Here is a 144,179-nt window from a genome sequence, read left to right on the forward strand (position 1 = left end):
TGTGTAGAAATCTGAAATCACACTGATGAATTTAGTGCCAAATTTAGCCAATTAGTGCCACAATGTTGTAGTTCTGTGTTCTGGACCCACACCCAGTAAGAGCAGGATTGGATGTATGCAAATTCATTTCACGTATGACTCTTACAGCTGAATCACTGGGTTCTGCACATGCTCTGTAAAAGTCGGCCACCATTTTATTTTCTTGCAGCGAATTCAAACAAAGAATAGCAACACAGGAGAGCTGAACATTTCGCCAAATGGTCGATCAAAAGTATAGAAAATGTATGAAAAGCATTCATGGTCCTAAAAGAGAAAGTAGTTCATATAAATAAAGAATTGATTGCGTCATTGGGACAGAGATCATTGTGAACTCTTCCCCATTTTTTTTACTAACTTTGGTTTCTGGAATTTCTAACACAATGCATGTCTTGTAAACTTGTTTTTTTTTAAATCTGTGTAGATAAGCATTGCAATCTGAAGCTAAAGGCAATACTGAGTAATCCAACTACAGAATTATTTGGTCAAGTGTCAGAATGAAGCAAGTCTAAGCATATAAAACAAACAAAGTGAGTATTGACATCACAGTGTCAGCCAATGTGTTGGAGGCACAGCGGGGCTTATGGCAGGACTCACAGCCAACAGTCTATTTTACAGCAAAGTGTATTTACTCAGCAAACAGAGTCTATTTAATCAGCGCACTGCAGCAGTCTATTTACTCAGCAAACAGAATCTATTTAAAGAGAGTCTCTACGAACTACAGCCAGCAGAACTCATGACCAAAACTACAGCAAAGTCTCCCAATAAAAGCAGGATTATTTTCTCCAGCAAAATGCAGTGAGTGGAGCATAGTTACATAATACAAATTATATGCGTATAATCAATCCCAGTCATTTACAGCAGTGCAGTCTCCAGGTGTGATTGACGGGGGAATTACCCAATCATCTCCATTTTGGCCAGGAATAGTGGTGTCACTATATGCAACCTAAAACAAATTGCACAGGTCAAATATCACAAGTAAGTTTCTGTTCACTAAACCTCCAGTGAGAAGGCCAAAATAATATGGATGCCTCCTGGTTGAAAACAGTTCCAGTCAGTGTTAGATGACAAAGTGGCTCCTCATTTTAAAGTTGCCTTAATATAGATGCCAGCCTTAGTTCATTGGTTGCACTCTTGCTTCTGAGAAGTTTATGGGTTCAAGCCCCATCTGACAGACGTCAGCACATAAATTTAAGCTGACATTTCAGTGCAGTGCAGAGGGAGTGCTGCATTGTTAGAGGTGCTGCCTTTTGAATGAGACGTTAAACTGAGGCTCAGTCTGCCTGCTCATGTGGACATAAACTATCGCATGGCACTATATGAGAGTAGGGGAGTTGTCCAGCCCAACATCTGTACCTCAATTAACACTACTGAAAAACAGATTAACTGGTCATTTATCTCATTGCTGTTTGGGGGACCTTGCTGTGCACAGATTGGCTGCTGCATTTCCTACTTTACAACAGTGACTACATTCAAGAGTACTTTATTGGCTGTGAAGCACTTTGAAACATCCTGTGCTTGTGTAAAGCACAATATAAATGCAGTTTCGTTCTTTATATTGAGCTTCATTTAATTTGGGAAGGGTTCCCAGCGTCCACACTGCTAAATCTGGCTCAGTTATCCCGGTGGGAGACTTGAAGATGTCTTTTTTCTGGTGGGTCTATGAGTCTTGCACCAGGAATAGGGAACCAGACTTAGATGCTGAGACACCGGTCCCCCAGAACCTGAATTAAAAGAAGCTCTATATAAAAAGCAGCTTCAAAAAAACTCTAGTTAATGTTAGTATAGGTGGCGGGGAACTCCCTGCCATGAGATAAGGAATAATTCACCATAAGGTTTACAAGATGGTGAAGATAAATATAGGATTTAGGTAAACATTTAGGATTATGAGGATTAAAGTCACTATTGGTGATATTAGCAGGCAAATGTTTAACGTATTAGTGTGACATTCCTCTGTCTGCTATTTTAACAAGTTTATACAGGTTAATGCCTCTGTTAAAATAGCAGACTTAATGTCGGATGAACGTATTCAGTGTTTATCTGCTAGTGTCATCAACAGCAAGTTCTAGTATCACAGCAGTTACAGCACAGGAGGAGGCCATTCGTCCCATCATGCCTGTGCCGGCTCTTTGAAAGAGCTATCCAATTAATCCCATTCCCCTGCTCTTGCCCCAGTCTAGAATTTTGTAGGAAAGACTTGTAATATTGAGCACTTTGGTGTTAATGTGTGTAGATTATATTATGTATAGCTAGATTATTACAGTATAAATGAAAATGGACATTGTACAGATATGAGACATTTTAGTATAAAATAATTACACTATGAAGTATCAGGATCTGTAATGCTAGCTGTTGGCATATGGAACCATCCAAGATTATCTTACTGACTCAACATGTCAAAGTTTTCCATCTGTTGTTAGAGGATTTTCTACTTTTAAAAAGAATAAAACAAGCCATTTTTGTGAGGTGTGAATTTTTTGCTCATCAAACTGAAGAATGTCAGTGCTGCAGAGTTGAACACTTTTCAATTTTCTGAACAACTGCTGTTTCTGTACGAACGCTTGATGTGCTTTTTTAACTGTGTGAAATGGCGCCCCAGTGTCAGCGTTAAACATCCTGCTGTTAGGTATAGCACAGCCACCTAGTGAGTAAAGCCCCTTTTATTCTACCCCGACCTTAACCTGAACCTCAGAAAAGTACCCTCTACAGCAGCATTGTGAACTTCGATCTTCCCACCCTGGCAATCTGTATCTCTTCCTAGGTGAGAATGAAAGAACAGTGCAATCTCGGGTCAGTTTTGCACTGTGGGTTCACCAGGAGATGGTTTCGGACCTCACAATCTATCAAGGAAAGGAGTCTTTCCTCCCGTTAGTCCGGACTTGATTTTGAACCAGGGCCCCAGAGGTGAATGTTCATTGTGCTACTCACTGCACCACCAACCTGCCAGAGTGAGCTTTCTGACTGTCCTTATGGATCTTTACCACAAAATTATTGTTTCTGACTGGACAGAGGAATGTCATATGAATGTTTGTCCATTAATTTCTAGGTTTAAATCTTCAGCTGCTGAAAGGAAATTTCAAACACAGATAATACCGTATAGGAGAGATTTTTTTAAAAATCCGAACGCAGGATCTGAAAATAAAGCTGATTAATGTTTCAGCTATGACGCCGTGGAGGCTCTCTCGCCTCTGAGTCAGAAGGTTGTGGGTTCAAGTCCCACTCCAGGGACCTGAGCATATAATCTAGGCTGACAGTCTAGTGCAGTACTGAGGGAGGGCTGCACTGTCGGAGATGCCGTCTTTCAGATGAGATGTTAAACCGAGGCCCCATCTGCCCTCTCAGACGGATGTAAAAGATCCCATGGCACTATCTTGAAGAAAAGCAGGGGAGTTCTCCACAGTGTCCTGGCCAATATCCTCATGTCATCCTTCATCCTACTCAAGTCTTTCTTTCCTTTATATTTCAGGGGAATCCCAAGTTCTGATGAAGGCTTCCACTTGCAACATTAACCTGTCTTTCTCTTTCAGATGCGGCCTGACTCACTATATATTCTCTCTCTTTTTAATTAGTGAGAATTTTATTTTTGTTTCATTTACAAAATGCCAGGTTAATTTCATTTTATTTCAGTGATTACTGTGCTAAATGTGGACACAGGCTCTTTGCTGCCTGCTCGGCTCCCTCCCGTCATTAGAGCTGGATGCACTGCAGGAAACTCTACTCCACTTGCACTTGCTCACTGTTTTCTAGTGAAGTGCAAGTTGTGGGGCCAGCTGTTGAACTCCAGGTTCGAATTTAACCCAAGAGAACTTACCAGTAATACTGATGAGTTTGCCAAGAACTCCGACAGCTTTAATTCCCACTCTGCAGCTATGAAAAGCACATTCCTGAAAGGCATCCACAAGTCATGAAAACAGCACGCACTGCTGCGTTTAATAAACCTCCACATGGAAACCTCTTGATCTGCAATTTATATTATTTTACTGAATGCTTTTAAATTTTTACCACTTCAGGACACTATCCTGCTCCATTAATTGTGGGTATGTTGGCTGGTGGTTTCATCTGCCAATGCTTTTTAGGATCTTTGTAGTTGTTACATAGAATTTACAGCACAGAAACAGGCTATTCGGTCTATGCCGGTGATTATGCATCACACAAGCCACTCTATTTACCCTATCAGCATACCCTTCTATTCCTTTCTCCCTCGTGTGTTTATCTCGCTTCCCCTTAAATGCATCCATGCTATTCGCCTCAACCACTTCATGAGGTAGTGAGTTCCACATTCTCACCACTCGGTGAGTAAAGAAGTTTCTCCTGAATTCCTTATTGGATTTATTAGTGACTATCTTATATTCACGGCCCCTAGTTTTGGACTCTCAAAATAAAACATATTTTGTTTTAACCTTACAAAGCGAAACATAAAGAAATACTTGCGTTCATATGGAACGTTATGTTAATGAAACATTTTAAAATGCTTCATACAATGAATTACTATATTGTAGCAAATTAAAGTAATTAGGGTTTAAAAGAAACAGGAATTTAGCATTTGCTCGTTAACCATTCGTACTAAAACAGCACCGATTGGAAAATGTTCTCTATGGCAAGCTAGCAGTATTTTTACAATTAATAAGTCAACATTTTGTTCTTTTCAAAGATTTTTTTTCTCTTTCCATTTATAGTGCAGGATTAGTGGCTATGGCAGTATAGTGATTATGGTACTGAAGCTAGCAACTAAATGAGGCGGTGAGTTCAAGTCTCACCATGGTAACTTGTGAACTTGAGTTTAATAAATCCCCCCCCCAAAAATTACCATGTTAGATTGTCATCAAGACCCAACTGGCTCATTGATAACCTTCAGGGAAGGGAAACTGCCACCCCTTCAAAGCCTGGCCTACTCATGACTCCAGTATCGCAATGAAGATCACCACTGCCTTCTCGGGGTAACTAGGAATGAGTAATAAATGCAGCCTTGCCCACATCCTGAGAACAAATACTAAAAAAAGTACAGTACTGGTTCTTGTAATAATTTGGGCAGAGATCGCATCATGTGGAATGTAAGTGGATCAACAGATAGCGTACTCATGGTTAACGTATTTCTGGACTGGTTTCGTTCGCCTGAGTAGGTCAGAGAAGAATTTTCCAGAGGTTTTTTTTTTAATTGGCCCTGGGTTTTTTTCCTCTCCCAGGAGATTAGATGGTTGTGAGGGAGGGGATAAGAAGCGTTTGGTCACGCTGCTCCAGCCATCATGAGTGTGGTGCAGGCTTGATGGACCAGCTGGTCTTTTCCTGCACAATATTTTCATATAGCCTTTCCACACGGTGACACCGCAATCACTATGTAGCTGTTCAAAAAACTGAGGAGATTACTTTGCTGGCCCATTTCTTAATGTCTATGTGGAAATACCGCTGCTCTTCTGTACAGCACAGCCTGACTGAAAGTTCAACCCACATATGGCCAGAACAAAATGACAGTGAGGGCCAAGGGCGCTTGGGTTCTCGGACAACGATCACGATGTTCTCTGCATCTGGCAGAAGCACTGAAATATCAATGGAGTGTAAGAGAGGCCCCTGAGGCAACTCAAACTTTTGCTTTCCCTCCCACAGCATAAAGATGCGACTGACCTCCCACTTCACCTTTCCACAATGGGTGAGACTTGGACCTCTCTGTGTGAAGGACATGACAGATGTGAGTCCAGTGTCTATCACTCCATGGCACAGCAGTTTGAAGCTCCATGTTACCATGGCAACGGTTTTAATTATTTATTGTGCATTTAAGAGAGAGACATCTGACTCCTGTGTGGAGTTTTGTTCCACTTTGAGCCAATACTGACCAAACTGAGAGTGATAGCTCAATGCAATTATGTGATGGTGCTGATAACAAATGTCTACAAGTTACTTCAAATAATCAAATAAAGGGCATCGGCAAACTTAGATATGAGACTTTCTATGCCTTCATCTAAGTCGTTAATAAATATTGTAAATAATTGAGGCCCCAAGACAGATCATTGCGGGACTCCACTAGTCACATCCTGCCAATGTGAGTACCTAACCATTATCCCTACTCTCTGTCGCCTTTCGCTCAGCCAACTTCCTAACCAAGTCCGTACTTTTCCCTCGATTCCATGGGCTTTCTAAATGGTAAAAAATTAAAAACAGTGGCTGTCCAAAGGGACTTAGGGGTACAGGTACATAGATCATTGAAGTGTCATGAACAGGTGCAGAAAATAATCAATAAGGCTAATGGAATGCTGGCCTTTATATCTAGAGGACTAGAGTACAAGGGGGCAGAAGTTATGGTGCAGCTATACAAAACCCTGGTTAGACTGCACCTCGGGTGCTGTGAGCAGTTCTAGGCACCGCACCTTCGGAAGGACATATTGGCCTTGGAGGGAGTGCAGCGTAGGTTTACTAGAATGATACCCGGACTTCAAGGGTTAAGTTACAAGGCGAGATTACATAAATTGGGGTTGTATTCTCTAGAGTTTTGAAGGTTAAGGGGTGATCTGATCGAAGTTTATAAGATATTAAGGGGAACAGATGGGGTGGATAGAGAGAAACTATTTCCGCTGGTTGGGGATTCTAGGAGTAGGGGGCACAGTCTAAAAATTAGAGCCAGACCTTTCAGGAGTGAGATTAGAAAACATTTCTACACGTGGTAGAAGTTTGGAACTCTCTTCCGCAAACAGCAATTGATACTAGCTCAATTGCTAAATTTAAATCTGAGATAGATAGCTTTTTGGCAACCAAGGGTATTAAGGGATATGGGCCAAAGGCAGGTATATGGAGTTAGATCACAGGTCAGCCATGATCTTATCAAATGGTGGAGCAGGCACGAGGGGCTGAATGGCCTACTCCTGTTCCTACGTTCCTATTGTAAGTTAATACAACAGCTGCTGTTGAATCACAGTGGCTATGATAATCATGAATATAAACCCCTGATGGCTTGCTGTGTACAGGTGTGGTACTAATTCACAATGACTAGGAATTAGCCAAGGTTTCTCCTTGTTAGCTACTCTCAGCCATAGCGACTGTAAGTATGTCATCCTTGGGCCATGGAACAACATTTGATCAATAACTCAGTAACTACTGCGAGAAAAGATGTCAAGTGAGAATGGTATTGGTATCTGCTATGATGTCGTCCGCAGTTGAGGGACTGATGACACTCAGGGCGCTAAATTGGGCCGTGTAGCTCCGACAGCCAAGATGGCGTCTTGGACGCGCACGCACGTTTCCTGCGTGACGTGCTCCAGATGCCATTTTGGTATAGGAGTTAGCGCATGCGCTAATCCCAAACGCTGGAAGCATGTAAAGTAGGGAGAAAATAGTTGCAATCAGTGTCCAACGCTGATTTAAAGTGATACACACAATTTTGGACCTCAACGCTCAACTCAACGCACAGTCTTATCCCCGACCATCTAAACGTTTCTAACAGTGCCTGAAGGACCCCCCACCGGCGCTATTTAAAGGGCCATGCAGGTGTTGCAGGTTAGTTGCTGGATTATTGGTTCTGGCTGCTGGAGGAGTAGGAAGTGTTTTCTGAAGCTCCCTATTCTTATTCAGAGTTCCTACACTACTTTTGAGAGTGCTTTGGCAGGTATTGCCTTACGGGTCGGAAAACTACAACCCTGGTGGAACAACATTCCTGGCAACCATGGGCGGTCTGCTAGGGCTCCCGCTGGGCATTGAGCATGACTGGAAGCATGCAGAGAGGCCACGCCTAGTGGGTCAAGCTGCAAGGAGACGGAGGACGAGGAGGCGCAGGGCACCAAGCAGGAGGCCCTACCCAATGAGGGCCTTCAGGGATCAATTCTCTTACCTCAACATGACCGAGGAGGATTGCATCCAACAACAGGGGCACTGGCGGAGTGGGAGCAGGAATGCTGTCGTCCTGAGAAAGGACAGCAGGTCCGACTGCCATGGTGCCACTGCCACTCTCCCGGTGATCGGCTGGAGAACGGATTGCTGGAGTGCTGTGATGCCCTGGAAGCCTGGTTCCACAGTGGTCCCCAGAGCAGTCTGAGCTGAAAATTCAGCAGTCAGACCTTGGATGGCAGATGTTTGTGCTGCAATGGATGCTGTGACATCAGTCATTATCAGACACTGCATCATGGTGGGTTTCACAGGTGCGCTGACGGAGATGACCACCCATTCTATGTTGGAAAGGATGGGCTCCAAGCTCTGCGCCAAGTTGGAGCTGGACTCCTTCATGCCCCTTCTCATTATGCGCAGGCTTTCTGGCAGGCTTTCCAGTGCCCCAAGCATTTGTTGGTGTACGCCCATCAGCAGTCTTCTGTAGCCTGGTCCATCGAAGTCCTCAACTGACTCCTCTGCAGCAGAACTAGTGAGCGACCTCGCCCTCCAGCGAGTTGGCTCCTGTGGTATCCATTCCCTCCGCCCCGGCTCCTGGGCACTTGTGCTCAGTGTCTCACCACGTGCAGATCCCTCCTCTAACCTAACCTCTAAAGGACGCGCAGCGTCAGTCTCTGAGCTAGTGGAAGCAAGTGTCAGATCGAGTGACGGTGTGGCATCAGTGTCCTCCTCCCCCATCCCCTCCTCCTTGGGTGCCGCCATGTGTTCTTGGGTATCTTCAATGACAAAGGGAAACAGGTTGAGTTGTGGAGTGGGGAGAGGAGCAAGTAAGAGGTGCGTGCTGGCAGCATGTGCAGCACATGAGTCAGAAAAGATTGTGGGAGGAGGGAGATGTGGAAAAGGAGAAGGATCATTACATATGCAGAGACCCCCTTGACCGGGACCTCCAGCGTGGCACGTTGTAACAGCTGCAGCAACGGCCCGCCCAATGATCCTGAGCACCGTCTACTCTAGGGGGGTGAGGACGTGTAGACTCAGGTACCTCCTGCTGGCGGGTGTTATACACCACCTTCTCCTGCAAGACAGAGGACAGTGTGTCAGTGAGTGTCCTGCAAGGTGTGTGAGTGATGTGCCTGTCGTGGTAGAATAGCTGCCAGTTTGTGTGACTTGAGTGGTGGTTGTGTGGCCTACAAGTGTGGTACTATGTGCGTGTGAGATGCAGCATTGCGTATGGATGGGCAGTATTTGTTGGTGGGTGGGTGACGGGAGGCGTCGAGCATGGAGTATTGGTGCAGTTGGTAGGATGTGCCACTTGACACTTGCATTCACTCACCTTGACCACTCGTGTCAAGTCATTAAATTTCTTGCGGCACTGCACCCGCGTGCATGCTGCAATGCTCCTCATATTCATCTCCTGTGCCACGGCCTGCCAATGTCTACGCAGCTGCAGTCTAGATGGTCTCTGGCCACCCTGCGGGTACAATGCTGCCCTCCTCTGGTCCACCCCCTCCACCACGGCCTCCAGAGCATCATCCGAGAATCTTGGTGCCCACTCTCTTGCTGGTGCAGCTACTCGTGATGCCATTCTCCCTTCTCCTCCTTGGCTGTGTACCTGCCATTAGAAATGTGCCAGCACCTTTAAGTAGTGCAGGCAGCTGATGACGTGCGCTGGCCACGTCCCATTTTCAACGTCCTCATTCTCCGTGCAGCCTCTCAGCAGCGAGGGCTGCGCTTGCTGCACAGAGATTTCAGGGTAAGTAGCAGGCAGCACCAATTTCATATGCTGCCTGCGGAGGGTCCGTTCGGCGTGGGGTGGTAGAGAACGGACCCTTATCCAATTTTACCCCTGATGTGGAGATGCCGGTGATGGACTGGGGATGACAAATGTAAGGAATCTTACAACACCAGGTTATAGTCCAACTGTTGGACTATAACCTGGTGTTGTAAGATTCCTTACAATTTTACCCCCTCACTGTCTTGTACCCTAAGAATAGCCACTTCAACAAGGCACTGGGAAATTGCTGACGTACCACAACAAGAGACAGTGCCTTCATAAAAAGATGGGGAAATAAAAGGGAAATCATGAACACTCTTCACCTTGTAAAGCGTGTTAAGAAACTATGTAAAATGGGCGACAAGACTTTGAAAAAAGGAACTTGAATTTATGTGTTTTCACATCTTCAGGATGTCACAAAGTGTTTTACAATATGTTACTCTTGAAGTGTAGTCACTGTTGTTTTGTGGGCGAATGCAGCAACCAATTTGCAAAGTCCCACAAACAGAAATGGACATAAATGACCAGTTAATTGGTTGGTTGAGGGATAAATGTTGCCCAGAATGTAGGAGAACTCTCCTGTCTTTCTTTGAATAGTGCCAAGGGATTTTTTTTTACATCAGGGGCATGTCTCAGCTTAAAGAACAGCCCAAAAATGTCAGCCTAGATTATGTGCTGAAGCCTTGGGGTGGGGTTTGAATCCACAGCCGAAGAGTACTCCCACTGAGCCAAGCTGACAATTTTGCTTAAAGTTGGAGGTGGGGGTGAAATTAAAGGGGTAAGAGCAGAGGAATGGGGCTAACTGGATTGCTCTTACAAAGAGCCGGCACAGGCTCGATGGCTGAATGGCCTCCTTCTGTGCTGTAACAATTCTATAAGGAATAGGTTATACTGATAGGGTTAGATAAAGATGGGTGGGAGGAGGCTCACGTGGAGCATAAACACCAGCATGGACCAGTTGGTCCGAATGGCCGGTTTCTGTGCTGTGCATTCTACGTTACTCTGTGTAAAAATGCTACCAGCCTGCGTATCCTTTTTATTATTAAAGCGGAACATCAAGAAAATAACTCAAGTAGATCACTAAAGCCTACCTTCCATCTTCAGACAGCATCTATACATTCACCAGGGCTCCAAACGGAAAAATCAACATCTCGATGAGAAGGCAAGACTGGTGTTCCTGGAAGTGGCCACCATGCACTCATTTGTTTATTTAGTAACTCCATTGCATAGCTCGATGAAAGATTCTCTCTCTCCCCCACTCACAATTCAATAACAATTTACATTCACAGAATCTTGTGACGTGAATTGGATATTTGTGTCTTTCGCAAGTGTACTTCATCAATCTCTCCAAAGACTGACTGAGCAAACATTTGGTGAGATGAGGCAAGTTACAAATTAAGCTGCTTTATTTCACAGGAAGATAAACATACAGAATGGCCGTTATGGCTGGACTCTCTCAATTCAATCCATACAATTTATCTTCACATAATACTACAAAATAAAGAAAACACGTTTCCCCACATCATTAGGTTGTCTTATTTGACTTAGACAAGATGGGGGGGGGGGGGGGGGATTTTAAACTTGCACCCAAAATAGGCATGAAATGGCAGAGCAGCAGTAACCCCCCCGCCCCCTCCCGCCGCGAAGCCAGTGTCACGACGCCTGAACCACTTCCAGGTTCAGGCCTCAGTTGAATGTAGCCAGCGAACTGTGGGTATCCTGTTGCAGGTAGCCGTATTCTGGGAGGCAGGCTGGCTCCTAACTTGAGCTAGCCAGTAGATCAGGACTGGGAGTGGGAGATAATTCTGGGAAGGGCGGGGGGTAGTGGTGGGATGAGCACGGACAGGCAACATGTGCAGTATTTTTTGTGGAGCCAGAAGAAGCATCCCTGCTCCTCCTGGACCCACAAAAATAAAAGACAAAGGTTTGGGGCCCTTTCGTGTGTGGCACACACTCCACCCATTTGTATTTTGAAATTGCAATTAGATGCTACAATGGTGTGGGACTGCGATATGCATATTGAAATATCCCCGTACCCCAAACAGGCGGGTTGTGCCCGTTTAAAAGCCCGCATGGAAATTACATCAGGCATGCCTGAAGTGTCCAAGGAGCAACTGAGCTTCCCCTGCCCTGTTTTCCTCTGCTGACCTGAAAAATGGGTGAGCAGCAGCTGAAAAATCACCCCCAATGTCCTCAGGAACTTCTAACCTCTTTGCCTTAGTGACAGCCCTCACAGCTTTCACTTTGATAAACCTGACTGCCCTTGCAGCCTTCCTGTTTCACAAAAGCATTCTCCTCTGTCTCTTTTCATCTCCCATTTGTTTACAGACAGGGATCAAAGGACTTTCCAACACAATTGGTGAGAGTAGCATATTAACCAACTGTCATCTAGGTGCTTTTTAATAAATTGTGAGAATATACTTTGCTTGAAAAATCCAACATTAAAATTAACTCTCTTTTTCAAATATTACTCTGGAAAAACTGATTAAAAAAATCCTGAAACGTGACAGTGACAGTGACAGCAAGGGGGTAATTTTAACTTCCAAGAATGGGTGGGTGGAAGGTTAAAATGACAGCTTTTTCGAGTGGGACCACATCCCATCTCCAATGCGCCCACTTCTGGGTTTGACCCAGGCAGGTTTGGATGTGTGCACAACAGACACCAGGAAGTCCCGCCCCCACTTAAAGTCGGCGGGCCAACACTTAAAGGGGCAATGTACCTCATTGAAATAGTTGAGGTACTTAATTTTTTGTGTATTGCAAAAGTTAAATGAATTTAACCTTACCTGTTCGGTTTCCCATCGCTCCCCATTCACGTCAGGTGAAAGCAGGCGGGAAGGCCCAGATCCATGAGGTGAGTGCTCTTTATTGCACCGCTTGTGGGCCCGGAGGAGGAGTGCTTCATCCAGGCCCAACAAGCTCACCTGGCTGACATGACCCCGCGACTGGCTGCCCCCGCTGATGTTGGACCCCCTGATCCAGATGCTGAACCCCCTCCCCGATCCCGGACCCCTAATCCAGATGCTGACCACCCCATCCCAAATGCTGGCTGGACCCTCCCCCCGATCCTGATGCTGGCTCGCCCCTCTTCTGATGCTGGCTGGACCCCCCCCCCCCCGATCTTAATGCTGACTGACCCACCGCCCCCCCCCCCCCCCGATGCTGGCTGGACCCCTCCGATTCTAATGCTGACTGACCCCCCCCCCCCCCACCACCACCAAATCCTGATGCTGGCTGACCCCCTCCCCCTGATCCTGGCTGGACCCCCCCGCCGATCCTGATGCTGGCTGGACACCCCCCGCCAATCCCGATGCTGGCTGGACACCCCCGACCCCGGCTGACCCCCCTCCCCCGATGCTGGCTGGACATCCCACCCCCCGATCCCGATGCTGGCTGGACACCCCATGATGTCATCCATTTCCCCCCACCTCCTCCACCCCCACTCCGATTTGTTCCAGGGCCCACGATCTCTCTCTCGCTCCTCCCCCCTCTCTGATTGCCGGCTCCTTTCCCTTCCGACAAGCAGACAGCCTGTCAATCTGGCTGCCTGGCACGTGGGAAACCCGGAAGTAGAAATAATCACCTTCAACTGAGCTGCGATCGCAGATTACGATGCACTCATTTGGCTGCCGGGTTCCCCACGCGAAAATCTAGGGACAGGCTGAGTTCCAGGCTCCAAGCTAAAATCACGCCCTAAATATCTGCAAGCTCTATATCCACCTGAGGAATCACAGGTAAAATCAGTCATGTCCAAATACACACACTTCCTGGCACTGATCACCAGATACCAATCAGAAGCAGAAGTCTCTTCTTAGCACAGGCACACAGAGACTGAGGGGTACAATTCGTCTTGGGACGTAGCGTAAAACAGGCTAGATCGCATCTGCCACCTGATATACGCCCCACCTTATAGTGAATTCGACTGACTGCAATGGAACCAAATTTCGGGTGGGGAGTATAACAGGTGGCTGATGCGATATCCCCCGTTTTGCAGTACCGCCCGAGACAAATTTCTATCCCTAAATGTACTGTTATCTCTACTGAGATTAACCAACTCTGGGCAGAACAGGACCAACTTGGGACCTTTCTGGGCTGTGTAGCTCACTTAGCACATCACATGGCTTGTTACCCACTGAGCCATTGCGGAGTCTGATGCAGTGAACCTTAAGTGAGTAACTTGAGCTGCAAAATAGGGAACTGAACACACGAGCAAATTGGGACACTCATCTGAATTACTTGTGAGTCTTGTTCATTTGAAAGTGCAGCTTCGAGGATTCCTTTATGGAAAGCATAACAGGTGGGGCTTCTGCAAAACCTATATCTGTCATAAAAATATATTTATGAAACCGTGATTCTTGCAGTGGTTTAGTTTCTGTCATGCCAACACTGATTTAAAGGAGAAGTACTTTTTTGTGAAGTGTAGTTCCCCCATGGTCTATTTAAAATGTATGTTTTAAAAAATACATCTATTTCAGGTTTCTTATCTGAACAGAGAGCTGTGCATCATATTTCTTTCCTGCAGTCTGCTCTAGTGATAAAGAAATAAATATTTGCACTTATATAGTGCCTTATCAAGTCTCTTGAGAAAGGTCTCATAGCAGTTCATGTGAATTACACTTTAAGTGCAGTGATTCTCTTTATGTAGGAAAATGCAGCAGCCAATTTGCACAAAGGTCCCATAAGCAACGATGAAGTAAACAACAGTTAATCTGTTTTTTTTTGTGGTGGCGGAGATTGAGGGCGTGAGGTTGCTCATGACAACGGAAGAATTTCCTACTCGTCTTGAAAAAGTATCAAAGGATCTTTAATGTCCATCTAATTGGGAACACCTCATTTTAGTGGGTGAGTCCAGAACACAGGGGCATATCCTTAAAATTAGAGCTAGACCGTTCAGGGGTGATGTCAGGAAGCACTTCTTCACAATCTGGAACTCTCTCCCTCAAAAAGCTGTTGAGGGTGAATCAATTGAGATTGATAGAGCTTTGTTCGGCAAGAGTATTAAGGGTTACGGTACCAAGGCGGGATTTCAGAGCGCTGAGAACAGCTGAGAGGAGCCGAGCCGAGCGGAGCTGCGACCGAGTTCGAAGTGACGTCAGGAATCAGATCGGGACGCGACACAGGGGAGGCACCTGATTGGTGAGTAGGTTCAGGTGAGTATTTCTACTTATCTGCAGGAACGAAAGTAAAAGGAAAGGGAAGGTCTGCAGGTCTTATAGGAAGTAGCGTTTATTTTTTTAGTGAATCAAGGTCCCTAGTGTACTTAACATTCTCTAAATTGAGAACAATTTAAAGGAGTAAACTCCTTAAAGGGAGTGGTAAGTAGTTTTTCTTTCCTTTTTTTTTCTCTTGACATTGTAGTTGTTCTTAAGCTAATTTAAGGGTTAAGTCATGGCAGGAGATCCCAGGGCCGTGTCATGTTCCTCTTGTGGGATGTGGGAATTCAGGGCTCCTTCCTGTATCCCTGATTCCTTCACCTGCGGGAAGTGTGTCCAGCTGCAGCTATTGTTTGACCGCTTGACGGCTCTGGAGCTGCGGATGGACTCACTTTGGAGCATCCGCGATGCTGAGAAAGTCGTGGATAGCACGTTCAGTGAGTTGGTCACACCGCAGATAAAAATTACTGAGGGAGATAGTGAATGGGTGACCAACAGACAGAGGAAGAGTAGGAAGGCAGTGCAGGGGTCCCCTGCGGTCATCTCCCTCCAAAACAGGTATACCGTTTTGGATACTGTTGGGGGAGATGGCTCACCAGGGGAAGGTGGCAGTGGCCAGGTTCATGGCACCGTGGCTGGCTCTGCTGCACAGGAGGGCAGGAAAAAGAGTGGCAGAGCTATAGTGATAGGGGACTCGATTGTAAGGGGAATAGACAGGCGTTTCTGCGGACGCAACCGAGACTCCAGGATGGTATGTTGCCTCCCTGGTGCAAGGGTCAAGGATGTCTCGGAGCGGCTGCAGGACATTCTGGAGGGGGAGGGTGAACAGCCAGTTGTCGTGGTGCATATAGGCACCAACGATATAGGTAAAAAACAGGATGAGGTCCTACAAGCTGAATTTAGGGAGTTAGGAGTTAAACTAAAGAGTAGGACCTCAAAGGTAGTAATCTCAGGATTGCTACCAGTGCCACGGGTTAGTCAGAGTAGGAATGACAGGATAGCTAAGATGAATACGTGGCTTGAGAGATGGTGCAAGAGGGAGGGATTCAAATTCCTGGGCCATTGGAACCGGTTCTGGGGGAGGTGGGACCAGTACAAATTGGACGGTCTGCATCTGGGCAGGACTGGAACCAATGTCCTAGGGGGAGTGTTTGCCAGTGCTGTTGGGGAGGGTTTAAACTAATGTGGCAAGGGGATGGGAACCGATGCAGGAAGTCAGTGGGAAATAAAGTGGTGACAGAAACAAAAGGCAGTAAGGGAGAGTGTACAGAACATGACCGGACAGATGGTCTGAGAAAGCAGGGCAAAGACCAAGGGAAGTCTAGATTAAACTGCATTTATTTCAATGCAAGAAGTCTGATGGGCAAGGCAGATGAACTCAGGGCATGGATGGGTACATGGGACTGGGATGTTATAGCTATTACTGAAACATGGCTAAGGGAGGGGCAGGACTGGCAGCTCAATGTTCCAGGGTACAGATGCTATAGGAAAGATAGAGCAGGAGGTAAGAGAGGAGGGAGAGTTGCGTTCTTGATTAGGGAGAACATCACGGCAGTAGTGAGAGGGGATATCTCCGAGGGTTCGCCCACTGAGTCTATATGGGTAGAACTGAAAAATAAGAAGGGAGAGATCACTTTGATAGGATTGTACTACAGACCCCCAAATAGTCAACGGGAAATTGAGGAGCAAATATGTAAGGAGATTACAGACAGCTGCAAGAAAAATAGGGTGGTAATAGTAGGGGACTTTAACTTTCCCAACATTGACTGGGACAGCCATAGCATTAGGGGCTTGGATGGAGAGAAATTTGTTGAGTGTATTCAGGAGGAATTTCTCATTCAGTATGTGGATGGCCCGACTAGAGAGGGGGCAAAACTTGACCTCCTCTTGGGAAATAAGGAAGGGCAGGTGACAGAAGTGTTAGTGAGGGATCACTTTGGGACCAGTGATCATAATTCCATTAGTTTTAAGATAGCTATGGAGAAGGATAGGTCTGGCCCAAAAGTTAAAATTCTAAATTGGGGAAAGGCCAATTTTGATGGTATTAGACAGGAACTTTCAGAAGTTGATTGGGAGAGTCTGTTGGCAGGCAAAGGGACGTCTGGTAAGTGGGAGGCTTTCAAAAGTGTGTTAACCAGGGTTCAGGGTAAGCACATTCCTTATAAAGTGAAGGGCAAGGCTGGTAGAAGTAGGGAACCTTGGATGACTCGGGAGATTGAGGCACTAGTCAAAAAGAAGAAGGAGGCATATGACATGCATAGGCAGCTGGGATCAAGTGGATGCCGTGAAGAGTATAGAGATTGCCGGAGTAGAGTTAAGAGAGAAATCAGGAGGGCAAAAAGGGGACATGAGATTGCTTTGGCAGATCAGGCAAAGGTGAATCCAAAGAGCTTCTACAAATACATAAAGGGCAAAAGGGTAACTAGGGAGAGAGTAGGGCCTCTTAAGGATCAACAAGGTCATCTATGTGCGGAACCACAAGAGATGGGTGAGATCCTGAATGAATATTTCACATCGGTATTTACGGTTGAGAAAGGCATGGATGTTAGGGAACTTGGGGAAATAAATAGTGATGTCTTGAGGAGTGTACATATTACAGAGAGGGAGGTGCTGGAAGTCTTAACGCGCATCAAGGTAGATAAATCTCCGGGACCTGATGAAATGTATCCCAGGACGTTATGGGAGGTTAGGGAGGAAATTGCGGGTCCCCTGGCAGAGATATTTGAATCATCCACCGCTACAGGTGAGGTGCCTGAAGATTGGAGGGTAGCAAATGTTGTGCCTTTGTTTAAGAAGGGCGGCAGGGAAAAGCCTGGGAACTACAGACCAGTGAGCCTGACATCTGTAGTGGGTAAGTTGTTAGAGGGTATTCTGAGGGACAGGATCTACAGGCATTTGGAGAGGCAGGGACTAATTAGGAACAGTCAGCATGGTTTTGTGAGAGGAAAATCATGTCTCACGAATTTGATTGAGTTTTTTGAAGGGGTAACCAAGAAGATAGATGAGGGCTGTGCAGTAGACGTGGTCTACATGGACTTCAGCAAAGCATTTGACAAGGTACCGCATGGTAGGTTGTTACATAAGGTTAAATCTCATGGGATCCAAGGTGAGGTAGCCAATTGGATACAAAATTGGCTTGACTACAGAAGACAGAGGGTGGTTATAGAGGGTTGTTTTTCAAACTGGATGCCTGTGTCCAGCGGTGTGCCTCAGGGATCGGTGCTGGGTCCGCTGTTATTTGTTATTTATATTAATGATTTGGATGAGAATTTAGGAGGCATGGTTAGTAAGTTTGCAGATGACACCAAGATTGGTGGCATTGTGGACAGTGAAGAAGGTTATCTAGGATTGCAACGGGATCTTGATAAATTGGGCCAGTGGGCCGATGAATGGCAGATGGAGTTTAATTTAGATAAATGTGAGGTGATGCATTTTGGTAGATCGAATCGGGCCAGGACCTACTCCGTTAATGGTAGGGCGTTGGGGAGAGTTATAGAACAAAGAGATCTGGGAGTACAGATTCATAGCTCCTTGAAAGTGGAGTCACAGGTGGATAGGGTGGTGAAGAAGGCATTCAGCATGCTTGGTTTCATTGGTCAGAACATTGAATGCAGGAGTTGGGATGTCTTGTTGAAGTTGTACAGGGCATTGGTGAGGCCACACTTGGAATACTGTGTACAGTTCTGGTCACCCTATTATAGAAAGGATATTATTAAACTAGAAAGAGTGCAGAAAAGATTTACTAGGATGCTACCGGGACTTGATGGTTTGACTTACAGGGAGAGGTTAGACAGACTGGGACTTTTTTCCCTGGAGAGCAGGAGGTTAAGGGGTGATCTTATCGAAGTCTATAAAATAATGAGGGGCATAGATAAGGTCGATAGTCAAAATCTTTTCCCAAAGGTAGGGGAGTCTATAACGAGGGGGCATAGATTTAAGGTGAGAGGGGAGAGATACAAAAGGGTCCAGAGGGGCAATTTTTTCACTCAAAGGGTGGTGAGTGTCTGGAACGAGCTGCCAGAGGCAGTAGTAGAGGCGGGTACAATTTTGTCTTTTAAAAAGCATTTGGACAGTTACATGGGTAAGATGGGTATAGAGGGATATGGACCAAGTGCAGGCAATTGGGACTAGCTTAGTGGTATAAACTGGGCGACATGGACATGTTGGGCCGAAGGGCCTGTTTCCATGTTGTAACTTCTATGATTCTATGATTCTATGAAGGTGGGTAGATGGAGTTAAGATACAGATCAGCCATGTTCTAATTGAATGGCGGAACAGACTCGAGGGGCTGAATGGCCTACTCCTATTCCTATGTTTAACATCGCCTCCAAAGGGCAGTGCCGTCAATAATGTCGCTCTCCCTCAGTACTGCACCTTAATTTATTTGTTCAGATCCTGCAATGGGGCTTCAGCCACAAGCTTTTGACTCAGCAAGATTGCTACCAACTGAGCAAAGCTGGCATATGAAAGGGAGAAGTACTATGCATCTCAGAGTAGCTTATCAATTACAGTGGGACCGTAATTGGGACACGCTGCCCAAGCCCAGGAAATGGCTGGGTGGGTGGCATTATTTAAAAAGTTTTTTTTAAAAACACGTGAATAAGAAGAAACTTTCTTTTGCCATGATTGTAATCAGCTGGGAGGAAGGGGGTCAATAGAAAACAAAGCTGATAAGACTATCAGGGGAACTTTCCATGGGAAGATTCCTGACCGGCTGCCGTAACTTTGGCATAAATGCGGTACCCGCCAATCTTCCGCCAAAGTTACAGCAACCGATTGGAAACCCCCCCCTCCCACTGAAGAAATTCCAGTCGTACATTGTGACACTTAAGGCATCCATCGTATACCAAAGATCTCGGTGTGAGGTTGCTCATAGTGACAGAAGCAAAGCAGAACTCTGCCCTTCCAGATAGAGACGTTGTATCCATAACCTCTTGATCAGATTAAAGTTCTGGAATTGTGTAGAAGTAATCTTACAGTCTCAATTAAATATGGGTAGAGGGGGTAAGGAGTTGGTTCTTCAGTTGTTCAACTTCTCTGGAGTATACAAAAACGTTGCCTACAATGGGAAGAAATAAATTCAGGCATTTAATAATCAGATATATCAACGGACCATAAACATTATTAATTCTAGTAATTTTTTATGTGTTCTGATATTTTTTGGACATAGTTTTTAGGCCCAGTTTTAAATAATCCTCCTTTTCACGTCCCCCTCCATCAGCCACAATGCACTGTGCACCACTCAACAACAATGTGCATTTATATAGCACTTTTAAAGTAGGAAAATGTCCCAAGACGGTTCACAGGAGTGTAATCGGACGAAAATTGACACCGAGCCAAAGGAGATATTAGGGCAGGCGACCAAAAGCTTGGTCAAAGAGCTAAGTTTTAAGGAGCATCTTAAAGGAGGAGAAAGAGGTAAAGAGGCAGAGAGGTTCAGGAATGGAATTCCAGAGTTTAGGGGGCCTAGGCGGCTGAAGGCACGGCCGTCAATGGTGGGGTGAAGGAACTGAGGATGCACAAGTGGGGAGCAGGTATATGGGCGTGATTTTTTACTTGGAGCCCGGATGTCTGCGTGGGGAACCCGGAAGTGAAGTGAGTGACAGGACATACTCGACAATGTGGAAAATTGCCCAGGTATGTCCTGTCCACAAAAGCAGGACAAATCCAATCCGGCCAACTACCGCCCCATCAGTCTACTCTCAATCATCAGCAAAGTGATGGAAGGTGTCGTCGACAGTGCTATCAAGCGGCACTTACTCACCAATAACCTGCTCACCGATGCTCAGTTTGGGTTCCGCCAGGACCACTCGGCTCCAGACCTCATTACAGCCTTGGTCCAAACATGGACAAAAGAGCTGAATTCCAGAGGTGAGGTGAGAGTGACTGCCCTTGACATCAAGGCAGCATTTGACCAAGTGTGGCACCAAGGAGCCCTAGTAAAATTGAAGTCAATGGGAATCAGGGGAAAAACTCTCCTGTGGCTGGAGTCATACCTAGCACAAAGGAAGATGGTAGTGGTTGTTGGAGGCCAATCATCTCAGCTCCAGGACATTGCTGCAGGAGTTCCTCAGGGCAGTGTCCTAGGCCCAACCATCTTCAGCTTCTTCATCAATGACCTTCCCTCCATCATAAGGTCAGAAATGGGGATGTTCGCTGATGACTGCACAGTGTTCAGTTCCATTCGCAACCCCTCAAATAATGAAGCAGTCCGAGCCCGCATGCAGCAAGACCTGGACAACATCCAGGCTTGGGCTCCCAAGTGGCAAGTAACATTCGCGCCAGATAAGTGCCAGGCAATGACCATCTCCAACAAGAGAGAGTCTAACCACCCCCCCCTGACATTCAACGGCATTACCATCGCCGAATCCCCCACCATCAACATCCTGGGGGTCACCATTGACCAGAAACTTAACTGGACCAGCCATATAAATACTGTGGCTACGAGAGCAGGTCAGAGGCTGGGTATTCTGCGGCGAGTGACTCACCTCCTGACTCCCCAAAGCCTTTCCACCATCTACAAGGCACAAGTCAGGAGTGTGATGGAATACTCTCCACTTGCCTGGATGAGTGCAGCTCCAACAACACTCAAGAAGCTCGACACCATCCAAGATAAAGCAGCCCGCTTGATTGGCACCCCATCCACCACCCTGAACATTCACTCCCTTCACCACCGGCGCACCGTGGCTGCAGTGTGCACTATCCACAGGATGCACTGCAGCAACTCGCCAAGGCTTCTTCGACAGCACCTCCCAAACCCACGACCTCTACCACCTAGAAGGACAAGAGCCGCAGGCACATGGGAACAACACCACCTGCACGTTCCCCTCCAAGTCACACACCATCCCGACTTGGAAATATATCGCCGTTCCTTCAATGTCGCTGGGTCAAAATCCTGGAACTCCCTTCCTAACAGCACTGTGGGAGAACCGTCACCACACAGACTGCAGTGGTTCAACAAGGCGGCTCACCACCACCTTCTCAAGGGCAATTAGGGATGGGCAATAAATGCTGGCCTCGCCAGCGACGCCCACATCCCGTGAACGAATAAAAAAAAAAAAAAATCTGCAATCGCAACTCAATTGGAGGTAATTACTTTTGCTTCCGGATTTCCCGCGCGACAGCCAGCCAGACTGACAAGCGAATTGGAGAGGAGGGAGAGATAGTGCACAATGGAGGACTTCCAGGGGGTGGGGAGGCTTTGGAGAAAATCGGGGGGGGGGGGGGGCGGTCTTGGAGAAAATCGAGGTCAGGGAGGTAAATCAGATCGGCAGTCGGGTGAAGAGTCAGGAGGGCTGGGGGTCGGCCAATTGCGGTGAGTTCATTTGGCCTGGATGAAGCACTCCTGCTCCTCCCGGCTCACAAGCAGTGCGTTAAAGGCGCTCACCTCGTGAATCCAGCCCTTCCTGCCTGCTCTCAACTGACGAGAATCAGAGGCCGAGGGTAACCCATGCAGGTGAGCTTAAACTCAATTCACCTTCAGAATCCACAAAAAATTAAGTACCTCCACTATTTCAATGCGGTACATTGTCCCTTTAACAATCCACCTACCGTCATTAAGTGGGGACGGGACTTTCAGGTTTTGGATGCATGGACATCCAAACGAGCCTGGGTTGTGAAACCACTTCAAAAATCTGTTATTTTTACCTCCCACCTGCTCCGAACCCACCTGTTCTTTGGGGTTAAAATTACCCCAATGGTCTCAGCACCAGCCTATTCTGATTTTGTGTCAGCTGATAGGACATTTGCAGTTTCCGTCTCTCCCTGTTGCACTCTGAATTCATTCCCTTGGTGACCTGACTATTTACTGGTGGGATTGCAAACCAAACCCATTATTTCTAGAATCAACGGCATTGCATGTAATTAGATTATTTTTTGGGAAGTGAAACTCTGTATTGTAAGCTATTAATGTTCTCAGATAATTTCTTGAGTCTCCGTATGTCACACACCATTCAATAGAAGGAAGGAAGGATGGACAATCTGCTCCAGAGCCCCTTACGATGCAGCTCTGAGACCAGCTTCTAGTTGGCCAAATTGATCCAAGGTGACTGGCTTCATTTGTGCCTTTCTTTTCCTGTGAGGATGTTGCTAGTCTCTTGTGAGGGAAATCACAGACACAAACAGGTACAGAGGATCTCTTCCCCATGGTATCACAGATCTGTGTGTTAGTCTTAAAAAAAACTGTTTTCCATGATGCCAGCAACATGGTACAAAGAATTAAACAACTTTATTCCTTTAAGGGAGAATTGGATACATTTTTTAATGGAGTTGGCGATGGGAAGATTTTTGTTTTTGCGATAAGCAGTTTCTTTTCTAGTTCTGATTCCTTTTGTCCGCCTTGTTCCTTTATTCCGCCTTCCTTGAATCACCTATCTAGTCCATTCTTAAACGTTGACCTGGTCTTTGCTTCCATCACCAACTCCAACCCTCTGTGTTTCTCCTGTTCTCTCTCCTAAATCTCTCACATTTAATCTTACATTATGCCCCTTTGTTCCAATCCCTCAAATCACTGAAAACAGTCTGTTTCTATTTACCCTGTCCTATCCCTTTATAATTTTAAACACATGTCTCAAATTATCATCCTGTAATCTCCTCTAATGAAAAGAGCCCTAATTTTCCAAGTGTTTCTTTGTATTTGTATTCCTTCATAGTAGGCAGCTTCCTAGTGAATCTGCGCTGCACCCTCTCGACTGACTTAACAATCTTCCTCTATTGTTGAGCCCAAAACTGCACACAGTACTCTAACTGTGGTCGTACTAAGGTTTTATATAGATTCACTATTACATCTCGGCTTTTATATTCCTTAGCTCTTGTCATAAAACCCAGTGTTCCATTAGCTTTTATAATGGCCATATCGACTTGAAGTGCTGCTTTTAATGTCTTGTGAACCTAAACCCACACATCTCTCTGCTCTTCCACTTCACCCAAACTTCAAAGTATAATTACTACCTTATTTTTTGTAACCAAAACATACTATCCCACACATCCATTTCTTCCTTGGTGTTCACTTCCTCCTTCAAACCACATGCTTCTAACCTAAACATTGTATCATCTGCTCAAAAGTTCTTGATAAACCTCTTCACCGCTCTGATTCCTTTTAGCCTTGGTGGTGTACTGCACTATGGATTTTAACATCCATGTAGGTTAATAAAAAAAAAATTGGTGCTTACTTTCCACAGATGTCCCGGTGGGTAGACCTGTAGATGAGCCGCAGGCTGGGCCATTCCTGAAGCCAATTTTGTATCATCTCTGGATGTCTGGGATCCACCTCGAGGAAAACCTTACTGGAGTAAAGAAGAAGCTTGCTGAGAGGACAACAGAAAGATAGGACCAAAGAACTACTGTTGCATTAACAAGCGAGCCGTAGCATTGGAATCATTCACTGTGACTCGCACCATTTCTCTGAAATGGCTGGAGGAAGAGAACACACCAATGGAACTGTTTTAAAGAATAATTTTATTACTTTTACCTTTCAAATACTCCACTCCACTCTTAACTGTTTCTGGGGTATTTCATGGAGATCTGCGGCCTTCTGATATCTCCCCGACTGGCTACTGTGTGTGTGAGTCCAGACAGAAAGGAAAAGATTTCCCTGATTGGTGGGATTCCCACCAGAAGCGGATCAGGATGGTACTTCCACCCGCCATGCCAACCCTGCCGAGACCCCGTCCTGTTTTCCTGAGTCAGGGTAAATTATATATGCTGTATCTCCATCTTGTGCTTCTCCGGCAGTTCCCTCAATGCTGCAGCTTAAAGTGGCACGCCAACAACTTCCAGATGGAGGTAAGCATTGAAATCGGAGCCCTGATTTAATGAATCATTATGGGGAGGGGTGGGAAGCAGCAAAGAAAGCAATGTGCTGGCCTCATCATTCATACTGCCTGGCTCATGCCAGCAAAGAATTCTGAACCTCCCTTGCTGGAGTGGAATGGGAGGAAAGTGCAAAGGTGCACTAAGCCCCACCCACTCCCGCCATTTACATGAGGGTGGGGAAGGGGACAAATGGTTAACATTCGATGGAAGGGCCCTGCATCCCATTTCTCTCACTGATACACCCCAGGATCACCCCAAAATCAGGAGGAAAAGCACTGGAAAATCCTGCCCTAAAGGTGGTCGGGCTATACAACCAACTAGGGCATCCAGCCCCTACCCAACATACCACGTGTGCGTCCTTTTGACAAAAAAGGTTGTTGAATAGCAAATGGGAGCAGTTGACTTTTCCCCTTACTGGTACAGGGACGTCGAGGGTCCCGTAATGCTGCCGAGCTTAAATCAGCCAACTCAGCACAGACCAGGAATCGAGCCTGGGACCTTTCTGTCTGACCAGCTTAGTGATACACCAGGAGTTTGTGCTGAGAATCGAAGACGATGGTTTCAACATTCCTGATTTTAACTTGGTGGAATTAATGACTCATCCAGGACAAGCAGTCTTGCAGCACGGAGGCAGTCGAGGGGGTCAAAGGAAGTAGTGTAGAGCTGGGTATCATCATTGTACATGTGGAAACTGACCTCGTGCCTGCAAATGATGTCACTGTGGAGCAGTATGAATATAAGGAGGAGGAGGGGGCCAAGGATAGATCCTTGGGGCATCCTGGAGGCGATGGTTTGAGGGAGGGAAGAGAAGCCAATGCTGAAGATGCACTGGCTGCATTCGGATAGGTAGGAATGGAACCATGCAAAGGCAATCTCACGGAGCTGGACAATGGGGAGAAAGGTGGTGGAGTAGGATGGTCCCATGGTCAACTGTACTGAACACTGTGGGAAGATCCAGGAGGATGAAGAGGAATGATCACAGACACAGAGGACATTGTTCAGCACGTACTCAAAGGATTACCCCGAAGAACTGCTCCCAATTGCTATTCAGCAACCTTTTTTGTCAAAAGGACGCACACGTGGTATGTTGGGTAGGGGCTGGATGCCCTAGTTGGTTGTATAGCCCGACCACCTTTAGGGCAGGATTTTCCAGTGCTTTTCCTCCTGATTTTGGGGTGATCCTGGGGTGTATCAGTGAGAGAAATGGGATGCAGGGCCCTTCCATCGAATGTTAACCATTTGTCCCCTTCCCCACCCTCATGTAAATAGCGGGAGTGGGTGGGGCTTAGTGCACCTTTGCACTTTCCTCCCATTCCACTCCAGCAAGGGAGGTTCAGAATTCTTTGCTGGCATGAGCCAGGCAGTATGAATGATGAGGCCAGCACATTGCTTTCTTTGCTGCTTCCCACCCCTCCCCATAATGATTCATTAAATCAGGGCTCCGATTTCAATGCTTACCTCCATCTGGAAGTTGTTGGCGTGCCACTTTGTAAGGAAGTTTCTCCTGCTCAGTTGGAGCATTGGTTGTGCTACTACAATTAACTTCAGGACCCCTGCACTAGGGAGAAGTCGTAGAAGGTATCGTTCAAGAATCCCATGCATGTGTGGATAACGGATGGGGACAGGATCTACTTCAACTGAGAGGCCCCATGGTTGAAAGCCTTCCAACACTATCTAGGTTCACAAGTGAAGGGAGAATGGCGGCTTGGGCAAGGTGCTGGAGGACTGACAGTGCCTCTGGAAGTGGAACCAAGCAAGAATCAGCATCTTCAGAACAAGAGGGAGAGAAACAAATAAAACTTTCCTTACAGTGCTCTTCTCCTGTAACAATTTATTTTCCAGCTACAAGAATAGAGCCGAGTGTACTGGATCCAAGCAGTGTCCTAATCCATTGTCTATTACAATTTACCAAAATGGGGTACCTGACTTAACTCATTCTGCATTTAAAAGATTTCCTTATGCAAACATTAGTACTTTTAATTCGTAATCTCAATCCAAGAATAACCTCCCCAGTGATTTACGCTGTGCATATAGAACATTGGCAATCCATTTCTGGGCTCCCCCTAGCACAAGTCACAGACTGATCTTTTGTGGATTGACAGCTTGTTGCTATATATATGTATTTAAAAAAAAACTGGTACAAATTAACAGGAGGGAGAAAGTCCCACAGGAGTGAAAAGTTGGTTTCACTCGGGCTGTACAAAGAACGATGAAACATGTTGTGAACTAGCTGCTTTCACACAGTCAACAGAAATCCTCGTCCAATCATAACATTACTTGGCATTGGAGTTGGTCAGGATTGTACATTAATGAAGTCTGATAGCTATATATTTAGGAACTGTGAATTTTTTTAAATGAAGAAAATAGAAATCTTTGTAAGTCGACAGTTATTGGAACTGAAGGTCAATAAATCTTCTGGTCAGCTTTGTTTTTTTAAAAATTATTTGGCACAGTATAGCAAAAACAATGAAGTCCGTCCAAAAACAAGCAAAAAAACATCAATTTTTATAAATAAATGAAAAAGAATTTTATGTCTAAGAATATTTTTCTTCCCCCTCACAATTCTCTCCCTCATCTTAAGACACGGACTCTTGCCGGAGTACGGCTCCTTCAGTACTCTGTCCAACTAGCTGCTTGTTCTACATGCATGAATCGAGCCAGTAGGCTCTTCGACTTTAAAGGCACCACACAGCTGATTCCAATCCTGTCCTCACCCCATATGATTTAGCACCATGCTGGATGGAGTCTTCACCCCAATAGGACATGGAGGGAGCTAAAAACATTTATTTTTTATATATTAGCCAGCACTGGGGATTTTATCTTTTGGCGAACATCAGGTGGGACGCTGGGAACTGCCCGTCCAATGTCCCTAGCGAGAGGACCGAGCCATTTTGAAGGTTGGGCCTCATTTACATGGGTTTGGCGAGTTGGAAGAGCGTTCACAGGTAGTTCACTGATTGGGATGGGGGGGGGGGGCGGGGAGGAAAATCCAGCGACTTCTCCAGAGTTAAGTCGGAAGTTAAAGGGAGCAGGAAAGGACCGGGAGCGGGCCATTAACATTTTTGTGGGGCCAGGAGCAGCTTTCTTGCTCCTCTCGGCCACATCAATAAAATCAGCAGCATGGCTTCTTTTCCAGCCTCGTGTGAGCAGCGGTCCCTTTAAGGGCTGATTAGGCCGCTCTACACCCAGTACTAATGGGCAGATGGTGCGTGGTGCACAATCCGTCCAGTGGTATCTGAAAATTGCGTCAGGGTCCTTTGTACATCACAGGACCCCGATTTACATGCTTTAATGAAAGCTGAAGCAGCCAGGCAGCAGCTCTGGCCGCCCTTCTCAAGACTCCTAGCCAAATGGCAGCGGGCGGATTGGGAAGAACGTAACGACAAGTTCAGCACCGTGATTTTCAGAGACCACCGTCCTGGTACCCACCTAGCCAGGCCGGGGGGGGGGGTTAAAACTGCCCACCCCTTCCCCCTCCCTGCGTCGCACCATCTGTAACTTTAAATTTACTCAAAGAGGACTATCTAAGTTAGGTGTTTTTTTATACTTCAGCTTTTTGAAGCTACATGATTAAAAACGGTACACCATAACTTATGTCACTGAAACCTTAGTGCTATGATTTCCAGACCCTGCCTGAACAGCGTTTGTGTGCATGTATTTTTTTAAAAAACAAACTTTGAATAGTTTTCCAGGAAAAATGAATTAAATTGACTTCTCTTATCTCTCTCATGTTCCCAGGGGTACCATTTAAGAATCTGCTCTCTGGTTTCCAAACAATTAAGCGGTCCCCATCCTCGCTGCAGTCAGTATGGCAATTCAGTTTAACTTTATTTTTTTTTAAAAATCACCATTGGTAGGTTGTTTTAAAAGAATAATGAACCCCGCTGTTGGGAAATTCTTTGGAGAAACATTCCAGTGGTTCCTTCGGTTCAAAGGCCTTAGTGAGGCCACCTTTGTAGTTAAATGGAAAGTTTGTGAAAAATTGGGCGGTAGTGATAAGTCGCTCAAATTTTAGCAATTTAACTGACGTCAAGTTTAGAAAGTCAAAAGGATTACCTGGGACTTTCCTTAAGAACATAAGAAATAGGAACCCCGCAGGCCTGCTTCGTCATTCAATAAGATCATGGCTAATCTTCTCCCTCAACTTCACTTTCCCACCCTATCCCCATGAAATTAAACAATTTCAAGGCTAATCAAACTGAAGCACTTTGCTGTTCTTAAAATGAGCTAATAATCAATCAATTGGGAGCCAAGTTGACTGGGAGCTCTTTTCTGAGATTTAGAACGAGGTGTTCGGGGAGTGGGGGTGGTGGTAGGCGAGTGGGGGCACAGTATTGTTGCTCACCTATGATGTACCGTCCTGATCTAGATGTGGTACTAAACGCAAAGTATAAAATCATACAGCACAGGAGGCCCCCATTCAGCCCATTGTGCCTATGCCGGCTCCAATTAGTCCCACTCATGCTTCAACTTCCTTCTCCATTCCCTCAACCTCCGATGTGTGGAGTGGGTGAAATTCAGATATGTGCTTTTTGGTGGGAGTGCCGTTTTCTGTAGAAGTGGCAGGTCTGCTTATTTTGGAAAAAAAGGAAGAAAGACTTGCATTTATATAGCACCTTTCACGACCTCTCCTTACCCCTTCCTGGATTTTCCTACAGTACACACCATGTCCAGCTGAGTCTGTAGCCGACCTGCTCCCAGGCTTCTGCCAATGCCCCTTAAATAACATACCCCATCTGAACCCCCTACCCTCACTGCATAGAAATGCTTGGGCTCCTGTTGAGAAACCTCCAAAAAAGTAGCATGGCCGAATTTGGGTACCGACTTGTGGGGAGGGGCTTTGGGTACGAACCTGAATATTGCCACTCTGCGGTACCCTTTATATAATTTCATAGAAAAGCTCCTCTACTTTATTCGACGCACGGTTTCATGCATGATTGTGAGCAGAATTAGCATATTAGCTTACACCGCCATTTCAAAAACAGGAACTGTCCGTTCCGTTGGCAAGTTTTCTTTTCTTTGCATTTCTTTATACTGTAGACTTGTGGAATTCCAGAAACAACAGTCCAATTCTGGTCACTTACGCATCCCCGATTTTCATTGCTCCAGGCCTTCAGTCGCCTCGGCCCTAAGCTCTGGAATTCCCTCCCGAAACCTCTCTATCGCTCTCTCCTCCTTTAAGACATTCCTTAAAACCTATCTCTTTGACCAAGCTTTTGGCATCTGAACTAATATCTCCTTACGTGGCCCGGTATCAAATTTTGTTTGATAATCGCTCCTGTGAAGCGCCTTGGGATATTTTTACAACGTTAAAGGCGCTATATAAATGCAAGTTGTTGTTGTTCATTTTCCTCTTCCTTACTTCCCTGAAAACTGCTCTCCTTTGTTAGCGGTGAAGCTTTGTGTGAGCAGGAAGCTCATTGGACGTTATGGTTAGCAACATCTAACTGAAAGGTTAATACAGGTTTCAAGATATTCTCCTCGCCAAGCTGTACTGCATGTACCAGTGGTACTTGGAATGGGATCAGTGGTGCCAGATCCAAAAAAATATAATTGCACATAATTGCAACTATTTCAGGAATATATTGTCATTCCCCATTAGCTGCATATTCAGCGAGATAAAAATCAGCACATTCTGTACCTTATCAAACGTTTTTAAAAAAATATTTAACGACCATTAAGTATTCAGATGTGGAATTTGATGTGAACCATCAATACAGATTTCCCAGTAAAAAATGGGCTATTAAAAAATTACAGTTCTTGAAAATTAAAAGTGCCAATTCCCAGTTGGAAAGAGGTAGTGGTGTTTTTTTTTAATTTGCTCAGAGTACTAAACGTTCTCTTCCTTCTTTAAACATCTGTTTTCTATTGTGTAGTGTATATATCAGCAAAAAAAAATGTTTTTACTGTGTGCCAATTACTAACAACACCATATACATATCATTGAGCAGATTCTACGCTGGACCTCGGGGAGTGGGGGTGAGGGGGAGGGTGGAACACAAAGTAAAATGAAAGATGACAATGCTCCCTGCTTGTCAGTAGCTCTAAAATCCCCCATTCTAAAATCACATACGGACTGAAATGACATGATTGGAGTGGCTGGTGACCACGTTCTTACTGGCCTCTCAAAGGGGAAATCCAACCGTGGGACTGTGTACAAAATTTCCAAAGTGCTGATCAATTTCTTTTCATCTTGCCCAGGCCCAAAACCAAAGTGCAGAAATTCCTGCTTTATGCTAATTTTGCAGAAAGAGTAGACCACTGTAAAGAGAGTGCCTCTGCTTTCAACTCAAGTTTATTTTTTCCCTTTAAATTAGCAAAGGCTGAAAAAACTACCTGATCCTTATTCCCATTTGTAATTGCTGCAAACAAATATACCACGATCAATTCTTTTCCCGATACACGAGACAGCCTCCTGACTTCATTTAAAACGAGTTTCGCTATCGGGACCCAGACATTTTTCATCCTTTAGGACTTGTTTCAAAAACGCGTCAGGATTGGCAATTAAATAGTGAGTTTAAAGCTTTCATGAGAGTTGGGGAGGGAAGAAAGAGGAGAAGGGTAGCAATATTAATTAGAGATGGACTAGAGTTTAAGGGTGTAAATAGAGAAGTGGCTCAAACAGAATTCCTTAATTGAGCTGAGAAGTAGCAAGGAATCGATCAGATTACTGGGAGTATATTATAGACCATCGAACAGTGGAAAGGAAATACAGGATAAAATTTGTCAAATTAGAGAGATAGGTATTAATAATAGTTATAACTGAAGGGGAAACAAAACCAGAAAATGCTGGAAACACTCAGCACCAGTGGAGAAAGGAAAAATGTTGAAGTTTTTTCAGAACTGATGAAGGGCTATGCCTGAACCATCAACACTTTTCCTTTCTTCACAGATGCTGCCTGACTTGCTGAGCATTTCCTGTTTTTGTTTCAGATTTCCAACATCTGCAGTACTTTTTGTTTGATGCAATTGCAGGAGATTTTCATTATCTAAAAGATTGGGATTGGGAGAATGTCTGCATTGTGGTGTGTGTTGGAATGTTTTCTTAGTCAAAAATGCTGCTGCTCTAACAAGGAAGCAAGCATTACCTGACCTGATTCTGGGTAATGCATGCAAGCAAATAGGTGACCTAAAAAGCAGGAGATGATTTAGGAAACAGCGACCACATGACGATTAGGTTCAGTGCTAAAAATAAAGGAAAAAGTATAGGTCAAGGGTACCTGACCAAAAAAAGAGAAAAGTAGAGAGATAAAAAAGGGACCGTGCCCAGGTTAAATGGAAAGGGAAAAAAAATAATCGCAAATAGGACTTTAGCTCAGCAAGGGAAAATATTCAAACACAAGATGGAAAGGTGGCAGCGGCCTTCGGGTAAGGCCTGGAAAGTGGGGGGGTTGGGGGAGGAGAAGAACGAGAGGAAGGGGGTGGGGGTGATCGTGGGCCGGCAGAGGCCTGCAGGAGTGCTGTCAATCTTGCTCCTCATGGCTCCATAGGAAAGTAAGTAAATAGGACACTTACTTTTTGGCGGCGGCCGCAGCAATTCCACCAGAACCCGACGCCTGCTCTGCTCAGCACTGACCAGTGTTGCTGAGGGAGGTCCTTAAACAGGTGTTAAGCCTCTTTTGCATGTGCAAGGGGCCGAACGCCTGTTTAAGGCGGCCGGCCGGGACCCCTGAAAATTGCCCGAGGTCAATATCATAGTAGGTACAGCACAGAAGGAGGCCATTTGGCCCATCTTGCCTGTGCCAGCTCTTTGAAAGAGCTAGCCAATTAGTCCCATTCCCCTTCTCTTTCCCCATAACCCTGTAAATTTTTTCCTTTCAAGTATTTATCTAATTCCCTCTTGAAAGTTACTATTGAATCTGTTTCCATCACTCTTTCAGGCAGTGCATTCCAGATCATTACAACTTGCTGCGTAAAAAAATGTTTCCTCATGTCGCCTCTGGCTCTTTTAGCGATCACCTTAAATCTGTGTCCCTTCTGCCACTGGAAACAGTTATTCCTTATTTATTCTATCAAAACTGTCTATGATTTTGAACACCTCTATCAAATCTCCCCTTAACCTTCTCTGTTCTAAGGAGAACAACCATTGCTTCTCCAGTCTCTCCATATAACTGAAGTCCCTCATCCCTGGTACCAGTCTAGTAAATCTCTTCTGCACCCTCTCTAAGACCTTAACATCCTTCCTAAAGTGTGGTGCCCAGAATTGAACACAATACCCCAGCTGAGGACTAAGCAGCGTTTTATAAAGGTTTAGCATAACTTCCTTGCTTTTGTACTCTTATGCCTCTATTAATAAAGCACATGATCCCATATGCTTTTTTAACAGCATTCACAACTTGTCCTGCCACCTTCAAAGATTTGTGCACATATACCCCCAGGTCTCTCTGTTCCTGCACCCCCTTTAGAATTGTAACCCTAACCCTAATGTATCACTTTGCACTTTTGTGCATTAAATTTCATCTGCCATGTGTCCGCCCATGTCCTCTTGAAGTCTATTACTATCCTGCTCACTGATTACTACACTTCCAAGTTTTGTGTCATCTGCAAATTTTGAAATTGTGCCCTGTACACCCAAGTCCAAGGCATTAATATATATCAAAAAGCAGTAGTCCTAGTACCGACTCCTGGGGAACACCACTGTACACCTTCCTCCAGTCCGAAAACCACCGTTCACCACTATTCTCTGTTTCCTGTCACTTAGCCAATTACATATCCATGCTGCCACTGCCCCTTTTATTCCATGGGCTTCAATTTTGCTGACAAGCCTATTATGTGGCATTTTATCAAACGTCTTTTGAAAGTTCATATACACAACATCAATTGCACTGCCCTCATCAACCCTCTCTGATACCTCATCAAAAAACTCAATCAAGTTAAACACGATTTACCTTTAACAAATCCGTGCTGGCTTTCCTTTATTAATCCACACTCATTCAAAGTAACTATTGATTTTGTCCCAGATTATCATTTCTAAAAGCTTCCCCATCATTGAGGTTAAACTGACTGACCTGTAGTTGCCAGGTTTATCCTTACATCCTTTTTTGAACAAGGGCGTAACATTTGCAATTCTCCAGTCCTCTGGAACACCCATTTCCAGCTTTTAAAAAAAATTTCAGATTTCCAGGATTCATAGTTTTCCTTTTTATTTCACTCCTGACAAAAACTATTTTCAAAATGATCTACTGCTGCTGTTCTCTGTCCCATTTAGTCCGCAGTTGTCTCCAGCACCACCCAGTGGAAAGATAAATCAATGGTCATTATTCATCCCTGGAAACTCTTATCCAAACTTCAGTCAACAGATGTGAGTAAAAAAGCCTTAATCCCCTGTTGCCATGGTAATGTTTTACAAAATAGATGACATAAATCCTCTTTAAAAAAATCATAACATTTCCATGTTAATTCCTCATTATAAATACATTAACAATCACCTGGGCGGGGGGGGGGGGGGGGGTCGATCTTGGCTTTATGCGATAGTGTAAGATGGGTGATAGTGAGTAGACAGCCCATTTTGCGTAGAATCATACAGCATAGATGCAGGCCATTCAGCCCATCATGCCTGTGCTGGCTCTTTGAAAGAGCTATCCAATTAGTTCCTACCCCCAACTCTTTCTCCATAGACCTGCAACTTTTTCCTTTTTGAAGGATAAATAGCTAATTCCCTTTTGAAAGTTACTACTGAATCTGCTTCCAACCCCCTTTCAGGCAGTGTGTTCCAGAAATAGAATGTCTCCAGATGTTTATTTCCATCAACTTCAATGGAAATCCTGCTCCTCCCGGCTCCACATGCAATCCACGGGCCGCTGCCAGTAACCACATGCCCCCACCCCGATTGCATTCCCTCCCCCACCTGGACTCTCTTAATGGCCTCGGCCTAGGTCCGAGCCTGATGATCTTGCTGCTGACCCCCCCCCCCCTACCCAACCACTGGGACCGGCGAGTTGCCTCTGGGGCCGCGACTGCACCCGGAGCTAAACAAATAAGGCCGGCAGACCAATTTCCCATGGTCCTGCTGCGGGCCTTGTTAGACATGATCCAATTGAGGAAAGAACACAGGAACAGGAATAGGCCATTCAGCCCCTCGAGCCTGTTCTGCCATTCAATTAGATCATGGCTGATCTGTATCTTAACTCCACCTACCCTCCTTGGTTCCATAACCATTAATACCCTTGCCCAACAAAAATCTATCATTCTCAATTTTGAAATTTTCAATTGACCTCCAGCTTCAGCAGCTTTTTGGGGGTGAGATTTCCAGATTTCCACCACCCTTTGTGTGAAGAAGTGCTTTCTGACATCACCCCTGAACGGCCACCTCTAATTTTAAGGTTATGCCCCCTTGTTCTGGACTTCGCCAACAGAGGAAATAGTTTCTCTCTATCTACTCTATCGAATCAAATTTCTCAATCATATTCTCTATACTTTTCTATTATAGACTTTCACTAGTCTTATGAATCCTGAGATAGCTCCATCTTCAATATGTTCTTTTGCTTTGTCCACGAGCAAGAGAGAGCAAGAGAGGTGCCAGAGATTATTGGTGCAGTCTTATACAAACATGAGGCGGAAGATTTTCAAGTAGTGCCCAAAACAACAATATGCTGCACTTATATATAGTCTTTAACGTAGGAAAACGTTCCAAGGCATTTCACAGGAGTGTAATTAGACAAAAAATAACATCGAGCCAAAGAAGACATTAGGAGGGGTGGCTAAAAACTTGGTCAAAGAGGTAGGTTTTTAAGGAGGGTCCTAAAGGAGGAGAGAGAGGTGGAAAGGCAGAGAGTTTTAGGGAGGGAATTCCCGAGTTTAGGGCCTAGGCGGCTGAAGGCAGGGCTGCGAATGATGGGGCGAAGGAAGTGACCATTTCTCCATGAACATTTCAAACAGGTTCCTACAATTGGCATAGGACACGGATTTGCATATTTATACAGCTTCCCACCTTTTTTTGGGCAGGAGTGCTGGGCGCCCATTGAAAGGCCTGCCTGAAAATTGAATCAGGCGGGCAAATGGGTGTCCAAGGTCTTCAACAGATCTTCCTCTGCTGGTCGCCAGTTTTTCAGGTGAGAAATGGGCAGCTGGGAGTTGAAAATCCCCCTGAGATCTCACATGAGTCTCCTGCTGAATGCAGGGGAGGACTCTGCTAATCCCAGAATGAAACTGGCCACTAGGTTCATAAGTGCAAGTTAGGAACGACCCCCTACTAGTTTAAAGGAAGAACATATATTAATCTAGTGCCTTTCATGAACTCAGGATGCTTCACAGTTAACAAAGTACTTTTTGAAGTGTAGTCACTGTTGTAATGCAGGGAAATGTGGCAGCCAATTTGCCCACATCAAGGTCCCACAAACAGCAGTGAGATAAATTATCACATTACCTGTTTTAATAATGTTGGCTCAGGGAATAATAGAATCTTTCCTTTTCCACCTGCAAGAAATGCTGAAGAGGTTGTTTGAAACATTCAAAAACAGGCTCCTGAAGCCTAAAACAAGCCCAGCGAGTAGCCCTGGTATGCTGAACAGAAAAGTTAGCTCAGTGGTAGTACTCTTACCTTTCAGTCAGAAGGTTATGGGATCATACCCAACATCAGGGCTTAAGCGCACAATCTAAGTCAATCTTCACTGCAGTGCTAAGGAAGTGGTGCATTGTCGGAGATATGGTCATCATCAGATAAGATATGAAATGTCTACCTGTTCAGGTAGATGTAAGATGCCGTAGCATAATTTGAAAAGCAGAAAGGTGTCCTAAGTAGCTGTATGCAAATTAGCTGCTGCATTTGCGTATGTAACAATAGTGTCTGTAATTCAATGGCTATAAGGATTTTACGTTCTGAGGATATGATAAGGTTACATCGCGTTACATCAAAACTACAGCACAGAAACAGGCCATTTGGCCCAACTGGTCTATCTTCCACACGTGGCTCCTCCCTCCCTACTTCATCTAACCCTATCAGCATACCTGTCTATTCCTTTCTCCTGCAAGTGCTTATTTAGCTTCCCCTTAAATGCATTTATGCTATTAGCGACTATTTTATATTTATGACCTCTAGTTTTGAACTCCCCCTCAAGTGGAAACATTTTCTCTACGTCTACCCTATCAAACCCTTTCATTATCTTATAAACCTCTATCAGGTCACCCCTCGGCCTTCTCTTTTCTACAGAAAAGAGCCCCAGCCTGTTCAGCCTTTCCTGATAAGTAGATCCTCTCAGTTCTGGTACCATCCTTGTCTATCTTTTTTGCACCCTCTCCAATGCCTCTATATCCTTTCTATAATATGGAGATCAGAACTGTTTACTGAACTCCAAGTGTCTTCTAACCAAGGTTCTATACAAGTTTAACATAACTTCTCTGCTTTTCAATTCTATCGCTCTAGAAATGAACCCCAGTGCTTGATTTGCCTTTTTTATGGCCTTATTAACCCGCATCGCTACTTTTAGTGATTTGTGAATCTGTACCCCAAGATCCCTTTGCTCCTCTATTCCATTTAGACTCTCCTTATCCAAGTAGTACATGGCCTCCTTATTCTTCCTACCAAAATGCACCACCTCACATTTAACTATATTGAAATTCATTTGCCAATTACACATCCATTCTGCAAGTTTATTACTGTCCTCTTGCATCTTGATGCATTCTTCCTTTGTATTAACTACACCCCCCAATTTAATGTAGTCCGCAAATTTTGAAATTGTACTTCGGATTCCCGAGTGCCAAATCATTAAAGTAAATTTGAACAACAGTGGCCCCAGCACTGATCCCTGTAGAACAACACTTCCCACCTTTTGCCAGTCTGAATAGCTACTTTTAACCCCTGCTCTGTTTTCTGTTTTGTAGCCAACTTGCTATCCATTCTGCAACCTGTCCCTGACTTCACATGCTCTGACCTTAGTCATGAGTCTACAATGGTTTTATATAAATACAGGGTTGACCCCCAGTCTGCGCTCAGCTGGAGTGGCGGTGGGAGGTGCTACAATTGGCTTCACCGGATCATTAAGGGGATAATTGGACAGATCTCTTGCTCTTGAGTGGTGTCCAGCGAACCCCACTGGTTTTCTCTTCTTTTGGTGAACTTCTTGGCCTCGAATTGGTAATCACCCAGAGAAATCTGGAGTTTACGGTGTGAGAATTGGAGGTAGACTCTGCAGTGCCCTCAAGCAAAAACATTAGTTTGGATTATGGCCCTTGTAGTTAGTAATACAGGTGTAAATGGATATGACTGGATCAGGCAGCACCTTACATTAATTAAAAATTTGTATCTCGGGTCTGACAAACCAATTGTTACTCTAACACAGAAGCACTGATTGGCATTTGATAAGTTAGTGCAAGCCATGTCTGGTGCTTAATGTTGGCATTTCCTCTCCCTGATATCTTTGCTTTTCTGTCTATGTCCTGACTGCCCCTACCCCATGATATTTGCCAATTTACTCATAGGGAAAAATAAAAGGACATTATTCCCATACTGTTGAGATGCCACAATGCCTCCTGTAATCTCACAGTATTACCAAAGGCTCCATCTTCCTCACAAGTGGTAATGGAATGTAAAAAAAATAAATCTGTTCAAAAATGTGGCGGTGGAGAAAAAAATCTTAGTGATGTTTTTGACACTGCGACATCACGAAGGGTTAACAAGAACCTGTGAATCAGTTTCCAGAAAGGCCTTGTACATTCTATGCACGTACAAATACGCACATCAATTCTATTTATTTTGGACTCAGCACTGCTGACAGGAACGTGCTGTACAGTCCCAGCTTATCTGGATGGTTCCCCCCCCCTCACTTACCAGTAAGAGGAGGAAAAACATCTGCTTCAGTAACATCCCGCTGGCACGGATCAAAATGAAGAAAAAAAAAAGCCTCAGGCTCTTATATCTATTCTCTGAGCTAATCAATCACCAGCACCATAAATCAATTCATTCATACAATTTTGTTTTCCACTGAAGTCTGTAGTTTTAAAATTAAAAGACGCCATGGGTCAGAAATCCTTGCGCAGGTTCCACCGCACAAAAAACTCCTAATCCCATTCTCGTTACCGAGGGGAGAAGCTGAATAGAAACTTGGCGCTTCACTCCGGGAAAGAAGGATCAGACTGAAAGCCACCCTATAGATAAAAAGAAAAAACTGCAAATGCCGGAAACTGAAATTAAAAAGGAAAGTAAAGATAGGTTCTGATGAAAGGTCATCGACCTGAAACGTCAACTCTGTGTTTCTCTCTCCACAGATGCTGCCTGACCTGCTGAATGTTTCCAGCATTTTCTGTCCTTATTTTATATTAGCGAGAGATTTTTCACCACACGGTTCAAGAAGGTGGTTCACCACCACCTTCTCAAGGGCAATTAGGAATGGGCAATAAATACTGGCCTTACCAGCAAAGCCATGAATGAATAAAAAAAAATTTACTCAGAGAATGGTGAGAATGTGGAACTTGCTACCACGTGGGGTGGTTGAGGTGAATAAGATCATGGGAACACCATCACCCCCAAGTCACACACCATCTTGACTTGGACGTTTATCGCCGTCACTTCACTGTTGCTGCATCAAAATCCTGGCTATATGTCCAAGTCAAGATGGTGTGAGGGGAACTTAGAGGTGATGGTGTTCCCATGATCTTGTATATAATGCTGCCACAATGCGCCGATGGTCACTAGTTCCAATAATAAACAATGAAAGAAATGACAGACTTACATCAATACATCCATGCTGAAATGTAAAATGATAATAATTCACACTTACCCATGATCCCTAAGAACATTAGGCGCAAAGAGCAATATAGCTCTGATGACGTCCATTCCATCTGCCCCACCATCCAGTGCCTCGTGGTCTTCGTACCTGGAGGTATTCAATGTCACAGATGAAGAAGCTTTCGTAAAATTCTGGATTTTTTTCCCTGTGATTCCCTCTCTTCTCTTTTCTTGCTGTAAATGGCATCATGCTATTTACCTCCCTCATTTTTTCAGGTGTCTGGTGCCATGCAGGGTTCCTTGGCCGGTAGAATGACTTGTTCATAGACCTGTACAGACTCAGGAGCCACAAATGGCTGGCAGGAGGTGAGCACAAGCAGCCCTGAGGAAGTAATGATGATTTCTCTCCCTCCCTTAAGAGATGCCGGGCTTCCGTTTAGTAGCCTAAATTTTCTGAGTACACGAGTACATAACACCATCTTGAAACAAAATTTCTGTGTGGATAGCATCCCATCTGTTATAGTAATTTAAGGAAACAATCCGAATCAACTAAGACCTTTTTTGTTCAAACTCCTGCAAAGGTTATTTGCCAAAAACTGTTTTGTAGGGAGGTCCTCATCTCTCACTGTATGAAAATACATCTTCAGGTCTTCACCGATCGACAGTCCAGGTCTTTCATAACCCGGGAGTTGTATTACTCTAAGATTACCTTTACTGCATTTAAAAGTGATCATCTCTTATGCCCCACGACGTGCTGTGGCTTAGCCCAATCATGTTCCCATCACAATAAAACAGCAGGAAATTGTGTTAATTCAGCTGAGAATGCAGGGACTGAGAGCCACAGGCTCTCCAACAGGTCCCCAGTTGTGGGACAAGATTGATCTGTCAGTTTGCTCTCTCCTAATTTACCTTTTCATTGTTATTTTCCCAGGATGCAAACTCCTATTCTTCCAGTGTCGGCTGGGATATCTATCCCTACGTACACCCCATACTGTTAAAAATTTTAGGCTTGATCCCATCATCCAGAAGAGATAAAAAGACTATGAATGCTGGAAGTTGGCAATAAAAACTGAAAATGCTGGAAATACAAAGCAGGTGGGTCAATATGTCAAAGAGAAAAGCAGATTGATTTTTAAATATGCTACATTGACTCTTCAGTTCTGATGCAGAGCCCAATCCAAAATGCCAACCTATCTATTCTCTTTCAGGCTCTGACCGACCTGCTGTTTAATTCCCGTGTTTTTACATAGAAATTACAGCACAGAAACAGGCCAACAAGTCCATGCTGGTGTTTATGCTCTACACGAACCTCCTCCTACCCTACTTCATCTAACCCTATCAGCATAACCTTCTATTTATTTCTCCATCATGTGTTTATCTAGCTTCCCCTCAACTACTCCTTGTGGTGGTGAGTTCCACATTCTAACCACTCTCTTTTCTGTTTTAATTTCCCATCACTGCCACAATTCCTATCATCACTTGCTGTGCTCAGGCCCTGCCAATCTTCAGCCTTTTGCTAGGACCAAACTACAAACATCTGAGAGACATTATGTGGAAATATTTGATACCGTGTCTGTAAGACAATGAAGCTCAGATTATAGGTGCTTTGGCATTGTTAAAGAATTGCTTAGGGGCCATCCAGAACTGTCAGTTTCATGAATGTAGACGGTGCAGGCAAGGGAGCTTTAATGATCTGTATATGCTTTATTACACATGTTTAAACAATTATCTCTTTCCATGAATTTTTTTACAGTACACTTTTGGGAGGATGAGGGGAAGGGGGAACAAGCAAAAAGCAGATTTTGTACTCTGGTGAAAATAAGAAGACAATAATGGACTGCTTGTAAAAGCTTTTTTTAAAATCTAGTGCTCATAAAGATGAAAGTTGTTAATTGTGGTGAATGGAAGCCTTTGCCCCTTTGGACAGCCACCACCTGCATCAACCACACCCAGATCCGGTACATCATGTACAGAACATTAAAACTGGCTACACTGCTCTAATAATGCACTGTGCTAAATTATTCATAGCTACCTTATCTCACTTCCCTTGATCGTCTCTTCCTTTGATCTATGGGCTATTAAAACAGAAGCTTGGCATCACCAGTTTTTGGCCTAGGTGCTGCGTAACCAGCGCACTCCTGAACCGAGGATTGATGGAAATTGGTCCTTGGGCCTCATTAACATACTCGGCACGGAGCTGCTGGTGCTTCTCACGCTTCCACAGGCAGCTCATCTGAGAGAAGCCATCAATGTTGGGCAGCTTGCCTTGCTGCTAAGTCCCAGGAGGTTGTGTTCCCCATATCCAAGCTCAAATCATCTCTATAAACTGAGAACAAAAGTGGACCGAGCACTGACCTCTGGGGTTCACCACCTTCAACTGTTCTCCAGTCTGAACAACACTTATTCACTGTAAATCTTTCCTTTCTGCCTTCCCTCCACACTGCTACATTTTCTCCTTTACCATAAAACTGATTTTTTTCTATCAAGTATATATTTTATATCCATTAAAAATTATATATCCAAATGGTATGGAAGGAATAGAAGGATATGCTGATAGGGTTAGAGGGAGGAGACTCATGTGGAGCATAAACACCACATGTTGAGTTGAATGGCCTGTTTCTGTGCTGTACATTCTTCAAAAAAAATTCTATTAAATTTGTTAAAAATGCCTTCCCTTTAACAAATCCACGCTGACTGCCCTTGATTTAACCCATGCATTTCTAAATGCTGGCTAATTTTATCTTGAATTCAGTTCGTGGCACCACGGGTGGCTCTGCTACACAGGAGGGGAGGAAGAAGAGTGGCAGGGCTATAGTGATAGGGGATTCAATTGTAAGGGGAACAATTGTAAGGTTTCTGCAGCCGCAAATGTGACTCCAGGATGGTATGTTGCCTCCCTGGTGCTCGGGTCAAGGATGTCACAGAGCAGCTGCAGGGCATTCTGGAGGGGTAGGGTGAACAGCCAGTAGTCGTGGTCCATATCGGTACCAACGACATAGGTAAAAAAAAGGGATGAGGTCCTGCAAGGTCAATTTAAGGTGTTAGGAGGTAAATTAAAAATCAGGACTTCAAAGGTAGTGATCTCAGGATTACTACCAGTGTCACATGCTAGTGAGTATAGGAACAGGAGAATAGACCGGATGAATGCGTGGCTGCAGGGATGGTGTGGGAGGGAGGGATTTAGATTCCTGGGACATTGGGACCGGTTCTGGGGAAGGTGGGACCTGTACAAGCGGACGGGTTACACCCGAGCAGGACTGGGACCAATATCCTCGCGAGGGTGTTTACTAGTGCTGTTGGGGAAAGTTTAAACTAGAGTGGCAGGGGGATGGGAACCTGAGCGGGGAGTCAGAAGGGAGTAAAGTTGAGAGCAGCAAGAGAGGGCAAGACCCAGGGGAAACTTACAATACAAATAGTACAAACAGTTGTTCAAGAACAAGTGAAAAGGAAAAGCGTACAGCAGCAGAAAGTGTACTTTAGGCACTACAGATAAAGTGAAAACTAGAAGGCATAAGGCAATTAACCCAGCATCAAAGCTGAAGGTCAGGCTAGGGTGTGTGGCCCAACTAAGACTTCTATATACAAATGCACGGAGTATAAGGAAGAAATTAAATGAACTACAGGTTCAAATTCAAATTAGAGGGAATGACATGATAGCTACTACTGAGACATGGCTGCAGGATGGTCAGGATTGGGAACTAAATATGCTGGGTTATAAGGTCTACAGGAGAGATAGGGAAAATGGAAGAGGGGGAGGAGTAGCCTTAATGATTAGAGATGAAATCACTTCAATGATAAAGGAGGAAATAACGAGAGGAAAGCAGCCAACAGAGACCTTATGGGTTGAATTGAGAAATAGGAAAGGATCTAAGACTATAGTGGGAGTTGTATATAGGACCCCTGGCAGCAGCTCTGAAGTGCTAGATTGTATAAATGCAGAGATTAGACAAGCGTGTAACAAAAGGCATAGTGGTCTTAATGGGGGACTTTAACCTTCACATAGATTGGGAAAAGCAGACTAGCAACTGTCAGAAAGGTAGTGAATTTCTTGAGTTTGTCTGCGATAGTTTTCTACAGCAGTATGTCCTAGAGGCAACAAGGGGGCAAGCTATACTAGATTTAGTAATGAGTAATGAACCAGATTTAGTTAATGGCTTAATTGTGCGTGAACATCTATCCAATAGCGATCATAACATGATCGAGTTCAATGTAGTGTTTGAAAGGGAAAAAAGTGAATCAGCTGCTCAAATTCTAGACTTGGGTAAGGCCGACTTCAATGGGATGAGACAGAGACTGCCCAAATCTGTTATTGGGTAAAACGACTGATGATCAGTGGGAAATGTTTAAAGAAACATTTAACGTGATACAGAATCGATTTATATCCCTGAGGGGCAACAACTCTACTTGCCAAAAAAAACAGCCATGGACAACTAAAGAGGTAAGGGACAGTATCAGACATAAGGACATACAAAAAGGCAAAAAATGGCACAGATCCTGGCGAATGGGAAAGATTCAAAGATCAACAAAGGGTCACAAAACAGATAGTAAGAGCTACAAAAAGAGAGTATGAAAAGAAACTCGCAAGGGATATCAAAACCAATACGAAGAACTTTTATAGTTATATTAGGAAAAAGAGGGTGCCCAGGAGCTGTGTTGGTCCCTTAAAAACTGAAAGTGGGGATATTGTCATTGACAATGGGGAAATGGCGGACATGTTGAACAATTACTGTGCATCAGTATTTACAGTAGAAAAAGAGGATAGCATGCCGGAAATCCCAAGAAAACTAATATTGAATCGGGGACAGGAATTCGATAAAATTAACATAAGTAAAGCAACAGTAATGAAGAAAATAACAGCACTAAAGAGTGACAAATGCCCAGGACCAAATGGTTTCCATCCCAGGGTTTTAAAGGAAGTAGGTGAGCACATTGCAGATGCCCAAACTATAATCTTTCAAAGTTCTCTAGATTCAGGAACTGTCCCTCTAGATTGGAAAATTGCACGTCACTCCACTTTTTAAGAAAGGAAAGAGAAGGAAACCAGGGAATTATAGACCAGTTAGCCTAACATCTGTTGTGGGGAAAATGCTGGAGTCTATAATTAAGGATAGGGTGACTGAACACCTCGAGAATTTTCAGTTAATCAAAGAGAGCCAGCATGGATTTCTGAAAGGTAGCTCGTGCTTGACAAACCTGATTGAATTTTTTGAAGAGATGACTAAAGTAGTGGACAGGGGAATGTCAATGGATGTTATTTATAAGGACTTCCAGAAGGCATTTGATAATGTCCCACATAAGAGACTGTTAGCTAAGATAGAAGCCCATGGAATCGAGGGAAAAGTACGGACTTGGTTAGGAAGTTGGCTGAGCGAAAGGCGACAGAGAGTAGGGATAATGGATAGGTACTCACATTGGCTGGATGTGACTAGTGGAGTCCCGCAGGGATCTGTCTTGGGGCCTCAATTATTCACAATATTTATTAACGACTTAGATGAAGGCATTGAAAGTCTCATATCTAAGTTTGCCGATGACACAAAGATTGGTGGCATTGTAAGCAGTGTAGATGAAAACATAAAATTACAAAGCGATATTGATAAATTAGGTGAATGGGCAAAACTGTGGCAAATGGAATTCAATGTAGACAAATGTGAGGTCATCCACGTTGGATCAAAAAAGGATAGAACTGGGTACTTTCTAAATGGTAAAACGTTAAAACAGTGGATGTCCAAAGGGACTTAGGGGTTAAGGTACATAGATCATTGAAGTGTCATGAACAGGTGCAGAAAATAATCAATAAGGCTAATGGAATGCTGGACTTTATATCTGGAGGACCAGAGTACAAGGGAGCAGAAGTTAAGATGCAGCTATACAAAACCCTGGTTAGACCGCACCTGGAGTACTGTGAGCAGTTCTGGGCACTGCACCTTCGGAAGGACATGTTGGCCTTGGAGGGAGTGCAACGTAGGTTTACTAGAATGATACCCGGACTTCAAGGGTTAAGTTATGAGGAGAGATTACACAAATTGGGGTTGTATTCTCTGGAGTTTCGAAGGTTAAGGGGTGATCTGATCGAAGTTTATAAGATATTATGGGGAACGGATAGGGTGGATAGAGAGAAACTATTTCCGCCGGTTGGGGATTCTAGGAGTAGGGGGCACAGTCTAAAAATTAGAGCCAGACCTTTCAGGAGTGAGATTAGAAAATATTTCTACACACAAAGGGTAGCAGAAGTTTGGAACACTCTTCCGCAAACAGCAATTGATACTAGCTCAATTGCTAAATTTAAATCTGAGATAGATAGCTTTTTGGCAACCAAAGGAATTAAGGGATATGGGGTAAAGGCAGGTATATGGAGTTAGATCACAGATCAGCCATGATCTTATCAAATGGGGGAGTAGGCATGAGCAGCTGAATGGCCTACTCCTGTTCTTATGTTCCTAGTATACACAACGAGAGGCTTCATTGTTAGCCCCCCCCACCGCCAAAGGTCACGTTATTGTATAACTAGATATTGGGAAGTAAATGTAAACTCCTGATTGAGGGATGCGGGGACTGCTTATGTCCAGTGAGGCCGAACCAGAGAGAATATCTTATGCAGATTGGAATTTATAACAGACCTGTACTCCAACTGGAAGAGGAGGCTTTTACTCCATTATACTGGGCTGGATTTGGACCCAGTCAGATTTGAGAGATGAAAAGACCAACTCAGTCACCAGCACCATGCTATGTTTTAGCTGAAGCTGTGGAGATATATTCAGCTTTCACAGGGTTAAATGGTAGCGTGGAGAATTTGTTGAGCTCGATTTACCTGAGGATCTCTGGCATTAGCCCAGACATATCTTCATGGAACACATATGGAGGATTACTGACGATGACATCCACTGATCCACAGACCCGAGCCAGCTCCTGGGAATCTGTGTGATACAAATGCTGGTTCAGGACAGACGTGACACTGCATTCTGCTGTACTCAATATCGCAGCCCCAAAACAAAGACTCATAGTACGTCTCAGAATATCTGGATTAGAACAAGTATTTTTTTTTAGGAACAGGAAACATGAACAGGCTTAAAAAGTCCATTCGTTTTTCATAGATCATCTCCACCTTTGCGTCACAACCTTCGATCCTTTCTCTCCAGAGTATTATCCTACATTATGAGCTTAAGTCCTGGAGTAGGGCTTAAATTCACAAAAAAAAGTTTGATTTTCCATTTAAAATATTCGCTGGCTTTTATTTTGACTTCAGGATCGCAGAAACTTTTCGGATTGTTTTTCTGCCCTTTTAGCCAGCATAAAGGTTTAAACAAACTGTGCCCCAAAAGGTCATTAACCCTCCGACTGAACTGTTGAGGAGAACACTACGGTCTGCCTCTTTGAAGTCATTTCTGAATGCTGCTTTTCTTTCATTAGAATTGCCAAATGCATTCCATTTCATTCACAAGAGTGTATTAAAAAAATGAAATTGGAAAGGCAATCAAAAAATTTTGATTACTGATTCCCCAAACACTGTGTATTCAAGCTAAAAATTGAGGTCTGCCAGTTAACCACAATTGCTGCTTGTTCTATTATTTTTTTTGAAAGACAGAATACGGTGATAAGGATTCTGTTTCACCTCTGGGTCTTACTATATTTACCTAGATATTGAGCAGATAAGGACATACTCTGGTTGATATGGGACACGAAATTCAATTATGGGATTGGCCAGTAGTGCGGAACCCAAGGAAAATATCTAGGGTGAAACCCCCAAAAATGTAACACCCATAAATGATTATTGATAAACCCACATATGTGAAAGGCCTGTTGTTAAGTCTTATGGCTTTCTCCCACATTATTGGAGGCAATTATAACCTAACTCACTGGGCTGGAATTCCACGGGATCGGGTGGAATGCTGGTTTCACACCCTGGCCGGGTCTGGCCTATATGTGACTCCAGACCCACAGCAATGTGGTTGATTCTTAATCACCCTCTGAAATGGCCTAGCAAGCCACTCAGTTGTAAAATCTTGCTACGAAAATAATAAGAATAAAACCGGACGGACCACCCTGCATCGGACCACTAGCCACCGGACACGACAAAGTCAAACCAAGCTCAGTCGACCCTGCAAAGTCCTCCTCACCAGCATCTAGGGACTTGTGCCAAAATTGGGAAAGCTGTCCCACAGACTAGTCAAGCAGCAGCCTGACATAGGTGTGATTCTGTGAGTATGGCTTTCAGCCAATGTCCCAGACTCTTCCATCACCATCACTGGGTATGTTCTGTCCCACCGGCAGGACAGACCCACCAGAGGTGGCGGTATAATGATATACAGTCAGGAGGGAGTGGCCCTGGGAGTCCTTAACATTGACTCCGGACCCCATGAAATCTCATGGCATCAGGTCAAACATGGACAAGGAAACCTCCTGCTGATTACCACCTACCGCCCTCCCTCAGCTGAAGAATCAGTCCTCCTCCATGTTGAGCACCACTTGGAGGAAGCACTGAGGGTAGCAAGGGCACAGAATGTACTCTGGGTGGGGGGGCTTCAATGTCCATCACTAAGAGTGGCTCGGTAGCGCCACTACTGTCTGAACTGGCTGAGTCCTGAAGGACACAGCTGCCAGATTGTGCCTGCGGCAGGTGGTGAGCGAACCAACACGAGGGAAAAACCTACTTGACCTCGTCCTCACCAATCTACCTGTCGCAGATGCATCTGTCCATGACAGTACTGGTAGGAGTGACCACTGCACAGTCCTAGTGGAGATAAACTCCCGGTCTTCTCACTGAGGACACCATCCAATGTGTTGTGTGGCACTACCACTGTGCTAAATGGGACAGATTCAGAACAGATCTAGCAGCTCAAAACTAGGCATTCATGAGGCGCAGTGGGCCATCAGCAGCAGCAGAATTGTATTCCAGCACAATCTGTAACCTCATGGCCTGGCATATTCCTCACTCTACCATTACCAACAAGCCAGGGGATCAACCCTAGTTCAATGAGGAGTGTAGAAGAGCATGCCAGGAGCAGCACCAGGCATACCTAAAAATGAGGTGCCAACCTGGTGAAGCTACAACACAGGACGACAAGCATGCTAAACAGTGGAAGCAACATGCAATAGACAGAGCTAAGTGATTCCACAACCAACGGATCAGATCAAAGCTCCGCAATCCTGCCACATCCAGTTGTGAATGGTGTGGACAATTAAACAACTAACGGGAGGAGGAGACTCTGTAAACATCCCCATCCTCAATGATGGCAGAGTCCAGCATGTGAGTGCAAAAGACAAGGCTGAAGCGTTTGCAACCATCTTCAGCCAGAAGTACCGAGTGGATGATCCATCTCGGCCTCCTCCCGATATCCCCACCATCACAGAAGCCAGTTTTCAGCCAATTCAATTCACTCCACGTGATATCAAGAAATGGCTGAGTGCACTGGATGCAACAAAGGCTATCGGCCCCGACAACATCCCGGCTGTAGTGCTGAAGACTTGTGCTCCTGAACTAGCCAAACTGTTCCGGTACAGCTATAACACTGGCATCTACCCAACAATGTGGAAAATTGCCCAGATATGTCCTGTCCACAAAAAGCAGGACAAATCCAATCCGGCCAATTACCACCCCATCAGTCTACTCTCAATCATCAGCAAAGCGATGGAAGGTGTCGTCGACAGTGTTATCAAGCGGCACTTACTCACCAATAACCTGCTCACCGATGCTCAGTTTGGGTTCCGTCAGGACCACTTGGCTCCAGACCTCATTACAGCCTTGGTCCAAACATGGACAAAAGAGCTGAATTCCAGAGGTGAGGTGAGAGTGACTGCCCTTGACATCAAAGCAGCATTTGACCGAGTGTGGCACCAAGGAGCCCTAGTAAAACTGAAGTCAATGGGAATCAGGGGGAAAACTCTCCAGTGGCTGGAGTCATACCTAGCACAAAGGAAGATGGTCGTGGTTGTTGGAGGCCAATCATCTCAGCCCCAGGACATTGCAGCAACAAAGGCTAGAGGCTCCTCAGTGCAGTGTCCTAGGCCCAACCATCTTCAGCTGCTTCATTAATGACCTTCCCTCCATCACAAGGTCAGAAATGGGGATGTTCGCTGATGGTTGCACAGTTTTCAGTTCCATTCGCAACCCCTCAGATAATGAAGCAGTCCGTGCCCGTATGCAGCAAGACCTGGACAACATTCAGGCTTGGGCTCACAAGTGGCAAGTAACATTCGCGCCAGGTAAGTGCCAGGCAATGACCATCTCCAACAAGAGAAAGTCTAACCGCCTCCCCTTGACATTCAACGGCATTACCATTGCCAAATCCCCCACCATCAACATCCTGGGGGTCACCATTGACCAGAAACTTAACTGAACCAGCCACATAAATACTGTGGCTACAAGAGCAGGTCACAGGCTGGGTATTCTGTGGTGAGTGACTCACCTCTTGACTCCCCAAAGCCTTTCCACCATCTACAAGGCACAAGTCAGGAGTGTGATGGAATACTCTCCACTTGCCTGGATGAGAGCAGCTCCAACAACACTCAAGAAGCTCGACACCATCCAGGACAAAGCAGCTCCCTTGATTGGTACCCCATCCACCACCCTAAACATTCACTTCCTTCACCACCGGTGCACCGTGGCTGCAGTGTGTACAATCCACAGCATGCACTGCTGCAACTCGACAAGGCTTCTTCGACAGCACCTCCCAAACCCGCGACGGGGTGTAAAACCAGCGGTGCACCCGATCCGGTCAGTTTCCTGACGGACGGGTTAGATTAAAATTGCCACCATTGTCCAATCTATCAGGGGCACAAGGGCATGATTTTAACTTGGAGCCGGGAACTCAGCAGGTGGGTGGATTTACGCGTGGGGAACCCGGATGTCAAGTGTGTGCGTTTAAATCCACAATCACAACTCGATTGCAGGCAATTCTCCTTGCTTCCGGGTTTTGCGGAGCGGGCCTACTGTGCGCCCGAATGACGCGTTTAAAGTCCACTACTTAAAGGGCCAGTCCAAGAATGGATTTTGAAGGAGAAAGGAGAAATGGAGTCCAGGTAAGCAAAGGCTGCCCCTAGATTTAATGATGCCTCCCAGGATGTATTGCTGGTTGCAGTGAGAGCCAGGAGGGAGGTAATATTTCCAATAGATGGCAGGAAGAAACCTGGCTCTGTAACCAAAAATGCTTGGCTTCAGTCCCATCTTCATTTTCCTCCTCCTCAGATGTACTGTGGAATAGATCCATTGCCCCCCGCCCCCCCCCCCCACCAATCCTGATCTTCTCAGTATAAATGTAGGTAAATTTGTCTGAACACAAGAATTCTCGGTCTCAACAAAGAAATCTCAGTCTAAACACAAAGAATTCTCAGGCAAGCGTTTGTCTGAGAGAACTGAGTGCCTAGCTGCAATACCTCACCTTTTATTGAGATGTGTCAATCACAGGTTTAAAAGGGTTAAGTGAGCTTCCGTTGCAACTTGCCTCTGTTTCAATGGCATGTTGTGGAAGCCACGGGAGACATGTTCAGGAGTAGTTAAATCCGTTTCTGTTGCCAAATCAAAAAAAAGTAAAGTTCCTAAAGTGTTTCAACTACCTGAATTGGCCCTTTAAATATCAGCCCGCCAGCAGTAATTGGGGACGGGACTTCTGGGTTTCTGTTGTGTGCATGCATCCTAACGTGCCTGCGTTAAACAGTGGGTGCGTTGGAGCCGGGATGAGGTGCCGCTCCAAAAAGCTGCTAATTTAACCTCTTACCTGCCTAGTCTTTTCTTCTATCCTGGCTTTTCTCTCTCTCTTGCCCACCACTCTCCACTTCACGAAGCTCAGTCTCCTGAACTATCTAATGACAACATGAAATCTAACCCCCTCTGACGGAACACAGTTTTAATGTAATAAATCACCGCCAGTATCACCATCATACAAATGTCTTCAAAATTATTATATGAACCTCCTTAAAATTTCGGTCTGGTTTTAGCAGTCCTGTATACAAATTACAAAGCAACCAACATCACTAAAAGAGATTATCTGGTCATCATCACATTGCTGTTTGTGGGAGCTTGCTGTACGCAAATTGGCTGCCGGGTTTCCTTACATTACAACAGTGACTACACTTCCAAAGTACTTCAATGGCTGTAAAGCACTTTGGGGCGTCCTGAGCTCATGAAAGGCGCTATATAAATGCAAGTTCTTTCTTTCTTACAAAGTAGCATACCGATGAATTCGAAAAAATAAGCACCATGATTTATTTTCCATAAAGCCGCAGTATCCAAACATCATCCAGCCCAGCCCAATATAAATAATTTAACAAAATTGAAAAGAGAAAGAGAGAATGCACAGGTGAAAGTGGCCTGCTAAGATGATTCTACTGATAGTCGTTTCTACGAGTCTGTAACCCAATCTGTCACCACAAAGCAAAATAACCTGATACTGGCCATGTCACCAGAACCGTGCATTTACTTATGTTGCAGCATCTGTAGTCTGCACCCACTGGCATCACACTTCCTGCATGTGCAAGAATGTGATGTCAGCAAGAATTCCCAGCCTGGGCTGGGAATTTCCAAAATGAACAAATACAAAACTAAACTTTGCATTCAGCATGCTTACGCTACAGCAGTGGCTCTGGGAGCTCTACACCACAGCCCTGATTTTCTGAGACCATGCTGACACTGTAGTGGTTAGATAGGAGCAGGCATGCTGCTAGTCAGGACCTCGTGTGCTTAATTTTGGAGCTAAAAATGAGGCTGTGCTATTGGCATGCACGGGCCCTCACTGAAATATCTTAAATGATTTTTAACAGGTCTAAGTGACCAATGTCCTCTGTTGTTAGGAGTTTACACAGTGGGGTCAGTAGCCATGGATACATAGGATAACAGCAGAGGGACACATTGCGCTGGACACCTCATCTGTTTGGTGTTCAGCAGGTCCATCTCCACCTTCATAAAAAAGCTGCCATGGAGCTATGACTCAATGCCTCAACCAAAATGCAAACTCCTATTCTTCCAGTGTCGGCTGGGATATCTATCCCTACGTACACCTCATATCGTTAAAAATTTTAGGCTTGATCCCATCATCCAGAAGAGATAAAAAGACTATGCATGCTGGAAATTGGCAATAAAAACTGAAAATGCTGGAAATACAAAGCAGGTGGGTCAATATGCCAAAGAGAAAAGCAGATTGATTTTTAAATATGCTACATTGACTGTTCAGTTCTAACGAAGAGCCCCATCCAAAATGCCAACCTATCTTTTCTCTTTTGGGCTCTGACTGGCCTGCCGTGTAATTCCCGTGTTTTTACATAGAAATTACAGCACAGAAACAGGCCATTCAGCCCAACTGGTCTGCTCCACACGAACCTCCTCCTACCCTACTTCATCTCATCCTATTCGTGTACCTTTCTATTCTTTTCTCCCTCGTGTTTATCTAGCTTCCGCTTAAATGCATCTATGCTATTCGCCTCAACTACTCCTTATGGCAGCGAGTTCCACATTCTAACCACTCTAGGTAAAGAAGTTTCTCCTGAATTCCCTATTGGATTTATTGGTGACATCTTATATTTATGGCCCCTAGTTTTGGTCTCCCCACAAGTGGAAACACCTTCTCTACGTCTATCCCATCAAACCCCTTCATAATTTTAAAGATCTTCACTTTCACCTTCCTCCTGATATCAGCAAACTTCTTCCTCATTTGGTGGCAGGTGTGAGGGACCTGGATGACTGCATTGATTCAATCGGCAAACTCCCTCCATGCAGCTTCCACCTGAGCTTTTATTAGAAGGTGACTTTCATCTCCAAATAGGGCCACTCTCCTTTTGTGCACTTTTGGACCTCCAACCCTTTAGCATCTAAAGTAGCAGCGCAGACCACGTCTCCACTGTACCATTGTCATTAGTCCATTAGATCATTAGTCACCTTTTCTGGCACCACCACAACTTCTCCTTTAATGGTGAGCTGCAGCCCTTTAAAAGCTGATGTCCTCTTGGATTTTCTACTCCCCCAGCAAAGTGTGCTACAGGCCAAGCTCTCTGTGCAATCTTTTTCATGTTCCGGTAGCCTATTCAAGTTTGGGGAGTTAGGAAATCCTGTTGGAGAATTTAGTGTGGTCCACTCTCTGAGCTCCAGCTCAATCCCACTTTTGTCACTATTAGAAAATAAGTGGGGTGAGTGGTTCCTGAAGGATAGAAAATTAAAAAAAGGATAAACACAAAGTTAAAAAAGATAACTCCTGTGTGCATGGTTTTACATACCTGATATAATATTGAGCTGTGATTCTTGAAGCCTGTGCTGAACACACAACCTGCAAAAGCAATCAGCAAAAAAAAATTATGGTATTGCGTTATCGTATCTGTTTCTCAGTGAAAACAAAAAAAAAAAGAGCGACCTTGCCTGTAATAAAGCTATTCTTTAATAATCAGGCCCACTGGCTTGTGATGAATGAATAAGTCAAATTCCATTTTAATTTCACCGGAGGGTAAATTCAGCCCAGGTGTATTCCCAATGCGGAGCCTTGCTTGACAGGAGCGGTTGATCGAAGAATCGGGTGAAGAGGTCAGCATGCCCCAATTCGCCGCTCTCCTGATTTTCCAATCATTCATTAAATTCATTAAGCGTACCATCACTGATTTTACCTTGGTGTACTGGGATTTTTGCCAGTGTTTTAGGAATTGCATTCTGCAATTCTGTACATTTAAATTTGAAGCCAAGAGTCCTAGTGTATAACTAAGCCCTGACCACAGCAGTAGGTTCACACTCCCGACATGCAGTGAGCTTAAGACGTCAAACATAGCGTTAGGGAGACAGGGAGTAAAGGCCAAGCGCATTCCCACATGGACGATGGTAAGAGCTACCCAGAGTAACTGCTGAAAGTACTCACGGAGAGAGGAAAGGGACCAGATGGCATACCTCTCTCCTCTTGCCTATAGTATTGGTAACAAAAAGTAAGAACACAAAGCATACTACGACCGCTATTATGTTTGCCTACACTACAATAGTTAATGCACTTCAAAAACTAATTCATTGCATGAAGCAGTTCGAGACATTTTGACATGAAAGGTGCAACATGAAAGCAAATATTATACCTACCATGTACCACTAAATCATTCCTAAATAAGCATGCAAGTGCTCTTTGAAGCCAGAATCACTATCACTGGTAATTCCATTAGAAAAAAAACCTTGGACAGCACATATATATTTTATACAGGAGATGTTGTCTGCATAATATACTGTGATACTTGCAAAGATCTGACAGACTATTCTCAGACTGTGGTTTAGGGTGTTCGGGATGTGATGTAAGTTTTCGTGGAACCTTTAATCATCACAATTCCATTACTGCTTCCCCTGGCCAAACAGGATTACCAAAACAAACATATCTAGACAGTGATCAGATTCCAAGTAATTTGCGAAATTGTTGCATGTTGCCATTCACAATTTCCCTGTGGAGTATGAAGATTAAATTATTCACCCACACAAGAAATTCAATTGACAAATTTGTCACCTGAAGTCATAAATACTACTACCAGTTAAAATTCTCTTGTTGGGAGGATTTAGAATATCTTGCTACGTTTTGGGATTTTGACACTAGGGTTTTCCTTGGGTTCAGCATCACCAGGTATTCTCATAAATGTAAATGTAGCAAGACCCAGGGGTTGAACGATGAACCGTTGCTACTGTACTCTGGCTTACTGGAATAGATCACGTGCCGCCACATGATCTTCTCGGCTTTGAAGATGGAAGAATCTACACTGTGCCTAACTCAGGCTATAAACCAATTGGCAAATTTACTTTATTTAACATTAAACAAATAAATGAGCAGTACTCAGTATAAATAGTACTACAATAACAACGTGCACTTATTTAGCGCCTTTAAAGCAGAAAAAAATAGTACCCAGGTGCTTCACAGAAGTGTAATCGGACAAAAATTGACACTGAGCTAAAGAACGCAACATTAGGAGAGGTTCATCCGCATACTGGGACCAACCACAAACATGCCTTGATGACAGGTGTTGGGGTTTGGCACCTGTTTGCGACAGGCAGTGATTTCTTCATGGGGTGGGTGGGGGAAACTGTACTGTTTAAAATAAATATTCAGAAGTATTTATTTTAAATAATTCTGGTTCTCCACCCCCCCTCCCACACTGCTGAGGAAACCCTTGAACAAATCCCATCACTGCAAGCTGGTACCCTTCCAGATGTGATCTTCAAGCTACCCTTAGAAGACCAAAGGAATGGGAGTCCTTTGTGGGGGGAGGGACGAATACAGAGAGGGGGTGGCAGTGGGGACGTGGGAGGCAGCATATGTCCTTCAAGCTGGGTGACTCTGTGCAGAATAGTGCCATTTATCTTGGAGGCACAGCTGGGAAGTCTTAGCGGGTAAGTAAGCAACAGTGCTATGTACTTTGGAGGCCAAACTTGGAGAACTCAATTGGAGATAAATAAAATGAATAGGTACATTTAATCGCAACAGAAAACTTGACAGGAAAAGTATGACAAAAAAACGGATGGAAAGTTGAGCAATGTCAGTGGAACATAGAAACAGAAGTAGATCATTCAGCCCCTTGAGCCTGTTCCACCATTCAATTAAATCATGGCTGACCTGTATCTTAGCTCCATCTACCCGCCTTGGTTCTGTAACCCTTAATACCGTTGCCTAACAAAAATCTATCAATCTCAGTTTTGAAATTTTCAATTGACCTAACCTCCACAGCCATTTGGGGGAGAGAATTCCAGATTTCCACTACTCTTTGTGCAAAGAAGTACTTCCTGACATCATCCCTAAGCGGCCTAGCTCTAATTTTAAGGTTATGCCCCCTTGTTCTGGATTCCCCCACCAGAGTAAATTCTCTCTCTTTAACTACCCTATCAAATCCTTTAATCATCTTAAACACCTCAATTAGATCACCCCATTAACCTTCTATACTCAAAAGGTTGTGAATTTTGCTACTTTTTCATTTTTGCTCCACAGATTTGCACCAAGGATTACCTCCAGATCAAGCACAGCGCGGCTTAAATTGCTTTTAAGTTGTGGCTCTGTTTGAAAGTGGCACTTAACTTGTTTCTCTGATTTATATCCCAGCAGACATCAACCAGCAGGGCTGCCTGCAAACTGGGCAGCATTTCTCAAGAAATGAAAAAAATGGGTCTCCACTGCTCCAAGAACAGTGTAAGTCAACTTTTATACTTCCAAATGCAGCTGATTTGGACATACTGTCGTATGCAGCTTTGCAATCCGAAAACATCGCTGGACGCAAGGCAAAGTTTCCTGAGCGAGATTGCCAATTTCATGCCAATTGGTACCAAATTACAGACAGTTTGTAGGCTCGTGTCCACTACTGAGACTATCACAAACTCAATTCACATGGGAATCCTAAACGGGAGAGGACACTTTTGTCCCATCAATCTGGACTGAATATGAATCCCAGAGGTGAAAGGACGAGGTTTTAAACCTACTTCACTACTCAGTCCTCAACAGTAAAACACAAACATCCAATTATGCAATCTGATCTTTTAAAAGAAGTGATTCCTTGCATGGCTAAGAAGATTGCATCTTTATGCTGGCTGGGAAATTTTGAATGGAAACACCTGATGCAACTAAATACCTGGAATCCAATTGGCATGTGAATAAAATTTATCCGGGCTCATCAGTACAATGTTAAAATGACAATTTGATTGCAATGATAAAAGATTTTACCAAAAAGCTTTAAACCACAGTAAGTTACAAATCACATACTGCCTGTGTAAACTGAATAAGAATTAATGCACTCAGTTCAGCCTAATTCTTGCCTTTCAACAATAAATTTTCAAACCATCCACACTTAAAGCGGTCTTCTTGCTCGGTGTTAATGCTGTAGCTTTTCACCAAAGCACTCTCCAATTCATCTCTCATAGTTAATAACCTCCAGTCTGCCTTAGTTGTTACAGAAACCATCTTATGCACATCCTCCGTACGATACCCAGATATAATACTCTGACACACACATGGGATTTCCCCCCAGATTTTCCCTGTTCTCTGCTGAAGGCGTTACTCTTCCTAGGACATGGTTATAGAAGAGTTAGCATGCCTACTGTATCTGACTCAACTGACCATTCTTTTTGTGTAAGCTGAGACAGTGAGCATTGGCAGGCTGTTTGACTACAGGGTCATCATATCGATGACCTGATCTTGTTGTCACGCAATTTCGATTCACAAGTGCGCTTTCCAGTAGGACAGTGATCAGAAGCAGGAACTGACTCATTTGTTTTCCCTAGTCTAAGGACATTGAGGCCAACTGCAGAATCCAGAATAGTGGCTGAGTGAAATCAGCTAACACAGCACAAACCGGGACCTACCTGAAATAGCACACCCCAATTCATACACTTTCTGTATGTCTCCTAAAAGCACACTATGAAGTATGTACTGTCCTCTATAGTCATTACTGTTACAAGATTACAGTCTTGCCTTTACTCTCTGGTATATATTACTTTCTGGTTTGTACTGAGTCAGTTGATCTCAGCCACTGCAGCAGACGGGCAGTACAACGGACTTCAGATCCCCAGGGCTTGGGAGCAGAAAAATGTAGCCAGGACTCCTGGTCCTGATCACTATCCAGTGTGTACTGCTGGAAAGTGAGCAATGAAACATGCACAGACTGCAAATTAAACCAGGTTCAGCCATGATGTTCTCAGTGGATGCAAAACCTGCATTTTCCTCGAGGGTGGGTTCACCACTGGAGGAGGGTGGGTTCACCACTGGAGGAGGGTTAGGACAGGATACCCACCTTCCTGGGGTGAGGGGATCATTAGTTGTGCAGAGTGGGTTCCTGGTAGTATCTTTGCTACCAAGTAGCAGCCTGTTGTTGCGAGGGAAGGAAACTTGGCAGTGTTGCTGTAAGACATCTGCTGAAGCACCTAGAAAGGGAGCAGGCTGAATTAAAGGGGCCAGGAGAACGTCGAAGATCTGAATGAAATTTTTCCTTTAGGTCTTAGACTCGGTTGAGGCTTAAAATCGGTCAGCGGCTGGGGCCAGAAGAGATGGAGTGGTGACCACCATTTGACCCGCTCTCTCTAAAAAAAAAGGGGGCTTCATTGGTCCTTCCTCTGCTGCCCTGGGACCACCTGACACCCCTCTCCTGGTGGTCTCTGGGGTTGGCAGGAGTAGTAGCAGAAGGCAGGGAAATAAGGTGGGATGCCGCAAGCCTGTCTTCCTGCTGTCGTTTACATGCAGTGAGATGGTGAAGGGACAACTGGCCTCCTACCTTGCTTGGGTGCAAGGGTCAGAAAAATTGTTGGCAGCACTGGTGGCGGTGGGGGGGTATTGGTGGGGGGTAGACAATGCGACGGTAGGTCTCCCTGCCTGATTTCCCTTGATCTCCTGCCACTATATTCCCTGATTTCAGGTGGTATAGCAAAGGAAAATCCAGCCCTGTTTAGGCTCACACATGAAGAATGGCCATTTTGGACAGGTTCCAGAGCCCTTTTAAGCGTCCTTTTAAGAAGAGAAGCACTTTCAGAACACAGGAGAATTTGCATTTATACAGCGCCTTTCATGATCTCAGGACGTCCCAAAGTGCTTTACAACCAACGAAGGACTTTGAAGTGTAGTCACTGTTGGAACGTAGGGAAACGCAGCAACCAATTTGCGCACAACAAGGTCCTACAAACAGCAACAAGATAAATGACCAGGTGATCTGTTTTAATGACGTTGGTTAAGGGATAAATGTTGACCGGGGAGAACTCCCCCTGCTCTTCTTCAAATAGTGCCGTGGGATCTTTAACGTCCAGCTGAGAGGGCTGATGGAGTTTGGTTTAACGTCTCATCATGTGGTCACTGAACTTGATCACATGATGCTCAACAGTTGATTATTAGAAAATATTGGTCACTACATAATCTAAATACCAGCAACATATATAATATTAATATATTGTTCACATACATTGCAAATAATTTATGAATAGTGCTTCAACACATATGATCCAGAGCGACCTTCCATTACCTTTCAGCATTTTCTCTAGTGAGGGTCACAGCATCTGCACTTTTATCTACCGCCACAGCACGACTCTGCAAAACAAAGCAATTCAATCAGGAAAAGTGACGGAGCAACACTAAAGTCCACGACAGAGCTATACTTACTGGGAGAGAGCATCAGTAAGATACAGTTAAATGGCGGAATTTGGAAAAAACATGCAATCGCTAAATGAGGAAATAGCTAGTTACGCCATAAAAGACAGGTGTGAATATTATTTAGCACAAAGAAAGAGGAGAGAGAAACAAAAGAGAATAAACAAGGGGATGAGAACTATGGGAAGGATGAGCGAGAGAGAGAGAGAGAGAGAGAGAGAAGGGAAGGTGGTGAGAAAAGAAGGATAGAGAGAAAATGGAAGGGAGAGAAGGGAGAGAGAGATAGAGAGGGACAGAAGGAAAGTAGAGAGATAAACAGAATGAAAGGTCATGAGGGAAATACAGAAATAGAAATGAAGTGAGATAGAGAGACAAGGGGAAAGAGGTAAGATAGAAATAGAAGGGAAGGAGGTGAGAGAGACAAACGAAGGAAAGTGGAAACAGAGAGAAGCAAGTGGAGGAGAGGGAATGTTTATCAGACTCACCAGTGTTAGTATTCTTAGTTAGAATGCCATGAGAGGCTGCGAGTTATTTGGTGGAATCGGTTATAAAACGATTTCAAAATTACTTAATTTGATTGCTTTTGCTTATATTGTGTCAGCAGTGGCTCAGTGGGTAGTACTCTCGCTTCCGAGTCAGAAGGCTGTGGGTTCAAGTCCCACTCCAGAGACTTAAGCACATGACCTAGGTTGACACTCCAGTGCAATACTGAGCGAGTGTTGCACTATCTGAGGTGCCGTCTTTTGGATGAGACGTTAAACCAAGGCCCCGTCTGCTCTGTCAAGTGGACGTTAAAGATCCCATGGCACTATTTCGAAGAAGAGCAGGGGAGATCTCCCCGGTGTCCTGGCCAATATTTATGCCACAACCAACATCACAAACAGATTATCTGGTCATGATCACATTGCTGTTTGTGGGATCTTGCTGTGCACACATTACATCAGTGACTACACTTCAAAAGTACTTCATTGGCTGTAAAGTGCTTTGGGATGTCGTGAGATTGTGAAAGGCACTCTTTAAATCCAAGTTCTTTCTATCTATATTTAAGAATGACATGGTGCATAATCAAGCCATTAGGAAGCAATAGCTTAAAAAACAAACATGTAATATAATTTTGCTCTGAAGCTTCAGTAGAATTAAGTGGGACTACCATTGCACTGTCAGCACTGTTTTCAAATAAAACAAAGACAGAAAAAATAAGAGAATATTAAAATGAATAAGAATGATTTTTTTTTAACAGTTTTACGGCAAAGTTCCAGTTCAAATATACCATTAAAGGAAAGGGCTTTAATGAAGAAATTGGCAACACCCACTTGTTTGAAGAAGTGCAACAAGCTCAGAATTATGGCACCAGATCCACACCCAATTTCCAGGAACAGAGGGCTGGCAGCCCGATGGGAGTTCTGGCACTGAGTCTTTTCAACATAAAATGAAACGTCCTCTTCTTTGGTAAGTTCTGACAGTACCAGACTAACCAACTCCTAAATTAAAAAAAAAACCCAGAAAATCAACATAAAAGAACTTCCATTTATTTTGTACTGACTGCTGCACAGACAGACCAAGGCAGCTTGCTGTGCCCATATGATTATAGGTTTCATTAAGATTAGAATCCTTCCCCCCTCCCCCACTTCATCGTTCAATTAATGAGTTGGTTCCATGAGATCATTTTATTGCTCTGTAATAGTACCTAAATCAGTGTTTTCCTCAGGACTTTTAGTTCTTAGCCCCCTCACTGTAACAACCAGACAACACCATGACTGTGATGTAACACACACTGCCTTCGTATAAAATATACACTCTCAGTAGCAGTGGGTAAATGCCCACTGTGGTACTCAGCCATGCAGATATGAAAAGTCTCAAGTTCAATCTACTTAGTTAGCTGATCTCAGCCAATGGAGCAGCAGAGGTGCTATAGTTAGACTCCTGGTCTGGGCTGGGCGGTGGGTAAAATCAAACAGAGTTCCCACTCCTGACCCCCATCCATGTTACCTATACTGAAAGGTACACATGGATGCTGAATGAGCACAGGATTCGGCTCAACTGTGATTCCTTCCATGGTTGGATACCCCAGCACTCGCTGCCTAAGCTCACACATGAGGAATGGTCATCTGGGTCAGGCACAAGAAACCCATGGAACTATTGCTCACCAAAAGCCTGCTCCTTCAGCAAGGGAAGAGAGAAATGGTGAGAAAATTTTTAAAATGTATTGCAGTCCAGGGGCTGAAATACTTACTTGCCTATAATTCCCCTGTGCTGTCAGGAGAAGGTTTTTAGATTAGGGCACTAAGTGGCAGCCGGGCACTCTAATAGAGAAATGCATTGTGCCGGTCACCTCTTGTGCAACTCACAATGACTGTCTACAGAGAGACACTGATTGAGGTCTGGGAGCAGGTTCCTATCCAGTTGTCTTGGTTGTGGATAGTGGGTGTTGCAGCAAAGACTCCAGAGAGGAAAAATGAGTGTAGAAAAGGTAAATAACTATACAGATAACTCCACAATGACATCTGTCAGTCAGACCACGTGATGCTTGGCCTACATCTTAAACTGATAAAACAACAAGCTGCCTGGGGCCAGTTGTTGGAAACCTACTCAACACGAACTACCCCCTTAGCACAGCAACCCACCCACTGCCCATGAGCAGTGCTAACCAACCCCAGCCCCAACCCCAACCAACATGACCACTTGTATGTAGGACACTGCCACAATCCTAACTATCCTCAGAACCCAATTACCCGGTCGGTAACTGGAGGACAGAGATTTAAGGTAATTGGCAAAAAAAAAGATGAGGAGAATTTTTTTTTACGCAGCGAGTTGTTATTGATCTGGAATGCACCTCCTGAAAGGGTGGAGGTAGCAGGTTCAATAGTAACTTTCAAAAGGGAATTGGACAAATACTTGAAGGGGATAATTTTGTAGGGCTATGGGGAAAGAGCAGGGGAGTGGGACTAATTGGATAGCTCTTTCAAAGAGCTGACACAGGCACAATAGGCCGAATGGTCTCCTTCTGTGCTGTAGGTGAGGAGGGGAAGGGGATCATTTATTTGTCTGAGATTTTGTTCCAGATTGTTCTTTGCCTGTCTATTGCAGAAAATCTTCTCCAGATCGCACACCAATGCAGCATAACATGTACTGTACCATACACTGAACTAACACAAGCTGTAATACTACACTTATAGTTACAAATGGGAACAAAAGTCCAGAATATATAACAGCCATGATGTGGAGATGCTGGTGATGGACTGGGGTGGACAAATGTAAGGAGTCGCACAACACCAGGTTATAGTCCAACAGCTCAGGTGAGTGACGAAGGAGCAAAGCTCCAAAAGCTTGTGATTTCAAATAAAGCTGTTGAGCTATAACCTGGTGTTGTACGACTCCTCACAGAATATATAACAATGCATTGCTCAGCTTCCATCTGTGAGTGTGAAGATTGTAGTCAAAGTGAAAGAAAGAACAAACTTTCATTTATATAGCGCCTTTCACAACCTCAGCACATCCTAAATTGCTTAACAGCCATTGAAGTACTTTTGAAGGGTCGTCACTGTTGTAATGTAGGAAATGCGGCAGCTAATTTATGCACAACAAGCTCCCACAAACAGCAACGTGATAATAACCAGATAATGTTTTTTTTGTGATGTTGATTGAGGGATAAATATTTGCCAGGACACCGGGAAGAACTCCCCTGCTGTTCTTCGAAATAGTTGTAAACAATTTTACAACACCAAGTTATAGTCCAGCAATTTTATTTTAAATTCACAAGCTTTCGGAGGCTACCCCCTTCCTCAGGTGAACGATGTGGAAATAGTGGCATGGGTTCCCTCAGTCCTGCACTGGAGTGTTAGCCTATATTCTGTGCTCAAGTCTCTGGAGTGGGACTTGAACTCATGACCTTCTGACTCAGAGGTGAAAGTGCTACCCACTGATCCAAGGCTGACACAAACTCAGCACAGGTCAGGGATCAAACCAGGGGGCCTCCTGATTTGTAGAACACTGAGCCACCTGGAGAATCTCCTGTACTGATTTCCCAACACCAACCAATTTATTTTAATAATATTTAAATGACACAAAACAAGCTGATAGCCAAAGTGAGTGCATTCAAAACCACTGCAGTGCGCAAATTGGCTGCTGTTTCCTGCATTACAATAGTGACTACACATCAAAAAGTACTTAATTGGCTGTAAAGTACTTTGGGACATCCTGAGGTTGTGAAACGCGCAATATAAATGCATGTCTTTCTTTAATATCCTTTAAACATCACTATACCAATTTGCTTTGATCTGCTTCATTCGAGAGTTAAACTCCGCTGCTTACACTGAAAGGCGGAAGGACGATTCAGATCTTTTCTTCCTCCCTATTTGTCTGCTCCCCTTTGATGTTCCCGAGGAGAAAATATAATGGCTCGGACTTTCCTCGGAGCTGTCCCTCTCGGCTGCACTTCTGGAGCCAATGTTATGGCGCCAGAGCGGGAGTAGTTCTAAGGAAATTCCGAGCCAATATCTCCAAATGAAATATATTTTGGCCAAAAACCGTAACGCAGAAAAAGCGAGATTCAGTGAGACATTTCAAAGGTTTAAGTAGATTTACAAAAATTGATTAAAAAAAAAATCCATGACATTCTCTTTGATGTGCTGCAGTGAGCGGTTTGTTTGGCTGCTATATGAGACACCAGGGCTGGCACTCCAGCATGTGTTTTACAACAAAGAAAACCTGGCTTAGGACAAGTGAAAAAAACCACTTACATATTGCATTTTTGTGGTGCCTTTCACGACCTCAGGACGTCCCAAAGTGCTTTACAGCCAACGAAGTACCTTTCAACCGATGTCACTGGTCTAATGTAGGAAACACGGCGGCCAATTTGCGCACAGCAAGGTGTTAGAATTTGCTTTGAAAGTTAATCACATCGAGATGTGATTATCAGATCAGGACATGTGTTAATATCAGAGGTTAGCTGGAACAATGGAGGCCAGCCAGTCATCACATTATCTGTCTGGGATGCCCAGGGCATCTCCTGTCCCTTTGTATTGCCAGCTGGTACTGATTAGCAATTAAACTTTCAACATGGCCATTATGTCAGGGTCTGGAGGAACCTCACTTCAATATACATTCTGGGCATCATGTGAGATGACTCACATTAAAGGGTTCCATCCCACCATCAAGCTCACCATGGACTACTCCTCAGAATCAGTTTCTTTCTTGGACACACGAATCTCCATCAAAGACGGGCACCTCAGCACCTCACTCTACCGCAAGCCCACGGACAACCTCACGATGCTCCACTTTTCCAGCTTCCACCCTAACCACGTCAAAGAGGCCATCCCCTATGGACAGGCCCTGCGAATACACAGGGTCTGCTCAGACGAGGAGGAACGCGATGGACACCTACAGACGCTGAAAGACGCCCTAGTAAGAACGGGATATGACGCTCGACTCATCGATCGACAGTTCCGACGGGCCACAGCAAAAAATCGCATAGACCTCCTCAGGAGACTAACACGGGACGCAACCAACAGAGTACCCTTTGTCGTCCAGTACTTCCCCGGAGCGGAGAAACTACGCCATGTTCTCCGCAGCCTTCAACATGTCATCAATGAGGACAAACACCTCGCTATGGCCATCCCCACACCTCCACTACTCGCCTTTAAACAGCCACCCAACCTCAAACAGACCATCGTTCGCAGCAAACTACCCAGCTTTCAAGAGAACAGCGTCCACGACGCCACACAACCCTGCCACGGTAACCTCTGCAAGACATGCCAGATCATCGACACAGATACCACCATCACACGAGATGACACCACCCACCAGGTGCATGGTTCATACTCCTGTGACTCGGCCAACGTTGTCTACCTCATACGTTGCAGGAAAGGATGCCCCAGAGCATGGTACATTGGCGAGACCATGCTGACGCTGCGACAACGGATGAACGGACACCGCGCAACAATCGCCAAACAGGAGGGTTCCCTCCCAGTCGGGGAACACTTCAGCAGTCATGGACATTCATCCACCGACCTTCGGGTAAGCGTACTCCAAGGCGGCCTTCGAGACACACGACAACGCAAAATCGTCGAGCAGAAATTGATAGCCAAGTTCCGCACCCATGAGGACGGCCTCAACCGGGATCTTGGGTTCATGTCACGCTACACGTTACCCCACCAGCGAACAAATGTTATCTGTTTTTAATATAATGGGTCATTTGCTGGCTCTCTCTGCCTTCCGGATGTTTCTGCCTCTCTCTGTGTTTTTTTTTTCTCTGTTTTTTTTCCCTGTTTGTTTTTTTGTTGAATGTGTATTCGGGGGTTCTGCAGATGACACCTCTCTGTCTGAACACGGTGATTGCCTTGGCAACGGGCAGTTGCAGGGGCAGTCTGTAAACACCATGTATTATTCAATATGTATAAATGCGTAGGCTTCAAGGAGATCCTGAACATTTACCTGAGGAAGGAGAGAATCTCCGAAAGCTTGTGAATTTAAAATAAAATTGCTGGACTATAACTTGGTGTTGTAAAATTGTTTACAAACATTAAAGGGGGTGATATAAGGACAAGCAGTGGGCTTTGTGGTTAGTTAAGCGGACAGGACGGTCAAATTCCAACCTACAGAAGCCAGGCCGGATCACCTTGGCTCTGCAGGAAACCAGATTGTATGAGTTTATTGTATAACCATAATAGTTATTATACTATTCTAGTCTGAGTAATAAACTTGCACTTGGACAATACGCTCGAGTCTGAACCACGAGGAATCATTTAATTGAGTTTAAGATATTTCCTTACATTGGCGTTCCTGGACGGGCTCGAGTTGAAGTGTTGAAAAAAGTAAGTTGGATTGCTAGACACGGTTCCGATGGGAAGGGTACGGTTTGCAACTAAGTGGAATAAATTAGTGGACCATTCCTCAGGTTATTTGAAGGGAGACGTTTGCGACTAAGTGGAATAAATTAGTGGACGGTCTCTCGGTCACAAGTTGAGTATAGGAGATAGGCGTCATGGCGGAAGAGTTAGTCAGTACTATTCAGAAATATGTGGACAAGAAGCTAGGAGCGTGTAAATCATTAGAGTCTGAGGCAGACAGTCTGGGACAGATGTCGGAATTACACAAAAGGTTATGGAAGGAAAAGAAAATTAAACAACGTGATTGGAAAGCCTTGATTATTCTATGGCAAACACAGAAAATAACCAAATTAAAAGAAGAATTAGAAGAACAAAAGGAAGTGGCAGAGAGGAATCAGAGTAGGTTGAGAAACCAGCATTGAGTGTCTCTGTCCGGATCACTTTCTTATTTACGGATTGAGATTAGTGATAAGATCAGAAAATTGATGCAGTGTCAGGCAGAGCTGGGAGAAAGGAAAGGGCTGGTAGAACAATACCAAAGGAAAACCGATGAACTGAGTGCTGCCCTAAGGGGTGCTCTTAAGCAACAGGTAGAGTACCAGAAAATTGCTGGAAAGGGAGACAATCATGAGATGTGTCAAAAACAGATTCGGGAGTTGAAGGATAAGTTGGAGCAACAACGGGTCTTATGTTCGCTGTATCGGGGCAACGGGTTAGTGGATCAGGAAGGTTCAGCGGGGGAAATAGAGTGCAACAATCTCGCATGGGCTGCCTTGGAATATGAACATAGAAGGGAAGAACAGGGCGACCTGGATAAGGGTAGTGCAGGCATGAGCGTAGAGGGAAAAGGGGTGATAATGCCCCTTGAGGTAACAAAGAAAGACGCAAGAGGGGAGGATGTGGGAACCACCATAGTACCATCTGGTGCTCTTCAATTAAGAGAGATAGCCCAGAATATCCCACAGATTAAGCCTAGAGAGGACCAGCGTCCCAGCATAACCGCAATAGAACAAGTGGCTGACCTACAAAATTGCGATGAGGAGGAAAGGGTGAAATTGCTACTCCATGTGTGTCATCCAGACGTGTATAAGACTCTTCCCACCTCGTTTAAGAAAGGCACTGGGACCTGGAGAGGGGTGAAAGAGGTGGTGTGAAAAGCCACTGGTCATGGGTCGGCATCTAATCGCAATGTCCTAAAAGGCCTGCTGGAATGCAAGCAGGAGGCCAGTGAGCCCCCAAATGTGTTTGCAGACCGATTATGGAATCATTATCAGGCAGCCTTTCCTGGGTGCGATCATGATAACGACGATTGATTCGAAGTAAGGCAGTGGATTCAACACCTGATTGGGGCCGTGCATGAGAAGTGAAATGCAATTAATGCTATTTAATGATCCCTCCGATAAAAACCACAATGAAGAGTGGGTAAAGGGGTGGATGAATCTGAAGTGGGAACAAGTAAAATCCCAAAAGATCCATGTGGTCCAGCCAACGGGTGTACGTAGCACAGCGCCCCCAAGGAGGAACGAGGAGCAGCCACAGTTTGGGCACTCTGTCCAGCACTCCCCTAAAACCCAGACTCGGTTAGCTCCAGGGTGTTGGAACTGTGGGCAAAGGGGCCATTTTCCCAAGCAATGTCCAAATGGGGGAACTAGCTAGCCTCATGGGAAGGGCCCGATAGGAAGAGGGACCGATGAGGTGGACTGTTTGCGGAAGGAGACTGAGGAATTAAAACGATATACAAGGGAATCCGGGCAGGTGTACGCCACAGGGCCTGGGCCGAGTAACGCTCCAAGACCACTATGAAGGTTGGCGCCCACGCTGGTGCAGGGATTTGTGAGTGAGTTGCATTCAGACCCTTACGGCAGGCCCTATGTAACCGCAACAGTGGGGGGGATTTCCCGAATGTTGTTGGTCGATACCAGGGCGGCCCACACGGCCTAGACATTCGCCTATAAAGGAGTGATAGAATTAGGAGGCTTTGGGGGAGGAATGGACCACAGTCAGTTAGTAGAAACCAGCCTGACTGTGGGCACCTTGAACACCCGTCACCCAGCTGTTTGGACAGAGGGACACAGCGAGGAATCAGATGGCATATTAGGGGTGGATTGGCTCCGGAAACATGATATTGTGTTAGACGTGATTAATCAATGTCTGTGGCCGGGGAATACGGACACAGGAGGGAATGTAGTAGTCCAATCTGAAGGGAAAATTTGGTCCGTGGGGGTGAAGGTTCAATACTGTCTCGACCAACTTCTCAGGCACAATTTGCCCGAGGTTGAGGGGGTAATCAAGCAGGCTACACGTTGGGCCAGACATAAAAACGAGTGTGGGAGGATGGACCGGGAAGTTGATATACAAGGCCCAGATCCCATCTGGCCCACTAGACAGAACCGGTTCCCAAAGGAAGCAGAGGGACCTGTGGCGCAGGTCATTGAGTCCTTGGTAACACAGTGGGTGTTGCATAGGACGACCAGCACCTGGAATTCCCCCATCTGGCCGGTCCGGAAACTCGATGGGGCCTGGCGGTTGACTATTGATTACAGAGAAGTCCATCATCATTCCCCAGCTGTGGCGCCAACAGTCAACTCTTCCCCGGAGGCTCAAATGCGTACCTCAGCCACATCAAAGGTCTTCACAGTACTGGATGTCTCAACTGGCTTTTGGTCCGTCCACCTCACTGAGCCATGACAATATAAATTCGCATTTACCCTGCAAGGCGAACAGTAGACGTGGACATGCCTACCACAGGGCTTCCACAATTCCCCGTCCATCTTTCACCAAATGTTACAAGACCAATTGGCGCACTTTTCCTGGAGAGAGGCCCTAGTCCAATATGTGGACGATATCCTGCTCCACACGGAATCCATGTGGAACTGCTCCAAGAATTGTTGACGTTGATCACCAAAAGTGGGCTGAAATTAAACCTCAAAAAGGCACAGATAGCACAACCCAGTATATCCTATCTGGGCATTACCATATCGCACGGGTGTAGGAAAATTGCTGAGGATAAGACAGACGCCATAAAGGGTACCCCGATATCTCATGATGTCCCATCGTTGCGACGATTTCTCGGGTTGGTAGGATATCATAGGATATTTATTGAGGACTTTGCGACCTGAAAGGCCCCCTTGTATGCATTATTTAGGAAAGGTGCTCCCTGGGAGTGGCAGTCCTTGCAAGAACAAGCAGTGGTACAGATTAAACAGGCCATCGCAGGTGCACCAACATTAAAAACTCCGGAAGCAGGGAAATCCTTCTCCATGGAGGTAGCTACCAACGATGTATCCCTGTCAGCTGTCCTTTTGCAGGAAAGACATGGGACATTGGTTCCTGTGGCGTATGCATCCCATAGCCTTTTTTTTTTATTCGTTCACGGGATGTGGGCGTCGCTGGCAAGGCCAGCATTTATTGCCCATCCCTAATTGCCCTTGAGAAGGTGGTGGTGAGCCGCCTTCTTGAACTGCTGCAGTCCGTGTGGTGACGGTTCTCCCACAGTGCTGTTAGGAAGGGAGTTCCAGGATTTTGACCCAGCGACAATGAAGGAACGGCGATATATTTCCAATATATGAGGCTATCGCCGCACATAAGCGACACCTAAAGGCTGTGTACTGGGCCACTAACAAGTTTGCATACATTACTGGTTTGGAGGAGGTGGTCCTCCTCACTGCTGATATGCCCACTGAACTGTTACTCTACCGGGTTGTTGTGGGATGGAACGGTATCCAGTAACAGGATTGTGCGATGGACATTGGTTCTGCAAGAATGTAACCTGATAGTCAAACATACGACCACCCCCTTGTTTTTAGCAGCTGGTCTTCTGGTACCAGGAAAACCGCACGAGTGCACTTTGGTTATACCAGAACTGGGTGAAGGGCCATTTGGCACCCACCCTATACCTGACTCACCATGTCTTTGTGGACGGATCTAGGAGAGGCACCTGTGTCAGATTTGGAGTTTATGCACCCAAGGAGGGCATAGGAAAATCCGTTAAGTTGTTGGAAAGGCAATCGGCACAGCAAGCTGAACTGGCCGCTGTAGCCTATGTCCTCCAAATGCCAGTGGGGGAATGGCCTTTAACTATCTTCTCTGATAGTCACTTTACCTGCCTATCCCTAACCGATTATCTACCCATCTGGGAAATGAGAGGCTTTGCCTCCGCAGATGGCAAACCATTCCCCACGGCTGGATCACTGCAAAATGTCCTTAGCCAAGCGAGGGAGCGGCAATATCCTGTGGCCATAGTGAAGGTTAAAGCACATTCTAAAAACATCCCCTGGGCAGACGAGAAACGAAAGGCTGATAAATTGGCCAGAGGCTTCCGGGAGAGTGGGGAGGAATGGGCAGCCCCGAACATGGCTAAGGCTTCCGTTACTCTGCTGCAGCCCACTTGTCGGAATAGCCCGATGTTGGTGGAAATGCAAAGCCAGGACCCTTGGATTGCAACAATCAGGCAAGCCATGAAGGGCACCATGCCATGGTCCCCAGGGTGTCCCAAAAACAGGGAGGGCATCACATGGCAACCAGATCAATTACTATGATTCCAAAACCGGGTGGTAATCCCAGACCCTCTACGGGCCAAAATATGTGGTGGCCTAACATAAGACAAATGGTGGACGAAGTAGTGGATCAGTGTATTGTCTGTGCCCAGTATGATCCAGGCCCAAAAATCAAAGTCCCACCAGCCCATGTAAAAGCAACAAGTGGTCCATGGAAAACTCTCCAAATTAACTATATTGGACCCCTGCCTCACACCTCTAGAGACAAAGAGTTTGCCCTGGTGGTAGTAGATTGTTTTTCAAACTAGGTAGAAGTTTTCTTGGTCACCAATGCTACTGCAAATCATACTGAAAAGGTCCTGATTGAGCATGTTTTCACCCGGTGGGGTCTGCCAGAAAATATCGAATCTGATCAAGGTTCCCATTTCACAGGTCAGGCGATGAAAGAAACTCTTAAATTGTTAGGGATTAAGTCACGCTTTCACATCCCATATAATCCCCAAGCAGCAGGAATAGTGGAACGAATGAACTGTACCCTTAAAAATCAGTTGGTGAAAGCCCTCACTGATTCAGGGAAGGAGTGGGACAGCCTGATACCCCTCCTTCTAATGACTATTAGGGGGACCCTCTCGAAGAGTATGGGGTTTAGCCCCTATGAAATTATGACTGAGAGGAGAATGTGGCTGCCAGAAATGTGGGTGGCTGGTTGTCTGTCCGGCTTCCAGGTGGATGGAGTCCGCACGGATCAAAGAAGGCAATTGCTGCAAAATCATTTGGAGCAGGTGCAGCGGTCCACAACCCGTAACTTGGGTATGGCCAGAATAGGATCCCCTAGGTGTTCGTCAGCCGATTTTGAAGGTTATAAGGTGGGAGACCAGGTGATGGCCCGGGTCAATCGTCAAGAGGAGAACCCAAAGTTTGAGAGTCCTTACCCGATCATTGACAAATTAGGTCCACAAGTATATAAAACACACTGTCAAGGGCCCAAGCGGAAAATTGCAGACCGATGGGTCCATGTTAACCAGCTGAATTCGTATAAAGGTCCGGTGCCTAAGGGACAAGTAGATAGTTTAAAAATTATCATGCTAGATAATGCCAATGAATGGTGGCCACATGATGAACCAATGGCCATTACCGACAGGGAGCTGCGACCCCATCCAACTACCCAGCCTGCATGGGTACTGTCCAGTGACTATATGGTCCCGGGACTCTCTTCCTCACCCCGGTTATCCTTGCAGTGACCAAAACAGGACCGGAGGTGAAGCCAGAAGAAACAGTAAACAGACTGATAAGTAACCAGATACTGTGTTTGATCACTTCCCAGGTATGGTGAGATTCGTTGGGTGGATGTGTATAATAATCAAATTGGGCAGGCTGCAAGCGTGTAATTCAGCAGTGATTAAGGGTTGGTGCCGGAGTGGGTCCCCAAGATGAACGGTATAAATATAATCCGTCCAAGGAAGAAAGGGCGAGAGAAATCGAGGAACGACTGAGTCGACAGTGGAACTGCCGCTGGGAGGTGGCAGGCCCTGGTTACATGGAAAAACTGTTGTATGGGAATCGAACTATTGGCGCGTGTGTGGAGGAAGGGAATGGGGTTCGGGTAAAATGCATTTGTAACGGTAATGGAATAGCGGTGGGGATCAGGTGGCGGTGGTTTCAAGACCAATTCAGCATGTTTGCTCCTCCTGTAGGTGATGTCGGGGTGCCCTGTATAGGGAAAATATCCCAACAACCTGAAAGAAAGAATGGCCTGGTACTAATTCAAATGTTAAACTGGCCCCAGTTCTGGAATAGGCTCAGTGGTAACAGGTGATGACAGTGTCAGCTCTCATGTGAGGTTAGAGGCCATTGGGAAACCAGTTAAAAACACCGCCGGAAGTCCAGGTCCCCTTGTCCCATGTTACTCCCTAATCCACAAACAAATGGGTTAGAAGTGATGGAATCAGGCGATTTGTTATATAACGACATGCACTTTGAAATTGTTCTGGCTGTTTTTAATTTAACCTCTCTGGATGTGCCTGATGGATTGTGCCAAGGTAGCTACCTTAATTTGTTTCGCCTCATGTTAAATGAAGTGGTAGGAGACGCACAGGTGAGGAAGCAAAGGACAGATTGGAGGAGCCCTGACTCAGATATGGGTGAAGGGCCAAAGGCCCGAAGCAAATGCGGTTTAGCCGAATGGGTGGGGATAGGAGCCACCGCCAGCATGGCTGGCCTGAATCGTATAGCTGTCGAGTCTATGTGGGAACACGACAAAGTCATGGAGGCAACTGAAGGGTCTTTTAACCAAATTAAATGACCAAAGCGGGGACCTAATCCACGAACAAGGTAAAACGCTGTTATCCACTCAAGAGATAGTAGCGGCCATGCAGTCCATCTCGAATAAGGTCAATGAGATAATTGGAGAAAACAACCAAGAGTACGCACAGCAGAATGTCTCCAAAGCAGTTACCTGTAGTTTGTATGGAAACTTTGTTCTTACCTTACTACAATAAGGATTGTCTGACCTAAAATCTAATCGTATTCCTGCCTTTGTCAAGAATCACCACTTGGCCACCTGGCTAGGAACCAATGAAATGGAAGAAGAATATAAATGCATCAGGCGGCACAGCCTGGCCTTTTTCGCCCCTCGGGCCCACTCTCAGGGTAGTGATGGCCAGGTCTCAATGATATTGGCAGTCCTGATCATCGTGAACTCTACAGCCCCTCCTGTGCGGTTGTACAAGGTGGAATCCATAGGAGTCATTGAACATTCCGATGACAATACTATCCTTAAGGAGTTTTGGTACCATCCTCAATGGTTATCAAAAAGAGCACGTGGTTAGCCCCAGGACTGGAGTGTTGCCAACAAGTTGGAAACAAGTGGGTGTGTAGGTGAGATGTGTACCAGCACACTACACCAGTGTGTGGGTTCACAATGGACAAACATTCTCCAAACTGCAGTCGCTGTAAGCCGACGGAGTCCTGGCCAGGCGAGAACTGCCTACCTGGGCAGGGGAAGGTACTGCATTACAACCAGTGCCTCACACCTACATCATGGGGAAACCCTTTGCCCCATTAATAGCCCTATGTTCTGTCTTTCCCCAGTTGAACCAGTCAAAGTCGGGAGTAAAATGTTATTACCAGTTCACCTGCACAACATTACAGAAATACAGATGGAGCTGCCCCTTCAGGAGGAAGCCCTAGGGTCGGTGGTCCACTTCGGCCACCCGATTCCGCCCCCCACCCCCATCTCTTAGTTTGAAGTCAATCCTTCAACGTACAACTACCTCGCAAGAACATGTGGTTCGTATGCAACAGGATAATAAAAATATTGAGAAAGGAATCAAAACCTTAGTAGACTACAAATGGTGGGAAACGGTATATATTGTGAGGCAATCCATCTGGGCTCGTATGCTTTCTTAGTTGTTCAATTTGTGTTGACCGTCACTGTCATTATTAATTTGATACATTTACGTAGTTGAGGCAAATAGTATAGATGCATTTAAGGGGAAGCTAGATAAGCACAAGGGAGAAAGCAGTAGAAGAGTATGCTGATAGGGTTAGATGAAGTCGTGAGGGAGGAGGCTCGCGTGGAGCATAAATGCCGGCATAGAGTAGTTGGGCCAAATGGCCGGTTTCTGTGCTGTAGTTTCTATATAACTACATGTACAACTTTTGATTCATGAAGGTGATCGCATTGTATGAAGGTGGATGCATTGCGTGAAAGAGCTCACAGTGATGTGGGTGCAGCCAATGATATACTGGTCTTGTGGGGGGGTGGGGCAAAGAGGGAGGAATCCTGTAATCTGTGCAAAGCCCAGAGCCCTGTCTTGTTGCTTTTGCACGTCGATGAAAGAAGTGATGAATGTGTTTGCTCTAGCAACAAGGCATGAGTCACCCATTTAATACAAGCATGGATTGCAGATTGACCGATGCAGCAGCCTGGAAGGAGCCGAAGGCAAAGAGGTTCAGAGCTGCAGTGACCTTGATTGCAACAGGTGGTGCTGTGCTAGCTGCAGCAGTTGGATTTGATACAGCTCTGTCACTGCAACCCCAGAGAAGCAGAGACTCTTTATACATTTCTCTTCAGCGAACTGCAGGTATGTTTTTCTGGTCCTACAAACTCTGCTGGTAAGGATTTTTACGAGCATGCATCCTTCGATTTGCACTCCCTTCAACTGTAGCACTGTTTAGCCCTTCCTCCTTCCAGACTGGGGTTGGTGGAATACCCCCATAAAGGAACAAAATAGAATGTCAAAAACCCCTCTACAGTCCAGAGCCTACAAAGCGACTAAAAGAACTAATAATGAGGTCAAAATACCCGCAAGTTACTCCAAGAAAAGTTTCTCCTAAAGCTCCATACAGCTTTACCTGACAGCAGTTGAGGGTCCCTTTATAAAGTGTTTGACTATGGCCACCTCAGAACTTCGACCATCCATGGTTTGTGGGCGGAAACAGGAACTGGCGGTAGTCAGTTGGTAAGGTCGGGAAATCAGGTCTGCGTCGCAACGATGTTACAAGACCCCAATTTGCATTTATTCAGTAGGTTCCTGCCTGTTCCTTACGGGAGCTCCCTCCCCTGGAAAATCAGGCGAGTTCTACCACCAGCGCAAACTGATCTGGAGGAACCGACCCTCCGTTTTCCAACCTGTTACTGCCCTGCTTGAGCAGAAATGGGGCTGTTGAGCAGACCAAAATCGCCCCCCTTCATCATCAGTGTTTCATCAGTGCATGATTCACAAGAAAATAGAGCATTGACATTTGTTCAAAAGAAAAGGAGACACCAACTGAGCAAATTCAGTTTGTGCCATTTCTACAGAAATGTTTTTGGCCTTTACATTTAATGAGAATTGGGCAAGGTCAACCACAAGATGTGGTTTCTACTTACCAGCAAATCAATTATTGTCTGCAATTTGCACCCTTCGAAAAGGATGAGCACAAAACTGTTTGCTGAAGCAGCAGCTCATGTAACAGCTTTAAAATATTTGTAAACAATTTTACAACACCAAGTTATAGTCCAGCAATTTTATTTTAAATTCACAAGCTTTCGGAGATTTTCTCCTTCCTCAGGCAAATGTTTCAAGATCTCCTTGAAGCCTACGCATTTATACATATTGAACAATAATACATGGTGTTTACAGACTGCCCCTGCAACTGCCCGTTGCCAAGGCAATCACCGTGTTCAGACAGAGAGGTGTTACCTGCAGAACCTCCGAATACACATTCAACAAAAAAACAAACAGGGAAAAAAAACAGAGAAAAAAAAACACAGAGAGAGGCAGAAACATCCGGAAGGCAGAGAGAGCCAGCAAATGACCCATTATATTAAAAACAGATAACATTTGTTCGCTGGTGGGGTAACGTGTAGCGTTGCAACCACAGGGAAGTCTATTGCAACCACAGGGAAGTCTATTGTCAATTTATCCGACCACACCCTTCAACCAGACGAAATCGAAGTTCTCAGCCGAGGGCTCAATTTCTGCCCCACTACCAAAATGGACCCCACTAGTCTCGCGGCGGACACAGAGGAATTCATCAGGAGAATGAGGCTCCGGGAATTCTACCACAAACCCCAAGATTTCAGCAGCGAACCCAATGAGACAATCGACGATCCGGAACAGCAGACAGAGGGATCCGCGGTACAGCAACCGAAGAGGAAAGAGTCAAACTGGACTCCTCCGGAGGGTCGCTGCCCTCAGCTGGACATGTATGCTCAAGCTGTCAGGAAATGCGTCAATGCCAGATTCATCAGCCGCACTCAGAAGACAGTCCAGAATGTCACCCGAGCACAACGCAACGCCATCAACGCTCTCAAGACCAACCGCAACATCGTCATCAAACCAGCGGACAAAGGAGGAGCCATAGTCATACAGAACAGAACAGACTATTGCAAAGAAGCATACCGACAACTGGACAACCAGGAACACTACAGACGGTTACCCGCAGATCCGACCAAAGAACACACCCACCAGCTCAACAAACTGATCAAGACCTTCGATCCAGACCTTCAAAGCATCCTACGCATTCTCATCCCACGTAATCCCCGCGTGGGAGACTTCTACTGCCTCCCAAAGATACACAAAGCCAACACACCCGGACGTCCCATCGTATCAGGCAACGGAACCCTGTGTGAGAACCTCTCTGGATACATCGAGGGCATCCTGAAACCCATCGTACAGGGAACCCCCAGCTTCTGTCGTGACACTACAGACTTCCTACAAAAACTCAGTACCCACGGACCAGTTGAACCAGGAACACTTCTCACCACGATGGACGTCTCGGCACTATACACCAGTATCCCCCACGATGACGGCATCGCTGCGACAGCATCAATACTCAACACCAACAACAGCCAATCTCCGGAAGCCATCCTACAACTCATCCGCTTCATCCTGGATCACAATGTCTTCACCTTCGATAACCAGTTCTTTACCCAAACACACGGAACAGCCATGGGGACCAAATTCGCACCCCAATACGCCAACATTTTCATGCACAAGTTCGAGCAGGACTTCTTCACTGCACAAGACCTCCAACCAACACTATACACCAGATACATCGACGACATTTTCTTTCTATGGACCCACGGCAAGGAATCACTAAAGAGACTACACGATAACATCAACAAGTTCCATCCCACCATCAAGCTCACCATGGACTACTCCTCAGAATCAGTTTCTTTCTTGGACACACGAATCTCCATCAAAGACGGGCACCTCAGCACCTCACTCTACCGCAAGCCCACGGACAACCTCACGATGCTCCACTTTTCCAGCTTCCACCCTAACCACGTCAAAGAGGCCATCCCCTATGGACAGGCCCTGCGAATACACAGGGTCTGCTCAGACGAGGAGGAACGCGATGGACACCTACAGACGCTGAAAGACGCCCTAGTAAGAACGGGATATGACGCTCGACTCATCGATCGACAGTTCCGACGGGCCACAGCAAAAAATCGCATAGACCTCCTCAGGAGACTAACACGGGACGCAACCAACAGAGTACCCTTTGTCGTCCAGTACTTCCCCGGAGCGGAGAAACTACGCCATGTTCTCCGCAGCCTTCAACATGTCATCAATGAGGACAAACACCTCGCTATGGCCATCCCCACACCTCCACTACTCGCCTTTAAACAGCCACCCAACCTCAAACAGACCATCGTTCGCAGCAAACTACCTAGCTTTCAAGAGAACAGCGTCCACGACGCCACACAACCCTGCCACGGTAACCTCTGCAAGACATGCCAGATCGTCGACACAGATACCACCATCACACGAGATGACACCACCCACCAGGTGCATGGTTCATACTCCTGTGACTCAGCCAACGTTGTCTACCTCATACGTTGCAGGAAAGGATGCCCCAGAGCATGGTACATTGGCGAGACCATGCAGACGCTGCGACAACGGATGAACGGACACCGCGCAACAATCGCCAAACAGGAGGGTTCCCTCCCAGTCGGGGAACACTTCAGCAGTCATGGACATTCATCCACCGACCTTCGGGTAAGCGTACTCCAAGGCGGCCTTCGAGACACACGACAACGCAAAATCGTCGAGCAGAAATTGATAGCCAAGTTCCGCACCCATGAGGACGGCCTCAACCGGGATCTTGGGTTCATGTCACGCTACACGTTACCCCACCAGCGAACAAATGTTATCTGTTTTTAATATAATGGGTCATTTGCTGGCTCTCTCTGCCTTCCGGATGTTTCTGCCTCTCTCTGTGTTTTTTTTTCTCTGTTTTTTTTCCCTGTTTGTTTTTTTGTTGAATGTGTATTCGGAGGTTCTGCAGGTAACACCTCTCTGTCTGAACACGGTGATTGCCTTGGCAACGGGCAGTTGCAGGGGCAGTCTGTAAACACCATGTATTATTGTTCAATATGTATAAATGCGTAGGCTTCAAGGAGATCTTGAAACATTTGCCTGAGGAAGGAGAAAATCTCCGAAAGCTTGTGAATTTAAAATAAAATTGCTGGACTATAACTTGGTGTTGTAAAATTGTTTACAATTGTCAACCCCAGTCCATCACCGGCATCTCCACATCACAGCTTTAAAATATGCACACATGCAGACACAGAAACACGAGCAGTGACGTGGATAAAAATATGAAGCCACAGGGTGTATGATGCAGCTTTAATCTGATTAGCCAAGCAATCAAAATCATAGATTCTGGTTGAGATTGGATTCATTAAAATTCAGAAAGCTTTTATTTACTTGAGTAGACGAATATATAGAATTACACAGAATTTACAGCACAGAAACAGGCCATTTGGCCCAACTGGTCTGTGCCGGTGTTTATGCTCCACACGAGCCTCTTCCCTCCCTACTTCATCTAGCCCTATCAGCATAACCCTTTATTCCTTTCTCCCTCATGTAATTATATAGATTCCGCTTAAATGCATAGTACAGGACGCATCTCCATGGGTTGCTTTGTGGTATTATTGATATGTTTGTGCCAGGTGGCAGAGTACATGGGTTTGCACCACTCTCCCTCTTAAGAATTCTTCTCCCTGTAAACGCAATAAGTTTCTGATTTTGATTGGGTGACTTGGGGGAGGAGGGAAAGGAAAATTATATGGTGTTGGGTTAAAAAGCAATGCTGACACAGCATTCGGGAAAGGTTCCTTGTCTGGACACTAGAGCGGGAAGGAGGCAAGCATAAAAAGTGAACTTGAATGAAAGATAATTTCTAAAAATTAAAATTACTTTAACATCAAATCCAATTTATTTACACATATTCATGAGGATTGGGGTGATTTATACAGTACACAGCTATTTAAGTTAATACTGTTGATACACTCCGTTCATATATTTCTGTTGAAGGTAGGTAGACCTCCCGATTTTTACCTGGCACTAACTGAACCCACCAGTAAAATGATTCTCCTACTGGTATCAACTTGTCTCAATTGGTATCACTCTCACCTCTGAATCAGAAGGCAATGGGTTTAAGTCTTACCATAGACTTTGGCGTGTAATCTAGGCGGACATCAGTGAAATACTGCGGGACTGCTACATTGTTGGAGGTGCTGTACTTCAGATGAAACATTAAACCGAGGCCCATCTGCCTGCTCATGTGCGTGTAAAAGATCCCATGGCACGATTTGAAGAGAAGGGAGTTATCCCTGTCATGACCAACATTCCTCGCTCAAACAACATAACCAAAAAAATGGATTTTAGTTTTTCATTTGGTGTTTGTAGGATTTGCCCACGTCAGTGACTTCAAAAATAATGCATTAGTTGTAAAACGCTTAGGGATGTCCTGTGGATGTGAAAGGTGCTAGATAATTGCAAGTTCTTTCTTCTAATACTGGAGTAATTGATTAATGGAGAGAGACAGAATAGGATAATTTGGGATTGGGTAGAAGAAATACTGAGGCCATGCAGATCTTTAAATCTTTATTTTCCTGTGGCTGGGTTTATTTATTTAGTTAACAAAGAATGACAAAACACATGTACATCATGGGTTTTACCACCCTGGGGATCATTCAGCTATCATTAAACTAAAAATACACAGGTTGTTGACCTTCCCTCGCCTTTCTGGGCTATAGTTTTACAGAGGTCAGCCATCCTTTGGTATCTCAACCAAGTGACCATTCCTCAGCCCAAGGCAAGACAGTGACTGGAAGCTGGCTGCTTAACTGTGGAGGGCATTATATCTGTGCCCGATCCTGTTCTCTCCAAGCAGCACACACATACTCTGTCTGAGCCACTGAATGGCAATCAGGAGCAGGAATCCTGGATGGAATCAGCTAACTCGGTACAGATTTAGGGGCACAGCCTAAAAATTAGAGCCAGGACGTTCAGGAGTAAAGTGAGGAAACACTTCTACACGCAAAGGGTGGTAGAAGTTTGGAACTCTTTTCTGCAAGCGGCAGTTGATGCTAGCTCAATTGTTAATTTTAAATCTGAGATTGATAGATTTTTGTTAACCAAAGGTATTAAGGGATATGGGGCTAAGGTGGGTATATGGAGTTAGGTCAAAGATCAGCTATGAACTCACTGAATGGCAGAACAGGCTCGAGGGGCTAAATGGCCTTCTCCTGTTCCTATGTTCCTTCTGGTCTGCATGGCAGGAATACTAGCCAACTAATTGCCCAGTTCCTATTTTACATTACATAGAATGTACAGCACAGAAACAGGCCATTTGGCCCAACAGGTCCATGCCGGTGTTTATGGTCCGCACGAGCCTCCTCCCTCCCTACGTCATCTAATCCTATCAGCATATCGTTGTATTCCTTTCTCCCTCATATTTATCTAGCTTCCCCCTAAATACATCTATGCTAATCGCCACAACTACTCCTTGTGGTAGCGAGTTCCAAATTCTAACCACTCTCCTGAATTCCCCATTGGATTTATTAGTGACTATCATATATTTATGGCCCCTAGTTCAGGTCTCCCCCGCAAGTGGAAACATCTTCTGACATTTGCCTGAATCCTACCGGTGGTAACAATACTGTTGGTCAGAAAATTCAACCTACTATCTTTTTAATATCTTTCAGTGAGCAGTGATGGTGCTCCTGGTAGAATAGATTGAGAGAATTTACCGAGCAGGAAAATGAAGCTGAATTAACATTCCTGACACAATCTGCACTGCCGCTGGACAGAAGCGGGGCGCCCAAATTGGGCTGCGCCTGTGCAGGCCCAGGTAGGCCGAAATTTCCTGTCCTGGGCCATTAAGATGGGCCAGGGACACCCCCTGGCAGGGTCTACTGTTGGCAAAAGCGGGAGGTATTGTGAGCGCAGCTGCAGTCCTGAGAGAAACACAGCTATATTCCAGTCCGCTAGCCTCAGGGCCAAAGATGCACTGGTTACGTTAGAGAAATGTGTAGACTTACTGTTGAAATCCTCTTTGGCTTGCTCCCAGAGCCCATTAGACCTCCCCCCGCGCCAGTCTGAGAGGGATTCCTGGCACAAGCCCAACACCAGCCCTTTGTGGCACTCCATGACTGTAACTGTAGAAAAAAGTGGGGGGGGAGGGGGGGTAGCTGGGAATACCCCCTCCAGCCTCACTTGTGTTGTTGTACGTTGGGCCTGTACCTATTGCAAAGACAGATCTTTCTGCCGCCTTCCAGGGACAAGGGTCAGGAAAGGTGGTCCCCAAATTTCAGACACTGAAGCGCTCTGGGTTAAAGAAGTACTCTAGAAAAGGTCTCTCCAATGCCTTAGCACAGAATGTTCCTGTTTGCAACAGTAGTCCATTAATTGATTTATTTTACTTACTTACTGGTGAGAAATACATTTTTTTCCCTGAATTAAAGCCACAATATTCACTTACATGAGAAAGAAAGGCAGAGGAAGGAGTACTTTGAGGGATTTGCCAGCGTGGTTTGCAAGTTTCTAAGAGATCTCTGCAAAAAATTGAATTATGCACTTTGTGACTGGTTTCTGGAAAATAAGCAAACAACTTATTTCCTTTGATAAATAAATAAATAAATACCACAGCTGCATAGTAAATAATTATAAAGATATCACCCTCTATGTCTCTGGAACAGTAAATAAACATGTGGCTGCTTCAATAAAATTTATTTTTTTACTTCAAGTCTGCAAATTTTGCATCTTTTGGGAAGTGGGTGGGAGGCGTCGACCTTGCAAGCAACACCTACACACGTGATCACGCACACGCACAAAATAGCTTCTCTGTTTTTCGACAAAAACAAATGGATAATGTTACAGACTCAGGAGAAACATTTTCCCAGTTGGGCAGAAAAAAATCCTACTATTACATCCTGGAAACTGCACATGTTCAGACTGCGGGATCTGCCCTTACCTAAAATATCAAGTCCAAGTCCCGGCTTTTGAGGCAAGCTAAGTCTTTCAAGTACAAATATTAATGAAAGCATTCAAAAACACAAAAGACAACTTTATAGTTAAGGTTAGTTATACTACAGTGAAATATTTTTCAAGTCTTTTTTTATATTACAAACCTTATTTTGGACATTAAAAATTTCAGTTACTGAGAAAAAAATAGCAGAAGATGATATTATTATTACTTTATTTTGTTGGTAAATTCTCCTGACTGGTCATTCAGGATTAGTAGTTTCTCATTGCTGTTTGTGGGTCCTTGTGTGCAAATTGGCTGCCATGTTTCCCTACATTACAACAGCAACTACACTTAAAAAAATACTTCGTTGTCCTGAGATTGAAAAAGAGACTATATAATGTAAGTTCATTTTTCTTTCTTTCTAACTCACTTTTTGAGCCACTTTCCTCTTTCTTCATTTGTACGTTTCCTAACTCTTCAGGTCTAACTTACTGCTATTTTACTTTGAGCCAATCAGTAAAGTGTAACACTGAAGGTGTTAGAGGAAGCGTGACACTTTTAGGAAGTGTGCACTACACACAAAACTTTCAAACAGATTACTAGTTGACGTCCTGCGTCAACGCGCACGTGAGCTGGAGGTTTTAGAAGAACAAGGGTTTTATGAAAAGCAGTTTTATCAGGGGCACTAATTTATCAACATTGGGCGTGGTCCTGAGACCTGGGAACACTGGGGAGTGGGGTCCTGGGATCTGGAAGTACTGAGTGGGATGTTCTGAGGTCTGGGAGCATTGGGGGCAGTCCTGGGTTCAGCGTGGGGAGTAGGGTCGTAGGGTATGGGAACATTGGGGGCGGTCTTGGGGTCTGAGAGCACCGAGAAGGCAATTTGTGATTTATCCAGGGGATTTATGAGGACTGGGAAAAAAAAAGTCCTTGGGATATCTTAAAGTTATTGCCAAGCTGATATATGGCCTTCCCTTCCTTTGTTTTATAATCGAATGCCTGTGTACACTTAGAAAAGTTAGGCTTTCAGATTTTGTTATTTTCTCCAAATGCTTTAAAAGCAACTTTTTCTAACTGTGATAAAAGTGCAATTTATTTTTCTGTTTTTTTTGTTGAATTTTCCATGCACGTCTGACTTTGGAGACTGTTTATTCATAGAATAATACAGCACAGAAGGAGACCATTCGGCCAATCGTGCTATCAAAACCTCTCATAATTTTGAACACTTCTGATAAATTTTTTGCATGAAAAAGGCTGGCAAGCCAGCAAACCTATGAAGATACCGATTTGTTTACTAGAAATTATGCCTCGTGGTACAGGTTATGTTTGATAATCAAATGTCCTAATTAGCCAAGAGCAAGTGTCATGTGGAAAAAAAAAGTCTCATGTATTTTCTTACTCACTGATCTTAAAAACGATAAAGTAGAACTGCTGCGTTTATCACGAATGCAAGTTCTTGGTAACACACATGCAAATTAAGTCCCCCCAGAGAAATTAAGCAGCGTTGTCTTCCTAGTAGATGTGGTAAATGCACGAGTTCCTAGAATTTAAGGGAGCATGAAGTACACAGAGGAAACATGCACACCACAGACCTGACCAGCACCCTGCACATGAACACGCTCTTGTTTCAACTTTGGTAACTGTCCAAATCCTACACTCCAGGGCTTACATTAACTCTTGCAGTACCTACATTACCTCTCAAACTTCAATTTTCTTTCTTAATAATTCCTCCTTTTAGCAGTTATCAGAAACTGAAACAAGTACTGTTAATGTCCACATTGAATCTTACAGCACAGAAGGGGGCCATTCGTGCCTGTGCCGGCTCTTTGAACTATCCAATTAGTTTTACTCCCCTGCTTTTTCATCCTAGCACCTCTAGAAGCAGGACCAGGCATAACTGAAAACGAGGTGCCAATCTGCTGAAGCTACAACACAGGACTGCATACATGCTAAGTAGCGGATGCAGAATGTTATAGACAGAGCTAACCGATCCCACAACCATCGGATCAGGTCAAAGCTCTATAGTCCTGCCACGTCCAGTCGCAAATGGTGGTGGACAATTAAGCAACTAACGGGAGAAGGAGTGTCCACGCACATCCCCATCCTTAATGAGGCTGAGCCCAGCACATGAGTGCAAGTGACAAGGCTGAAGCATTTGCAACCATCTTCAGCCAGAAGTGCCAAGTGAATGACCCATCTCAGCCTCCTTCCGAGATCCCCATCACAGAAGCCAGTCTTCAGCCAATTCGATTCACTCCACGTGATACCAAGAAACGCTGAGTGCACTGGACACAGCAAATGGACCCCGACAACATCCCAGCTGTAGTGCAAATTTAGAAAATTGTCCAGGTATGGCCTGTCCACAAAAGGCAGGACCAATCCAATCCAACCAATTACCGCCATATGAGCCTACTCTCAATCATCAGCAAAGTGATGGAAGGAATCGTCAACAGTGCTATCAAGTGGCACTTATTCATCTGTTCAGCAATGCTCAGTTTGGATCCCGCCAGGAACTCTCAGCTCCATACCTCATTGTAGCCGTGGTCCAAACATGGACAAAAAGCTGAGTTCCAGGGGCGAGATGAGAGTGACTGCCCTTGACATTAAGGTAGCATTTGACCGAATGTGGAACCAAGGAGCCCTAGTAAAACTGAAGTCAATAGGGATCAAGGGGAAAACTCTTCAATGGCTGGAGTCATACCTAGCACAAAGGAAGATGGCTGTGGTAGTTGGAGGCCAATCATCTCAGCAGGAGTTCCGCAGGGCAGTGTCCTAGGCCCAACTATCTTCAGTTGCTTCATCAATGACCTTCCCTCCGTCATAAGGTCAGAAGTGGGGATGTTCGCTGATGATTGCACAGTGTACAGCTTCATTCGGAATTCCTTAGTTAATGAAGCAGTCCATGCCTGCATGCAGCAAAACCTGGACAACATTCAAGCTTGAAAGGGTTGTGGAGGCAGGAACCCTCACAACATTCAAGAAGCATTTGGATGAGCACTTGAAATGCCATAGCATACAAGGCTACGGACCAAATGCTGGAATATGGGATTAGAGTAGACAGGGCTTGATGGCCGGCACGGACACGATGGGCCGAAGGGCCTCTATCCGTGCTGTATAACTCTATGACTCTCTATGACTTGGATAAGTGGCAAGTAACATTCACGTTACGCAAGTGTCGAGCAATGACCATCTCCAACAAGAGAGAGTCTAACCACCTCTCCATGGCATTCAATGGCATTACCATCACCGAATCCTCCACTATCAACGCCCTGGGGGTCGCCATTGACCAGAGCCTCAACTGGACCAGCCCACATAAATGCCATGGCTACTAGAGCAGGTTGGAGGCTGGGCATTCTACGGCAAGTGGCTCACCTCCTGACTCCCAAAACCTCTCCACCACCTACGAGGCACAAGTCTCCACTTTCCTGGATGGGTGCAGCTGCAACAACACTCAAGAAGTTGGGACACCATCCAGGACAAAGCAGTCTGCTTGATCGGCAGCCCATCCACCACCTTTAACATCCACTCCCTCCACCACCAGCGCACCGTGGCTGCAGTGTGTACTATCCAGAGGAAGCACTGCAGCAACTCGCCTAGGCTTCTTTGACAGCACCTCTCAAACCTGCGACCTCCACCACTTAGAAGGACAAAGGCAGCAGGTGCATGGGAACACCATCACCTCCAAGCTCCCTTCCAAGTCATACACCATCCTGACTTGGACATATAAGAACATAAGAAATAGGAGTAGGATTAGGCCATATGGCCCCTCAAGCTTGCTCTGCCATTCAATAAGATCATGGCTGATCTTCTACCTCAACTTCACGTTCCTGCCCTATCCCCATACCCCTTGATTCCTTTAGTGTCCAAAAATCTATTGATCTCAGTCTTGAATATATTCAACAACTGAGCATCCACAGCCCTATGGGGTAGAGAATTCCAAAGATTCACAACCCTCTGAACGAAGAAATTTTTCCTCATCTCAGTCCTAAATGACCGATCTCTTATCTTGAGACTATGACCTAGTTCTGGACTCTCCAGCCGGGGAAACAGCCTCTCAGCATCTACCCTCTAAGAATTTTATACGTTTCAATGAGATCATCTTTCATTCTTCTAAACTGCAGAGAATATAGGCCCATTCTACACAATCTATCCTCACAGGATAACCCTCTCATCCCAGGAATCAATCATTGTTGCATCCACTCCAAGGCAAGTATATCCTTCCTTAGGTAAGGAAACCAAAACTCTACACAGTTCCTTCATTGTCGCTGGCTCAAAATCCTGGAACAAACTAACAAACAGCACTGTGGGAATACCTTCGCCACACAGACTGCAGCGGTTCAAGAGGAAGGCCCATCATCACCTTCTTAGGGGCAACAAGGGATGAGCAATAAATCCTGGCCTTGTTAGCAACACCCATACCCCCAAAATTAATAAAAGAAATCCTCTCAGTCACCATGAACAACGCCATGGGATATCTGATATTTATAATGTTTCTGCAGCACAATTTCTTTCATGACAGAGTACCAGATTTTAGCAGAAAGTTGGCATAAGTCACACAACACATCATACAGATAGTAACTATGCTGCAAGAGTTTGGAGTTGTAAACACAGTCAAGGATATAAAATGAGTCAAATGTATTCATTTTGTCAGAAATTTACAGCAACAATATTTTGAGCTGGTAGGATTACAATGGGGTGGACACAGAAATCCTTACTTGGATTTTCAGTTTCTAGTCACATAATAGAAATGTTCATTCATCAGATATTCCCTTATTGCAAAAGTTAGTACATTACTATATTAGTTACACACTCCTACTCAATGACCCCAACACTGATATGGTTGACGTGGCCCATGGTATCTGTGACTGGCCAACAGAGAATACTGCCTTCCACTTTGAGTAACAGGGAAACCCAACTGCCTTCACCCCTTTCCTACAATACATCAATTTCAAATTTCTTGTCCTCATCGACAAGTCCCTCGATCGTTTCATCCCTCCTAACCTTTGTACCTGACCAGCCCTGGCATCACCTGGATTTCCTAGTACAGGATATTTAAATGGCCTAGGGACAGCCCCTAGGCCTATAAGTCTGGCTTGGGTGGTTCTGACTGATGATGGAGATTAGCAGCCAGAAGGTCCCAAATCAATCTGAAGATTCTGGAGAGGGGAAAAAAATATCTAAGCAGGATTTCTTTGAGATCTTAAGTCTTCCTCCTGGGATTCTAGTGGACCTCTGGTCAGCAGGGGGGTAGGGGGTCAAGAGGCAAGCTGTAGAGCCATCTGTTCTGGGCACCCAACAACCAGTGAGGATGGAAAATGAAGCAAGATGCCAGGACTTCCCCTCCTGCCTAATTTAAATAACTCCATCTGGCCTGCGCTTAATGAATGCACAGGCCAGACAGACCAGCTCACCTTCGGAAAGCCCTGCACCATTCTGTGATTTTTAATTTAATGACCTCCTTTGTGACGGCAATGTGACTTTCTGCAGTGTTCAACTACTCCATCGTCTCCTTCTGTAGTCCAGCTCTGTGATACTGCTCTAGTCTGGCTTCACTCCAACTTATGTAGCATATCTCCTACAATGGCTTCTGCTCCTGCTCTGTCACCTTGGATGTGCTCCAGGGTTCAATCCTTGCCGCACCTCTTTTCCTTGTCTACATAACGCCTCTTGCTAACATCATTCATTGGCATGGGGTTAGCACTACCCCTCTTCCACCATCCTCCAGTCCTCGACGACCTCTGTTGTCTGACTGCTTAGCTGACATGAAGAATTCCTTCAACTCAACATCAGCAAGACTGAAGGCATTCTGTTTAGCTCCCGCCAAATAACCCCACAGCTTAGCCCATTCATACTAATTCTGATAGCTTGCAATCTCGGGGTCCTGTTTGACCATGTTCTGAGTTTCAAAACCCACATTTTAGTCATCACCATGGCCATCTATTTCCATTTGTTGATTAGCTATTTAAGGGCTTCAAGAAGAGGGGAAAAAACTTTTGTGACACTCCAAAGAGGGATATTGCACTACTACTATGGTTAGCAAGATCTTACGCCAACACCTAGTTTTAAATTTACTGATGTCACACGCTGCACTTGAACAAACTGTTATTTTTTCTCACTGAACTGTTGTGCTTAAAAGGACACAGGAGATGTGTAGAATCATAGAATCATAGAAGTTTACAACATGGAAACAGGCCCTTCGGCCCAACATGTCCATGTCGCCCAGTTTATACCACTAAGCTAGTCCCAATTGCCTGCACTTGGCCCATATCCCTCTATACCCATCTTACCCATGTAACTGTCCAAATGCTTTTTAAAAGACAAAATTGTACCCGCCTCTACTACTGCCTCTGGCAGCTCGTTCCAGACACTCACCACCCTTTGAGTGAAAAAATTGCCCCTCTGGACCCTTTTGTATCTCTCCCCTCTCACCTTAAATCTATGTCCCCTCGTTATAGACTCCCCTACCTTTGGGAAAAGATTTTGACTATCTACCTTATCTATGCCCCTCATTATTTTATAGACTTGTATAAGATCACCCCTCAACCTCCTACTCTCCAGGGAAAAAAGTCCCAGTCTATCTAACCTCTCCCTATAAGTCAAACCATCAAGTCCCGGCAGCATCTTAGTAAATCTTTTCTGCACTCTTTCTAGTTTAATAATATCCTTTCTATAATAGGGTGACCAGAACTGTACACAGTATTCCAAGTGTGGCCTTACTAATGTCTTGTACAACTTCAACAAGACATCCCAACTCCTGTATTCAATGTTCTGACCAATGAAACCAAGCAAGCTGAATGCCTTCTTCACCACCCTATCCACCTGTGACTCCACTTTCAAGGAGCTATGAACCTGTACTCCTAGATCTCTTTGTTCTATAACTCTCCCCAACGCCCTACCATTAACGGAGTAGGTCCTGGCCCGATTCGATCTCCCAAAATGCATCACCTCACATTTATCTAAATTAAACTCCATCTGCCATTCATCGGCCCACTGGCCCAATTTATCAAGATCCCGTTGCAATCCTAGATAACCTTCTTCACTGTCCACGATGCCACCAATCTTGGTGTCATCTGCAAACTTACTAACCATGCCTCCTAAATTCTCATCCAAATCATTAATATAAATAACAAATAACAGCGGACCCAGCACCGATCCCTGAGGCACACCACTGGTCACAGGCCTCCAATTTGAAAAACAACCCTCTACGCCCACCCTCTGTCTTCTGTCGTCAAGCCAATGTTGTATCCAATTGGCTACCTCACCTTGGATCCTGTGAGATTTAACCTTATGTAACAACCTACCATGCGGTACCTTGTCAAAGGCTTTGCTAAAGTCCATGTAGACCACGTCTACTGCACAGCCCTCATCTATCTTCTTGGTTACCCCTTCAAAAAACTCAATCAAATTCGTGAGACATGATTTTCCTCTCACAAAACCATGCTGACTGTTCCTAATCAGTCCCTGCCTCTCCAAATGCCCGTAGATCTTGTCTCTCAGAATACCCTCCAACAACTTACCCACTACAGATGTCAGGCTCACCGGTCTGTAGTTCCCAGGCTTTTCCCTGCCGCCCTTCTTAAACAAAGGCACAACATTTGCTACCCTCCAATCTTCAGGCACCTCACCTGTAGCGGTGGATGATTCAAATATCTCTGCTAGGGGACCCGCAATTTCCTCCCTAACCTCCCATAACGTCCTGGGATACATTTCATCAGGTCCCGGAGATTTATCTACCTTGATGCGCGTTAAGACTTCCAGCACCTCCCTCTCTGTAATATGTACACTCCTCAAGACATCACTATTTATTTCCCCAAGCTCCCTAACATCCATGCCTTTCTCAACCGTAAATACCGATGCAAAATATTCATTTAGGATCTCACCCATCTCTTGTGGTTCCGCACATAGATGACCTTGTTGATCCTTCAGAGGCCCTACTTTCTCCCTAGTTACTCTTTTGCCCTTTATGTATTTGTAGAAGCTCTTTGGATTCACCTTTGCCTTATCTGCCAAAGCAATCTCATGTCCCCTTTTTGCCCTCCTGATTTCTCTCTTAACTCTACTCCGGCAATCTCTATACTCTTCACGGCATCCACTTGATCCCAGCTGCCTATGCATGTCATATGCCTCCTTCTTCTTTCTGACTAGGGCCTCAATCTCCCGAGTCATCCAAGGTTCCCTACTTCTACCAGCCTTGCCCTTTACTTTATAAGGAATGTGCTTACCCTGAACCCTGGTTAACACATTTTTGAAGGACTCCCACTTACCAGACGTCCCTTTGCCTGCCAACAGACTCTCCCAATCAACTTCTGAAAGTTCCTGTCTAATACCATCAAAATTGGCCTTTCCCCAATTTAGAATTTTAACTTTTGGGCCAGACCTATCCTTCTCCATAGCTATCTTAAAACTAATGGAATTATGATCACTGGTCCCAAAGTGATCCCTCACTAACACTTCTGTCACCTGCCCTTCCTTATTTCCCAAGAGGAGGTCAAGTTTTGCCCCCTCTCTAGTCGGGCCATCCACATACTGAATGAGAAATTCCTCCTGAATACACTCAACAAATTTTTCTCCATCCAAGCCCCTAATGCTATGGCTGTCCCAGTCAATGTTGGGAAAGTTGAAGTCCCCTACTATTACCACCCTATTTTTTTTGCAGCTGTCTGTAATCTCCTTACATATTTGCTCCTCAATTTCCCATTGACTATTTGGGGGTCTGTAGTACAATCCTATCAACGTGATCTCTCCCTTCTTATTTTTCAGTTCTACCCATATGGACTCAGTGGGCGAACCCTCGGATATATCCTCTCTCACTACTGCCGTGATGTTCTCCCTAATCAAGAACGCAACTCCCCCTCCTCTCTTACCTCCTGCTCTATCTTTCCTATAGCATCTGTACCCTGGAATATTTAGCTGCCAGTCCTGCCCCTCCCTTAGCCATGTTTCAGTAATAGCTATAACATCCCAGTCCCATGTACCCATCCATGCCCTGAGTTCATCTGCCTTGCCCATCAGACTTCTTGCATTGAAATAAATGCAGTTTAATCTAGACTTCCCTTGGTCTTTGCCGTGCTTTCTCAGACCATTTGTCCGGTCATGTTTAGTACACTCTCCCTTACTGCCTTTTGTTTCTGTCACCACTTTACTTCCCACTGACTTCCTGCATCGATTCCCATCCCCCTGCCACTTTAGTTTAAACCCTCCCCAACAGCACTAGCAAACACTCCCCCTAGGACATTGGTTCCAGTCCTGCCCAGATGCAGACCGTCCAATTTGTACTGGTCCCACCTCCCCCAGAACCGGTTCCAATGTCCCAGGAATTTGAATCCCTCCCTCTTGCACCATCTCTCAAGCCACGTATTCATCCTAGCTATCCTGTCATTCCTACTCTGACTAGCCCGTGGCACTGGTAGCAATCCTGAGATTACTACCTTTGAGGTCCTACTTTTTAGTTTAACTCCTAACTCCCTAAATTCAGCTTGTAGGACCTCATCCCGTTTTTTACCTATATCGTTGGTACCTATATGCACCATGACAACTGGCTGTTCACCCTCCCCCTCCAGAATGTTCTGCAGCCACCAGGCTATCACGCCTGTTACTGTTTTAGTTCCCCCCCCCCATAACCCCCACCCCTGCCTGGGGTGCGGCCAACACAGAGTGATCTGCTGAGAGTTTGGTAAGTGTGGGAGTTCGGTGAAGTGGGGGAAGGAGGTGCTACTTTGCCTTGCTTTTCCTAACTTTTTCCGCAGAGCGGCGGTGGACCTGAGCAGCGGAAGACTGAGAGTGGGGAATAAAAGCAGCAGCAGACCTGCAACAAGAGAAAAATACTGTGCGACGTCACAGGTGAGGCAGGAGAGTCCGAGAGGTGAGCACAGTATAAAAGCAGAGACCGAGAGCGGGAGGAGAGTCTGAGAGTCTAAGGCAAGTCATGGCAGCAGAGCTCGCACCCGTGATATGCTCCTCCTGCACTATGTGGGAAGTCATGGACACTACCAGTGTCCCTGGCGACCATGTGTGCAGGAAGTGTGTCCAGCTACAGCTACGGCTAACCGTATTTCGGAGCTGGAGCTGCGGGTGGATTCACTGTGGAGCATCCGCGATGCTGAGACAAGCGTGGACAGCACGTTCAGTGAGGTGGTCACACCGCAGGTAAAGATTACACAGGCAGAAAGGAAATGGGTGACCGCCAGGCAGAATAAAAGGACTAGGCAGGTAGAGCAGGAGTCCCCTGGGGCCATCTCCCTCTCAAACAGATATTCTGCTGTGGATACTGTTGGGGGAGATGGCTTTTCAGGAGAAAGCAGCAAGAGCCTATTTTGTGGCAACACGGGTGGCTCTGCTCCACAGGAGGGGAGGAAGAAGAGTGGCAGGGCTATAGTGATAGGGGATTCAATTGTAAGGGGAACAGATGGGCGTTTCTGCGGCCTCAAATGTGACGCCAGGATGGTATGTTGCCTCCCTGGTGCTAGGGTCAAGGATGTCGCGGAACGGCTGCAGGGCATTCTGGAGGGGGAGGGTGAACAGCCGGTAGTCGTGGTCCATACTGGTACCAATGACATAGGTAAAAAATGGGATGAAGTCCTGCAAGGTGAATTTAAGGAGTTAGGAGATAAATTAAAAAGCAGGACTTCAAAGGTAGTGATCTCAGGATTACTACCAGTGCCACGTGCTAGTGAGTATAGGAACAGGAGAATAGACCGGATGAATGTGTGGCTGCAGGGATGGTGTAGGAGGGAGGGATTTAGATTCCTGGGACATTGGGACCGGTTCTGGGGAAGGTGGGACCTGTACAAGCGGGACGGGTTACACCCGAGCAGGACTGGGACCAATGTCCTCGCGGGGGTGTTTGCTAGTGCTGTTCGGGAAGGTTTAAACTAGAGTGGCAGGAGGATGGGAACCTGAGCAGGGAGTCAGAAGGGAGTAAAGTTGAGAGCAGCAAGAGAGGGCAAGATCCAGGGGAAATTTACAATACAAATAGTACAAACAGTTGTTCAAGAACAAATGAAAGGGAAAAGTGTAGAGCAGCAGAAAGAAAGTGTACTTTAGGCACTACAGATAAAGTGAAAACTAGAAGGCATAAGGCAATTAACCCAGCATCAAAGCTGAAGGTCAGGCTAGGGTGTGTGGCCCAACTAAGAGTTCTATATACAAATGCACGGAGTATAAGGAATAAATGAAATGAACTACAGATTCAAATTCAAATTAGAGGGTATGACATGATAGCTATTACGGAGACATGGCTGCAGGATGGTCAGGATTGGGAACTAAATATACCGGGTTATAAGGTCTACAGGAGAGATAGGGAAAATGGAAGAGGGGGAGGAGTAGCCTTAATGATTAGAGATGAAATCACTTCAATGTTAAAGGGGGATATAACGAGAGGTAAGCAGCCAACAGAGACCTTATGGGTTGAATTGAGAAATAGGAAAGGATCTAAGACTATAGTGGGAGTTGTATATAGGACCCATGGCAGCAGCTCTGAAGTGCTAGATTGTATAAATGCAGAGATTAGACAAGTGTGTAGCAAAGGCATAGTGGTCTTAATGGGAGACTTTAAATTACACACAGATGGGGAAAAGCAGACTAGCAACTGTCAGAAAGGTAGTGAATTTCTTGAGTGTGTCCGGGATAGTTTTCTACAGCAGTATGTCCTAGAGGCAACAAGGGGGCAAGCCATACTAGATTTAGTAATGAGTAATGAACCAGATTTAGTTAACGGCTTAACTGTGCGTGAACACCTATCCAATAGTGATCATAACATGAACAAGTTCAATGTAGTGTTTGAAAGGGAAAAAAAGTGAGTCAGCTGCTAAGGTTCTAGACTTGGGTAAGGCCGACTTCTATGGGATGAGACGGAGACTGTCCACAGTAAACTGGGCAAATCTGTTAATGGGTAAAACGACTGATGATCAGTGGGAAATGTTTAAAGAAACATTTAAAGCGATACATAATCGGTTTATATCCCTGAGGGGCAAGAACTCTACTTGCCAAAAAAAACAGCCATGGACAACTAAAGAGGTAAGGGACAATATAAGACATAAGGAAAGGGCATACAAAAAGGCAAAAAATGGCACAGATACAAAGATCAACAAAGGGTCACAAAACAGATAGTAAGAGCTACAAAAAGAGAGTATGAAAAGAAACTCGCAAGGGATATCAAAATCAATATGAAGAACTTTTATAGTTATATTAGGAAAAAGAGGGTGGTCAGGAGCAGTGTTGGCCCCTTAAAAACTGAAAGTGGGGTTACTGTCATTGACAATGGGGAAATGGCGGACATGTTGAACAATTACTTTGCGTCAATATTTACAGTAGAAAAAGAGGATAGCATGCCGGAAATCCCAAGAAAACTAATATTGAATCCGGGACAGGGACTCGATAAAATTAACATAAGTAAAGCAACAGTAATGAAGTAAATAACAGCACTAAAGAGTGACAAATCCCCAGGACCAAATGGTTTCCATCCCAGGGTTTTAAAGGAAGTAGGTGAGCACATTGCGGATGCCCTAACTATAATCTTTCAAAGTTCTCTAGATTCAGGAACTGTCCCTCTAGATTGGAAAATTGCACGTCACTCCGCTTTTTAAGAAAGGAAAGAGAAGGAAACCAGGGAATTAAAGACCAGTTAGCCTAACATCTGTTGTGGGGAAAATGCTAGAGTCTACAATTAAGGATAAGGTGACTGAACACCTCGAGAATTTTCAGTTAATCAGAGAGAGCCAGCATGGATTTGTGAAAGGTAGGTCGTTCCTGACAAACCTGATTGAATTTTTTGAAGAGGTGACTAAAGTAGTGGACAGGGGAATGTCAATGGATGTTATTTATATGGACTTCCAGAAGGCATTTGATAAGGTCCCACATAAGAGACTGTTCATGAAAATAGAAGCCCATGGAATCGAGGGAAAAGTACGGACTTGGTTAGGAAGTTGGTTGAGCGAAAGGCGACAGAGAGTAGGGATAATGGGTAGGTGCTCACATTGGCAGGATGTGACTAGTGCAGTCCCGCAGGGATCTGTCTTGGGGCCTCAATTATTCACAATATTTATTAACGACTTAGATGAAGGCATAGAAAGTCTCATATCTAAGTTTGCCAATGACACAAAGATTGGTGATTGGATGAAAATATAAAATTACAAAGGGATATTGATAGATTAGGTGAATGGGCAAAACTGTGGCAAATGGAATTCAATGCAGACAAATGTGAGGTCATCCACTTTGGATCAAAAAAGGATAGAACAGGGTACTTTCTAAATGGTAAAAAGTTAAAAACAGTGGATGTCCAAAGGGACTTAGGGGTTAAGGTACATAGATCATTGAAGTGTCATGTACAGGTGCAGAAAATAATCAAGAAGGCAAATGGAATGCTGGCCTTTATATCTAGAGGACTAGAGTACAAGGGGGCAGAAGTTATGGTGCAGCTATACAAAACCCTGGTTAGACTGCACCTGGAGTACGGTGAGCAGTTCTGGGCACCGCACCTTCGGAAGGACATATTGGCCTTGGAGGGAGTGCAGCGTAGGTTTACTAGAATGATACCCGGACTTCAGGGGTTAAGTTACAAGGAGAAATTACACAAATTGGGATTGTATTCTCTAAAGTTTCGAAGGTTAAGGGGTGATCTGATCGAAGTTTATAAGATATTAAAGGGAACAGAAAGAGTGGATAGAGAGAAACTATTTCCGCTGGTTGGGGATTTTAGGAGTAGGGGGCACAGTCTAAAAATTAGAGCCAGGACTTTCAGGAGCGAGATTAGAAAACATTTCTACACACAAAGGGTGGTAGAAGTTTGGAACTCTCTTCCGCAAACGGCAATTGATACTAGCTCAATTGCTAAATTTAAATCTGAGATAGATAGCTGTTTGGCAACCAAAGGTATGAAGGGATTTGGGCCAAAGGCAGGTGTATGGAGTTAGATCACAGATCGGCCATGATCTTATCAAATGGCGGAGCAGGCACGAGGGGCTGAATGGCCCACTCCTGTTCCTATGTTCTTTACCGATTACTTAAGCAGCTCGTTTCAGTAGATTTTGTTTCTTCTAAAGACATCACCTGCCTTTTTATTCCTTTTACTAAATCTGTAGCCAGTGGTGTATGATTCATTGTGTAAGAACAATAATCCTTTCCAGGAAACCTTTAGGAATTAATTCCTCCTCCCTAGTTCCTGGATTGCTGAGGCCAGCTGGAACTGCAGCCCCAGCTTAGGTCAGATAACAGGTTGCAATTGAACCGGGATAAGCTGAGCCATATGGTTTCTTTATATGTCGCCTTTACCGAATCGAACCATTCTGCGCGTGTGAAAATTTGTTAAGAGTCGCTTGTTTGTACCCCATTTTAATTCTGCCTCCCCTCCCCACCTGTTTGCTCTAGTTCTCTACATTTCTTCAAAAACATAATAGAAAAAAAAACACAGGAAATCAAATTGTGCTATTTTCAGCACAGTAAGTACTGTGTAGGCTAGGATTGACACCCTTGCTGTTATTCAGCATTGGTGGCACTTAATCATAAGTCTGACCAACACATATAATATAAATAGAACACACAACGATGGTTGGAATTAGACATGCACATTAGCTCATGATTGAGCAAAACCCACAAGTTGTAAAATCAACAGGCGCTACTGACATTTTGTGCTGAAGCAGAATTTATTATCCTGCTGCTCTGGTATCAAGAGTATTTCAAGAGGGAGTTCTTCCCCCTTTCACCCCCCACTTTCCATGCAACAGGTATTTGTGTCTCATTCTTCTCATTACAGCTGGAAATTCATCCAAGCATTAGTCATCCCATGGATGGAATTACGCACCAGCAAGGCTTTTGCCCTTGGGATAAATGTGATGCATGGAGGGAAATCCTAGTCAGTCATTTTGCTTTAACTTTTCTTAACCTTTGTTTCTCTCTCTTTCCCCTTTAAGGGTTAATTCTTTTTCTCTTAGTTTTTTTAAAAAACTTCATTGCATTTTTAGCTTTATTTTGCTTTCCTTCTTTCTTTCATAAGGTGGAGATGCCGGTGATGGACTGGGGTTGACAATTGTAAACAATTTTACAACACCAAGTTATAGTCCAGCAATTTTATTTTAAATTCACAAGCTTTCGGAGGCTACCTCCTTCCTCAGGTGAACGATGTGAAAAACTTCTTTCATAAGGTTACTAGTACTTAATTTCTGTTTACATATGATTTTTACATCATTCCGCATTTGTGGCCTTTGTTTCCGGATTTACTTTCCCCATCTTGTCAAAGTTATTGCTCTTTGTGATCATAAATGTTTTCTTTCTTTCTTTCGCTATTTTTCCTAATAGATGTCAGCTTGGCTTAGTTGGCAGCACTCTTACCTGTGTCAGAGAAGTTTGTGCATTCAAGCCCCACTACAGGTCTTGAACGCAGAGTCTAGGTTGCCACTGCAATGCGGCATTGAGTGAATGCTGCATTGTTGGAGGTGCTATCTTTCAGCTGAGCCCTGTCTGCCTGTTCACATGGGGACAAAAGACACTGTGGCGCTATTCAAAGAGGAGAAGGGAGTCTTCCCCTTCCCATCCTTCCCCCTCCCCCGGCCAACATTCCTCCCTCAACCCACAAAATTAAAACCAGGTTAACTGTTCATTCGTCTCATTTGTGGGACTTTGCTGAATGCAAATTATCTGCATAACTTCAGTGACTGCGCTTCAAAAAGTTATTCAACGCACGTGGAGCATTTTGAGACATTCTGAGGATGTGATAAGACACTATATAAGTGCAAGTTCTTTCTTCACGCAACCACTACTTATGTGTGAGACCCTATGATTTCACCCTGGATTCATTCAGAATATCAGCATATATTAAAAGCATGCCAAATGATTTTAGCCCAGGTATTTACATATTGCATCCTGTCAGTCCCAATCACAGAATGGAAATACTGACGCTGACTACAGCACCACGGTTTGTCTTTTGTTTCCCCCAGTCTCTTCTGAAAATGATGAATCATGCTTGAGTATGGTTCCATAAACACTAGTGGTCCTCTGGTACCTGCCAGTGCCTGTGGCCATTTTTCATATCAGGACTTGGACAGTGAATGTTGTCAGGTCATCAGAACATGAGGAGCATCATAACCAAGCCCAAAGATCCCACGGTGCTATTTTGAAAAAGACCAGGGGAGTTCTCCCCGATGCCCTGGCCAATATTTATCCCTCAACCAACATCACTAATGAAACAGATTATCTGGTCATTATGACATTGCTGTTTGTGGGACCTTGCTGTTCGCAAACTGGCTGCCATGTTTTCCTACAATTACAACAGTGACTAAACGTCAAAAAAGTACTTCATTGGTTGTAGAGCGCTTTAGGACTTCCTCAGGTTGTGAAAGGCCCTATATAAATGCAAGTTCTTTCTTTCTATCCACAGATGCGACACTTTCCAAAAGGGGTCCCTGGATAACAATCAGGAGCAGGAGCCATGGCTAATTTATTTCCCCCCCCCCCCCCACCCCAGATCACATGAAAGAAAGAATTTGACAATTTGCTACATTTCCTACGTTACAACAGTTTTTACACTTCAAAAGGCCAAATATAATGCCTCATCCCTGCCTTAGCCAAGATCAGAATCAGACCTGGGACCTTGCAGATCTGTGTGGCTCTATATCACACCCATGGCGCATTTACCCAACAAGCCTGTATTTGGGTTCTTGTGGTACTAAAAAGTGCACAGATTTCCCTTTCTCCCCTCCCAAGCAAATATCCAACTGTATTTCTTTACCCTATCTCACTCTTTTGGACTAAAATGTTAGCCCAGGGTCAAACCTAAAGGCGGCTTGATATTTCAAATCCAAGGCCTTGCTGAAGCCTACTAGGAATTATGGCAAATATGGTAAGGTTCCCTAAAGAATTTGGTCAGTGTTAATCTAATTCCAACTTGAGACAAGAGGATAGAATCATAGACAGTTACGGTACAGATAGAGGCCATTCGGCCCATCGTGTCCATGCCAGCTGAAAAGGAGCTATCCAGCTTAATCCCACTTTCCAGCACTTGGTCCATATCCCTGTAAGTTACGGCACTTCAAGTGCTCATCCAAGTACTTTTTAAAATGAGTTGAGGGTTTCTGCCTCTACCACCCTTTCAAGAAGTGAGTTCCAGACCCCCACCACCCTCTGGGTGAAAAAAAACTCTCAGCTCTCCTCTAATCCTTCTACCAATTACTTTAAATCTATGCCCCCTGGTCACTGACCCCTCTGCTAAGGGAAATAGGTCCTTCCTATCCACTCTATGTAGGCCCCTCATAATTTTATACACCACAATTAAATCTCCCCTCAGCCTCCTCATTTCCAAAGAAAACAACCCCAACCTATCCAATCTTTTCTCATAGCTAAAATTCTCCAGCCCTGGCAACATCCTCGTAAATCTCCTCTGTACCCTCTAGTGCAATCACATTGTTCCTGTAATGTGGTGATCAGAACTGGACGCAGTACTCAAGCTGTGGCCTAACCAATGTTTTATATAGTTCTTATACTGCTCTTATATTCTATGCCTCGGCTAATGAAGGAAAGTATCCCTTAAGCCTTTTTAACCACCTTATTTACCTGTGCTGCTACCTTCAGGGATCTGTGTGCCATACACTCCAAGGTCCCTTTGTTCCTCTACACCTCTCAGTATCCCCCCATTTATTGTGTACTCCCTTGTCTTGTTTGCCCTCCTCAAATGCATTACCTCAGACTTCTCTGCATTGAATTCCATTTGCCACTTTTTTGCCCACCTGACCAGTCCATTGCTATCTTCCTGCAGTCTACAGCTTTCCTCCTCACTATCAACTACACGGCCAATTTTTGTATCATCTGCAAACTTCTTGATCAAGCCCTCCACATTCAAGTCCAAATCATTAATATGTACCACAAAAAGCAAGGGATAACACAGAACTGCCTATAATTCAGCATTAACAGGCAGCTTAGTAAGAAAGCCCACAAGGATGCTTGTTGTGGGAATAGAAATGCCTGTTGTGGGAATAGAAATGCCATACTGTTTTAGTAGAAAGTATTCTTGAGGTTGGGTTAAGGCACCCAGTCAGAGAGGACTTTGCCCTGTATTTGTATACCTGATTTTGGAGTGCTTTGTGTAATCACTGGACACTACTGGGAAAATATTCCTTCTCATGCACTGAGGGGTCTACAATGCTGGTTTTGTATCCTCTGAACAAGGGCTTGAATCCAGCTTAGGCTGATGGGGTAAAATCATGGATGTTACCCTTCACAGGAAGCTTCTGGTCTCAACTAAAGAACAAACGAACTTGCATTTATATAGTGCCTTTCATGACCTCATGGAAGAAAGTGGAGTTGAGGTCGAAGATCAGCCACGATCTTATTGAACGGCAGAGCAGGCTCGAGGGGCCGTGTGGCCTACTCCTGCTCCTGCTCCTATTTCTTATGTTTCTTATACTCTCCCACAAGAAGGGAAAAGAAAAATGGGATGTCAAGTTACCCTACTAACAGTTGGCTACAGAGAGGTATAGATAGAAGCTTGGGAGCAGGTTAGGGAATGGTGAATAGCACAGGGGAACCTAAAGAAGAGAGGAGAAAAAATAATTACTAAAATGGACAGGAATATAAATAATTGTGGAAAAAAGTTATAAAACCAGTTATTTGGCTTACAAACAGTAACACAGATGCATATCTGGCAGGCCACAACACGCCATAGAATTTACCAGTCCATTTAAACTCTCTTCCTCATAAATAACAGTCATGGAATGTCTCAAGAAGTGTTGTCACTAGACTTACTTATGTATCTGTGTCAATCAATGCACAAGAGGGAAAAAAAAATACATTTATGCTACTATGCTTTAATGTAGCATGATATGCTCAATTCAGCACCTCAATTTGCTCCCACCTGTACCATTATCAGTGACCGATCCATAACTGCCAGCACTTCACCCTAGTGTTATACAGTTCAAAGTGGTCACTCCAGAATTTTTTGTAATTCATTCTAAGGATATGGATGTCACTAGCAAGGCCAGTATTTATTACATATACCTAATTGCCCTTAAGAAGGTGGTGGTGAGCCGCCTTCTTGAACTGCTACAGTCCGTGTGGTGAAGGTTCTCCCACAATGCTGTTAGGTAGGGTGTTCCAGGAAGGATGAAACATATAAGCTGTTTTTTCACAGTTCATGTGGATAATAATAAGAGAATTTCACACTCATCACTGTGCTTTACCGAAATCCTAGTGACAACCCTGCCATTTGGCTCTGGACAGCTCTGTGATTAGTCAGTCATGGATTACTCGCACTACAGTAACAGGTGTATCCTAAGTGGAAATAATTGGGTGCTGGACCACTAGCTGATGTGCAGAGAAAGATGTACATTATTCCCTTAATTTGCAAGACAGAGGTCCAACTGTGGGGCTCAGATAATATTACAGGCTACCAAAGTAGCACAGAAGTGACCAGAAGTAGTTAAGGTGCCTTCCAGATGAGCAAATTATTATCTGGGAAAACTGCAGTTCCCCTTGAGTATAACATCAGTGCTCTGCATCCCCAGATGTTACCGAGGTGGAATCGTCAACTCAAACAATGGGACTCTCTAGACAAAGTCTTGTGTCAGCCTTGGCTCAGTGGTAGCACTCTCGCCTCAGAGTCAGAAGCTTGTGGGTTCAAGTCCCACTCCAGAGACATAATCTAGGCTCACACTTCAGTGCAGTACCGAGGGAGTGCTGCACTGTTGGAGGTGCCGCCTTTCAGATTGAAACGTTAAACCGAGGACCTGTCTGCCCTCTCAGTGTGGATGTAAAAGATCCCAGGGCACTATTCAAAGAAGAGCAGGGGAATTCTCCCAGTGTCCTGGACAATATTTATCCCTCAACCAACATCACTAAAAAAATAGATTATCTGGTCATTTATTTCATTGCTGTTTGTGGGACCATGCTGTGCACAAATTGGATGCTGTGTTTCCCTACATTACAACAGTGCCTACACTTCAAAAGTACTTCAATAGCCCTGAGGTTATGAAAGGTGCTGTATAAATGCAAGTTCTTTCTATATACCAACAATCACTGTGCTTCAAAGTAATTTACTATATACGAAGCATTTTTGAGACATTTCTAAGTGATAGTGGTGTATAATTTCATCTTTGTTTTGCTCTTTTCTTCAAGCAAATTTTCAAACAGTCAGCAGCACTGTTCCCATTGACTATACCGACCACCAGCTTACATCAGTGCTGAGTTGTGTGCGGAAAAGCCCTCTTTCTCTCCAACAATACAAAACTCAGCAGGAAGTCATGTGATGTCTTTTATCAGTTCTCTGGTGAATCACCAGATGGGGAAGCCCCATCAAACCCCCCCTCCACTGTCCCCTGGAAAGAAAGCATCTTACTTCACGAGAAAAAGAAAAAAAAAACAAGATTATCCAGTGACAGATGTGTATTCTGCCACCTGCTCGTGTACTCACAGAGAGTGATGTGAGGGGAAAAGGTAGTTATTTGCTAAGAAACCTATGGTTCTCCCAACCAACACCTCCTCTTCCCTGTGCAACAAGGTTACTGGAGGCAACAGTTTATAATGGGGGGAAAATTAGAAACCTGGAATGAGAGGAAAGGAACCTTTGTGCAGACCAAAATCAGATAATGCCGCTGAGTAAATGAAACCAGTACTTCTCCATTTTATAACTGTCTCTTAACTACGTAAATGTGTCAGAAACAGTTCTGCTTCAGTTGTTTCTCATTTTATCAGCGTTACAGTGTCTAAATGATCAATAATATCCAGACAAGCAGTAAATGGCTATAAATAGTCAAGTTGAAATGAATCTTGTGATCTGCTAGAAGTGAATTTTCTTTCTCTAATCTTTTAAAGAGTAAGTGCTAAAAAATAGTTTTTTTAAAACCGTGTTTCTTGTTCACAGTCTGTCAAAAAGGTTTTCTTAAGTGCTCGACGTCCCTTATGATTAGAAATCCGCCTCTTGCACTTTCTGAACTTGCAGCCATAACATGGCTCAGGTTCAACAATTAACCTTGATTGCAGAAAATTGCCACTGGAATTTACATAGGATTCCCATTGTGTTTTCAGTTTAACTGATGATGGAAAATATTACGTACTAAACCAGGTGTGTACAGGCTAAAACCGCTAATTAAATTTATTGATATTTAATGCAAATACAAAAACAAAGATATTCGACATATACTTTAAAGCTCAAGGCAGTATCTTCAAAATACATACTAGATGATGCCCCGTGGCATTGCACACAATAAGTCAAAGCATATGGTCTTGCTTACTTGTCTCTGCTGCTGTTTCTCATTGTGTCTTTTCTGATCTGTTTCTCTCATTCTCTTGTGTTCTGCTTCTCTCTCCCTAGCCCAACTTTTTGTTTCAACATGAGCTCCTGCTTCTTTCTCTGTCTTTTTACTCTTCTTTCCTTTGTGTTTTGTAAACAATTTTACAACACCAAGTTATAGTCCAACAAATTTATTTTAAATTTCACAAGCTTTCGGAGGCTTCCTCCTTCCTCAGGTGAACGGTGTGGAAGTGTGTTGGAAGTGGTGGTGGCATGGAAGTGGTGTGCCAGGGCAAGGAGCCACCACATTTGGGATGCAGGGGGGGGGGGGGGGGGGGGTGGAGAAAATGTGGCCCCCTCCGGCTTCCATCCCATCCCATCCCCTCCCCAGGAAGCTCATGTTCCCTTTCAATGGCTCTCTTCTCTCACACCGCCTACTACTTCATCTCCCACTACCTCCTTCCCTCCCTAACACTCCAACGCACCCATCACTATCCCCATCTCTTCCCTTTGAATTTTTGCTAAACAGTGACTACTGATAACATAACTAGAGAAGCTGGTTCAAGGTGATTTGGAGGCCTTGATAGTGTCAGGAACCTGAACTAAGGTCACTCGTGATACTGTGGGAAACTACAGAACTGATTGTTTTGTTGACCTTGTGGTGCTTGCTCTGTCGAAAGCACTGTGATATTAAAACATTGGAGGCAAGTGCCCAGTGGGTAAACGTACTGCTTAATGTAGGACTAAATCATGAAGACCAGAAAATCCCTGGTTTAATCCATGGTCTGTACTGAGTTAGCTGATCTCAGCCAGGACAGCAGCTGACCTCAGTGCCCTGGGGCTGGGAACATAGGAACAACAGTAGGCCATTCAGCCTCTCAAACTTGTTGTGCCGTTCAATTAGATCATGGCCGATCTGCTCCTCTACTCCATCAAGCCGCCTCTGCTCCATATCCCTTGATGCCCTTGCCTAACAAAAATCTATCGATCTCAGTCTTGTAAATTTCAATTGACCATCGGCATCCACAGCCTTTTGTTTGGGGGGGGGGGGGTGGTGGTGGGGGTGGGGGGTGGAGAGTTACAGATTTACACTACTCTTTGTGTGAAAAAGTGCTTCCTGAGGGAGCAAAAAAAAATCAGCCAGGGTTCTTGCCACTGATCTCTGTCCATTGATTCTTGGTTGACATGTGTGGACATTGAGTTTTTAAAAAAAAATTTATTTTAGCAAGGCAGCATTTATTGCCCATCCCTAGCAGCCCTCGAGAAAGTGGTGAGCCTTCTTCTTGAACCGCTGCAGTCCATGTGGTGAAAATCTCGAGTCAATAAGTAAGATTAAAGCATCGTGAGGGATTAAAAAAAAATTCCTTTGAATAGCAGGTGTTAATGCACAAAACTGTAAGTATCTGTTTTGTACACAAGTCTGAGATTCAAACTACAAATGTGCGAATGCAGCCATCTGCTGGACACTAAAGGTAGTGCAGTACATTAATAAGGGAGGGAATAACCAATGCCAGGCTGCACAAAAGAGTGGTGCATTCAACAAATTAAAATAGTACGATATAGGCAATATGGGAAACTCCAAGCCATCTCAGTGTAACATGCAACGCAACCCTCTGTCCCACACCAGAGACTTGAGCACAAAATCTAGGCTGACACTCCCAGTGCAGTACTGAGGGAGTGCTGCACTGTTGGAGGTGCCGTCTTTCGGATGAGATATTAAACTGAAGCATCGTCTGCCCTCTCAGGTGGACGTAAAAGATCTCTTGGTACTATTTCGAAGAGGAGCAGGGGAATTCTCCCCGGTGTCCTGGCCAATATTTATCCCTCAACCAACACCTGAAAACAGATTATCTGGTCATTATCGCATTGCTGTTTGTGGGACCTTGCTGTGCACAAATTGGCTGCCGTGTTTCCTACATTACAACAGTGACTACACTTCAAAAATACCTCATTAAGTAGGACGTCCTAAGGTCGTGAAAGACACTATATAAATGCAAGTCTTTCTTTCTAACCTTGTAGCCCAAATCATCTGGTTATCACCATAGACTATAGCACTTTGACTTAGTTGATCTCATTAAATAGCTGTACTCTGCTGCTGCTGCTTAGTATCTGCTGCAACACCCACAATCAGCAAAAACGATCACCAGAATACAGAATAAAACAGCTTCCCTGAACTCAACCTGTACAGATTATAAATAGGAAAGGTTGGCGTGTGTTTCAAGGATGAACCTTATCTCAAGGTTCAAATAACATTGATAAATGGCTCAGGCTTCACTCCTCCAGTTTGCAATGTCACATGAGCTCCCTTGTAACACACTCCAGCCTGTACATAAGAAATAGGAGCAGGAGTAGGCCATATAGCCCCTCGAGCCTGCTCCGCCATTCAATCAGATCATAGTTGATCTTCATCCTCAACTCCACTTTCCTGCCCGATCTCCATATTCCTTGATTCCCCTAGTGTTCAAAAATCTATCCATCTCAGCTTTGAATATACTTGACAACTGAGCATCCACAGCCCTCTGGGGTAGAGAATTCCAAAGATTCACAATCCTCTGAGTGAAGAAATTCCTCCTCATCTCAGTCTTAAACGGCCGACCCCTTATCCTGAGACTATGCCCTCTAGTTCTAGGCTCTCCATCCAGGGGATGTAAGTAATCCTTTATAAACTGTGACGTTTTCGATACAGCTAAAAAGTCTGAACATGGCTTTCAAAAAGGAATTGGATAAATACTTGAAGGGAAAAAATTTGCAGGGCTAGGGAGAAAGAGCGGGGGAATGGTCCTAACTCGATTGCTCTTACAAAGAGCTGGCATGGGCTCGATGGGCCGAATGGCCTCCTTATGTGCTGTAACCATTCTATGATTACACTAGCAGATCTCCCGTGGCGTTGCTCACAGTGAGCTGGCAAATACAGTGTTTTGTAATAGGAGTGCCATCAACAAAGTGTGACGAGCAAAGAGTTACACAAAGTAAGTGTGACACTTACAAGAAGTGTGCATTTCATGGAAGATTTTTAATATATTACCAGTTAATCTCCCGTGACATTGCACGCAGGGAGTCAAGGCCTGATCGGTTTAACAGAAGTCGAGGTCTGTCCCGTTTAATAGGAGACATGGTGAGACAATAACAGCACTGCTGTCATAGGCAGATATGGAAGAGGCGCGCAGCAGGATGGGAGGCAATGTGACAGGCCAGGGAAGGCCTTAAAGGAGCTCAGAGGTTGCTGGGCTGCAGGTATGGGTCAAAGCCACAGGGGCTGGGAAAATACTGTTCACATTTTAAAAAAAATTCATGGCAGCGGCGCCAGAGGCAGATCCCGTGAGATGAAATGGGTGCAGGGCCAGCATGTATTTTTAAGTTTGGAGCCAGGAATTTTACATTTACTGGGGCAGACCCGGGAAGTGGTCACGGAGGCCGAGCCTAAAACTAATTTTTCTAAAACGCAATCGCAGCCAGGAGCCTTCGAAACGAAGAAGGGGGCCGGAGGCAGTGCCAGCAGTGGATCTGGAGGCTCAGGAGCAGTGCCAAAAGCTGAGAGTGTGGCCAGGGATTCAAAAAAAAAATTGTTGGCAGGGTCTGAGGCCAAAGAACAGCAATTAGCATTAATTTTGCAGTGGAGCAGGACTCTAGTGCAGAGTGAGCCACATTAATTTTTTTTTAAGTGGGTGTTGGGTGGGGGGGGGCTAGAGAGTGGCACTGTTAAAACAAATCTTGTTATTTGGGGCCAGCAGCCAAAGAGTGGGGGAGATGAAGAAGGAGTGACGCAGCATGACTTTATTTTTTTGGACCATAGCCCTGCAGATCAGGAAATTTTAAATTTTGGAGCTGGAAAGCAGAGCCCGAGGCAGAAGAGCAGGGATGCAGTTTCTTGGGTCAACAGGACCAGAAAATCTCATAAAATTAATGTTTTAAAATTGAAGTCATTTTCTTACACTTTTCCTAACCAGATTTCCAGCCTCAAGATTTTCAGCATTTGGGGATATCACGGGAGGGACCTCGCCGCAGCGCTGCTCGGTGGCGGGAGGGTCCTCGGTGGCGGGAGGGTCCTCGCCGCAGCGCCGCTCGGTGGCGGGAGGGTCCTCGGTGGCGGGAGGGTCCTCGCCGCAGCGCCGCTCGGTGGCGGGAGGGTCCTCGCAACGACACAGCCGATTAACTTGAGGCCTACAATTACATCATAACAGTGAAATGTTGACGTAAGGTTTTTCCATTATAAAGTGTTAACATAAAAAGTGTGACTCAAAAATTGCGACTAAGGAAGTGAGGTTAATGTGGACAGGAAGTGACTTCCATATGCAAGACTTTTATTGTATTGATACATACAGACTGTTAGATATATGATGATAATAATTTAAATGCTATAATTCTCAGTTATTTTATTTTTTCTCTTCATAGTTTCAATACTTAGTTGTATTGCACTTCCACTTCATGCAGTGTTGTCAGGGCACTTAGCATTTTGGTACTAACATATTTAAGGAAAAATTACACTTAGTCAACAGACCTTAATACAGTGTAACATTCTTAAATTATCATTTTAAATTTCTCCCACCACCAGAAAGACCTATAACCACAAATACTTCACTCTAGTGTGTTACAGCTCAAAATGCTCACACCAAGCACAGCCCATATTTCGTACTGCAAAATCTGTCATTGTGATGTGGGTGGTTCTCTCAGTTCGAGTGGACAGAATACAAAAAAACCAATTCACCCACTCACCATCACATTTTACTGAAATCCTGGTGACAAACAGATTGCCATAAATGCTGCTGTAATGTGCACATATGTGCATTGAAACAAGTAAGTTAGGCAAACATCTATTTGATACAATGCACAAGATCATCTTCTAGTGACTTTCCTCACAACTTCCCTCTCTTGCTCTTCTGAAATGTTCCTTTCATGTGCCCCTAAGCCCCGAATCTACCATCCTACACACTCTTGCTCTTTGCTGCATCTTCACAGTGTCGAGGTCAACGCTCATTGCATTGTCATCTACTCATTCCTTCCCAGGACCTCAACACCAGGGAACTCCGAAAACCCCTTAGCCTTCCATTCAATCTCCAGGCATTTAAAACTCAAACATCGTGTCACCTAAGCACCTCTTTTTGATTTATTTCATCTCCCCTCTTTTCAATCTTAGTGGTGTCCGACACTGAATGCTTTGGTTCTTCACTAGATTTATTTATCAATAAGGAAATGTAGGATGCCACGATGAACTGGAGCACAAACGCATTGCCCTATCGTGCAATCCCTCGAGACAATCTTGTGATTGAATATATTTGTGTACCTCTGTTTCTGGTCTGGGAATAAAGACTGGTGGCTTTATTTTCAGGGTCAGATCACGGAAGTCCCACTCCTCGATCACATACTGCACGGGCATGCTAGGAGAGAAAAGCCAAAAACATTTGTGAACAGATCACTCAGGCTGAAAAAAAAACTATCATTTACAAAGTTATTAATATATTCTTTCACTAAGCACAAGGAATCCCCACAGTGGCCTGTGCTCCACCACTAGTGTAACAATGCCCTGCATTGAAAGGGAGTTCTGCTCTCCACAATTCTCACATGCTGAGATCCTGATTTTGCCCGATTTGTTAATCGGAAATGTGATGCAGAGCCTAGGTGCTTCCACACAGTAAAGGAAGTAAAAACTGCTGGGTGAATCGTGACAGATTACTCTTGTATTGGTTAGTCACTGGGTATAAAGTGGCATTAGATGAAGCCTGGGGCCAGTTATCTTGCCACCCATATCAGATTGCTTGAGCTTACAAGAGGGGAAAATAATCAACTTTAAAAAAAGAGGGAAGGTAAGTATAAAAATATTTTTAAATTATCGCACTGTTGAAGGCGCCTAGAACACAAATCCCAGATCATCTGCTTCTGCTCTGTAGTGAGTGGGCGAGATAGGGTCTCCTCCGCAAGGTTGTGAATCTGCAAAGAGCAGACAGAAAGACAACTATTAAAAAGTGAACAAAACAGTTGAATAAAGATGAGCCAGACTGCAGTGACTGCGCTTATTTGGTGTGTTAGTATCAATATGCTATAGAAAAAACTGCAGTCAAGTGAATTCACTTCAATGTCGTGCCAATATACTTCTTGCACAATGCTCTTAAGGTTCTTTCACACTACATAATAAGAGCGTTCCCATCTAAGGAGATTGATGCCTGTCCCTCTCTTACATTTCCATTGAGTACCGGTGTCTGTAGCACTGCTGGGCTTAGCTATGTAATGCAGAGACCCAATTGGCATCAAGTTTAAAAGCTACTACAATGTTGTAGGTTCCCTGATGGCCAGCTCAATTACACTAAGGATTGCAGCCAGCGTTAGGTGAACTACGCTCCTGTAATGTAAAACCATCTTTAATTCAACACCTCAAATTGCTCCCACTGTTCCCAACTCCAGTGTGAGATTACCAGTACTTCACTCTAAGTGTCAGACAGCTCGAAATGCTGTCTCTGGACTCAACCCAAGTTTGAGCAGACAAAATCTATGATTGTACTGCCAGGCGTTTTTCACAGTTCAAGTGGATACAGTATAAATATTTCATACATTTCACTAAAAGGACATGCACAGCCCAGATGCAAGGAGATTTCACAAGGCCACCATTACACTATACTACAATCCTAGTGACAACATCTGGACCTAGACATCTGTCCTAGGCTGTTCAGGGGTGATGTCAGGAAGCACTTCTTCACACAGTAGGATAGGAAACCTGGAACTCTCTCCCCCAAAAAACTGTTGCGGCTTGGGGGTCAACTGAAAACTTCAAAACTGAGATTGAGAAAGTTTTGTCAGGCAAGGGTATTAAGGGTTACGGAACAAAGGCAGATAGATGGAAATAAGATACAGATCAGCCATCATCTAGTTGAATGGCGGAACAAGTTCGAGGGGCTGAATGGCCTACTCATGTTCCTAAATCTCCCTCACAATTTTGAGCACTTGTGTGTGACATCTTTATATCCGTCAATCCCCCCTCGTGTATAATATACACAAGGTCTTTATTCCCTTTAAGGCAACCAGCAAATTACATCATTACTTAAAAGCTTTCAACGGACCCAAGTCTCTGTTAGCTGCCTAACCTAGACATGAATTTCATGATACTTAACAGTTTTTCCTCCGAGCACATGGGATACTATGTGTTCACTTGAGTGTTGTGGCTCCGATATTCCCTCCTGTTCAAACATCTTTCGCCAGTGGGTCACACAGTTAGCTCCCGTCATTGCCCCAGGTACTAATCTGCAAAGATTTCTGGAGAGAGCAGTTGAAAAGGAGACAGGCCCACGAAATGCTCTGAAACGTGAGGCCAAGCACACACAGCATCCAGAGAAAACTTTTGACCACGTACACCGGCATCTCATCTTGCCGAGGTTCTTTCCTACTTCTTTCGACAGCCCTGGTGTATTTTAACAGGCGTCTTCACGACACCAATTTTCGCAAACTGCTAAATGCATTGCTGTTGGCAGCACATTGCCTTGTGTGAGGAGCTTGTATCAATGTTTTCCAACATGGGCTTGATTTGCAGTGTTTCTGCAATTCCTAACTTCAGTCAATGGTCGCTGTGGACGTAGCTCTAAAAGTGTCCCATTTAACCACTGCAGTCAACTAGTCCAATTCAAATGTGGGCAATCTGTGAAGGCATATAAAGTTATATAATTTAAACAAACTTTAAAAGTAGTTTAACTTTTATACTTCAAATTTCCTAGTGCACCAGATGTACTAAATTACAGTGTCTTATACAGCTACTTCCTCTCTATTCTGTGCTGCATACTGGAAAAAAACTGATCTAACTATGCTGAGGCATGGAATATAAGAGCAGGGAGGTTATGCTGGAACTGTATAAAATACTAGTTAGGCCTCAGCTTGAGTACTACGTACAGTTCTGGTCGCCACATTACAGGAAAGATGTGATTGCACTAGAAAGGGTACAGAGGAGACTTACGAGGATGTCGCCAGGGCTGGAGAATTTTAGCTATGAGCAAAGATTGGATAGGCTGGGGTTATTTTCTTTGGAACAGAGGAGGCTGAGGGGAGATTTAATTGAGGTGTATAAAATTATGAGGGGCCTAGATAGAGTGGATAGGAAGGATCTATTTCCCTTAGCAGAGAGCTCAATAACCAGGGGGCATAGATTTATAGTAATTGGTAGAAGGATTAGAGGGGAGTTGAGGAGAAATTTTTTCACCCAGAGGGTGGTGGGTGTCTACAACTCACTGCCTGAAAGGGTGGTAGAGGCAGAAACCCTCACCCCATTTAAAAAGTACTTGGATGTGCACTTGAAGTGCCATAACCTACAAGGCTACGGACCAAGAGCTGGAAAGTGGGATTAGGCTGAATGGCTCTTTTTCGGCCAGCACAGATACGATGGGCCAAATGGCCTTCTTCTGTGCTGTAAATTTCTATGATTCTAACTAATGCTTCAGATATACATTATGATAAAATAGTGGGGCACTCATTTATGAAGTACAGCACAAGTCAATGACTTTACGGTTCTTCACAGTGCAGTATTACCTGGTTTATCACAATGCATCATTCTTGAACTTTTTTTTATTATTAACAAAACCTTTCTCTGCTCTTTTTAAGTCTCCTAATGCTACACACAATCTCCCACCCAAGCAGACAGGTAGGTAGGTTACCTACTCTTTAATGGTTGCTGGGAGGTGTACGCGAGCAGCTTGTGTGACTTGCCCTCTAACCTTCTTCTCCCTTTGTTGGTGAGCAAAAAGCTCCCACAGCCCTTGCCCCCAAAGGGCTCCCAGTGCTCTATGGCCCAGTTTACACTTTGTTTGTGTAGTTAACAAAAACAATGGCCTTAATGATCTGGACATTCTCAACTGAGGGCATGGCTATGGGATGACTGAATAGGGCTTTGTTCCCACTTGTCTCCTCATAGGAATCTGGCCTAATACTTGTTGTCCCACCCTATTCTGTGGGGTTCCCTCACTGACTGCAGATTGCACCAAATCATGTTGCTAATGTCAGCAGGCACCAATGATGTGACTCTCCTGCTATCTTTAATCAGTTTTCACTAAAAGACGAAGGGGATAGGAATTTGCATTGCTATCGGTTTCAAAGGAAATAAAAACAAGCCGGTTTCTATCCTCAGATGGAGTATTGTGTTCAGTTCTGGGCACCACACTTTAGGAAGGATGTCAAGGCCTTAGACAGGGGGCAGAAGAGATTTACTAGAATGGTACCAGGGATGAGGGACTTCAGTTATATGGTGAGATTGGAGAAGCTGGGGTTGTTCTCCTTAGAACAGAGAAGGTTAAGGGGAGATTTGACAGAGGTGTTCAAAATCATGAACGGTTTTGATAGAGTATATAAGGAGAAACCGTTTCCAGTGGCAGAAGGGTCAGTAACCAGAGGACACAGATTTAACGCGATTGGCAAAAGAGTTAGAGGCGGCATGAGGAAACATTTTTTTTACGCGAGTTCTGATGATCTGGAATGCACTGCGTGAAAGGGTGGTAGAAGCAGATTCAATAGTAACTTTCAAAAGGGAATTGGATAAATACTTGAAGGGAGAAAATTTACAGAGCTACGGGGAAAGAGCAGGGGAATGGGACTAATCGGATAGCTCTTTCAAAGAGCTGGCACAGGCACGATGGGCCGAATGGCCTCTTCCTGTGCTGTACCTACTATGATACTGTGAAACAGGTGGTTAATCCACAATGCCAGTTTTATGCCCAGGAGGCAAGTTGAAAATCTACCCCGAATTATCAAATAAAGACATTTAATGCATTCACACTAGGGAACATTCACCGTCTCTCAAAAAAAAGTAGCTGCAAATAGTATTAAAGAAAATACACCTTCATATAAGACAATAGCCAGGCTTGCTCCTGAAAGTACCTTTGAGAAAAATAAAAAGATTTTAGAAGCTACACTTTAGAAGCTTATTTGGGTACAAACATTAAATAAACACAGCTACAACTGGGACTCTAAAAAACCATCAGATCATTTTATAATGTTTCTGTCTCAAGTTCGTACACAACAAGAGAAAATAACATCCAATAGGTTGGAGGGTGGGACTAGAACCAATGTGGTTCTGAAATGCTCTGGTCCCACCTTTGGAGTGATCTGCGTGACTGATATCGACAACCTCTAGTGCCAGTGAAGAAAAGCTTGTAAACTAAATGGGTTATAAAGCCGAGAATGCCGGAAACACTCAGGTCAGCCAGCATCTGTGGAGCGAGAAACAAGAGTTAACAACATTTCAGGTCGATGACCTTTTGCCAGGACTGGGGTTTTTATTTAATTCGTTCATGGGATGTGGGCGTCGCTGGCGAGGCCAGCATTTATTGCCTATCCCTAATTGCCCTTGAGAAGGTGGTGAGCCGCCTTCTTGAACCACTGCAGTCCGTGTGGTGAAGGTTCTCCCACAGTGCTGTTGGGAAGGGAGTTCCAGGATTTTGATCCAGCGACGATGAAGGTGCTTCTCAGTATTTTTGCTTTTGTTTTGGGTTAAAAAGCCAACACAAGTTGGCAGACATAAGTGCCATGGGATTGTACGCCCAGTTTGATGGGCAATAGACACCTGCACCTAATGTCTCACGACCTCGGGGCTACACGATGCATCAGCCTGGACTTTGGACTTAAATCCTGGGTTGGGGGAAGTTAGCTCGACCTCACCACCTCCTGACCCACAGGCCAGGCTGGTCAGTGAGGTACAGCCGGGGATGGTGGGGCTCGACCTCACCACCTCCTGACCCACAGGCCAGGCTGGTCAGTGAGGTACAGCCGGGGATGGTGGGGCTCGACCTCACCACCTCCTGACCCACAGGCCAGGCTGGTCAGTGAGGTACAGCCGGGGATGGTGGGGCTCGACCTCACCACCTCCTGACCCACAGGCCACAGGGTCACCCACAGGCCAGGCTGGTCAGTGAGGTACACCGGGGATGGTGGGACTCGACCTCACCACCTCCTGACCCACAGGGTCACCCACAGGCCAGGCTGGTCAGTGAGGTACAGCCGGGGATGGTGGGACTCGACCTCACCACCTCCTGACCCACAGGCCACAGGGTCACCCACAGGCCAGGCTGGTCAGTGAGGTACAGCCGGGGATGGTGGGGCTCGACCTCACCACCTCCTGACCCACAGGCCACAGGGTCACCCACAGGCCAGGCTGGTCAGTGAGGTACACCGGGGATGGTGGGGCTCGACCTCACCACCTCCTGACCCACAGGGTCACCCACAGGCCAGGCTGGTCAGTGAAGTGCAGCCAGGGATGGGGAAGAGAGGGTACAGAATCACACCCCCTGCCTACCTGTGGGCACCTTTCCAGAGGGGAAGAGAGGGAAGAGGGTTTAAAAAAGCGCGGGAAAAGAACCTTCTGGAATCTCATTTAAGATGACGTCACCGCGTCCCCTGAACAAAATGGCGACGCGACCAGACCCGGCGGCTGTCAAGTCGGAGTGGAATCAGCGCGCTTCGCTTCAGGTTTTCTTCAGTAAGAATTAAACACCCCCTCTCTTTTTTTTCCACTTCGCCCACGTTTTACCTCTGTTTCTGAATTTATCTCTTCGCTCGGCGCTCGAGCCTCTCCTCGGTCTCCTTCCCCGCTCTCCCCCTAGCAACGGCCACAGTTGTTGCTACCAATGTGCGTCTCCGAACCAGGTCCGGCTGGAGAGTCAAGAAACGCGCCGCGGGTTCCGCTCCACAAATCAAAGCCTCGCTGATAGCATCAAGTGCTTTTGATCTTTCATGTTTTTTTAAAAACAAAAACGCTTTCACTCCACATCTTTATAGTTATTGGTAAAACAATAGAAATTTCTATTTGGATTGCACTTTCTAAAACCTGCAACCTGTTTCCCCTTGTTTTTAAAAAAAGTAATACCTTAGGAGCATTATAATGGTTGATTGGATTTAATATTCTACCCCAGAATAACTGTACACATCCATTAAAAAAAATAGACTTCAAATTTCAGAATGTTGTGGATAAATAAAGAGGTTAGAAACAAACTAAATTTGTATGGGGCTTATAGATATAAAAAAGAAACTATACGGGAAATTGAGCAGAGATTTAGGAAGGGATAAGGAAAGCAAAACTGGAGTACAAGGAGAGAATCTAAAGAAATATTTAAAAGAACAGTCACGTATTCTACAAATATATAAGTAAAAAGAGAAGTGTTAAAAAAGACAGGACCCCTGAGAGGAGAGTATAATGAGTTAGTTGAGGATACTTAACAAGTACTTTGCTTCATTGTGTACAATAGAGGATATTAGGGAGGAGGTAAATTCTGAATTGGTTAAAAGTTGAGAGATGTTACATTAAACAAGAGGAAAGTATTAGAGAAGTTAAGCTAATAGGGGTGAAAGTACTGGGACCAGCTGAGATACATCCAACGATCCTGAGGGGAATGGGGAAAGAAATAGCAGAGACCCTAGAAATTATATTTCAGGGTTTTATTGAAAGTGGATATATGCTGGAGGGTGGCCAAATGATGCCCATTTTCAAAAGGGGAAATAGCTAAATCCAAGTATTACTAGAGGCTGTAATTTAGCATCTGTGATAGGGAAAATTTAAAAATATTTAATTAAAGATGAAAATGACTAACTATCTAGATGAAGCAAAAATAATTAGAAGCAGATAACATGGATTTCAAAGAAGAAGATCATGCTTGACAAACCTCTTTGAGGAAGTGACAGATGGGGAAATGCAGTGGATGTGGTGTACATGGACTTTCAGAAAGTCTTTGACAAGGTACCACACAGGAGAATATTAAAATGTATAGGATTAGGGAAAGGTTAACAAATTGGATTGAAAAACTGTTTAGAAGGGAATAAACAGAGTCCGGAAGTTAAGGGCAGTTTCTCAGTAGTTGGAAGTGGCTATTGGTGTCCCATGCGTTTCTGTTCTGAGACTGCTTCATTTCACTATCTACATTAATGATTTGGATATAGAGAGAGAGAGAGGTGTCCACGTTTGCAGATGATGAAATTGGTTGAAGGGGGAAAAAAAACTTTGAAAAGCCCTTTATTTTAGCTGATGCTATTTACAATGTAAAAATGTCACTGTAACCATTGTTGTTTATACATGATAATGTCCTGAACTGCAGCATAATCAAACTTGGGCCTTGTTCAGAATTTTTCCTCTTCAACACAGCTCTGATTTTGCTTTTAGCTAGTGTTTCCCTTGCAAAAGTGTTTGCCGCAGTAAATGCCATTTCCTCTATACCTCTGCAACCTCCTCCAGCCCCATGTGCCAGCACGGACCCTCTCTTTTCAGAATCTCGCCTCCTATTCACCACACTCCCTCACCTCGCTCCACCTTTGATGGCAGGAGCTTTAGGTGACTTTAGATGGTTGGACGTTCGATCGTAGCTGTTAGTCTTGTGGTCCCCTCATGACAGAACTTGAAAACCCCTTGAAAATAACAATAATATTGTAGGATTTACCCTTCTCATTGATCCCGCGTATCTGGTATGCACATTTTCGCGTAATTTTCAGTGGAAGAAATCGTTTTAGTTTACTAAAATGAACGATCGAGCGAGCCTAGTCGTCCAATCAAATCATGTATTCAGTAAATCAGAATCGTATCAACCAATGAGAAGTGCTGTTTTAGAGAATGACAAAGAAGAAAAGAAGTGTCACGTGGTACTAACAACAGCAGAACCTATAAACAGATCTGCTGTTTATGAATAAGTTTTCAGAATCAATGTGAACAACATTTTTTTTATTCGTTCATGGGATGTGGGCGTTGCTGGCGAGGCCAGCATTTATTGCCCATCTCTAATTGCCCTTGAGAAGGTGGTGGTGAGCCGCCTTCTTGAACTGCTTCAGTCCGTGTGGTGAAGGTTCCCCCACAGTGCTGTTAGGAAGGGAGTTCCAGGATTTTGACCCAGCGATGATGAAGGAATGGTGATATATTTCCAAGTCGGGATGGTGTGTGACTTGGAGGGGAACGTGCAGGTGGTGTTGTTCCCATGTGCCTGCTGCCCTTGTCCATCTAGGTGGTAGAGGTCGCGGGTTTGGGAGGTGCTGTCAAAGAAGCCTTGGCGAGTTGCTGCAGTGCATCCTGTGGATGGTACACACTGCAGCCACTGTGCGCCGGTGGTGAAGGGAGTGAATGTTTAGGGTGGTGGATGGGGTGCCAATCAAGCGGGCTGCTTTGTCCTGGATGGTGTCGAGCTTCCTGAGTGTTGTTGGAGCTGCACTCATCCAGGCAAGTGGAGAGTATTCCAGCACACTCCTGACTTGTGCCTTGTAGATGGTGGAAAGACTTTGGGGAGTCAGGAGGTGAGTCATTCACCGCAGAATACCCAGCCTCTGACCTGCTCTTGTAGCCACAGTATTTATATGGCTGGTCCAGTTAAGTTTCTGGTGAATGGTGACCCCCAGGATGTTGATGGTGGGGGATTCGGCGATGGTAATGCCGTTGAATGTGAAGGGGAGGTGGTTAGACTCTCTCTTGTTGGAGATGGTCATTGCCTGGCACTTGTCTGGCGTGAATGTTACTTGCCACTTATCAGCTCAAGCCTGGATGTTGTCCAGGTCTTGCTGCATGCAGGCTTGGACTGATTCATTATCTGAGGGGTTGCGAATGGAACTGAACACTCTGCAATCATCAGCGAACATCCCCATTTCTGACCTTATGATGGAGGGAAGGTCATTGATGAAGCAGCTGAAGATGGTTGGGCCTAGGACACTGCCTTGAGGAACTCCTGCAGCAATGTCCTGGGGCTGAATTGATTGGCCACCAACAACCACTACCATCTTCCTTTGTGCTAGGTATGACTCCAGCCACTGGAGAGTTTTCCCCCTGATTCCCATTGACTTCAATTTTACTCGGGCTCCTTGGTGCCACACTCGGTCAAATGCTGCCTTGATGTCAAGGGCAGTCACTCTCACCTCACCTCTGTAATTCAGCTCTTTTGTCCATGTTTGGACCAAGGCTGTAATGAGGTCTGGAGCTGAGTGGTCCTGGCGGAACCCAAACTGAGCATCGGTGAGCAGGTTATTGGTGAGTAAGTGCCACTTGATAGCACTATCGATGACACCTTCCATCACTTTTCTGATGATTGAGAGTAGACTGATGGGGCGGTAATTGGCCGGATTGGATTTGTCCTGCGTTTTGTGGACAGGACATACCTGGGCAATTTTCCACACTGTCGGGTAGATGCCAGTGTTGTAGCTGTACTGGAACAGCTTGGCTAGAGGCGCAGCTAGTTCTGGAGCACAAGTCTTCAGCACTACAGCCGGGATGTTGTCGGGGCCCATAGCCTTTGCTGTATCCAGTGCACTCAGCCGTTTCTTGATATCACGTGGAGTGAATCGAATTGGCTGAAGACTGGCTTCTGTGGTGGTGGGGATATCGGGAGGCGTAGTGTAGAGATTTGGTCGGAAATCAGGCTGAAATAGCGAAGTGCTTTGTGCAAGATCATATTCTACGGAACATTCCTATGCCCAAAAACGCTGGTTGCCATCGAAAATGCTACCAGTATTTCACCCATTCATCAAAACCGAAACGGAGTTTAGTCGCCAAGAAGAAGCATGAAGCTGCATCTGTTGCAGGTAGGCAGAAGGTTCAAATTTATCTGATATTACTATTATTATGAAAACTGAACAATAGTCAAACAAACTCGGACGAATGAATAAGCTTACAATTTCTTGCAGTTTTAAAAATGAAATCTCACTTTCCATTTGTTCATCTTTTGGTTTATATAATATTTTAGTGCTCGTTGACTTGTTCTTTATATTCAATGTTCTTAATGAGTTTTCCCTTTTTCGCTCTTTATTTTCAGCAGCCGATACAAGTCCATGCACAGAGAGCGGAGAGCCATCAGAGCCTGCCAAGAAGCATACGAGGGTACTACATTCTCGTTCTGGACTTGACCAAGCAGTTCGATCTTCTCACATTCTCCCTAAAGTCTGCATCCTCTGCCATGGCTCAAAGTACACCACAGACTTTAACCGTAAGAGGCATCCTGAAATTTCGGTACAATGCGAATTGGTTAACGGTGGGCAATTACTTGAAGCTGCCCGTCTCGAGCAAGACCAGAACCTGCTGCCGCACATTGAGAACTAAGATTGTGTGGCAATAGAAGTTTGCTACCATGCCAGCTGCCATAGGCCTGACACACGCTTCCTCATAAGACAAGAACCAACAGGAGAGTGACTGGAACCACTTTATTTTAATACAATAAATTGATTCAATCAATTTCTAGTCATAAGTAGCAGTTCAGTATTGTATTTTCTTGCATATTAGCTGATAACAATTAATACTGTTTTTAACATTACTTGGCCACGGCGGTCCATTGTTAAAAAGCACAACTTGTTTGCCATGTTATTTTCAGCGGGAACTGTGGGTTAATGTGCGGGATCGGTTAAAATCTTGATTAGGGACACATTGCCTATACTTTTAACAACATCTCATTCCCTGCCGAGGAGGGGACCACAAGAATCAATTTCTGAAGGGTTTTAATTTGCATGCCCTATAACCTACTTGTCTCCACACTCTGGAACTCTCCCTAATCCCTGCCCATTTGCTATATCTCTTTCAAAAACTACCTTTTCGACCAAGTCTTCCATCACCTCCCCTAATTTTTCTACCAGTGCTCACTATGGTTTTCATCTGTCTTACCTAGGGACATTTTAGTGCGTTAAAGACACTATATAATTGAAAATTGTTGTGATCAACAACAATTTGCATTTATATAGCGTCTTTAATGTAGTAAAACGTTCCGAGGCGCGTCACAGGAGCGATTATCGAACAAAATTTGATACCAAGCCACATAAGGTGACATTAGGATAGGTGACCGGAAGCTTGGTCAAAGAGGTAGGTTTAAAGGAGCGACTTAAAGGAGGAGAGAGAGAGAGAGAGAGGTGGAGAAATTTAGGAAGGGAATTCCAGAGCTTAGGGCTTGGCAGCTGAAGGCACGGCCGCCAATGGTGGAGCGGTTGAAATTGGGGTTGTGCAAGAGGTCAAAATTGGAGGAGCGCAGAGATCTCGGAGGGTTGTAGGGCTGGAGGAGGTTACAGAGATAGGGAGGGGCGAGGCCATGGAGGGATTTGAAAACAAATATGAGAATTTTAAAATCAAGGCATTGCTGGACCAGGAGCCAATGTGGGGGTCGATTTTTGGATGTATGAGCGGGTGCGTTCGTGGCGGGGGGGTGCTAAAATTCGGGATTCCCGGGGAGGGTCCGGAGCCCGGCTCCAACCTGCCCACTTCCGGATTCCCCAATGACTCGCTTAGATGCGCGCGCAGCCCCCGCATGCGGGACTCCCTCCGGCAATTAAAGCCGGTGGGATCCCACTTAAACCAATTAATTTGATAGTTCAGGTCGTTTGCAGACCTGATTGGGAGGATATTTTAGGAGGGGTGGGATTTTCATCTAATCTGAGTGTGTTTCCTGTACTGGGGGAAACACTCCCAGTTGAAACAGACGTGTTACAGCCACCAGCCTGTGGGAGCTGCAGAGGTCCATTTGACAGGTGGGTGGGGAGACCCTCACTCATTGCAGGAGGCCACTTTGTCACTTTGGACAAAGTTTGACCTGCACCACCTTCCTCCTAACACTAAAATTCACAAACTTGGAACCTCAACTCCCTGCAGCCTCCTTCATGCCGAGCTGCTCCCGGCTGGCCCGAGCACCATCTTCTTACCTGTCGCTGTCAAAGTCACCACTGCCCTCAACAACTTCTCCTCCGGATCCTTCCTGGGTGCCACCGGGGACATCGCCGGCGTTTCTCAGTCATCTGCACAAAAGAGCCCTGCAAATACACCTACACCCACTCTGCAGTGACACAATGGGTGGCATCAGGCGTGGGTCTTCATGGTGATCCTCAGGAAAGAGAATTATTGCACAAACCAGACAAGATTTGCAAAGACGTGGCAGTAGTGGTGATAACAAATGTTAACATGCTTTGCAAAACAAACAAAACTAAATCAAAAACATGACATTCTGTCATACAGACTTGTGCATCTCCTTTGTGCTCACAAAACCGTAGCCTTACGTTTACGGGAACCCCTACGTGGTGCTACCTCTGTGGCTTCAGCAGAGGTAGTGGCAGGTTGCTCTTGTCCATGCCCTGACCGATGAGATGCTTTGCGCGGACGCCCTCTGGGTTTCGGTGCCCGTGAGGGCCCCTCCAAAGACTGCTCCACCTGCATCTGTGCAGGGGCAGACTCGAGCACCTGGAGAGGAGGCAGCATTGCGGTTACTGGTTGAGAGGGGGGCAACGGGTGAGAGGTGGAAGCGCTTTGAGTGGCGTCCCCACTTCCATGTCCCCTTTCACCATCATCCCTCTCCTGGCCCAGGCGCACATCACTTCTTCCATCCTGCTGGACGACAGTTTGGAGGACTTGTGTGAAGCCTTGGAAGGCCAGTTGTAATGTATCTGTCAGCCTGTTTAAGGCGGCAGAATGTTGATCACCCTGAATCCGAATGGCCGTTGTCAGGGCCTGAATGGACTCATTGTTGAGCGTGCTTGAAGCTTGATGGAGGCTAGCCTTTCCTCCATCGCAGACATATCCGCACCTACCTGCGACACTATCTCAGAGATGCCTTCATGTCCCTGTGACAGTATCTCGGAGATACCCTCCTGTACCTGTGCCATCATTCCACTCATGCAGGAGTTGGACTCCTCCATCCTCTGCGCGATTGTGGAGAGCGTGTGGCAATTGTTCCAGTACGTTGGCAATCTGCTGCTGTCCCTCGATGATTCTCCTTTTCATGGCTGGCCCCCCAGGGTTCAGCATCTGTGTCCAGCTGAGCAGAGCCTGGAGAAGAGTGCTCCCACCGACGTGGACTCTCCACGGCTGCCCCTGCCACCAGGGTCTGCTCGTGCTCACATGTGCATGGTGAATCACCATGTGCAAGCCCAACTAACAGGACGGGGACCCACCGAGGTGTGTGTATCTGCGCTGGTGGATGGCTGGCTCAGATGTGACGATGGACCCTCAGAGGCCAGCAAGTCCTCTGAGGAATCGCCCTCCGCAGTCACGACGGTCGCAGATGGCCCTGCAAGAGAACAGAAAGCAACATTAAGCATGTGGACTGATGTTGAGGTGCTGCAGATGCCAAGTGATGTTGAGATCATTCGCTATCATGAGTGCTGAGTGTTAGATTTCTGTCACCAGCCGTTTGTGTGCTCCTAGTCTCGGCATCTGCTACGGACAGGCACTCCAGCGTCTGGCTTAGTTCCAATGCCTGCTGCTCCGTGTCCGTTAGGACCACGTGGTGTGGCGGGCCCCCTCCGGTCCTCGCCCTGTCCCGGGCATTCTGGCATCTCTTCTCCTTTCAAGGCAAAACATGGAGAGGCGTGATTGAGTGATGGTTGCTTAGTGACCCGCTGCATGCATTGGTGTGGGTGGGGGTGACCGTGAGGGAGATGCATGGGCGGGTGCGATTGAGACATAGCCATGAGATTGTATGAGGATTGGGTTGTGTGGTAGTGTTCGAATGGGAAGTGGAGTGGTGAGTAAGTGCAGGCAAGGTGAGGATGATGGTTGAGTGGATGTGAAGAATGACGTGAGAGCGTTGTGGTGGCAGTACAGAAGGAGTTGTGTGGTGGTGGAGGTGATGTGGAAGACGGAGTGTGGGAGAATGCGTAAGTATACTCACTTTGGCTGACCTGGTTAGGTCATTAAAGCGGTTCCTGCACTGGACCCAGGTTCGGCACACATTGCTGCTGCTGCTGACCTCCTCGGCCACCTCGAGCCAGGCCTTCTTGGTGGCGGAGGGAGGCTACCTCCTCCCATCAGATGGGAAAAACGTTTCCCTCTTACTCCTCACCCCATCGAGCAGCACCTGGAGTGAGGAGTCTAAGAACCTTGGAGCAGCCTTGCCTCTGGCCTGCTCCATGCTGCCAAAATTATTCTTTGCTGCAGGAGGAGCATTGGAGGACTACCCCTTTAAATAGGGCTCCTACTGCTGACAGCCTGTGATGTGGGTGCGCAGTGCGCCCACTGCGCAGGTCTGGAATGGGAAACCCAGAAGCACGCGTAAGTACATTCAATTAGGCTGCGATCGCGTGCGGAGCACCCCAGTTTCACTGGGCGCGTTACCCACACGAACAGTCAACCCCCGCTGCCAACCCACCTCCCTCCTAATATCGGGCCCGTGGTGATGGGTGAATGGGACTTGGTGCGAGTTGGGATATGGACAGCAGAGTTTTGGATGGGCTTAAGTTTACAGAGGGTGGAAGATGGGAGGTTGGCCAGGAGAGCTTTGGAATAGTCAAGTCTAGAGGTAACAAAGGCATGGATGAAGGTTTCAACAGCAGATGAAGCTCCTATGAAGCGCCTTGGGACGTTTTACTATGTTAAAGGCATTATATAAATGCGGCCACTGAGAAAACACAGTTTCTCTTTTAATGATTCTAAATTGTAGCAGAACATCACTTGCACCTAAAACATTGGGCTCTATTTTAGCACCCGCTATCGGGTGCGTTCCCCGCGGGGGGGGGGCTCCGAAAATCGGAGAATCCCGGCGCGGTACCGGAGCCCGCCCCGAACCCGCGCACTTCCGGGTTCCCCGCTGACGCGCCGGCGTGCGCGCGCAGCCCCCGCTGGTGGGAATCCCGCAGGCAATTAAAGCCAGCGGGATGCCACTTGACAGTATTTATTTAGGTATTTCAGGTCATTAACTGACCTGATTAAGGGACTATGTGGGATTTTAGAGCAAACTTGGACTGTTTCTCACACTGGGGGAAACACTCCCAGGTCGAATGGACGTGTTGCAGCTGTCAGCCTGTGGCAGCTGCAAAGGTCCATTTGACAGGTTGTGGGGGGAGACCCTCACCCACTGCAGGAGGCCACTCCGTCACTTGGGACAAAGTTTGCCCTCCACCTGACAGTCAAAGTCACCAACCTGCACACTTACCCCGGGGTCCGGAGACATGTACCTACCTTGCGGACCCCCTCAGATGTACATCTGGCGGATGGGGGCCGCCGTAGCTGCAGTCATGACCTCCTCAGAGGGCGAACAGCATCACGAGCCTCACCAGCCTCGCCATCCACGACGTCCACCTCTGACACGTGGAGCTCCACAACAGAGTACTGTGACACATCCACCTGTACAGGAGGAGGGAGGGCTACCGCAGAGAGAGATGCGTCGCAGAGGGCACTACCCTCGCCACAGGGTCCACAGACTGAGGCTCAGCCTCCTGGACCTCTCTGAGCAGCAGTGCACACGGAGGCTCAGAGTCACTCGACATGTAGCCGTGGACATCTGCAGCCTCTTTCATGCCGAGCTGCTCCTGGCTGGCCCGAGCACCATCTTCTTACCTGTCGCTGTCAAAGTCACCACTGCCCTCCATAACTTCTCCTCCGCATCCTTCCAGGGTGCAACCGGGGACATCGCCGATGTCTCTCAGTCGTCTGCGCAGAAGAGCCCTGCAGATACACCTACACCCACTCTGCAGTGACACAATGGGTGGCATCAGTTGTGGGTCCTCATAGTGATCCTCAGGAGCGGGCATTATTGCACAAACCAGACAGGATTCGCAAAGACATGGCAGTAGTGGTGCCAATATAATGTGTAATGTGAGTTGTTCTGAAATTCAATATAAGTAACACCCATGACAAACCCTCAAACACCCTTGTGCATCCCCTTCATGCTCACGACATGTTTGCCTTACGCTGCCTACTGCACATATGTGATGCATGCCCTGTGGCTGCAGCACAGGTAGTGGCGGGTTGAGTGAGGCTGGCCGTGAAAGAGATGCACGAGAGGGTGGGCATGAGATAGAGCCATGAGATTGTATGAGGATTGGGTTGAGTGGTAGTGGCGGGGTGAGTACTGGCGAGGTGAGTAGGTGCAGGTAAGATGAGGATGAGGTTTGAGTGGGTATGAGGGGTGATGTGACAGAGTAGTGTTGGCAGTGCCGAAGGAGATGTGGGGTGGGGGCAGTGCTGTGGCAGACGGTGTGTAGGGGAAAGACTACGTGTACTCACTTTGGCTGACCTACTGAGGTCATTGGAGCGCCTCCTGCACTGTATGCAGGTGGGCGATATGTTGGTGACCTCCTCTGCCACCTCGAGCCAGGCCTTCCTGGTGGCAGAGGCGGGCCGCTTCCTCCCGCCCGCCGGGTGGAAGATCTCTGTCCTCCCCCTCCTCCTCACCCCATGTATTGATACCTGGAGTGAGGCATCATTAAACTGGGAGCAGCCTTCCCCCTGGGCTGCTCCATGCTGTCATTTTTGCTATTTGTTGCAGCATCTGTCAGTGGAGGACTGCCCCTTTAAATAGAGCGCCTCCAGCTGACAGATCTTACTGCGCATGCGCAGCCCGCCCGACGCGCAGATCAGCAGTGGGGAACCCGGAGGAGCAGGTAAGTGGATCCAATTAGTGGTTTGTCTGCTACGATCGCGCAGGAAACTCACTAATTTCACCGGGCGCGTTACCCACGCGCCCTTTAGCCCCCCCCGCCGAGAACCCGCAGCCCTGCTAACATCGGGTCCATTATGTTTGCAATATCTGATAACGTGTCTTAGAATGCCCCATTGAAAATCAGCACAGCAGCCACTCTGCTGGTTCAGCTGGTTTAGGCAGTGAGCTGCTAAGCCGTCCAGGTCCCAGTTTGCAGCCCAGCCTGTGCTGAGTCGGCTGATCACAGCCAAGGCTGCTGTAATGGTGCTGGAATTGCTTTCGGTGTCCCTGGGATAGTGAGGGAGGGGGAGGAATCAGGTGGGTTTCCTGCACCTGATCACCAGTCAGTAAACCCTCCTGGATGGTCATACAGCTGGATGTCAGGTGTCGACAGGACTGAGTTTAACTGTGATGCCCCCTCCATCGAATAGTCTGTCATCCTTCCCTTTCTAGTCTCACTTGTAGAATACTCATGTGAGAAAGGTGCCAGATGGTACCTGGTACCTTTGTATGCCAGCATGAATCATTTGCCATCAAGAGATTTTAAATCCGCAGATTTTTCCTTTAAATCCACAGATTCTAATATTATATTAGCACAGTGGGGGGGGGGGGGAGCATATCTAAAAAGGCAGATGACATTGTCAAACAGTCAAACGTACCCACCCCACCCCCAGCCAATCGTGCTGGCAGATGGAGATTTCTGCAGCATCCCCTCTGCTCTGCCTTCTATGCAACCTAATCTGCTGCCAGACCAGCCCTCCCTGACTGGCAGCAGATTTATCCAATCAACACGTGAAGGACGGAGAGCTTGCGGGGAGCAATGGGTCTCAGCCAGCCAATCGGCAGGTGCTGGGTGGGAGGGGGCTGCCAGATGGAGTTAGGATGTGCTGAATGGTGTCTGGAGAAGGAAACATTGAAAATAAAATAATCTGATGCACTGGGGTTGGGGGGGGGGAGGGTTGGAGGGGGGGAATAATAATTCTGGCCATCAATTTAGTGAGCCCGTCTGCCAAGGGCATCACCTTATGTCTTGTTAAATTGCCTTTATTATTCACTGTTTCAGTGTCAGCTACCAACGATGTTTTAAAATCGTGTTATTTGAATTGAGCTGTTATTTTTGCTCTGGCAAATTGAAGATAGAAATTTCAAGGATGACACAGCGGTTCCTCACCTGGCCTGGGTGTTTCTGAAGACGCAGCACTATTTATTTTCAAGGATAAGCTTGAGGAAGTGGACGACTGATCCCCTGTAATCGGAGGCAACAGTGAGTAACGGCGGTCTCACTGATTCTATTTAAGTATAAAACCCAGCACCTTGTTTCTCTTCACAGCACATCTGTTAGCAAGGTCCCCGCCCCCGTTAATTGCTGTGCCGTAGGCCTGTGTGTTTATATCTTTCCAGTATTGTGCTGAATAACCGTACCTGCAAGAAAAAAAGTAATACCATTCTAAAGTATTATTTTTAAAATTCAAAATCCTGATTGTTCACCGTGTGCAGTCAGTTACTCTTTTGCTAAACCTACATATAGTCAGATGCATTTATTTATCATCCTCAGTGACCAGTTACAAGCCCAATTATTGCTCCTTACACAATCGTTCATAGCAAGGTCAGCGCTGGTCCTGTTCAATGTCTCAACCTATCATAGCATGAACGAATTTTAATGTATTTGACAGACTGCATTTTCACTGTAATCTGTTTGCTGTATGTGTGCCTGTCCCTGAGCTCCCAATAGCTAGCTGTCAACAGCCACTAATACATTGCCTGTCTTCCTTTGCTGTCCATCCAGCTGCGTCTTTTGGTTGCCCGTGTTGCTCCACGTGTGTTGTGGAGGAGTTTCCAATTTTGATGCATGACTCTGGATCATGTGTGTTCTGATACTGACAGTCGATGGAGTGCTGACTGCCAGCACCGCCATAGGGCAGTGTCACTTGTAATACGGCCTGAAGTCCATGTACAGCCTGCACCCCCCCCCCCGTGACACTCAGCAGACACGCCGCTCCACCTGCCTCTAGACCTCCATTTGTGACCTGCCCAGGAGACGGGTCATTGACCGAGTTGTGGTTCAGTTTGGAAGGAGACATGGCAGTGCTATGAGGAGGCAGTGATATACAGCGAGTGAGAGAGAGGGGGGGCCTTATTAAAATCTTAACTATTTAATAGAATTATTGCGCTGTAGATTTTTTTTCTCTTGTGCGGAAGTGACTTGGCCTCCACTTGGGAACTGCCCACTGTGGCAAGATTGAAATTAAGAGCTCACCGTGTGGAGAATCACTGAGCTGACCCACGTCCCATCAGTCCGTGGTAGAGGGCGTTGCAGGATTCCTAAGAGTGGCCCTTGATCAAGGCATTGGTTGGGATGGTGGCCCTCAACAAAAAGTTAGTGATTGACACTGCTATAGGGGAATAACACGCGGACTTAGGTTAGGGTTAAAAAAACAGCATTCTGTGGGTTTGAAAATCCCCGTATTCAAACTCCCATCAGAGAACACAAAAACTAATAATAATGGCTTACAGGCATATAGTACGGGATGTGTGATTGTGCCAGGGTGTGATAGAAAAAAAATACAAGCAAAGTTTAAAGTCAACCAACTTTAGCAACTTACTGTGAGATCCGCCTTTGATCAAGGAGGTGCCTCGCTCAGTCTGCTACTGGGGAAGTGCCGCTCATTCCGCAGGTTAATGGCGAGGTGCCTCTTCCTCAGTCTGCTGATTGGAAAGTACTCCTTAATTAGCCTGCTGCTGAGAAACGCTCCTCAGTCAGCCTGTTGTTGGGGACATGCCCCTTACTCTGTCTGTTGCTGTTATTTTACCTGGAATGCTCAAGGAAAGTAATGTATTTTAATTTTTTTACATAGAATTTTTCACATCCCCTGTAATCAGAGGCAACAGTGAGTAACGACAGTCTCACTGATTCTGTGTAAGTTTATAACCTTGTTTCTCTTCACAGCATGTCCGCTAGGAAGATCCCTCCTCCTCGCTCCCCGTTAGTTGCTGTGCTGTAGGCCTGTGTGTTTATATCTTTCCAGTATTGTGCTGATTAATCGTACCTGCAAGAAAAAAAGTAATACCATTCTAAAGTGTTATTTTTAAAATTTAAAATCCTGATTGTTCACCGTGTGTAGTCAGTTACTCTTCTGCTAAACTTAAATATAGTCAGATGTATTTATTTATCATCCTCAGTGACCAGTTACAAGCCCAATTATTGCTCCTTACACAATCGTTCATAGCAAGGTCAGCGCAGTCTTATTCAGGCCTGGTACTGTTCAATGTCTCAACCTATCATAGCATGAACGGATTTTAATGTATTTGACAGACTGCAATTTCACTGCAATCTGTTTAATGTGTGTGTGCCTGTCCCTGAGCGCCCAATAGCTAGCTGTCAACAGCCACTAATACATTGCCTGTCTTCCTTTGCTGTCCATGCAGCTGCGTCTTTTGGGTGCCCGTGTTGCTCCATGTGCGTTGTGGAGGAGTTTCCAATTTTGATGCATGACTCTGGATCATGTGTGTTCTGATACTGACAGTCAATGGTGAGCTGACTGCCAGCACCGCCATAGGGCAGTGTCACTTGTAATACGGCCTGAAGTCTATGTACAGCCTGCCCCCTCCCCCCATGACACTCAGCAGACACGCCGCTCCACCTGCCTCTCGACCTCCATTTGTGGCCTGCCCAGGAGACAGGTCATTGACCGAGTTGTGGTTCAGTTTGGAAGGAGACATGGCAGTGCTATGAGGAGGCAGTGATATACAGCGAGTGAGAGAGAGGGGGGCCTTATTAAAATCTTAACTATTTAATAGAACTATTGGCACTGTAGATTTTTTTTCTCTGTGCGGAAGTGACTTGGACTCCACTTGGGAACTGCCCACCATGGCAAGTTTGAAATCAAGAGCTCACCGTGTGGAGAATTACTGATGCTGACCCACGTCCCATCAGTCTGTGGTAGAGGGCGTTGCAGGATTCCTAAGAGTGGCCCTTGATCAAGGCATTGGTTGGGATGGTGGACCCCAACAAAAAGTTAGTGATTGACACTGCTATAGGGGAATAACACGCGGACTTAGGTTAGGGTTAAAAAAACAGCATTCTGTGGGTTTGAAAATCCCCGTATTCAAACTCCCATCAGAGAACACAAAAACTAATAATAATGGCATACAAGCATATAGTACGGGATGTGTGATTGTGCCAGGGTGTGATAGAAAAAAAATACAAGCAAAGTTTAAAGTCAACCAACTTTAGCAACTTACAGTGAGACCCGCCTTTGATCAAGGAGGTGCCTCGCTCAGTCTGCTACTGGGGAAGTGCCGCTCATTCCGCAGGTTAATGGCGAGGTGCCTCTTCCTCAGTCTGCTGATTGGAAAGTACTCCTTAATTAGCCTGCTGCTGGGAAACGCCCCTCAGTCAGCCTGTTGCTGGGGAGGTGCCCCTTGCTTAGCCTGTTGTAGGGGACATGCCCCTTACTCAGCTTGTTGTAGGGGACATGCCCCTTACTCAGCCTGTTGTTGGGGACATGCCCCTTACTCAGCCTGTTGTAGGGGACATGCCCCTTATTCAGCCTGTTGTAGGGGACATGCCCCTTACTCAGCCTGTTGATCGGGACATGTCCCTTACTTAGCCTGTTGTTGGGGACATGCCCCTTACTCAGCCTGTTGTAGGGGACATGCCCTTTACTCAGCCTGTTGTTCGGGACATGTCCCTTACTCAGCCTGTTGTAGGGGACATGCCCCTTACTCAGACTGTTGATCGGGACATGTCCCTTACTTAGCCTGTTGTTGGGGACATGCCCCTTACTTAGCCTGTTGTTGGGGACATGTCCCTTACTTAGCCTGTTGTTGGGGACATGCCCCTTACTTAGCCTGTTGTTGGGGACATGCCCCTTACTCAGCCTGTTGTAGGGGACATGCCCCTTACTCAGCCTGTTGTTCGGGACATGTCCCTTACTCAGCCTGTTGTAGGGGACATGCCCCTTACTCAGACTGTTGCTGTTATTTTACCTTGAATGCTCAAACTTTTTTTTACATTGAATTTTTTACAATCCCTGTATTCAGAGGCAATAGTGAGTAACGACAGTCTCACTGATTCTTCGTAAGTTTTAGTCCCAGCATCTTGTTTCTCTCGACAGCACGTCCGTTAGCAAGGCCCCCCACCCACTGTTAGTTGCTGTCCCGTAGGCCTGTGTGTTTATATCTTTCCAGTATTGTGCTGAATAACCGTACCTGCAAGAAAAAAAGTAATATAATCCTAAAGTATTATTTTTAAAATTCAAAATCCTGATTGTTCATCATGTGTAGTCAGTTACTCTTCTGCTAAACCTACATATATACAGATGCATTTATTTATCATCCTCAGTGACCAGTTACAAGCCCAATTATTACTCCTTACACAATCGTTCCTAGTAAGGTTAGCGCTGTCTTATTCAGGCCTGGTCCTGTTCAATGTCTCAACCTATCATAGCATGAACGGATTTTAATGTATTTGACAGACTGCATTTTCACTGTAATCTGTTTGCTGTATGTGTGCCTGTCCCTGAGCTCCCAATAGCTAGCTGTCAACAGCCACTAATACATTGCCTGTCTTCTTTTGCTGTCCATCCAGCTGCGTCTTTTGGTTGCCCGTGTTGCTCCACGTGTGTTGTGGAGGAGTTTCCAATTTTGATGCATGACTCTGGATCATGTGTGTTCTGATACTGACAGTCGATGGAGTGCTGACTGCCAGCACCGCCATAGGGCAGTGTCACTTGTAATACGGCCTGAAGTCCATGTACAGCCTGCACCCCCCCCCCCCGTGACACTCAGCAGACACGTCGCTCCACCTGCCTCTAGACCTCCATTTGTGACCTGCCCAGGAGACGGGTCATTGACCGAGTTGCGATTCAGTTCGAAAGGAGACATGGCAGTGCTATGAGGAGGCAGTGATATACAGCGAGTGAGAGAGAGGGGGGGCCTTATTAAAATCTTAACTATTTAATAGAATTATTGGCACTGTAGATTTTTTTTCTCTTGTGCGGAAGTGACTTGGGCTCCACTTGGGAACTGCCCACGGTGGCAAGATTGAAATCAAGAGCTCACCGTGTGGAGAATCCCTGAGCTGACCCACGTCCCATCAGTCTGTGGTAGAGGGCATTGCAGGATTCCTAAGAGTGGCCCTTGATCAAGGCATTGGTTGGGATGGTGGCCCTCAACAAAAAGTTAGTGATTGACACTGCTATAGGGGAATAACACGCGGACTTAGGTTAGGGTTAAAAAAACAGCATTCTGTGGGTTTGAAAATCCCCGTATTCAAACTCCCATCAGAGAACACAAAAACTAATAATAATGGCATACAAGCATATAGTACGGGATGTGTGATTGTGCCAGGGTGTGATAGAAAAAAAATACAAGCAAAGTTTAAAGTCAACCAACTTTAGCAACTTACAGTGAGATCCGCCTTTGATCAAGGAGGTGCCTCGCTCAGTCTGCTACTGGGGAAGTGCTGCTCATTCCGCAGGTTAATGGCGAGGTGCCTCTTCCTCAGTCTGCTGATTGGAAAGTACTCCTTAATTAGCCTGCTGCTGGGAAACGCCCCTCAGTCAGCCTGTTGCTGGGGACATGCCCCTTACTCAGCCTATTGTTGGGGACATGCCCCTGCACAGCCTGTTGTTGGGGACATGCCCCCTGCACAGCCTGTTGTTGGGGACATGCCCCCTGCACAGCCTGTTGATCGGGACATGTCCCTTACTTAGCCTGTTGTTGGGGACATGCCCCTTACTCAGTCTGTTGAGGACATGCCCCTTACTCAGTCTGTTGTAGGGACATGCCCCCTGCACAGCCTGTTGTAGGGACATGCCCCCTGCACAGCCTGTTGTAGGGACATGCCCCCTGCACAGCCTGTTGTAGGGGACATGCCCCCTGCACAGCCTGTTGTAGGGGACATGCCCCCTGCACAGCCTGTTGCTGGGGACATGCCCCTTACTCAGCCTGTTGCTGTTATCTTACCTTGAATGCTCAAGGAAAATAATATATTTTTTGACATCGAATTTGCAGCACAAAAACAGATGATTCTGCCTATCTGGTCTACACCGGTTTATGCTCCACATGCGCCTCCTCCCACCTTCATCTCACCCTATCGGCATAACCTTCTATCCTCTCAAACCCTTTCATAATCTTAAAGACCTCAATTAGTTCACCCGTCAGTCTTCTCTTTTCTAAATAAAAGAGCCTCAGCCTGTTTATTCCTGATAAGTCATAACCTCTCAGTCCGTTTGTCTCTTTTACCCTGTTTGCCTTCATTGCTCCCTTGTGTACTTTTCCTGGCCAACTTGGCAGCTAGGCCAATCGGTCTGCCAATCAGTGGATCAGATGAATCAGCATTTAAAGGGATTTAGCAATTGGTCAAAGAAGGGCAGATAGATTTTAGTGTGAGTGAATGTAAGGAAATGCATATTGGAAAAGCAAACATGAAATTTGACTATGCAGTGAATTGAAATAGAAATGTTTAGCATAGGAGGAGATCTTCTGGCCCTTCTTGCCTGCCTTTAATTTAGCCCCCTCTTGGGGATGATTTTACTCGGTCCGATTTTCCTGCATTCTCCCCAAAATAATCTCATTGTCCTCCTTGCTTTCTTCCCATACCCTTTTATTGTTCTTTAAGTTTATCTCGTATTTTTTTGAATGATGGACAGTAAAAGACCCACTGGTCCATCCAGCCTGTCCCACACAACTGCGATGCCTTGTGCATCACAATATATAAACCCCCCACCCCTCCCGAAAGCCATGTGATCATCTGGGAGAGGCGAAAAAACAGATTAAAAAACCCGGGCCAATTAGGGAAAAGAAATCTAGAAAATTCCTCTCCGACCCCCGCCCCCCCACTTTAGGCGATCGAAACAAGCTAATGATTTAGCATCAATGACCACTTTCGACAAAAGATTAAACAGTCCAATAACTCTTCCAAAAGTGTCTTGTAATCTCCCCTTTACATTTCTGGTGCTGATCTTGAGATTGTAATCTCTTGTCTTTTAGCAGAAATACTCTATCAATGTTTACCTTGTCTATATTCCTATCATCATTTTGAACAACTCAATCATATCTCTCCTTAATCTTCTCAGTTTGAGAGAATATCGCCTTAATTGGTCTAGTCTTTCACCACCCTCACGGTCCCCGGTCTGGTAACGCCTCAATTTTAAAATTCTCATCCTTGTTTTCAAATCCTTCCATGGCCTCGTCCCTCCCTATCTCTGTAACCTCCTCCAGTTCTTCAACCCTCCGAGATCTCTGTGCTCCTCCAATTCTGGCCTCTTGCACATCACTGATGTTCATCGCTCTACCATTGGCGGCCGTCCCTTCAGCTGCCTGGACCCTAAGCTCTGGAATTCCTTCCCTAAACCTCTCCGCCTCTCTACCTCCTTCTCCTCCTTTAAGACTCTCCTTAAAACTTACCTCTTTGACCAAGCTCTTGGTCACCTGTGCTAATATCTCGTTATATGGTTCAGTGTCAAATTTTGTTTGATAACGCTCCTGTGAAACGCCTTGGAGCGTTTTACTACGTTAAAGACGCTATATAAATGCAAGTTGCTGTTATCAATGACCTCTTTGCTTTTGTATTCAATCCCTGTTGATATAAATTGGTACCCTGCAGCAAAGATGGAAAAGAAGGATTTGAGTGGGACCATTGATAGTATCTGGTCAACAGGGCTAATCAAATACTAGGATAAATCTTGAGGCCATTTGATTTTCAGTTTAACCTTACATTTAACTCTGTATAATTCATTGGTAGGACCACATTTAGAATATTGTTTGGAATTTTAGGCTTCTTTCTTTCAGAAGGGCATTGATATATTGGAGAAAGTTCAAAGAAGAGCAAGTGGAATGAGTAAGATAAGTTATGAACAGAGACTCAAAGAACTGAACTTGCTTTCATTAGAGAAAGCCAAGAGAGGGATATGATTCAGCTTTGTCATATCACAGAATCACAAAAATAATTATGGATGAGCAAGGCCATTTTTCCTATCTTAGATCATCCATCCTGAATGACCCTAAAGTCTCCCCATTGCAGTATCCAATTGTTTCTTAACTGATTCCATGGTTCTCACCTCCACTATATTGTATCTGGGAATCTATTCCAAGTGTTGATCTCCTTATGTGAAGAAGAACTTCCTGATGTCAGTGCTAAATTTGCTTTTTACTAGTTTGAACTCGTGTTCCCTTCCCCAATTCTTGTGATTTCATTTAAAGTAATCGTCTGGCTTTATCTTTTCTGTACTGTTTGCTCTCTTATGTTACTCTATAAGATCACCTCTCCGATACCTCCTCCTTTCAATGTTGAAAAGCCCAACTCTCTCCAGTCTTTCCTCATAACTCAGACCTCTAACACTAGGGATTAGTCTAGTGACTCTTATTTTCATCAGTTCCAGAACTGAACACAGCACTCGAGATGTAGTCCGACCAGGGCACTATACAGTTTGATCATGACTTCATCTGACTTGTGCCCTCTTGTTCTGGCTATATAGCATAACATTCAATTGGCTTTGTTGATTGCTGCTCTACATTGGTTGGACATGTTGAGCGTCAAGTCTACTAAGACTTTTAAGTCTTTTTAAACTTCATCCGTAGCTATTTCAATATCATTCATGGAGTATGTGTGTTGCCTATTTTTTCCTTCCAGTGTGCAGTACTTTACACTTGTCAACATTAAATTTCATCTACCATTGTTCTGCCCACTTACATAGCTTATCCAGCTCATCCCATAATTTCTGAGGTGCCTCCATTGATCCCACTGCCCCTCTAATTTAGTATCGTCTAAAACTTTGACCAGTTTGCATTGGGTTTCTGAATCCAAGTCATTGATGTAAATTAGAAACAGTCGTGGTCCGAACACCCATCCTTGGGACTCCCCACTCAGTACTTCCCCCTCCCCCCACCCCGATGTAGCTCCTCAAACAAGTAGTTGAAGGTTTTTTTTTAGTCTTCAACCAATTTCTTATCCATACCCAAGGTTTACGCTTAATACCCACACCTTTGCTCTTAAGCGATAGACTTTCATGTAGAACTTTTGTCACGTGCCTTCTGGAAGGCTGGGTAGAACACATTATAAGGCTTACCACAGTCCACTTAAGATGTCACTTCCTCAAAGAAGTCGAGGAGGTTGGTCAAGTAAGTTCTTCCCCTTCTGGATCCATGTTAACTGCTGCTTACTAGGTTATTATTGGTCAGGTAATCTTCAAGTTTACTCCTGATAATTTATTCCATTATTTTACACAGGATTGAAGTAAGATTAATATGCTGAGAGGCATGGAATATGTAGGTACAAACAGTTTATTTAACAGACTGCGAGCACAGTACTAGAGAATGAGTGAAAAAAAAATGCCTATGCAGAGCCTAAAAATTATGAAACTTGTTCCCCCACATTAGGTTTGACTGGTGGAATCGACTCTCTGCAAGGGCAATTAATGCTGAGTTGAGCAACTGTTTAAAAAGAAAATCACCGGATAATTCTATTTAATTATTGTGGGTTATGAGGACAGGCACAAATGATTAAATTCCTCATCAAATAAGATGGTTGATGTGCTGCTGGAGATCTTGGATGAGACAGTTGTGGCCAGAACTTTGATGATGGTTGTAAGGTTGGGTTAACAATCTGAGGTCTTACTTGGTAGTCCTTGAAGATCAGAGGGAAGTTTTATATAGATTTATCTTCAGAAGGTTTGACTGTGGTTGGCTGGTTGGCTGATTTGCTCAGTGGGCAAGACGGGCTGCATGACAAGGCAAATTGTTAATGACCCGTGGACGGATTGGATTTGGTGGCCCTTATATGGTTTTCTTCTGTTCTTTTCTCTGCCAGTTTTCTTCCCTCCCCTCCTTTCCTGAAGGTGTTGACCACATGCTGGAGTAAATTTCCATAGGCACTGGTCACTCTCTGTTTCCTCTCCCAAGTGGCCTATCAGCCACTACAACCCGTTCATTAGTTGTCAGTCTGGGTAGCGTTCAAATGGTTGGACACCCCTGGCTGACAGGATGATAGCATGCTTACAAGAACCCCTCCATGGCTCCCTCAGTAAAGGAAGAGGTTTTCCTTGGTTGCACCTAAAAAAAACTATTGTAAACAATTTTACAACACCAAGTTATAGTCCAACTATTTTATTTGAAATTCACAAGCTTCGGAGGCTTCCTCCTTCCTCAGATGAATGTTGTGGAATGTTGTAAAAAAAACTAGACCAGGAACATGTCAGCCACAGGGATTAAGAGTTGCCTCTCAACTTGCAGATCCCTTTCTAAATCAGCACAGATAGCAGGAGATTGGGCGTGACTCAATAGCTCAGGATGCTAAAAATACGATTGACGATGACAACAGTCTGCTACCAGCTACTCACCACCGCAAAGCTCAAGGATGTTGCCATTTGGACTTCCTTATGAGGTTTCAGTCAGCCAGGTGGGAGTGTTGGGACAGGCCCTAGTTCCAACCTGGGTGACATCATTTTGGTGAGGGGCTGACCCCGTACAGGTTCTTTGTCATGATGCATCCTTCCAAAGTTCTACTGAAATTGTTCTGTTGCTTTCCTCAAGTATAAGCAGCAATGGTTACTGGCCCTGTCTCAACTGTAAAAAAAGATGTCAATAAGTCATTGCTTTTCATCAGCTAAAACAGGTCCTATTTTTATTGTTTCTTGAAAAAAATAAAGAAAACTTTGGAGCAGCTGTGCTGCAAATTGGCTGGTGTCCTGCACTTTGACCTTCTAGGGCCTTCTGGTCCACGTTGATCCACGGGGTTTTTACCGGGTATATGTAGGAAATCATAAATTGGATTTTCTGATCGGGACGCATCTCCGTCGGGACGAGTCCTCTGCTCACCAATGGGGATAACCCCTCCCCTCTGACCCTGGTTGATTTTGCAGCCCCAAGGATCATTTGCATGCTCGAGATGAACTAGCTAGCCTGGGTCAGAGTGTCCTGCCAGAATTGGGGAGGAAATCGATGGCAGGACACCACTTTAATATCATCTTCCATCTACTTTTCTCTTTAATATCAGAAATTGCTTGCAAATCCTAAAATTCCTCTCTGACTGCATTATAGTTATTGCTAATGCAATCCAGTATAAATTACAACTCTTCCTTGTGTAACATGAACAATATGACAGATTTGAGAGGGCCTTTCTCTTTCAGAGTGTAGGTAATAAATGCATGAGCATAAGTAGTACCCATATTTAATGCTTGTGTGGTGCAAGTAATATCTTGGCTTCTTATTTAAGGAAGCCCTTCCCCATAATTCTTCCTTGAATTGCTCATTATTTACTTGGGCAGCAACACGTACGGCCTGCGACTCAGTCATGCTGCTAAATGTCAGTTAGCACTCAAATTAAATTTAATTTGAGTGCTAAAATGAGCACATACTATTATGCCAAGCATGATCACAGCCAGTATACAAATGTGATGGGTGCAGACCAGGAAGGGCCCAGATCTGACCCCCAGTTCGTGCTGAGTTAGCCGATCTCAGCCACCACACCTCACTTCGCTAATTAACCTCACAGTTTGCCTCAGTGCCCCTCAAGGAGGAAGAAATGAGCAAAATAAAATTCCTGTTCCTGATCGCTATCCAGTGACTTCCGCTGGAATATGAATACGTAGAAGTCGAGTAAAACACAGACGTGCAAAAATACCTCAAACAGAAGTGCTCTCACGCTCAGAAACAAACAATTAGCGTAAAGGAGGTGTTTGGCAACATGAAGGAGTTTATGTGTTGTGGTAAAATTAAACGCATAATAAGAAGTAGTATGATTAAGTGTTAGTGTGGTCAACAGCATTCAGTTCTGAAAATTGGGTCTTGAAAGTTGAAGCGAGGAGAACAACTTGCATTTTTGTTGTGCTTCATGCATGCAGAGAGAGATGTCTCAAAGTGTTTTATAGAGCAGAGGAAAGAGACTAGACACCAAGTAGATTGAATAGTAACTTTCAAAAGGGAATTGGATGTATACTTGAAAAGAAAAAAAATTGCAGGGCTCTGGGGAAAGAGTGGGGGAGTAGGACTAATTGGATAGCTCTTTCAAATAGCCAGTATGGGCTGAATGGCCTTCTACTGTGCTGTAAAATTCTGTAATAAGCAGGAGAGGAAAGGAACAAAGAGGAAATGGGGAAGGTTGGGTCTTGCAAAGAGAAAAGGACTGGAGGTGTTTGAGTTATGGTGCTACAAACATATGTTGAAAATTAGTTGGACAAAAGGAATGACAAATGAAAGGGTCCTTGAACTGGCACAAGGAAAGTGAAAAGTGATGTGGAGGATGAGATAAATGATACATTGTGGGCACATAATTCAGGATTCACACAAAGATGGCATGATGAGGTTTTTACTCTCTGGAAAAGTTGAAGATAATAGATCAAGAGGCAGGCAAGAATGAACTCGGCTGTTGGATGATGTGATGGAATGGGCAGGTGTGACAACAGGGATCAAAGAAATTACAGCACAGAAGGAAGCCATTCGGCTCATTGCACCTGTGTTAAGGTTAGATCTTCAACTGGAGTCATCTGTTTTAATCCTGCTTCCCTGCTCTTTTCCCATATTCTTTTAAATTCTTCCTTTTCAAGCACTTATCTAGTTCTTTTTTAAATGACTCAATAGCCTCTGCTTGAATAGGACTTGTTACAATGCAGTTGTAGAGACTGGAAAGTATGAAGTCATCTGGTCACTTAGTCTCCAGAATGGAGGAGGCAGAGAGAGAGAGAATGTGTAAGCCACAGGTTCATATCATTCATCACTGATATCATCAGACACAGTGCTGGTTTATGCTACTCTGACCCAATGATAAAGAAGCTTGCATCATGGCAACATTTTTATTGGTTGTAATTTAGTTTACTTATCCCTTTTTTCCCTTCCAAAAGTATACCCACATTGACCAATCTCTCTAGCTCAGAAGACAAACACATTTTCTGAATCCAAAGCAGGATGGAGGTGGAAAAGGCTTGGACCATTAATAGATAGAAGTGGGCAGAGGGTATGATTACAGCAGGAGAGAGACAGGCAGGGAGTAAAGACCATGGCAGGATAGGGGTGAGCAAAGGATGTGGGACCATGGTAGGACTGAGGTGGGCAGTGGCAGGAAATGGCTAGATAGAGGCAGGCAGGGGATATGCCCATGGCTTGAGTTCTCACTTGATTTTTTGCTGCTGATAAGCATTCATTGACCATTTAAGAAGAATAATGGTGATATTTCATGAGTTCACATCCATGAGAAACAGATTAAGTGGGGAAAAACTGACTTTCGTTTTCAAAATCAGACTTCCGGTGTCCAGTTTGCAATTTTTGAAGTTTCCAGAAGCCACTTGGAGTGAATTATGGGTAAGGTATGGGCACATTTCCCTCTGCACTAATTTTAGTGGAAAATGTAAAGAAGAGTATGAAGCACAGAAAACCGCTTAACTTGTCTATTTCTTTGGTTAAATTTGTGTACAGACATGTCTGTGTGAGATGGATGATGTCCCAACTCAAAGCATGGGCAAGATGACTATTTTGTTGCCATCTGTGTCTCAGCTAATGCTGTGGAGAGGGATGTGAGATGTCCTCATGAGGACTCTCCCTCTGATTTTGCCTCCCCTTCGATGGGGAGATGCTTCACGTCTTCACTCAGTTCCTCCCCAGTTAATCCTCCGCTGATGGGGAACTCTGTGCATCAGGAAATCCCATTACCCTTGAAATTACACTTGGTAGTATTAGCGGACAATTGCTTAAAGTGTTTGTACAACGTTCCTTTGCTATTTCAGCAGAGGTGTTAACCAGTTTAAAGTAAATGGGGTTAATTTTGATTTTGTGCGATATTGTAAAATGGGTGATAGCGTTTTTACACTATCACACAAAGTCAAAATTATCCTCTGAGTCAGTACCAGTGTTAAAATAGCCACATGAACCTGTTGTAACTCCATTCATTAATATCGTCAGCGGTAATTTTTAGGTGGCCGTCTTTTAATGGAGAACTTTTATTCAGTGTCAGCTTGGCTCAGTTGGGAGCACTCTCGCTTCTGAGGCAGAAGGTTGTGGAATAAATCTCACTTCAAGATTTAAGCACATAATCTAGGCTGGCACTGCAGTGCAGTACTGAGGGAGCGCTGCAATATCAGAGGTACCATTCTTTGGGTGAGGTGCTAAGCTAAGAACCTGTCTGCCTTTTCTGATGGTTCAGGTGGGTGTTGAAAATCTCATGGTGCTATTTATAGAGGAGCATGGAGTTTCTCTGTGTAAGACTTTTCACACAACCAACACCCATTAAAAACAGACTAACTGGTCATTGCTATTTATGGAATCTTGCTGTGCGCAAAATGGCTGCTGCATTCACTTACATAACAGCACATCGAAGTAATTCTTTGAGAGATGTGATATAACACGATATAAATACTTGTACTTATTCCTACCGGGTGCACACTCTCGTCACCACTGGAGGGCACTGTTGGGAAGGTTTTATAGCTCGGAGTGTATGAATGAGATTATCAACCCAATTTGAACCTCAGGATTTAATCTTGAAATTTACTGGATTGACACAGCAACTACAAATGCTCCAGATAACCAGTGAAGATCCACACATCTGTGCTTCCAGGGATCTGTTGGGCAATGAAGTAAAATCGTTATCTCTGCTGCTGTCCCGTTTGCACTTTTTCCTGAGTCATGCAGCACTTTTGTGGCCCGGAACCATAATTTTTGACAACAATATTTTCACGTGGATTTTCATTTTCCTGGTTGCAAATGGTGGGAATGACATGCCCCGGCAGACCCCTCAAGCTGCAATCTGCTGAAAGAGTGCAATTCAGGTCCTGGCTTTGGGGGCAAGGCTGTGGGTTTCGGTAGAATTGCCAAATTGGCTGACTTTGCCACCTCGGGAGCCTTGCCTGCTTTCAATGCTGTGACCTCCCAATTAAAACAGCACAGTTGAAAGGTATGGGATCCAAAAATTTTAAAATTCTGCTAATTTTTTTTCCGCAGCTAATTTAGAAGCTTTTAGGGTTTTCAAGTGCCATTGTGACCCATATCAAGCATATTGCAGTTGCCTTTTCAAAAACTGCACTGGTTTATAAATTGCACCTCTTATATTTATAGAACGTAACCGTTAAAGCACAGCTCATGCTTCAGCTGTTATAGTACCACACAGCTAAATTAAAATCTGGTGACAACCGGGAAGATTAACAGAAATGTCGGCGATAATTTGGACTTGGAGATCTTTTCAAAATGTAGCATAAATATAACACCCCACCAAAACAGTTTTTAAAATTTCCATTTATACTTTCTGATGGCTCTTTTACATCAATCTGAGGGGGAAGTCGGGTCCTTGATTTAATGTCTCATCCGAAAGACGGCCCCTCCCTATCTCTCGTAACCTCCTCCAGCCCTACAACCCTCCGAGATCTCTGTGCTCCTCCACTTCTGGCCTCTTGCGCATCACTGATTTTCATCACTCCACCATTGGCGGCCGTGCCTTCAGCTGCCTGGGCCCTAAGCTCTGGAATTCCCTCCCTAAACCTCTCCGCCTCGCCACCTCTCTCTCCTCTAAGTTGCGCCTTAAAACCTACCTCTTGGACCAAGCTCTTTGTCTCCTGTCCTAATATCTCCTTGTGTGGCTTGGTGTCAAATTTTGTTTGATAATCGCTCCTGTGAAGCGCCTCGAGATGTTTCACTACAATAAAGGCGCTATATAAATGCAAGTTGCTGTTGTTGTTTTGAAATTATTTGATCACAGCAACACGGTAACACCACGTATTGGTACCTTAACATGCCCGTGACTACCTTCATGGTAGGTTTCCAATCTCATGGTGGTGGCAGTGGATAGAGCCTGGGTGCTTCTCGAGGCGGATAACTCATTGGCACAATCTCTCCAGATCGTTGTCTTACCAGCTGGTCAAAGAGTGAAGGAGAGAGCCGGGAACACGGGGACTGGGCAGCACGTGTCACAGGAGGGAAGTAAAGGGAGACAAAGTAACTTGGAAAAAGGGGGCTGATCTCAGCTGTGGTGGGATTTAGGGTGCACTTGCCTTCAGCACCCCCAGTTAGGGAGGGAAATCGGTCAACATTTCCTCTCCGGGCAAAAGAACCAGAGGGGAAATGAAGAGAATTTTTTTTTTAACGCAGTGAGTTGTTCTGATCTGGAACGCACTGTCTGAAAGGGCAGTGGAAGCAGATTCAATAGTAACTTTCAAAAGGGAATTGGATAAATATTTAAATAGGAAAAATTTGCAGGACTATGGCGAAAGAGCAGGGGAGTGGGACTAATTGGATAGCTCTTTCAAAGAGCCGGCAGAGACACGATGGATCGAATGATTTCCTTAGAATCATAGAATGAAACAGCACAGAAGGAGGCCATTTGGCCCATCGTGCCTGTGCCGGATCTTTGAAAGAGCTATCCTATTAGTCCCACTCCCCCTGCTTTCTCCACAGCCCTGCAAATTTTTCCTCTTCAAGTATTTATCCAATTCCCTTTTGAAAGTTATTATTGAATCTGCTTCCACCATCCTTTCAGGCAGTGAATTCAGATCATAACAACTCACTGTGTAAAAAAAAATGTTTCCCTCATGTTGTTTTTGGTTCTTTTGCCAATTATCTTAAATCTGTGTCCTCTGATTACCGACCCTTCTGCTACTGGAAACAGTTTTTCCTTATTCACGCTATCAAAACCCTTAATGATTTTGAAATCTATCAAACTCTATCAAATCTCCCCTTAACCTTCTCTGCTGTAAGGAGAACAACCCAGTTTCTCTAGTCTCTTCACATAACTGAAATCTTTTATCCCAGGCACCATTCTAGTAAATCTCCTCTGCAACCTATCTAAGGTCTTGACATCCTTCCTAAATTGTGGCGCCCAAAATTGGCCACAATACTCTAGCTGGCACCTAACCAGTGTTTTATAAAGGTTTAGCATAACATTCTTGCTTTTGTACTCTATGCCTCTATTTATAAAGCCAAGAATCCTATATGCATTTTTAACAGACTTTTCAACTTTTCCTGCCACCTTCAAAGACTTGTGTACGTACACCTCCAGGTCCTTCAGTTCCTGCACTCCCTTTAAAATTGTACCATTTAGTTTATATTGCCTCTCCTCATTCTTACTACCAAGTGTGAATCACTTCACACTTCTCTGCATTAAATTTCATCTGCCCATTTCACTAGTCTGTCTATGTCCTCCTGAAGTCTGTTACTATCCTACCTTGCTGTTGACTACATTTTCAAGTTTCATGTCATCTGTAAACTTTGAAATTATGCCCTGTATACCCAAGTCCAGTCATTAATATATATCAAAAAGAGCAGTGGTCCCAAAACCGAACCCTGGGGGTCTCCACTGTACACTTCCCTCCAGTCTGAAAAA

The 144,179-nt window shown here is 45.1% G+C and overlaps 1 protein-coding gene across 4 annotated transcripts; it reads right to left on the reverse strand.

Moving 5' to 3' along the window:
- Positions 1-18,993: 18,993 nt before the first annotated feature.
- Positions 18,994-115,148, reverse strand: hemk1 (HemK methyltransferase family member 1). 4 transcript variants are annotated; one of them, XR_010966044.1, is made up of 12 exons: positions 115,063-115,148; positions 113,375-113,414; positions 110,672-111,192; positions 109,405-109,496; positions 108,853-108,946; positions 60,603-60,770; positions 59,165-59,229; positions 53,444-53,493; positions 46,053-46,158; positions 39,297-39,392; positions 23,940-24,049; positions 18,994-19,828 (listed from the first exon to the last, which is right to left on the reverse strand). XR_010966044.1 is itself a non-coding variant. In XM_067998431.1 (12 exons), exons 3-12 carry the CDS (start codon positions 110,921-110,923, stop codon positions 19,798-19,800), a joined length of 1,068 nt encoding a protein of 355 aa, XP_067854532.1. In that variant the 5' UTR covers positions 110,924-111,192; positions 113,375-113,414; positions 115,063-115,148; the 3' UTR covers positions 18,994-19,797. The 4 variants fall into 4 exon arrangements, 3 of the variants coding, with proteins under 3 accessions (XP_067854532.1, XP_067854533.1, XP_067854536.1); XM_067998431.1 differs by having other exon boundaries at positions 23,940-24,053; XM_067998432.1 differs by lacking the exon at positions 113,375-113,414 and having other exon boundaries at positions 23,940-24,053.
- Positions 115,149-144,179: the final 29,031 nt, after the last annotated feature.

This window comes from Heptranchias perlo, chromosome 17, assembly GCF_035084215.1.
Source record: "Heptranchias perlo isolate sHepPer1 chromosome 17, sHepPer1.hap1, whole genome shotgun sequence".
Classification (NCBI taxonomy): Eukaryota; Metazoa; Chordata; class Chondrichthyes; order Hexanchiformes; family Hexanchidae; genus Heptranchias; species Heptranchias perlo.

What these genes read in the sequence shown, in the direction of transcription:
- hemk1 (XM_067998432.1), bottom strand. Translation starts at nt 110,923, where the DNA reads ATGAGATGCCGGTGTACGTGGTCAAAAGTTTTCTCTGGATGCTGTGTG. An exon ending in TGTTGCACTTCTTCAAACAA is followed by an intron (nt 59,230 to 60,602) that starts GTGGGTGTTGCC and finishes TTTGTTTTGCAG; the next exon opens with AGTCGTGCTGTGGCGGTAGA. An exon ending in AATGTTCTTAGGGATCATGG is followed by an intron (nt 24,054 to 39,296) that starts GTAAGTGTGAAT and finishes TCTTTACTCCAG; the next exon opens with TAAGGTTTTCCTCGAGGTGG.